This window comes from Mustela nivalis (assembly GCF_964662115.1).
Source record: "Mustela nivalis genome assembly, chromosome: 2".
Taxonomy (NCBI): domain Eukaryota; kingdom Metazoa; phylum Chordata; class Mammalia; order Carnivora; family Mustelidae; genus Mustela; species Mustela nivalis.
The window spans coordinates 40200513-40344691 of record NC_139021.1 but is presented as its reverse complement, the minus strand read 5'-3'; the positions used below and the strand labels follow the sequence as shown (position 1 = coordinate 40344691).

Below are 144179 nucleotides of genomic sequence, written 5' to 3'. Positions count from 1 at the left end.
GTGTGTGTGCGCGCACGCGTGCGCGCATGTATGTGCACATGTGTGGGGGTGGCAGGGGTGATGTGCAGTTGGAGTGTGTGTGTGTGCGTGCACGCGTGCGCGCATGTATGTGCACATGTGTGGGGGCGGCAGGGGTGATGTGCAGTTGGAGTCCTTTGATAAAGCCTGGTGAAGCAGGAATTCTGGGCTCCTGCTCCCTTCTTTACTGCTGTGGGTGGGAGTCCAATCACCATTTCTCCTGTGTTTTTTGGGGAGGCAGAAGAAAAGGGAGAGAGAAAATCTTAAGCAGGCTCTATGTCCAGTGTGGAGCCCAATGCAGGGCTTGATCTCACAACCCTGAGATCATGGCTTGATCTGAAATCAAGAGTCAGACGCTTTACTGACTGAGACACCCAGGCCCTCTCTCCTGTGATTTTTCACTGGAGTAAGTGATTACTGTCTAAAAGTTTTTAGTCCTGTTAAAATGCCCTTTTCCTGGACTTTGAGAGAACAGGTTTTTATTGGGGATTTTTTAATCTTTGCTCCCGCTGGCCTTTGTAGGCTGCTGGGTTCTTCAGTTATAAGTCTGGTATATGTGAAACTAAGAGAAAACCCAGACAACTCATCACCAGGTTGTACTTTGGATCCCACACTCCCAGTCTTTGCCTTTTCTCCACCTTTTAGGGTCTTCTCATGTCTTATATATGATAGTCAAGGTTTTTAGCTGTACTTCGTGGGAGCAAGAGGAGAAAGCACATCGAACTCCATCTTCTTCGAAATGAAACCAAGATAAAATTTTAAAATATTAGTTGGCTTCCTGTGGAATTGTACAGAGACCTATTTGCCACGGTATGCTAACCTCCCCACCAGAATGGTGTCTGGCACGTGGTAGGAACTTATAATACTCAGTGACCAATATTCAGTGACCGAACTCCCACTTTACTGATGAGAAATCTTAGGGAATTAAGTCATCTCCCTTCGGTCTCACAGCTAGAAATCGTAAGAACTGGGATTTGAACCAGGGCATTCCAATTCCAAAGCCCAAGCTCTCAGAAGCATCACTGGGGGCACTTGTGAAATTCAAGGCCCCTTTTGTTCTCTTAGGACAAAGGACAAGGGAGAGCAAGCCTCCACTTGAGACAGTAACAAAGTGACAACAGGACTCTTCTTTATTAACAACGTCCTTGCATTTGCAAGAAAATATCCAATGCTGTCATTCTCTCTTTCCTTCCATTCACTGCCAAACTTCCTGTCTAGCGTCCCAATTACTCCTTAAGCTCCGTGAAAATGGGGTCCCACTGCAGTGTCTCTCCTGCAGTCATCCTTCTTTTCAGCCCCAAGACCGAATGCAACAGCGTCTTCCCAATTCTCATTCTTCTAAATCTGTCTGTGGTGCTTCCCAGTGATTCTCACCACTTTCCACGCTGGACTCCTAGTCTTGGCTTTTATGGTCCTCCACTTTCTTCGGTTGTCCTTCTCCATCTGCATGCTGCTTCAGGCCCATCCTTTGAATGGCAGTCTCATCCTCAAATCACTTCCCCAAGCCCATGGCCTCAACACGGCTGGTAATACACTCATTCACTCACTCATTCGTTCAGTGTTCATTTATTGGACACCTCCTAGGTACAAGGCACTGTACTATCGCAGGAAGCAAGGTAATCAAGGTGGCTATTTTTGTGAAACTTATACTCTAGATAGGAGCTACAGAGAGTAAGAAACAGCAATAAGTCAGTTATGGAGCCATGGGACATTTCAACAATATTAATCCAACTTGTAAACGTTTATGTGCATAATCTCAACGATCTATTAGATTCTAAAACACTGAGGGTAAGAACTGTGTTATTTCCATAAGACTAATGCTACCACCTTATATTTATTTGTATTATGGTTTGCTTGAAAGATGATCTTTCACATAGTTGGTGATTTTAAAAATCCTTTGAATTATTAAATTCTAATTTTTTCCCAAGAACCTTATTTATACATACCTCAGAGCAGTTTAATGTGTTCTTGATGTGACACAGTGACTTTTTGAAACCTGTCTAGCCACACAGCAGCCACACAATCTGAGGCAGACTTAACCTCTCTGAACAAGAACATTATTCTTGTATTCTTGTCACGAGGAGCGCCTTAACTCTTGAACCTCATCCCCACACAAGGACTCAACTCAAGACGTGTGTCTTGAGGGTCCTATGTCTCCTAACGAGAAGAGGATCTCTTCCTCCTCTTCTCCTTCCTCCTCCGCCCCTTCCTCTTCCTCCCCTTCCTCTCTTCTTCTTCTCCTTCCTCATCGTCATCGTCATCGTCGTCTTCTTCTTCTTCTTCTTTTTTTGGTAACACTGCAAATAGAGCAAGAATGTGGCTCTGGGACCAGACAGCTTAGTTGTATATGCTAGCTCCTTCACTTACTAGTGTTTGACCCTTAGCAACTTATTTAACCTCTCGGTGTCTCTAATTTTTCATCCATAAAATGAGGGCCACGGTAATGCCTACTTCCCAGAACTGTCATGAAGATTAAATGAGTCAATACCTGTGAGTGCCAGTATAGTACTGGCTACTTAGTAAGTGCCACACGTGTGTTTGCTCCTTTAATCTGTCCATATACAACCTATTTTCCTTTCTGAGAAAACTGGGTCACTCAATTTTATCTGTTAGACTCTTACTGACATTAAGTTTTGAATCTGGGACTTTTACATCTTGGATGCTTTAATGATTTCAGGTTATCAAACAAATAACTTTAAGAGAAGAAATACGTTTTTATCTCTTTCAACCTCAGAGAATGAGCTTCTAAAAATAAATGTTGAGTTTCTCCCTACTTTAGATTATGGAAAAATGAAGATATATGTACACACACACTCATACACAAAGCACATAAAAATCCACTCATTCAAAAGCTATATTTAAAATAAATGGGTCAGGGGCACCTGGGTGGCCCAGTGGGTTAAAGCCTCTGCTTTGGCTCAGGTCATGATCCCAGGGTCCTGGGATCGAGCCCCACATCAGGCTCTCTGCTTAGCAGGGAGCCTGCTTCCCTTCCTCTTTCTCTGCCTGCCTCTCTGCCTACTTGTGATCTCTGTCTGTCAAATAAATAAAATCTTTTAAAAAATAAATAAATAAAAATAAAATGAATGGGCCAGATGGCAGGTAATTAATATACACTAAAACTGTTAATGTCACACATAAAGATTAAAATATATCAACAGTCAGAAGCTGGGCAGAGAATTTTTGGTGTCATAATTTGCTTCTATATAGCACTTTGCCATATTATTCCCCCACAATGAAAAACAGAAAAAGCCTCTCGCACACATCTTCTTTTCTCAGCTTTGTGATTTGGAAGCACATAGCCCATGGTTTTCCCCCCACTCTAATCACTTTTCCTGTTACTTGTCTAAGTCAGAGGAAGAAAATAATTTTGAAAAAGCAACAATCAGAAAAAAAAAATCGATTACAGGGAAATAAGACTGGTGATAATCCAGATCACTTAGCAGCAGAATTTCTATGCCCAGGAAAATCAACTTGCTTTGCTTCTGTTAGTACTGGAAGGTTATGTGACAGCCTAAGGCAGACTTCAGCAGCACGGTGCCCCCTTACACAGTCAGCATCACTGCCTTGCGTGCCCCCGTGGGCTGTCCTGGGGACTCTGGGCCTGCAGAGCATTTGCAGATGTTGGTTGTTCCCCAGGGCTGACTCAGTGGCCTCTGCAGCTTCTCCGTGAGGGTTTCAGGGGTCCTGCATCCTGTTCAGAGGACACAGGGAGAATGGCTCCTGGGCTGGGAATAGCTAGCCTAGCTCCATTTGGCTCTGAGTAGCTCCTAGCAGAATTCCTGCAGACATGACTTTGGATGGTGGTAGAGAGTCCCTCCTCCTTTCAGAGCTGGTGGCCCGAGTGGCCGGTGGGAATCTCCTGGGCAGTGAGTGGAAGCCATTCCCGGCATCGGGCTCCCCTCCAGCAATGCTCCAGGGCGCCTTGGAACCAGTGGTGCCCTCGGGGCCGGCCCAGCTGTATGCCTGAGCCTTGTTTGAGGCGGAGACCCTTTTATGGGGCTTTTGCTGAGAAATGAGCTATGCTGGCGGAGAATTCAGTGCCAGGCGCTGGCGTTTCCTTGCTCCTCACATCCAGTGCTTTCAAGTCTTCTTTCATTCTATACACACTAGCTTTAACTTCAAGGGAAAGGAGGAACAAAAGATGCCCGTTTCCTCCTCAACAATTTTTAACCCCTCTTCCCCCGAGGTTAGTCTCTGCATGTATCTCTGCGGCAGCACAAGGCCCATCCCAGTGCTGCATAAGATGATAGTTTCCTCTCCTGGATTCTCCTGCCTTCCCCTTCCTGGCCATTTGCTAAGACCCGGGGCCTGCACGTCGGGCCGCCCCACTTTGCAGCCCCACCTGGACCTGCCCAGGGCTGCTCCCGCTGCTGGAGCCTGCTCAGCCGCCATCAGAACCAACCCATCCTTTGTCCCATTCCCTACACATCTTCATCTTCACTGTTGAAGACGCCGCATCCTTTATACTCACCTACATTTTATAGGACATTTTGAGTGGCACTGGGTATCAGCTGGTACCGAGTTAACCCTGTGCCAGAGGCCCCAGGTGCCGAAGCAAAGCTGAGACTGATGCTGCGATTTGGGGGTGTCTCGGTAGTTGGAGATGTGGAGCTGAGCTGATGGTGCGTCTCAGCTCTCAGGTTTCCTCTTAAGGCTCAGAAGGCCTGCCCAGCATTTCCTTCTGAAGACAGACCTTTGTGATGAGCCCGGCCTCTTTCTAGAACTTTCCAAGGCAATCAAGGACTTATTGCTCCTGGCTCTGCAGCAAGGCAGAGCTAAGCAGCCAAATGGGCATTACTGGGACACAGGTGACCGAGTCGGCTTCATCCACCAACCTGAGACTAGGTGTGTTCTCGTGGTGGTGCAACCCGCTGCTTACTCAGGCCTGTGCACAGGATGGGCGTGTCCTTCACTGAAGGTCCAGAACAAAGGTGACTCCGGATATCTCCACAGGCCACAGGAATAGTGGTGCACAGGAGTGAGGATAATGGGTGGTGGGCACTTCAAAGAAGAGCGAGGCCCTAGGGTGGGAGAGAGAGAGAGAGAGAATCCACAGAGTGAAAAAGACGTAAAAGCTTATCAACCAATCCCAATCTGTGGTCTAATTTGAATTCTAATTCAAATAAACTAGTTTTTTTTTTTAATGGAAATGTGAACCTGACTTGACATGAATAATATACCAAGTTTTAAGGCAGAGTAATGGTTTTGTGTTTATTTATTTTTTTTAAAGAGTCCTTATCTTTTGAAATCCATACTGAAATATTTATAAGGAAAGGTGTGATGTCTGGAATTTGCTTCATAATCACGATGCAGGGAGAAGCGGGAGCACGTGGGAGGAACCAAGGTGGACCACCGATGTGATCATTGTCAAGGCTGCATGGGAATTGGGAACTGGGAATGTGGGTGTCCGTTAATGTTCTTTCTACCTTGGCTTATTTTTAAAGTTCTCTATAATAAGAAGTTAAAAACAAAGAAAGAAAGAAAGAAAAGAGAAAGGAAAGGATATGTTCCAGCTGACTGGTCTCAACACGGCAAGGACCACACCCAAGTGTATGAGGATAACCGGAGAGGGCTGGGCGTTGCTGAGTCATGTGACTCTTCTGGTGTCCTCTGACCCCTGACTGCGGTAATCTTTGACCTGGGACTGTGGTTTCTAATGCTCTGCACTTCCTTTCCTGAACATTCACGAGAAGTGGTCCTGGGTTTCCATAGACCTGAAAGGCAGGTTTCTAGCTCTTCCAGGCTCAGTGGGTCTGAACCCATCCAGCTCTGCACGCTCGCTCTGAATTCCCCATTTCTGTTGATGGTTGAGTACTTCCTGTGCCGCTGTCACAGACTAGAGTCACCTTGCTGAGCCGTCTTCAACTGCCTGCTCCTCTTCTTCCTATATACCCCACGTACTCGGAAGGTTCTGTGGATTCTTCTCTCACAGCGTCACCTCTATTGTTCTCAGATTCACCTCTCTCGTTTCCACACCTCCAATCCCAGGTGTGGATCCCGTCCTGTGTGCCCTTCCTTCCCCACAGCCATCTTCCTGCCCTGATAGCCATCCTTCCAGCTGTCTGCCTTGCCCCTGACCTTCAGAGAGTGCCATGAGATCAAGAGCCTTATGTATAGTCTGAAGCCAAAAGAGGGGGGAGTCATGACATAGACATTGCAAACCCCAAATTCCTACCCTGACAATCTCAAGGGAGTCTCACTCAAAGGAACTTGGAATGATGTTTATCCCAGGCAGCCAACAAGGGAGGCACCACACCTCCAAAAGAGTCTAACATGTATAACATTATTTCTTCACCAATTGTTGATAGGTCCACAACACCCCAGATCTGGATGATAAACGAGCAAAATCCAAGGTCGCAAGGATCCCATTCAAGTGGGTCAACAGACAGATGAAAACTCAAATGACAGAGAAGGAAGATCCACAGATGTCTGCTAATTTCTCCAGTATGCCCTACAGTAGAGCAATAATACATCGGGTCTTCTAAACTGAGGACAGAAGATTTGACAAATTACTTTCAGACTTGTTCAGTCATTCATATGAAGTCATACAAAAGTGTACTAAAAAATCATCCTTAGGGATACACTTAAAAATCATCTTTACTCAGGAAAAGTTCTATTAAATGACACTGGAACCATCCGGATAATTCAGGCTATGCAGTCACCAGGAACAGCCAGCCTCAAAATGCTTGAAGAGAAAAAGGATTCCGTTGAGTCCCCAAAACACATTTGATATTTTATTAGCCTAGATTAGCAACCCGTTTTTTGGGGAGGGATTTTCTCCTTCCGAGGACAATCAGAAGCATTTCTTGGGGCAAGTGTGGATAAATGAACTGATCAGTATTTCCCTATAACTTTCTAGTTGGTTCTGGTAAGGAGGGTGCTCTTTCCTCTTTGGAAGTAATTAAGGATGTAGTCATTCAGGACGTGAGTCTTGCGGAACCAGCCAGCCAGAAAAAATGAAGACAACATAAGAGAGATTTGAAGGACTGGAGTTCCTGGTTCCAGGCATGACTGAGGCCAGTGACCCATTCCTCTCTAGTTACTTGGGTTTAGAAAGCTTTCTGCTTATTTAGGTCTAGGGGTTTTCATCAATGACCACAAGAGAATCTTTGACAAACCCAGATCAGTGGTCGTGTGAGCAGGGCAATGTAACCGTGTGAAATCCAAACAATGAAAGAAGAGAGCCACATGCTGGGTCTCCCAGAAGGCCAGTGGAATGACCCCAACTCTTTAAAAGCTAAGCTTTTTAAAGGAGAGTCACTCTCCCCTTCCAGAAAATGACCGGGTCATGTTGTAAAAGGAGGCGGTCAATGATCAATGATCCTATTACCTAATGTCATATCGTGAGAAAAATCAAACTTTGGGACCAGAAAGAGGTATCCCTGCTCCCTCCTTCACAATTTTCTCAAATTCTTAATAAAAACTGCGTATCTTAGGCAGAAGTTCTCCAATGCCAGATTTTTCACTAACATTCAAATTCTGGTTCGCTCAAGCTCTTTCTCTGCGTATGACCTCTAGGGCAGCTGTGTCACTTGCAGGGTAATTTCCAAATGCCTCAGCTGGGCAGTTGGGACTTCCAGAATTGGGCTTGACCTTTAATTTCATTTCCCAGAGCTCAACAATATAAACAACTTACACCGATGGTGCTGGTCTCTGCATGCTTTCACACTGGTGACGTTCACTCCCTTTCCATGCTCCTTAGGGCTTTGTTACGGCTGCCCCAGCAAATTCACACAGGAGGGCTTACCATCCAGGGAGGGACACCAGTGAGTGAAGCAGCAAGTGCGACAGAGACCTGTCAGCACTCTGACAGGAGGAGCATCTACCCCAACTGTGGGATATGAGGGGGAGTGTTCCGGAAGTTTCCTAGGGGGAGTTACTCTGGGTGGTAAAGCCCCCGAGAAGTGTGTGCCCCTGTAAAGGAGCCCTGGGCCAGTGGTCTTGCTGTATATTTCACCCTCCTACTTCCGCCCCAGATAGCCAGGCCATAGGTCTGTAAGGCAGTGTCAGGTGCATGCCTAATGGGCAAGATGAGCCTGGGGAGTGGTTACCTGACCAAGCCCATTTTCCCTAGCAGGCGGAGCCAGCAAAGGGGATGGAGCTACTAAAAGAAAGAAGCACCTTGGTCACTCATAAAACAAACTCCGGAGGCGCAGAGGAGGTCCCAGTAAGCAGTCTGGCGGATGGAAGACGCCAGCGGAGGGAACCAGAAGGGGCAGTGGGAGCCACAGGTGCACTGGAGCTCCTGGAGGGCAGGGAGCTCAGAGGGCTTCTGCTGGGACCTGCTCCCCTGAGGCTGGTTCTGCTGGTTCTGCAGAGCCTGTTTTGCAACTTCAGTTCCTTTCCCAGGAATGGAAGGGAGAGGACATTGGGGTGGCTGATGACCTCTGAGACACCCGTCCCTTTTCAATTCCTTCCCGGATTCAGCACCTTGGAGGAATGGGCACGGTGATGTTCGGAAAGAGGAGGCAGTGGCCAAGCCATCTGACTCAGCATGCCCTTCCTGCCCCTTCCCGTGCCTTCCCTCTTCCCGGGAGGGCTTTCCTTCCCTCCTGTCCTCCGGATCTCTCTGGAGCAGCACTTCTCCCTGGGCCATCTTTCCAGCACCTATCTTCCCTTGTATCCTTGTGTGTCCTAATTTTGATTATTTTGCTTCCATTTATTATTTATTATTATTCCGATTATTATCAGTAATTAGTTAACTGTTGTAGCTCATAAGTTTGGGTGGGGGGTACACCCTGGGCCTTAGCATAGTGCCTGGTACACAGTAGGTGCTCAGGACATATTCATCGCTCAAAGGACTGATAGATGCGCATCATGCACAGAAGGGAAGATTAGGTAATTTACTTAAAGTTACACATCTAACAAGTGACCTAAAGGAAAAGTCAGATGAATGCTACATTACCAGCCCTTAGGCAAAACACACACACCCTTCAACCCCCAAAGTCCCCAAACTCCACTGTGGACCCTTTCTCAAGCCTTCAGGTCCCTCCCCTTTCTTTGTAGGAGAAGGGTAGAAACACTTTTGAGAAACACTTTTTATTACACTACTAACCGAAGTCCATAGTTGATTCGGATTGCCTGGGTTTTTACCAACGTCTTTTCATTGTTCTGGGAGCCTGCCCAGGTGCCACGAGTTTAGTCTCCATATCTCCTTGGGCTCTTCTTGGCTGTCTTAGTTTCAAAAGCTTTCCTTGTTTTGGGTGCCCTTGCCAGTTTTGAGAACTACTGGTCAGAAGGTCTCCCCATTGAGATTTGCCTGATGTTTTCCTTGTAATTAGCTTAGGGTTACAGTTTTTGAGAGGAAGACCACAGGAGTAAAGTACTATTCTAATCACATCATATCAAGGGGACATCAACATGACTTCCTACAGTGAAAGTTGGCCTTGATAGCCTTGCTGAGGTCACGTCTGTCAGGTGTTTCTATTGTAAAGCTACTTTCCCCACTGCCACTCTCTCCCACTGTATTCTGTGTAGTGGAAGGAAGTCAGGATGCGCAGGTCACATTTTAGGAAGAGGAACTATGCTCTGTCTCCTTGAGGGCCTAGCATCTCCATGAATGATTTGGAAGTCTTCTGTACTGGCATTTTATCCACCCACCCTCCCTGCTTTTCTTATTTATTCAATCTTTTATTTATATCGGCAGAGACTCCTAGATATTTATTTGATACTTTGAGTTGTTATTCAACAGCACTTTATTTTTTGGCTCAAATTATTCTAGTTTTGGCCATTGGGGATCTTTTAGTTGGCTCCGGTGTCCCTCTGTTGTGTGTGCAGGTGTGTTTTCTTCCTTTCCTCTCCCTCCCTCCTTCCTTCCTTTTCTTTCTGTCTAGAGTACACCCCCACATTCTGGAACTACAAGATGCTCCAGGCTCATTGTATATATTTTTGGCTCCAGTCCTAGAATCAGCCATTTGGCTAAAGAAACCTGGTTTCTTTTACTGGAGAATGATATTAGAAACCAAAATCTGGGTGCTATGTGTACTCATGGCTACCAGAATATCGATTCTAGATCCCCTCAGCTGACAGAGCAAGAAAAAATGTGTGAATATTAAACCATGTATGTATACTATATATGCATATTTAAATATGTCTATGTTACCTTCTGTAACTATATTAAAAAACACAAGTTCATCCTATGTCTCCCAATCTAATCATAATATGTCTGTAACCTCCTACTCAAATAGAGGGCATTCTGGCTCTTACTACCCAACATCATTTACTTAAGCATTAAATTCCAGTATGCATGTATAGAGGTTGCAGAATTAACTTGTATCACTGTGAGAAACAATCACATCAGTCAGAGCACAGTGCTTATGTGCAGTTACTTCACCTTTAGCTTTACAGACTCTAGTCATTTCCAAAATTAATTAGGTCAACATGTTTTCCCCTATCCCTCCAGTAACGGGTACCTTTATAAACATACATTACTAAAGTAGTCAAATGCATTGCTCATATTCTGCATTCCAACCTGTGATTCTGCCAACCTCCTAAATGATGGGTTAAAAAATACGCACATATTAAGTTTCATTCTTCGTGCTAAAAAGCTCTATAGGTCTTGACAAATGCACTGTAGCATGCATTCACCATTATAGTAGCAGGTAGAATAGATTACTTTGAGTACAATGTCTGACATCCTGTCATTTCCGCAGTGAATATTGAATATAAACCTCTAAAAGATAAAGACGCTCTAAAAAAATCACTACTACATTAAAAAAAAAAAACAAACCCAATCTCTTAACATCCAGTCTGTTTAAATTTTTTCAATTGTCTCACAATTAAAAAAAAAAAAAGTAAGTGTTTAAATTAGGATACAGAAAAATCCCAATATTACCCAATATAATACAACCCTTTGTGTTGTTCTTGATGTCCTTAGTCTCTCCTTGATTTGAGTCCAACATCTGACTACAGTTGGGTTGTGATTGGGCTAGAACATCTACTCAAACTAGTGGATTTGTACTTATATCCCTTTTGGTGCCATTCAACTTCCTTTGGTACAACTACCTTGGCTTAATATCAATTCAGCTGGCTTACTAAGTAACTGGACTCAAACACCAAGAGACTTTAGATGGTAAAATCCACAGTAGGTGGAACAATTAGAAATCTAACACTCCCTCTCATATCAGACCCAGAAAGAGGTTCCTTTCTGCACCTAACAACACTTTGGTGCCTGTCATGGGAGTGAGCTTTTATGACTGAACTTTGACAGAAATAGAACTTGAGAAAGTACTGGGGAGTAGAGGGAATATATTTAGAGGCTTTCTTACTCTTCTAGATTTGATTTTAAGTATAGTATAGAGGTTCAGGTCCAGGTAATTTTGGTTTCTCCTTTATGATGTCTATACTAAAAACTTCATTGCTTGGTCTTGAACCATACTTGGTAAATGCGCAATAATATTATAATACCACCAGACAACTCCTTCATGGTGTTCTGGTCAAAGATTTCTGATGGCCCCTTATAAATAGGATCAGATTTGCAGCACAAAAGCCCATTGGCTGTCACCCTTAAATGGGACAGAGATCTGCCATCTTGGTAAACTAATGCTTGCCTTCAGGCTCATCCAAGGCCCACCTGACCCATAAAATTCCCTTAGATTTAGGTGACTCTGAGAATAAGAAAAACTGGATTTTGGTCTGAATTCAAAATCTTTCGCCACTCAAAGGGAATCTGGAGCTATCTTTTCCTATGCCTTATCATTCCATTCTTTACAAAAGGCCTGAAGAAAGAGAAAAATCCCATGAACTTTGACTCAGAGAATAGCAAGAGAGCTAGACACTGTCACTAAGGTGATGGAAAACCTCATCCCAGAGGTTCATAAAATCAGACAGGCGGTGGTAGAGGCTAGAACCCTCTAGATACCACAGAGGGCTCCCAAGGTGGAACATAGATCATCTTAGAGGATTGTTGCACCTGTGTTCCTCGAGACCTCTTCAGAATCTTAAACATTATTAAAAAGATCTGAGAAACAAATGTGGAAATCAGGAGAATAGGCAATTTAGCTAATACCTCTGTATCTGGTTCTACAAGCTCTGTAGATTGGGAATGGAACCAGTTCTCCCGGCATAATTTTGAGTAAATTGGCTCTTGGTTTAGAAATGGCCGACATGCTCTGATTAAGGATCTATTCTGCTAGTATTTGTCTGTGTTGTAGGAGGCAAATGTGTGACCTCCAGAGTTCAAATGCTGACGCATAGCAATTGTTCTATCAGATGAACCGAGTTTATTTGGTAACAGAAGGAATGAGGAGCTTCTTTTTATCTGACTATAGGCTAAATTCTCTGAAATGCCTTTAGATCAACTCAGATTATGGCGAAGATCTGGATTTTGCAGAATAATGTCCTACGGGGCTGATACTGTCTGCTCTTGGCCAAAGGGGACTGAAAGAGAAGAACCTGACGGATACTTAGGAGTCAAAACCAGCTCAAATTGAGAAAGGAAAAAGCAGTCCTACCTTTAACCATGCTGGGAGGACAGAAAGGTAAGACCAGCTGCAAAATAAACAGAAAACATTTTTTTTCCCTCAAGACTGTCAAATGTCATAATACCCCTCTCTTTGATTATTGATTCGGATCAATGACACCACCAGACCTACCTTGTTTTTTACATTTATCACTGTGGGTAGCCCACTGCTCAGCCACAAATAGCACTCAAATCTCAGTTAATCCCTGCTTCTCCGAAAGCTGCCTGAGAAACAGCAATTAATCCAGAAACGCCCATTTCCTGGGCGCCGTCCTCAGAATCCTGACGGAAGAGGCTTCCCTCCTTTCTCTGGTCCTCCCTCATCCCTCACTGCAGTCAGGCCAGTGCCACTCGTGTCCCCACACCAAGCCCACGGCTATGAGGCTGGTAGCCACCATTACCTGAGGCAAGCGTTTGCTGTCCTTGGGGTTCTCTGGGGGCCGTTTATGGGCTACCAGGGGCCAAATAAAACATTTCATTCCTGGCACCTGGGTGGCTCAGTCAGTTGAGCCTTCAGTTCAGGTCAGGATCCCAGGGTCCTGGCGGGAGTCTGCGTCTCCCTCAGCCCCTCCCCCTTTCTCTCTGTCTCACTCTCTCTCAAATAAATAAAATCTGGGGGGGGGGGCAAAAAACAACAACAACAACAAAAACCCCAACAATCCCAAACCCACCAATGTTTCATGCTTACATCTTCCGCTTTCTCCTTTCTATAATTTTTTTCCCCCTGGTTCTGGCAGCTTCTCACACATTTATAAGCACCCACATTTCTGCTTTCCAGATTCTTCATCCCCCCCCCACCCTACTTGGTTCTTGGTACTTTTTTCTTTCTTGGAGTAAGCCGCTCTGTTCCTTTTCACATTTCCCCTAAAGTCCTCTGGACCGTTTCCTCATCCTAAGATTTGGCTCTGACACGGTTCCCTGCATTTTCCCCGCCGCTGTGTCATTTCTCTGCCTTTCTCTCCTTGACCTGCGCGTTTCAGCTGCTGGGCTGCCAGCGAGCTGCTTGCTGTTGGGAACTTTGCTTTGGCTTTCTCCTTTCCTTAAGTGCTTTTATTTTGCAGCATTTGAAGAACATTTCTCGCCATTCTGTGCTTCCTTGAAAGGAGATCCAAATAGCCTTCCCTCGCCTTTCATTTTACTTGGCCTTTCTCTGCACCGCACGGTCGCTGTGGGTGGTACCGGGCCCCGGAGGTCCCGTTTGCACTCTTACCGCAAGATCCGCAGCGACGCGGCATCTGCCGACTTCACAACCTCCAGGATTTCACAACCTCCAGTCTCGCTTGCACATTCGGTTCAGGGCCCGGGAGTGGCACCCACCGATTACAACAAAATGTAGTTTCCCAAGACTACCCTCCCCTAGCCAGCTAACTGGGGAAAGGGCGGCCTCGCCCGGGGCGCGGGCAGCGGAAGGCCGCCGCTGGGCAGCCCTCCCTGCAGCGCGGAGCCGCTCACCGTCCCCGGTGGGGGGCTGCCCGCAGGCGCCCGCACTTGCCGCCCTGCCGCCTGCAGCGTCCCCTGCAGCCCTCACCGCCGCAGCGGCCGCAGAGTCCAGGCGCCCACCTGGCTTGCCGGTATCTACCAGCTGACACCGCACTCTCACGTCTGCTGCAGACTCGCCCATCTTGGACCCCTAGAACCTCGGCAGGACTGGAGGGGGAAGGGGCATACCCATTAGATGGCGTCCCAACGTGAGGCACCTCCACTTGACCGTTCTAGGTCTTTCCAGATGGCTTCCAGAAACTGGAAGCAGAAGGATCAAAGCCGTTACCGTCCCCAAGCTGTGCAAGATTTGGCTAGTGTTCTGTTGTTCGCTGGTTGGATTCTGCTCCTCCGTCCTCGGACTTCTCTGCGTTCCCCCCTCCTCACCCCTGGCCGCCTCCAGCACATCGCAAGCCCACCTGGATGGGTCTGCAGGGTCAGCTCCTCGCGGCCCGGTTCCCTTTCTCATTCTAGGCTGCAGATGCGGGCTCTGCTAGTCACATAATGACCTGAGGCTTTGGCTTCAGAAAGCAACTTGGGGTGATTTTCAGCTGAATCCCTTTTCTAAAGACTCCTGTGAAATTCCCTTCTGGGGTCACTTTATAGAGAAGAAGTGTATAGACATTATAAACTGCTTAGGAGAAAAAGGAAGGGACGATTGTCAATATAGTTGCTTTTCACATTTCATAACAGATCTTTCCCCCTACCGTTTCCTTCTCCAACCATCCTCTTAAACCTCAGAGCTTCCGTGCATTTAGTCGGGGGAAGCAGTCATTCTGAGGAAGTTAGAGGAGGGCTGTGCCCTGCTCACTCTCTCAAAACCCAGCAACCCCCTCCAGACAGGACGGGACATGCGTGTGGCCATTGGTAACTGGCATCTCTCTTCCTCCTTGGCCAAGGGTTCCCCCCCCCCCTTGGGGGCGGGTGAGGTTCCTTAGCTCACTGCCTTGCTTTTCTCCGTGCTTTACCCAGTTGCGTCAGGGGGGGCTCAGAATCAGCTTCTCTATCATGCGTATTTTTTGTGAAAATATTTTGAAAAATATCCTTAATTAGCTTCACAATAGTGGGGCCTGTGTTTTGTGTTTAAACATTGGCCCCCACTTACGACACGGTTGTGCAGTTTACTGGACTTTCCTACTGGTCGGGTAAATATCTGGCACCCTAAGAGTCCCCCTACCTGGTCTCTTCCCAGCCCTTCCTCTGGGATATCATCCCCTGCCTCCTGTGTCCCTGCACAGGGTGAGGATTCCAGACCTTGAGCCTCAGCAGAGGTTACCTCCTGGCTGCTGTGGGAAGTTCTCGTTGTTCCATATTTCGGAACACACTGGAGTCTACCTGATGGGCCTCCCTTCCCCAAATAATCCATTGTGATGGGGAGAACCCCCTCGCTGGTCTCTGTGAACAGGAAGTGGCCCTCTCTGTATCATATTAGAGTTTTCTTGTAGAGGCCCCATCTCTAGAATTTTCCAATCTCAGGTCATGTAGGTAGCATGGTCCCACCTCCTACCCAAGTGTCAAAATGTTACTATCCTTCTCCTCCTGTTCTGGTTTATTTCATATTCTACTGGTGTCTCCAGGTGTCTGCTTCAACATCTCTTTTCTCAGAGACTTGAGAGTTCGACAATGAACCTCATAACCCTTCCTCACCTTTTCCTTATTAATTCTCTATTGTCTCCCCTCCCCCCCTTTTCTAGGCTCAAGACAAAATTGAGTCATGGTCCTCTCATTTTCTCTCAACTGTTATGTTCTCCCACTATTTCTTGCTCCTGCTCTTGTTTATTGCTTATGGTTATGAAAGTCATCTGTCCCGTTCTCCGAACACTGGCCCCAAGCTGAGATCTGTCTTCTTTATTTTCTCTTGGAAGCTTTTCCAGAAATATTCCCATCCTTTTACATATCCCTTCTTCCCTCAATTCTTCCCTTCATTCTTTCAGACAAATGAAAATAAGTCATGGGGCACCTGGGTGCTCAGTGGGTTAAGCCTCTGCCTTCGGCTCAGGTCATGATCTCGGGGTCCTGGGATCAGGTCCTGCATCGGGCTCTCTGCTTGTCAGGGAGCCTGCTTCCTCCTCCTCTCTCTCTCTGCCTGCCTCTCTGTCTGCTTGGTCTCTCTCTGTCAAATAAATAAATAAAATCTAAAAAAAAAAAAGAGAGAGAGAATAAAGAAAATAAGTCATCACGTGTTCCTCTTCCCCTTTCTTTTGTATGCCCTTCAATCAAGCCCAACCCTGCCCACCTCCTTCTAATTTTGTCACGCTCTTGGGCAATTCGCCTAACTGTATGGTAACCATAAATGACTGATGTTGCTCATCTTCCCCATTTACCCCTTCTGACTTACAGCTGGACTAGGGTTCCAATGTCACATTGCACTCAAGGGTTTTGAATCACAGCTGTGTGTCTTCCACTGTCTCTAAGTGGAATTATGTAGCATGTGGTTAACCTCCAGTTCCCCTTTGACATAATTTGATTCCATACTAATCATCTCCAGACTAGACCCCCCAAACTTGGTCAGCACCTTATTAGGCTCATGAAGCCCCTTAAAGTAAATAATAAACTCTCCTGCATCCATCCTTACCTGTAGAAATAGTATCCAAAATACAGCTGACTCTTGAACAACACAGGTTTGAACCACACAGGTCTACTTATGCAGAAAATTTTCAATAAATATAATGGAAAGAGTTTTCGAGATCTGTGGTAATTTGAAAAAAGATAACAAACGGTATAGCCTAGAAATATCAAAAAAATTAAGTATGTCATGAATGTATAAAATGTATGTAGATTCTAGACTATTTTATTATTTACTACCTAAAATATACATGAATCTATTATAAAAAGTTAAAACATATCAAAATGTATGCACATGTGAACTTACAGACTGTACATGGTGCTATTTGCCTGGAGAAAAATGTAAACAAATGGAAAGATGAAGTATTAAATCATAACTGCATCAAATTACTGTAGTACTGTCATAATTTCATGGCTACCTCCTGTTGCTATCACATTTTCAAACATTGTATCTGCTTAAAAAGTCACGTGATGCAAATTATCTCCATGAAGAGCTTGTCTCTCCAGCAATCGCATATCACTGTAAAAACTGATCTCACTCTTCCCACATATTTTTCGTGTTAGTATAGCAGGTTTACCTTGAATCACATCCTTAGATCTATATGACATGCCACTAGTGATGCTACAAGTGCTCTCAAGAAGCAGAGAAAAGTTGTGACGTTACAAGAAAAAGTTGAATCCCCTGATATGTCTACAAATTGAGGATTGAGGTCTGTACCTGCAGTGGCCCACGCTTTCAAGATAAATGAATCCGGTGTAAGGATCATTGTAAAAAGAAAGAAAAAAAAAAAGAACAGAAAATTCATGAAGCTATGCAGCAGACACAACCAGCAGGTTGCGAAAACTTTGCACTCTTGGCAAAATACCTTTTCCTCTCATACTGAAAATGCAGCCTTTCTGTGGGTGTAGGATTGCTAAAAGAAAGGCATACCTGTGGACTCTAATATGATTCGAGAGAAAGTTAAGTCATTATATGACAACTTAAAGCAAAAGCAAGGTGAAAGATCTCAAGCTGGAGAATTTAATGCCAGCCAAGGATGGTCTGATAATTTCAGAAAGAGGAGAGGTTTGGCTTAAAAAAGTTCAAAACCAAAAAAAAGTTCGAGATAACAGGAGAAGCAGCTTCTGTTGGCCAAGAGGCAATAGACGAGATCCCAGATGCCAATAAGAAAATCACTGAGGGGGCACCTGGGGGGCTCAGTGGGTTAAAGCCTCTGCCTTCGGCTTAGGTCATGATCTCAGGGTCCTGGAATCGAGCCCCGCATCGGGCTCTCTGCTCAGTGGGGAGCCTGCTTTCTCCTCTATCTCTCTCTGCCTGCTGCTCTGCCTACTTGTGATCTCTGTCTGTCAAATAAACAAATAAAATCTTAAAAAAAAAGAAAGAAAAATCACTGAGGACCATGAAAAAATGCCCAGTATCACTAATCATCAAGGAAATGTACATTAAAACCACAATGAGATATCCCCTCACAGCTCTGGGAATGCCTAGTGTCAAAAAGATGAGAAATAACAAATGTCGGTGAGATATGGAGAAGGAGCCCTGGTACACTGCTGGTGGGAATGCAGACTGGTGCAGCCGCCGTAGAAAACAGCATGGAGGGTCCTCAAAAGTTAAAAATAGAGCTACCATATGATCTGATAATTCCACTACTGAGTATTTACCCAAAGAAAATGAAAACACTAACTCAAAAAGATACAGGCATCCCCTTGTTTATTGCACCATTATATACAATAGCCAAGATAATGGAAGTAAGCTAAGTGTTTACTAGATAGATGAGTGGATAAGGAGTTGTGCCATATATATATATACATATATATGTATATATATACAGAGAGAGAGAGAAATATATATATTTCTATATAGAAATAGAAATAACTTGGTCATAAGTAGAATATAACAGAAAATAACTATAATATAATAGAAAATAACTTGGTCATAAAAAAGAATGAGATCTTGCCATTTTGACAACATAGGATGGATCTCGAGGGTATTATGTTAAGTGAAATAAGTCAGATAAAGAGACCAATGCCATATAATTTCACTGATATATAGAATCTAAAAACCAAAACAAACATTAAAAAAATCAGAAGCAAATCCATAAATACAGAGAACAAACTGATGAATGCCAGAGGGGAAGCGTGTGAGGGGATAGGCAAAATGGGTGAAGGGGAGTGGGAGCTACAGGCTTCTGATTATAGAATGAGTACATCACAGGGATGAAAGGTACCGCATAGGGAATATAACCAATAATGCAATAGCATTGTGTGGGGACAGATGGTAGCTGTACTCTGGTGATCTTAGCATAATGTATGAGTTGTTGAATTACTATGTTGCACACTGAAACTAATGTAACATGTGTGTCAACTATAATTCAATTTAAAAAAAAAGCATTGAAGTGGGGCGCCTGGGTGGCTCAGTGGGTTAAAGCCTCTGCCTTCGGCTCAGGTCATGATCCCAGGGTCCTGGGATTGAGCCCTGCATTGGGCTGTCTGCTCCGCGGAGAGCCTGCTTCCTCCTCTCTCTCTCTGCCTGCCTCTCTGCCTACTTGTGATCTCTGTCTGTCAAATAAATAAATAAAATCTTTTAAAAAAAAAGCATTGAAGAGAAAAGATATCTACCTGAAAATTTTTTTCCCTTTCTTTTTTTTTAAGTTTCTTTAAAAAAAAAAAGATTTTATTTATTTATTTGACAGAGAGAGAGAGATCATAGGTAGGCAGAGAAGCAGGCAGAGAGAGAGGGAAGCAGGTTCCCTGCTGAGCAGAGAGCCCAATGTGGGGCTCGATTCCAGGACCCTGAGATCATGACCTGAGCCGAAGGCAGAGGCTTAACCCACTGAGCCACCCAGGCGCCCCCTTCTTCTTCTTCTTCTTCTTTTTTTTTTAAGTGAGTTCCACGCCCGGTTTGGGGCTCAAACTCACCACCCAAGATCAAAAGTGCCATGCCTCTCAGGCACCCTTATGGGGAAAAAAAAATGCCACAAAAGACATTTATCAGTAAAGAAGAGAAGTGAGCACCAGGATTTAAGGCAGGAAACGGTAGGCTAGCTTTACCGTTTTGTGCAAATGCAAAACTGGGTTTATGATCAGGCTGCCCTTACTTATAAAGTTGCTAACCAGGAGGATGCTTGGCTGGCTCAGTCAGTTAAGCTGCTGGCTTTGGTTTAGGTCATGATCCCAGGGTCCTGGGATTGAGTCCTGCATTGGGCTCCTGCTCAGCAGGGAGCCTGCTTCTCTCTCTGCCTGCCTCTCTGCCTACTTGTGTTTGCTCTCTCTCTCTCTGACAAATAAATAAATAAAGTCTTAAAAAAAAATTGCTAACCGTGGCACCTGGGTGGCTCAGTCATTAAGCGTCTGCCATCCGCCCAGGTTGTGATCTTGGGGTCCTGGGATTGAGCCCCACATCGGGCTCCCTGCTTGGCAGGAAGCCTGCTTCTCCCTCTCCCGCTCCCCCTTCTTGTGTTCCCTTTCTCACTGTCTCTCTCTCTGTCAAATAAATAAATAAAATCTTAAAAAAAAAATAAGTTTGCTAACCCCTCAGCCTTTGAAGGGAAGAGATAAACACCAGCTGTCAGGCTTTTGGTTGTACAATAAGAAAGCCTGGACAATGAGAAACATTTTTCTGGATTTGTTCCATCCATGCTTTGTCCCTGAAGTCAGGAGTACCTTTCCAGTAAGGGACTGCCTTTTACAGTTTTTGATATTGGACAAATGCCCCTGGCCACCCAGAACACCATGAGTTCAAAAGTGAGGGTGTCCAAGGAATCTACTCGTCCCCAAATATAATGTTTCTAATTCAGCCTGTAGATCAGGGACCATAAGGACCTTTAAAGCTCATTACACAGGGCGCACTATGGAGAAGACTGGCAGTACCCGGGAGGAGAACCTCAACAGAGAGAAAACCACGGAAGTTTGGAAGGGTCATACCACTGAAGATACCATTGTTACAGAAAAAGCCGTGGAAGCCAGCAAGCCCGAAACAATACATTCCTGCTGGAGAAAACTGGGTCTAGATGTACATGACTTCCAGGTTTACAACAGAGCCAATCAAGGAAGTCATGAAAGAGATCGTGGCTATTATAAAAAAGGGGGCAGGGGTGGGGTGGGGTGGGACAGGGTGAAGGGTTTCAAGATACGCATCTTGGAGAAACTCAAGAGCTAAGAAAGATCACACCAGAGGCATTAACAGAAGATGTCCCCATGAAAACGAGTGATTCCAAACCAGTGCCGGATGATGAGGAAAAAGACGACGAAGGAACTGTGCCAGAAAACAAACTGACATTAGGCAATCTGGCACAAGGGTTCTGGTTATTCAAGACTGCTTCTGACTTCCGTTAGGACATGGACCCTTCTACGACATGGGCATCGAAACTGAAGCAAATGGTAGAAGAAGGATTGGTACCCTCTAGAAATATTTTTAGAGAAATAAGAAGCAAGAAAGTCAAATAGAAATTATGACGGATTTCCATAAAGTTCCACCACGTGTGCCTCCCTGTCCGCCTCGAATTCCACCTCCCCCACCTCTTGCGTCTCCACCCCCATGAGAGAGCAAGACCAACCCCTCTTCCTCCTCAGCCTTGGTGAGGAGGGGAGGATGAAGACCTTCAATGACCCACTTCCACTTAATGAATAGTAAGTAATCCTCATGCTGTACAGTTAAAAAACTCCTCTGTTGTGTACGTGTGAGAGTATCTTCATGTGAAAACCTAACAACTGTGCAGCAAGAACTGTCTGAGACATTTTGTGTCACCATCATCATCACGGCCTAAGTATTCATCGCCCAGACATCTGCAAGACTCATATGGAAGTAGATAGCCTATCCTTATGGGCATAAAGTGAGTAATTTTCTTTCTTTCTTTTTTTTAGAGAGAGAGAGTGAGACAGTGCACATGAGTTGGGGGAAGAGCAAGGAGGTTTCAGAGGGAGAGGGAAGAGAGAATCCCAAGCAGACTCTACGCCCAGCATGGAGCCTGGTGCAGGGCTCAGTCTCATGATCCCAACATCACGACCTGAACCAGAATCTAGAGTTGGACGCTTAATAGACTGAGCCACCCAGGTGCTCAAAGTGAGTGATATTTAATATAAAATTCATAATGTGGTACTTATCTTACTGTTTTATAACCTTGCTTTCAAAGAATTACATTACCATATAGTATTGCATCTTTCATAATTGGAGAAATTACACATCCGTCTATCATCATAGGCAAGTGGTTTTTAAAAATGTAACCATGTTTCTAATACTGCATTATAAATATGACTGTAATATGGTAGGCCATAAAAATTTTATAACCATTCATTAGTGTACAGGCTAGGCTGCTGTGAAGCAATCCTATTGATTATAGTAGGTAACCATAAAGTAATCATATTGTTGCTTCTTTACTGTCAACACATGAATTGTTATATTTGTAAATGAGAATTATGTTTCACATTATCTTTTCATTTTTGATGTCTAGTGTGAATAATACATATAACGGCTACAGTGTTTGTATCTTATAAAGACAATATTGAAATAGCTAATGATAGACATGACAGACAGATGATTCATCTTGCAGTCAGGTGATGTAAACTTACTGTATCCATAAAAACAGTACAGTACTGTAGAAGGATGTTCTCTTCCTTATGCTTTTCTTAATCATTCGCTTTTCTCCAGCTTACTTTGTTGTAAGAATACAGTATATAATACTTACACACTTGATCTTAGCCAAAAGGCCGAGATCTTTACACAAGTGTTTGTTGTGTAAAGATCTTACACAAAGTGTTTGTTGATTTACTTTATGTCTTCTGGTCTATCAGTAAAATTTGTGGGGAGTCAAATTTATAGTGGATGTTCCAACGTATGGGGGTCAGCACCCCATCTTCTATGTTGTTCAAGGGTCAACTGTATATTAACTTACACCTACCAGTCTAGAGTCTACAACTTCCTTTGTTTGGAATTAAGATAATCTGGCATCTTAGCTACTGGCCAAGTGAACACCGCTTTTAATATTTTGTCATTGATTCTTTCTGCTTTTAACACCCTAAAAGCTACCACAAAATATTTTAAGTCACAAAAACTATTTCTGAACTACCAGATATAAAATGTCATATGATCACTATAAACTTGATGTTACCATTGATACTTCTCTATTATGGGATATAAATTTTAGGAAATCATTAACGATTTTATAAGTTATTTATGTTTAAACACCAGAAATGCTTTTTACTCTTTTGTTCAGGCAAGGAATACAACAGGGAAAAACCTGACTATCATTAACACATGTTTTAGCTTCTATACTGACAGATTTAGATAAAATCACCCTGAGAAATGCTTTTAAAAGACAGAAGCTTATAAAATTGGAAGTCATTATGCTCCCAAATATGCTTTATTTTACTGAGTTAAAAGGAAACTGGTTTCAAAGAAAGCCAGGGATTCAAAAACGTAATCTCTTTTACCCTCACTGTTCTTGCTCTAGCAGTTTGCTCTGCCTTTTCTATCTCCTGATACATTACTCTGTATAATTGTTTTCATCTAGTTGGCAACATTCCCTTTGTACATGTGAATACCAATGTTTCTGTTTACATATTTCATTTTTCTGAAATATACCATGATGTGTCATACTGGCTCAAACACAAATGTGAAATTGTTGATAATCGTGGCCACTTATTTTTCCTATTGCAGAAATATGTTTTCAAGTAATTTCTGGAGAACTGTGAGCTCCACACCTACATTATGGCTTTTCACTAAAACTCTCTTAAAATTGAATACATTTCATTCATGAATTCCTCATCCAAATTGAGGCCTGAAGTCTTTTCCCTCAAGCTTACTCTCTGTTAGGTCAGGGTCATACCACTGTTGATTTGTGATTTACTTAGAAGTTAAACTAAAACTCTGAAAATAAGTTTACGCTTTTTTTTTTTTTTTACTCTTTTAACTGAACTCGTTTATTAACAGGTGCTAACATACAAGTTTCTTTTCTTTTCTTTTTATTATGCCTGCACTTTTTAATCATCGTCATGAAATAAGAACAACTGGAAACCACCTGGCTTATCTTGGGAAAGCTAGCGCTTGGGTGCTGTGACAGATGTCCACTGACTGTAAAGCAGCAGGTTTCAAATCCCCTGGGGTGTTAGCAGGGGTGCAGTTAGGACAAATGAGGGCTGGGCTTGGTTCCTGGTTTTCCAACTCTCCCTTCTCCAGCCTCTCTTCGACGTGCTCTGGAGCTCCCATCTCTAGTTTTTAGCTGATTTGTATATGTTACCCTCGCGTTTGTTTTGCTTGCTTGCTTTCTCTTTTTTCTGTCACCTCTGCCTTTCTTTTTCTAGGAGGTATGGAATGTGCAGCCCTTCCTTTCTGCATGATTCTGTCCCAATGCCATTAGGTGAGCCGGAGCAAGGCAGGGGTCTATGCAGAGGAGCAGCTGGTATAGGGTGTCAGAGACTAGAGGAGAGTGTGCAGAGCGGGTGTGAAGGTTGGGGGAGGATAGATAGCCTGGTGCAAGGAGTTAGAGCAAGATGTCTATGTCGGGGGAGCAGCTTGGCATGCTGGTTGGAGCCTGAGCAGGGTGAGGAGAGAGGGTATCCTTCCATGGGGGTAGCTTGGCGCACAGTTCTATATCTCAAGAATGATGAAAAGGGCAGTCACACGGGGGGAAGCCTGGAGGTCTGGTGTCAAAGCTCAAGTAGGATGAAGAGGGAGCTCAGCCATGTGAATGAGGGGAGTCAGAGACCAAGCAGGGTAAAAATGTCTGTGTAGGTGTTTCAGAGCTGGGCGGGGGGGGGGGGCGGGGGGGGGGAGTCCACTGGTGAGGACTGGAACCCAAGTGTGGAGGGTATCGAGAGTGAGGTCCAGAATGAGGTTTCAGAGAATGAAGAGGGTGAAGATGTTCACAGGGGATATGAGTGGGGTTGGCCCAGCATGGGGTGTTGGAGCCTAAGTGAGATAAGGGAAGCACCCATGATGGAACAGCCTGGTATGAAGCATCAGAACCCCAGTGGGGTTAGAGGTATCCATGTGAGAGAGAGGTAAGTGGTGATGAGAGGTTACAAACAGGGAGACTGATCGAATAATTTAAATATACTAAAGTGAATGTGACCCAGTCTTTCACCATCAGGGAAAAGAAAAACCCTATAGTGTTACAGTCAGAAACACCAGCATGAAGTCATGGATTTCAATGCAGAGACAGATAGTAATCTAGATCTAAATGTGTATATGTCCACATGTATATACGCATGCTTTCCAGATTTGTCTCCTAAAAGAGCTTGAGAGTGGTACTCCCTCCAAAGCAACAAGCACACTAAGTGCCCAGAACTTGACTTTTTCTTTTTAAGATTTTTTTTTTTTTTTTTTAAATTTGACAGAGAGATCACAAGCAGGCAGAGAGGGGAAAGCAGGGTCCTCAACAAGCAGAGAGCCCCATGCAGGGCTCGATCTCAGGACCCTGAGATCATGACCTGAGCCAAAGGCAGAGGCTTAACCCACTGAGCCACCCTGGTGCCCCCAGAACTTGACTTTTAAGTACTCTCCACTATAATATAAGAGCTCCTAGGGAAATGGCCAACTCCTGGGTTGGGGTGGGGGAAAGTCAGGATGAGTCTAGAACATCCTACTGTAGCAAAATGTAAAGAACTCGAATAACAGTTTGTCAATAGGCCACAGAAACCAGCTTGGCACTGGCCAAATTAGGGACAATATGAGCTTCAAAATAAACTATGATAATAAAGGGTAGTAAAGTATGGTCCCTGGGCTGACAGCAGCAGCAACACTGGAAACTTTTCAGAAATGCAAATTTTTGGGGTCTCAATCCAGACCCACAGAAACTCTGGAGATGGGGCCTAGCAGCTTGTGTTTTAATAAGCCCTCCAAGACATTCTCATACACTCGTTTGAAAACCACTGAACTAGGAAACCATGAGTCCATTAAAGAAATGAATAAAATGAAGATTTGTTGAGGAATGTAACTTCTACATGGTCTCCAAAGTACTTCACAAAACACTTATTATAGGGACGCCTGGGTGGCTCAGTTGGCTAAGCCACTGCCTTCGGCTCAGGTCATGATCCCGGGGTCCTGGGATCGAGTCCTGCATCGGGCTCCTTGCTCAGCAGGGAGCCTGCTTCTCTCGCTGTCCTCTGCCTGCCTCTCTGCGTGCTTGTGTGTACTCTCTCTCTCTCTAGCAAGTAAATAAAAAAAAGTCTTTAAAAAAACAAAAAAACAAAAAACCACACACTTATTATAAAAAGAGTAACCCTACAATGCAAAAGTCTAGGCTACACCACTTAATGGGTTGATCTAAGTGAACATAATGGAATGGGACAAAACCGAAGTGAGCACCGCCTGATATGACAAGAAACATAACTTCGGTGATATTCCTGCTACACAGAGGCATAACTTAAAAATGAGAAAATGTCAGACAAACCCTTGCTGGGGGTCACTCTACAAAATCACTGGTGCAGCATATTTAAAAAATAACAAGGTCTACAACTGTAGTGATGGGAAGAGGCACGCGCACCCGAATGTTCAGAGCAGCAATGTCCACAACAGCCAAACTATGGAAAGAACCTAGATGTCCATCAACAGATGAATGGATAAAGATGTGGTATATATACACAATGGAATGCTATGTAGCCATCAAAACCCTCTGAAATCTTGCCATTTGCAAGACGTGGATGGAACTAGAGGGTATTATGCTAAGTGAAATAAGTCAATCAGAGAAAGACAACTACGTGATCTCTCTGATATGAGGTATCTGAGAGGTAGGGAGGGGATTCGTGGGGGGCAGGGAGGGAAAAAAATGAAACAAGATGGTACTGGGGAGGGAGACAAACCATAAGAGATGCTTAATCTCAGGAAACAAATTGAGGGTTGCTTGTGGGTAAGGGGATAGGAATAGGGTGGCTAGGTTATGGACACTGGGGAGGGTATGTTCTATGGGGAGTGCTGTGAAATGTGTAAGCTTGGTGATTCACAGACCTGCACCCCTGAAGCAAATAATACATCATATGTTAATAAAATTTAAATAATAATTAAATTAAATTTAAAAACTATTAACAATTATCAAAAGATTTGAATATCTATTTTTGAATGAATGGCCAATAAACAACATTAAAAGACCGAAAAATATCAAGGTCATGAAAATCACGAGAATCATGAGTTGGAACAGCAACTCATTCTTTTCAACAGTAGCAGACACATTAAAAGTGCTCAATAAATGTTTATAAAGTAAAAACTTTGCCTTAAGCAGCTCTGGAATTTTGGTTTCTTCAAGTCATTAAAGCGTTCCTATAAAATATATAAAAAATTGAAACTTTACAATTTCATCCTATTACTTTTGTAGTAGTTTATCTTAAGTCAGAATAGCTTATCCTGAGGCATTCTTTTTCACACTCACTGAACTACAAAGTAAGATTATCTTTAGGCAGCTCCAAATAACAATAAACTATGTTGTCAGTATACAGAATAATGTGTTTTCTGTCGGCCTGCAGTACACCCATAAGTATAGTTTTACCCTACTGACTGGAAAAAGAAAAGGCTGATGTGAACACATTCCTTTTTCACTTGCCTGAAAATTTGCTAATGAATGGATCTAATTCACTAGGAGGTAGTTTCCAACTCTAATTTTGGAGTTAATACTAAAACTATTTTCTGTGTATCAATAACCAAGAGTTCTCATCAGATTCAGAGTTGGAAGAGGACAGGAGTAAATCGTCATGATCTTGACAATGGCAATGACACCAAAAGCACAACTGACAAAAGAAAAAAACTGACAAATTGGACTTCATTGAAGTTAAACTTTTGTGCTTCAAATAATACCATCAAGAAAGTGAGAAGACATTTCACAGACTGGGAGAAAACATTTGCAAATCCTGCATTGGTTAGGGTCTTATACTCAGATTACACAAGTAACACTCCTACAACTCAATGAAAAAAACAACCTAGAGCAAAGGATTATAACTAACACTGCTCCTAAAAAGATACGCAAATGGCCAATCATCACACAAAAAGATCCTTAACATCATTAGCCATTAGGAAAATGCAAATGAAAAGCAGAGATACTTGTCACATGCTATAATCAGAGACAGTAGGTGTTGTGGAAGATGGGGAGAAATCAGAACCCTCCTATATTGCTGATAGGAAAGTAAAATGGTGTGGACTTGGGAAAAGTTTGGCAATTTCTCAAAAAGTTTAATACAGAGGAACAACATAACCTAGCAGCTCCACTTCGAGGTATATACCCCAAATGAAGGAAAACAGGTCTACACAAAAGCTTTAACACAGATGTTCACAGCAACATTATTCATAATAGCCCCAAAGTGGAAACAGGCCAAATGTCAACTGAAGAATAAAATATTACAATATTTGGCAATAAAAAGAAGTACTCTTGCTTGATACTACACAAATGATACTCAACATACTAAGTGAAAGAAACCAGTCACCGAAGACCACATAATACACGATTTCATTTGTGAAGTGTCCACATAAGGCACATCCACAGAGGTAGGAAGTGGGTTAGTGGCTGCTTAGGGTTAGGGGAATTGGGGAATGAAAGGGGAGAGCCTGCTGACAGTCCACTTCTTTTTGCAGTATTGAAAATGTTCTGGAAATAGTGGCATGGTTTTAGCGAATATACCAAAAACCACTGAATTTTATACCTTGAATTGAATTGTGTGGTATGTGAATTATATCTCAGAGTTGCTAAAAATAAAGAATAGTAAAGCATGTATTTCCTCTAAAGATTAAGATGACAGCAGTATGCAAATTCAGAGTCTGAGTAAAGTGGTACTTACTGCTTTTTTCTCTTGATAAACTAGTTGATAATACCATCAAAGCTTTACTGTAGTCATTTTAACTGGTATGAATAATAAATAATGGTCTGGATGAAGACAAGATAGTGTTAACAATATTATCAACCAACTTCCTCTACTTTTCATTTCTTGATAGAACAATAGGGATCTCATGTCAAGCAATGGCACCAGCGGCAGTCTGTGCTCGCCCAGACATTGGCAGTGGAGGCAGAGAGAAATACTGTTGGTTTTATGGCTTAAAATTCTGCTTCCTAGTGGCAAAATTTCCTAGGAGAATGCTTTTGTAAAATAATATTTCTCTTAGTGTAGATGCCAAGTACAAAGTAATTCTTTTTAAAGATTTATTTTAGAGCAAGGGGGGGTAGGGACAGAGGGAGAAAATCTTCAAGCAGACTCCCTGAAACGAAGAGTTGGAGGCTTAACCCACTGGGCTACCCAGGAGCCCTGAATACAAAGTAACTTTTAAAAATTTATTTTGAGATTTAAGAGAATGCCATTGATAATAACCTTTACAAAAATATACCTTAAAAATTTTAGATTACCCAACATCAAATCTATGGAGCCTGACATTATAGTTAATAAATGAATGATCTCAAATAACTTAGTTTTTAAAAAAAGCCTTACAATTACTTCAATAAATATAATTTCATATATTTTAATCCTAGACTTCACTATGAAATTTTATCTTATAAAATGTATAGCAATCTAATACATGTGAATAGGTACATAATTGCTACTATATTCTTCAAAGCTACAACCTATGTTTGAGAACAAAATTGGTATATCTGAGAGAAAACAGTGTGGCTAAAGTCCTGGGACCTTTCAAGAATTACTAGGTATACAACTGAATGCTACCCATTTGTAAAAGTTTCAGCATACAGGTAATAAAGATATATAAACAAATGACTTTAAATTAACTATGGAATTTTATACATTGACCCAAAGGTATGAAATTCCTGTATTAAGGTGTATTCAACTTAATATTTTCTCTTGCTATCTACAGAATCTTGCTTCCTTCATATTAATAGTTACCAATTTGGTTAATGTACTGCAGGTCCAGTATAATCCACTCAAGAGGAATGGCCTGAAGAATAGGCACCAAAATCATTTCAGGTTTACATATAACTAAGATTTAGAAAAGCTTTAAAAATACAGAACACATTCTGAAAGAAAACACATCTTGGATTCTATCTGCATGTAAATTCCATGAAGAGGAAGGAAATTTTATTTACTGCTCTGCCCCTTAGTGCTTAGAACAACACCTCACACCTACTGAAAAAAGCAAAATATGCACTATACTTCCATTACCTTAAAAAGGGGGGGGAAATCTTCAAGTCACAATATGCACAGTTAAGTTGTAAAATATTTTTTATTGTAAAAAAAGAGTCAACAGAAGTTGACGATGCAAATGTCATCACAGAACATTTCCCCTTGGTTCCTGAATTTGCTAGGTTCTGATGGACCAGAATATCTCCATTAGCACTTCTCCGGTTTCATGGTCATTTTGAGATATGTTGTTTAATTATATGTATATATTGCTTAGAAACAAAAGTCCATCTGATATTAAACAAAAAAACTGCTGGGTCTTTGTTTCACATTTCCTACAGGGAGATCTATAGATCTCAGATACCTTCACAATTTAACGGTCAAGTTAGTGCCTTAACCAAACCCCAAAATTCTCCACCACATTATTAATTCAAACTCATGACATCTGCAACATAGCCAGATTTAAATATTTAAAACAAAAGTTTGGAATTTAAAACAAACATTAGGCTGATTTTTTCATATTTGAAAGACTGTGGTTATTTGCAGCATACAAATGGAGAGAATAGTGCAAAATGCATCAAGTTTTATATGATAAATATACTTTCAACCTAAATGGCTGCCTCAAAAGCAAAGAGTGAAAAATTACCAATTCTCAAAAGCAATCCAGACTGACTCAATAAAGTTCACAATTTAGAGAGACCAATTGCTACTCTATTCTATAGTTTGCAAAAGGATTTCAGAAACAGATTAAACACACAATTGTTTTACAAAAATAGAAATATTGCTTGGGACTTTACAAAACTTTATAAAATATAACACTATATTTGCAAATTCAAGATAATTTCACACTGAAATAGACAATACTTCCACCGATATAGTCTAGTCAAACTTAACTGGTCTGTCCTGACCATTCTTGCACATTATTTCTGAAGTCTTCAGCCTAAGTAGATCTGTGCTCTACCATGGGATTTTTTTTTAAGAGATTGTTTAATTTCAAAGGTTTTATAAGATTTTTCATTCTAGAAATAACATTAAAGCAGATGAACTCATAACTACAAATGTTTTACTAAAAGTAGAAACTAATGCAATGTGACAATTCTGTATTTGATAAATTTCAAACCAAATTTTTAAGAATGAAAACCTACCTACTGATTTAAAATATATGTCTGACAATTATAATTTGGTACCTATAAAACGTAAAAATATAATCACAACTATTTTATGGAAAAATATTTATTCTTATAGAATGAAGAAGCTCTAAATTTAGTTATTTGTAGCTGGCAGATGAAAATTTTATTATTTTATCACCTCAAAGAGCACCAGTGTATTTTCAAGATGAACTAAAAGAAGGTGGGGGCTTATTTCACGTAACAGTGCTATTATAATAAGGCACCACTTGGTATATGAAATAGCCAAACAAAGTATTGTCAAATCATGCTTTTTGTTACTGGTGTCTTAACCATTAGATAGGATGGTTAGGAAAAAGCTAATAATATTAGCTAACCATATTATTCTCCTTTTCCCATCATTTTTTGCTTTTAGTTTTGCCATATAACAGAACACATAGTAAACAACAATGTAGTACATGATCAGTTAAATATCTTTTCCCAACCTTTCAACAAAACAATCTAAAATTAAACAAGCGTAAGAAACCAAAAATTTATCTGATATACTTTGCAATAATCTATCCCTGTAGAAGAGTGGGGAGTTGGGTGGCGATGGGGTGAGAACACAATGACGGGACCTATTTTCTAAAGGATATATTGAGGCACATAGGTTAAAAGTTTCTCAGGCAAATTCACGGCTAGAGCAAAACTGAGAGAAAGCTCAGAATTTTATATATCCCCAGAGCTGATTTCTCAGGTAGTCACACCCAATTAAATATTTCAAAATATGTCCTTAGTCACTGCTATCGTCATCGTCATCATCATCAGATACATCATTTAAAGGAGACTTCAATGACTGACTGTAAGAGTCCGATCTAGTAGGCTGGCACGTGGCCATGTCCCCGGTAGAAAGCAGGTCATAGCAGAAGTCACAAATCCGCACAGGCTTCGAGGACTGGCTTGGAAGAAGAAATCTCTTTTCAGAGCAGGGCCCACAGACAACAAAACCACATTTGCGGCAATGGTGACGACGATTAACAGGTGTGAATTTTGCTTTCTGGCAACGCATACACACAGTGGCCTCAGAGTCAGGAACCCAGACAGCAGCATGTTCATTACTGGGTGTCTTCCCACTTTTGGAGAGTAAATCAGTAACACATTTATTTATGTGATTCATCCACTCTGATTTCTCAGTGGCAGTGGCAGCATAAACTGCAAATGATTTAGTTGGTGTCTTGATAAGCCATCCATTCCTCAAGTCTCCCTCATCTTTGATGGAATCAATAGTGACATTTTCCAGGGGAATAATATGTTGTTTGTTATATTTTTTCTTCTGGATGACAATATTGCCATATACAAGAATATCATTAAATAAGAAAAACTGCCTTGCTTTGGGTTTCTTTCTGCACAACTTAGTCAATACTCCTTCTCCAATAAGAACCCTTCCAGGTATAGTTAAGGGCTGACCAGCTGCTCCAAAACAGTTTTCTACTATATTTATACGTCGAGTATTTGCTTCACTGTTTGCCAAGCGATCCACCATCTTTTGCTTGTAGCCTTTAAAAAAAGAGAGAGAAATTAGCACACAGAATGATAAATTCATATGTTTGCATATATAAAAATTATATAACCTAACCTATATAACCTAAACTATATAACTTAAATTTGCTCTAATAAATCCTTACTTTTACTCAAAGGCAAAATGCTCTAAAACTGTTTCCCTCCAAGATAAACACCAAGCATATCAAAAGGGTTAACATCTACTTTTTAAAAATCATCAAAAATACTTATTAACCATCTTCACATTGCACTATACTCATTAAGTAGGTCTTTATAAAAGTATAAACTTCTTACAGGCAATAAAGGAATAAACAACTGGACAATAAATATAAGTCATCTCTGCAAAATAATAATCTGTTCCATGAAATTTAATCTCAAAAGGATTCTAAAAAGGGTGAAATTCTGTAAAACCCAAAGAAATTAATGATTTTTCTGGTAAGCTAGTCCCATTGAGCTAAAGCCTTACTTAATCCTCTCACCTGGATTACCAGAACTATTTCAGAACATGTCTCCTTGCTTTTGGTCTTCCTCCCTAAATCAGGCAGTGATTTCTCAAATGCAAATCTTGCCATGTCATTATTCCAAAGAACTCCCCTTGATCAACAAAATGCAGAATTTTTAGCATGGTATACAAGGCTGTTTATTATCTGGTTCTTTTTTTGTTTTTAAAGATTTTACTTATTTATTTATTTGACAGAGAGAGAATGAAGAGAGAATAAATGAGAGAGGGAGAGTGAGCGAGACAGAGCCAAACCCACAAGTTGGGGGGATAGCAGAGGGAGAAGCAGCAGGCTCCCAGCTGAACTGATCGTAGGACACGGGGCTCATGACAGGAGCTGAAGGCAACGCTTAACCTACGGAACCACCCAGGCTTGTTTACCACACTTCCCAGACCTGTCATTAGTCGCTCTCCAGCTTAAACTTGATGTTCTAAGAAAACTCCACTACTTATAGTCCCACCTCATCCATGCACACCTTCTCTCATGCTGTTGTACCCTTTACTACTTAAACTTCAGGATTCGGTTTAGTTTATCATATTGAAGCCAGAAGTCTCCCTTAAACTCTTTTAGACCAAATACCTTCCTCCATGCTCTTTACATTCCAAGCACCTTCTGGCTTCATTCTTACCAAAGGACTGAAATCTGTCTTCTTTAAAGGCTGCAATGGAACCTAAAAGAGACCATCTATCTATCTTTGGAACTGGCACCCTCCAGCACAGCAAAGGTGATCAAAAATGCTGACAAGAACATTTTGGCATTGTACAAAAAGCTCATATTAGTCTACGTTTCACTTGATTTTAGACAAAAGGCGGAGAACTGATCATATTAATCTACTCTTAAATGATCATAGATTTAATCTCTAGATCCAATAATGACTTCACTCAAGTCCATGAGTTGTGACCTATTTCAAATCTACTAACCTAATGCTACCACAACCAAGTCATATTAAGGAGAAGAGGAGCATTTAAAGTCTAACAGCTGTATCTAAATTCCAGTATTCAGCTCATAAAGTGATGATCCTCTACCCCTTCTTGGCCTCCATTATAAAGGTCCTGATTATTCCTGAATTTGTCTCCTCTAATCTTGGGTCCTCATAAAGCCCTCTTGCTCTCCACAAGAACAGGCTCTGTCCTTAAAGTTGTTCCCAAGAAATTATATGATAATGCGTGATTCCAAACTGTGATGACTTCCTTTTCCAATAGCAGCAAATATCCCAGCCACTTAAAGGTTTACTGTCCTATGCACAGCGCATCACAGAAGAGGAAATAAAAATAGCTCATAAACACGAAAAGAGAGATTGAGCTTCTTTCTATGTTTATGCATAATTAAAGAAATGATAATACAACATTAGTGTAATTTTTTCACTTATCAGGTCAACGAAAATTTAAAAAATTTCCTAAGAGGCAGTACTTCCGAAGATATAGGGAAACAGTCACCCTCATACATTATAAAATATGTGTATTCACTGACCTAGGGATTTTATCAAAAGTAATTCCAGTTGAATGTATAAAGATAAGTGCAAGGATATCCAACATAGCACTGGTTCGTAACATACACACAAAACTGGAAAAGCTCCAAATGTCCACCAAGAGGAACTGGTTGAACAATTTATGACACACCTATAACAATATGCTAGACATCTGTCAATAAGGAGACAGATCTAAACACAGTGATATGGGAAAATGTTCAAGATATTTAGGTGGGGAAAGAGCTGAACACCATAATCTCATTTGTTTCACATATACACTAATACACACACATACAAATAAATATATATACATACACACACACACACACACAAATCTAAGATGCTACAGATTTTAAGACGCATCTTCATTTTATGTGCCACTGAAAATATAAAATGCTGCCAATTACATCATGGCATACCCCTGATTATATGACGTCCCAATTTCAGAGACATAAAATAGAGTAAAACATGTTCATCTTTAGACTCAATGAAATATGGTATAAACACATAATCATATATAGTTGTAAATATGTAAGCACACACAGAAAATAAGAGAACTATGTAACACAATATCAACAATTGTTATTTATCTCAGAGAAGTACAATTATGGATAATTTTTCATACTTTATATATACTATCTTAAAACATTCAACAAGTATTTATTTTGCTAGGCACAGATCTAAGTGAAAGAGAAAAAAATACACAATACAGGAAAGGTCCCTGCTCCTTAAGGCTTACATCCTAGTTGGTGAGAAGTAAAACAGAAAACAAAATTGAGAACCAGCTTACAAATCAATGTTATGATTAAAGTGGTTTTTTTAAAAAAAAACAAATGGGAAGCTATTCAGACTGGATAGTCAGGGAAGGCCTTTCTAAAGTGGTATTACTTCAGCTGATAAGAAGAACTAGATAGGCATGAAGTGTGGAGACAAAGAAGTACATTTCAAGCAAAAGGAGTAACTGTGGAGGTGCTAAGGCAGAAAGAGGTTTTAGAGAACTGAAAGTACTTATTTATTCCCATCTAAATCAACTGCAGATTCTATTGCTTTGGACATACAGTTATTAAGCAGCTCATACCCGATGCAAACAGCTTCCTATGATTGCTACTACTGGAGTCAATACCATCTAAATTTGTGCAGTACTTTTCACATTTTTTTATTAAAGATTTTTATTTACTTATTTGACAGAGAGAGCTATCACAAGTAGGCAGAGAGGCACGCAGAGAGAGAGGAGGAAGCAAGTTCCCTGCTGAGCTCTCAGAGAGCCCAACTAGGGTTCACACAATCCCAGAACCCTAAGATCATAACCTGAGCTGAAGGCAGAGGCTTAAGCCATTGAGCCACCCAGGCGCCCCATTTTTCACATTTATTATCTTTTGACTTAACTGTCTCAAATTCCTATAAAGTTAGAGAAGTTTTTACATTTTTCCAAAGCAGCATCTAATAACAGCATCTAATAAAATTAGCTGAAACATAAGCTGAAGGAGAAACTGAGACACAGAGAGATTCAATAAGATTCCAGGCAAAACAGCCTGGAAGTAATTCTACTCACTGGGAGTCAAACAACCAACTGAGCACTCTGAATGCAATACAGTATATTCTATTCACGGCAACCTTAAATAGATATGCACTATTAGCTCCATTTTACAGATGAGTAAACAGATAAAAGAAGTACTCTGCCTAAGGCTGTTACAGAACTGAGGCTCCAATCTGATTCCTCAGTGCTGTTCCCAATATATTATGGTACACTAATTTTTCCCTACGACTCTACTAACTCTACAAGAACTGAGAAAGCTATTGCTAACCTTTGGAACTTCACTGCACAACTTACAAAGAAGAAAATACTAACTTGAGCAAATAACCTGAAATGACAGGTCATCATGATTTATTTAGCTAGTATCTTGAACGTTTCATTCTTTGAATTTTGCAATGTATTAAAGCCTGAATCTCTTTTCATAAATCTTGTGCCATTTAAGAATGATGCAACAAAAGAAAAGCTTAGACATAATTGGTATTTGTCTAGAACAAAACAGCTTCAAAGTTTGACAGTGACCCACATAAAAAGTACATTTCATACTATAAGGTTGTTAAGTACATACTCATGTAATTCTTTCAGCTATAAGTATAATGTATCATTATACATTATAATGTATCATTCATTTATTTTAATGATAGTCACAGCCCACTTGATTGATTTCACTAATGGACTGTGACCTCTACTGGAAAAACAATGAGCATGAAGAACTGAAGACCTTTCCATTATCCCTGTCGGTCCTAAAATATTTTCTGTATGTGTCTGACAGGAAGAAGGAAGGACTGAGCTAAAAAACCTCAGAAATACACAAGTGCCTTACACACACACACACACACACACACACACACACACACAGAGTTGGGCATCCAGCAGGAACAGCACAGAAAGGAACGGGAGAACAGGGGAAAGTTAGTGAAAGGGAAATCAAAGTACCCCTTTAACTGGATTACTGCTAGATACTGCAAAGTAAGATTCTTTGGTGAACTGGGTTAGGGTATTACCCTTTAGCTCAGGGACTCAACAGGGCCTCAGCCTTTCCTCAAAGCTCAAATCCAAATCTACCACCAGCACACTGAGGTGCCCCAGGCAGTAAGAACTCTTAAAGACTTTTATGAGAATATTACAAGCATCACTCAGCCTAGCCAAGGAGTGAGTTCTTTGGATAACTTACTCATTGAAGGGCACAGCAAGAGGAAGCAGAAGACAACAATAAGACAAGGACCAATTAAATTTGTCTACTTCTCTTAAGAATACCAGTGACTACAGAAGAGCGAGGAAGAAAGCTTCTGCATCTCTTAGCAGAGATGACTTCTTTAGGATGGTTTCCAAGAAGTAAAATTACTGGGTCAAAAGACATGAATGTTTAAGGCTCCTGCTACCTTTTACAAAATTTCCATTCTGAAAGGTGACACCAATTTACCACGCAGCACAATGAATGTATCCAATCCATCTCATCTCACATATTTTTCTTTAAAAAGTAACTAGTAAACAAGATAGATTTCAAAAATGGTATCTTTTATTCATTTACTTCATTTATCCAACATTTCCTTAATGCTTTTTAGGATGGCATTCACATTTTTTTCCCTCTTAGAGCACAGAGTCTACTGAAGGAGAAAGACAGTAGGTAAGTACACAACTGGGTGATTCTCAAACATGAAGTGCAATGAAGGAAATCAGCAGGGTGTCAAGATACAGGCAAAAACTCCTTTACTGAGTAGTTCAATAAGGCTGCAGTGTTGTTACACACGGAGTCTTAAAGGATGGGGAGTTAGCCATACAAAGGAACTAATACTGCGGACAAAGGTCCTAAGACAGCAAAGAACAATACAATACTTTTAGTTTAATTAAATTTTTTATTTCATAGCTATCTAGTGAAGGCAACCACTTTCTAATGTGTTTATTAACCACCTATATTTCTAAGCTCGTGTATATATAGGGGTTATCAATATGTATGAGTGTTTTACACATGCAGGCTAAAATTTTTATTTCTTTGCTTTTCATAGTATATTAAGCTATAATTCTACGAATGTGATGTAGGGACAGCTTTATCTCTAAGGTAGTTAAACTTACCAGTATAGTCCTTTGTGATTTTTCTTTTACGACTCCTAAGCTCTCCTGATCCAGATATCAGACACACCCACAGGTTTCCTCTGCTATCTCAAAGTAGAGCATTCCTAGGTAACCTTTTGTAAGCCAAAAAGGCTTAAAAGCAAAAAAACCAATTAACATTAATTTACATTAATTTTGAGTGTTCCCAGACTGAAAAACCCCCTACTTTAGGCTTTTCTGATTCTTTAGGACACATCCTGTTAACAGGTAAACAGAAATAAATGAAGATAAAAACACAGATGTTTTATCAAAGACACAATTCAAAGCTGTGGCGGCTTCGGGCATGCTGAGCTCTAGGAAAGGAGCTTGGTGATGTCACTCCAGCTGCTCAGGCTTTGTACTGCCTCTATAAAGGCAAAACACTATTTTCTTTCTTTCTATATATACATATACATACATACATACATACATATATATATATATATATATTTTAAAATATATATATTTAAGTAATCTCTACACCCAATGTGGGGTTCGAACTCAACCCCGAGATCAAGAGTCACATGCTCTACTGACTGATCCAGCCAGGTGCCCCAGACAGACACTATCTTCACTTACGTCACCTTTTTTCATAAAAGTAAAATGTTCTTTGGGTTTCTTTCAATTAGTGAAAACAGGTACTAATGTAGGTCTTTCATAAAAGTGAGTTGTTCAAACTCACTTTTCAAAAAGTGGGGTATACATTTTTTGTCTATTAGGATATGAACTTTACATTTAATTCTTTAATCCACCTGAAATTTCTTGAGAGAGGTTAAAAATTTTTTTCTTTTTGAATATTTGCATTCTAAAAGAGCTAATCCACTATTTCATAACCACCAAATACTGCGTGACCTCAGGTTTCCCCCCTTGTAAATGGGAATAATAATAATAGCAACAGCTATGTCAGGAAGAGGATTAAATGATAATGCATATAAAATGTTCAGCAAGTAGTAATGAAAGGACAGCACTTATTAATGGCATTAATAATCTAATCTACACGTTTACAACACTGTTTTATATTCAACTTTTATATATTCTGGTATCTGCTTCTGGGCTATTCAGTCAAATCTATTAACTGGTTTTCTAATTTTTTTTTTTTAAGATTTATTTATTTATTTGACACACTAATTACATTAGTCTTCCACTTTTTTTCTTTTTGGTTAAATAATTCTTAGGACATTGAAATAGTGAACTGCTTCAAAATATAGAAAAGCAAGGTCATTAAGAACCTGTATTATAGATTTTTGTATGTCCTATGAAGCCGGATATAACTGCAAGCTAGAATGAATTTTATTCTATTCTTAGTAAGTAATTTCCCTTTTTGTTTTGCAGATCTCTAAGAAATGGTAAAAGTTACAAAATATCAATTACTACAATTTTAACTGCTTAAAATAGAAACTCAAAAACCAAAAATGGAAGCCAATCTAATTACAAACATAAAGGGTTATAGAAATACTGATCCCTAGGTCCCTCCCCCCAAATAAAATATTCTGATTTTATTGGTCTGGGGTATGGAAGGTATGGCTGGAAACTGGAATACTTTATTTATTTTTTTAAAAATTTTAATTTTTAACAGATTTATTTTAGAAAGAGAGAGAGAGAAAGAAAACATCAGTGGGGGAAGGGGCAGAGGGAAGAGACAGAGTGGGTATTTGATCTCAGATCTCAGGACTTGGAGATCAAGACCTGAGCCAAAACCGAGAATTGGATGCTTAACCGACTGAGCCACCCAGGTCCCCTGGACAGTGGAATATTTTAAAGCTCCCCAAGTAATTCTAATATACAATTAAGGTTTAGATCCATTTTTCAGTTACAATAAATTAAAGAAAAAAATCCACTAAAATTTTTATGGAATTCATACTACACCCATATATTAGTTTAGAATAAGTTAACACTCCAACATCTTCTTGAGTTTTTATTGCTCCTCATCAAGATTGATGATTATCTCTTCCCAAGGTTTCAAATCTTCTTTTGTGGCCCAATAATTTTGAAGGTTTCTTCTCACAAGATTATTACACATTTCTTTTTTCTTTTTCTTCTTCTTCTTTTTTTTTCTTTTTAGGAAGGGGCCAGGGAGAGCATAAAGAGAATCTTAAGGAGGCTCCACGAAGCCTGACATGGGGCTCAATTTCACAACCCTGAGGTTATGATGTGAGCTGAAATCAAGAGTCCAACACTTAACCAACTAAGCCACCAACCCACTTAACCAACTATGCCCACAACTAAGCCCCTACACATTTCTTTAGTAGGTTCCCAGAAACTTCATAGTTTTTGTTGCCATTTTGAATCTAGCTTTCCCCCATTATATTTTCTAATTAGTTATTAGTATTGATAAGAAAACTACTGGTACTTCTGTCTTTTCCCCTCCCATGTCCGTTCATTTCAGAGAACTCTATAAATTCCCAATTTTCCAAATGATATCCCCTTTGTCTTCTTTTCCAGCAAACAATATCTGGCAGTGCTATTTCATAGCTAAAAATGTAAGAATCCAAGGCAAAAGAATAAAAAAAAACTTAAATTTTTACAAAGCTAGATTTGTATACCAAATAAAAAAATTTTTTAACAATCCAAAGTTTCAAGTTATCTCCTTCATAACTGTAGACAAGAAATGCATTTGAATTGTCCACTCTAGTCTTTTTGGTAACATCTTGTTTCTGTTCTTCAGTGGACTGTCTACCACCTGTTAAAAATGTAACACTAGAAGAGGCAAAAACTCTTCTAAAAAAGAGACAGAATACTATTTACAATGGAGAAGCAAGTCCAACTGTCACAGAATACGATGGCCCAGTTCTTACTGAAAATCAAAACTTCTTATCTCATCTTTGAGGTGTGTTTAAAACAAAAAATCATATAATTAATTTCTTACATGTACCCATGACATCTGCTATCAGTGAGTATCAGTATTCAGCTATGCATTATAGTTGGGAAAATCAATACACTATAAACCAAATGGTTCTAATCTCAACTCAGGCACTAAAATAAGAGATTTCACACAAATTACCTAACTGTTGGGGATGGAGGAGGGGATGGAGGAGGAGCAGCAGCAGCCACCACCTTAAATAAAGTAATCTATAAAGTACCTTCTTTGTTATTTTTTTTTAAAGATTTTATTTATTTATTTGTCAGAGAAAGAGAGAGAGAGAGAGCATGCACAAGCAGGCAGAGGAGGAGAGAGAAGCAGACTCCCTGCTGACCAAGGAGCCCGATTTGGGACTCGATCTCAGGACTCTGGGATCATGACCTGAGCTGAAGGCAGCAGCCCAACCGACTGAGCCACCCAGGCATCCTGACCTTCTGTCTTTAAAATAATAAACTCTGATTGTGGTTGGGACATGTTTCTGGTTTACTGCAAGGCTAATTTGCCCACAAATTAATTTGTAATAAAAATTTTGACTGTATCTTACTATCAATCAAGATTTTAAAATCTGTTGTTACTACGTTCCTGAACTTCATAAAATCTATCTATGAAAAACCCACAGCAGATATCATCCTCAATGGGAAAAAGCTCACAGCCTTCCCATTGAGATCAGGTACACGACAAGGATGCCCATTCTCACCACTCTTGTTCAACACAGTATTAGAAGTCCTAGCAACAGCAATCAGACAACAAAGAGAAATAAAAGGTATCCAAACTGGCAATGAAGAAGTCAAACTCTCTTTCTTTGCAGATGACATGATACTTTATATGGAAAACCCAAGAGACTCCACCCCCAAACTACTAGAACTCATACAGAAATTCAGTAACGTGGCAGGATACAAAGTCAATGTACAGAAATCAGTTACTTTCTTATACACTAACAATGAAAATACAGAAAGGGAAATTAGAGAATCAATTCCTTTTACTACAGCACCAAGAACCATTAGATACCTGGGAATAAACCTAACCAAAGAGGTAAGGGATCTGTACTCGAGGAACTACAGAACACTCATGAAAGAAACTGAAGAAGACACAAAAAGATGGAAGACCATTCCATGCTCTTGGATCGGAAGAATAAACATTGTTAAAATGTCAATACTGCCTAGAACAATCTATAGTTTTAATGCCATTCTGATCAAAATTCCACTGGTATTTTTCAAAGAGCTGGAGCAAATAACTAAAATTTGTATGGAATCAGAAGAGACCCTGAATTGCTAAGGAAATGTTGAAAAAGAAAAACAAAATTGGCGGCATCACGTTGCCTGATTTCAAGCTTTACTACAAAGCTGTGATCACCAAGATGGCATGGTACTGGCATAAAAACAGACACACAGACCAGTGGAACAGAGTAGAGAGCCCAGATATGGACCCTCAACCCTAGGTCAAATAATCTTTGAAAAAGCAGGAAAAAATATACAGTGGAAAAAGTCTCTTCAATAAATGGTGCCAGGAAAATTGGAGAGTTATATGTAGAAGAATGAAACTCGACCATTCTCTTACACCGTACACAAAGATAAACTCGAAATGGATAAAAGATCTCAATGTGAGACAGGACTCCATCAGAACCATAGAAGAGAACATAGGCAGTAACCTCTTCGATATCAGCCAGAGCAACTTCTTTCAAGATATGTCTTCAAAGGCAAAGGAAACAAAAGCAAAAATGAACTTTTGGGATTTCATCAAGATCAAAAGCTTCTGCACAGCAAAGGGAACAGTCAACAAAACAAAAAGGCAACCCACGGAATGAGAGAAGATATTTGCAAATGACAGTGCAGACAAAAGGCTGATATCCAGGATCTATAAAGAACTTCTCAAACTCAACATACAGAAAAAAGATAATCATGTCAAAAAATGGGCAGAAGACATGAACAGACACTTCTCCAAAGAAGACATACAAATGGCTATCAGACACGTGAAAAAATGTTCATCATCACTAGACATCAGGGAGATTCAAATCAAAACCACATTGAGATACCACCTTACACCAGATAGAATGGCCAAAATTAGCAAGACAGGAAACGTGTGTTGGAGAGGATGTGGAGAAAGGGGAACCCTCTTACACTGTTGGTGGGAATGCAGGTTGGTGCAGCCACTTTGGATAAAAATGTGGAGATTTCCTTAAGAAATTAAAAATAGAGCTTCCCTATGACCCTGCAATTGCACTACTGGGTATTTACCGCCAAGATACAGATGTAGTGGAAAGAAGGGCCATCTGTACCCCAATGTTTATAGCAGCAATGGCCACAGTCGCCAAACTGTGGAAAGAACCACGATGCCCTTCAACGGCTGAATGGATAAGGAAGATGTGGTCCATATACACTATGGAGTATTATGCCTCCATCAGAAAGGATGAATACCTAACTTTTGTATCAACATGGACGGGACTGGAAGAGATTATGCTGAGTGAAATGTCAAGCAGAGAAAGTTAATCATCATATGGTTTCACTTATTTGTAGAGCATAACAAATAACATGGAGGAGATAGGGAGATGGAGAGAAGGGAGTTGAGGGAAATTGGAAGGGGAGATGAACTCTGAGAGACTATGAACTCTGAAAAACAATCTGAGGGTTTTGAAAGGGGGGGTGGGAGGTTGGGGGAGCCAGATGGTGGGTATTATGGAGGGCACGTATTGCATGGAGCACTGCGTGTGGTGCATAAAGAATGAATTCTGTTACACTGAAAAGAAATTAAAAAAAAAATCTGTTGTTACTGCTGAATTGAGACTATAGAAAACGTAAAAGGGAAAGACAAACAGAAAAGTAATGAAAGAAGAGGGGAAAAAAAAGCAACAAACTATCAGAGATACATCCTCCCTGGGCAAATGTAAAAGTATTAAAGCAAACTACTCCTCCTTCTAATACAGGTAAGTCAAATAAACAATCTCTGTGTCTACCACATATGAAAAGGACAGGCCCATTCTCGTTTTCAAAAGTTCTATAGTTTAATAAGCATATAACAATAATCAGGAAATTCTAGGTAAAATTTTCAATAAAATATTAGGATGATAAAGCAAAAAAAAAATACTTTGAAATCTATCAAGTTCAATTTGTAATTTCAGTAAATTTTACTTATTCCATCAAATAAGAGACAAAAGTTTTGTCCTCCCCTTTCCAATAGGATTTCTGTCAACTGAAAATCAACATGTATTCTTTTATTAATTGAGGTATAACTGACATGTAACATATAGCTTCAAGTATAAAATGTTTTGGCATTTGTATACATTGCAAGATGATTACCACAGTAAATCTAGTTACCATATGTCACCACACAAATTTTGTTTTCTTGTGATGAGAACTCTTAAGATTTACCCTCTCGATTTTATAATGTGCGCAATATTATTGACTACTGTCACCATGCTCTATATTACCTCCTTGTGACTGGAAGTTTGGTCCTCTTGACCTCCTTATCCCATTTTACCCATCCCCTGGCAACCACCATTCTATCTTTGTGTTTTTTTTCATCTTTGCTTTTAGATTCCAATTTTAAGTGAGATCATACAGTACTGTCTCTGCCTAACTTACTTCATTAGCATAACGTGCTCAAAATGGTGAGACCTCATTCTGTTTTATGTCTGAGCACCATCCCATTTTATATATATATAAATATATGCATCATTACAAATTTATATATATAATATAAATATAAATAAATAAATATATATATATCCATTCTAACAGGTGTGAGGTGATACATTGTAGCTTTGATTTGCATTTCCCTGATGGCTAGTAATACTGAGCATATTTCCATGGGCCTATTGGCCATCTGTATGTCTTCTTTGAAAAAGTATCTATTCAGATCCTTTACCCATTAATTATTAAAATTGATTGTTTTTTGGCTACTGAATTGTAATAACTTTATATATTTTGGAAATAAATCCCTTATCAGATAATGATTTGCAACTATTTTCTCCCATTCAGTAGGTTGCCTATTTATTTTGTTGAAGGCTACCTTTGCTGTGCAGAAGATTTTTAGTTTGATGTAATTCTACTTGTTTATTTTTGCTTTTGTTGCTTTTGCTACTGGAGTCAGACCCAAAAAATCACTGCCAAGACAGATGTCAAACAGCTCATTGCCTACATTTTCTTCTAGGAGTTCTATGGTTTCAGGTCTTATATTCATCTCTTTAATCCATTTTAAGTTGATTTTTGTGTATGCTGTGACTCTACTGCATTTCTAGACTCTAGTGCATTTATTTATTACTTTTAATAGTCTTATGATAAAGTCTTTAGGGTTTTCTATATATAAAAGCAAGTCATCTGCAAATAATGAGTTTTACTTCTTTCCAATTGGGACAGCTTTTATTTCTTGCTTATTAGCTACTGTGACTGGGGATTTTCAATACTATGTTTAATAAAAGTGGAAAGTAGGCAGGCATCCTTGTCTTTTTCTTAATCTTAGAGGAAAAGTTTTTAGTTTTTCACCATTCAGTATGACATTAGCTCTGGGCTTGTCATACGTAGTGCTTATTTTATTTTTTAAGATTTTATTTATTTGAGAGAGAAAATGAGACAGAGAGAGCATGAGAGGAGAAAGGTCCGAGGTAGAAGCAGATTCCCTGAAGAGCAGCGAGACCTAGGTAGGACTCAATCCCTGGACTCCAAGATCATGACCTGAGCCAAAGGCAGTCACTTAACCAACTGAGCCACCCAGGCGCCCATATATAGCCTTTATTATGTTGATGAATGTTTTCTCTATATCCACATATTCAGAGTTCTTATCATAAATACTGAATTTTAACAAATGCTTTTTCTACATCTATTGAGATGACCATATATTTTTATCCTTTATTTTGTTAATAGGGTATGTTACACTGATTTGCAAATGTTAAACCATCCTTGCATCCCTGGAATAAACCTCACTCAATTATCCTTTTAATGTATTGTTGAGTAAGGGTTTGCTAATATTCTACTGATGACTTTTCCATCTGTGTTCACTAGAAATACTGGCCTACAAATTTTTTTGTGTGTGATGCCCCTGTGTGGTTCTAGTGTATGATAATGCTGGCCTTGTAAAGTGAGTTTGGAAGCATTCCCTCCTCTTCCATTTTTTGGAAAAGTTTGAGAAGGGTAGTAATTAACTCTTTAAATGGTTGGCAGAGTTCATCTGTGAAGCCATTTGGTCCTGGACCTTTGCTGGGAGGTTTCTGATTACAGCTTTGATCTCCTTACCTTATCAATCTATTTAGATTTTCTACTTCTTCATTATTCAATCTTGGAAAATTGTGTATTTCTAGAAATTTGGTCCATTTCTTCCAGGCTGTCCAATATGTTGATATGTAAGTGTTTACAATAGTTTCTTATGATCCTTTGTATTTCTGTGGTATCAGCTGTAACTTCTCCTTCATTTCTGATTTATGTGAGCCCTTCCCTGTTCTTCTTGGTAAGTCTAAAGTTCTGTCAATTTTATCTTTTTTTTAAAAAAATATTTTATTTATTTATTTGACAGACAGAGATCATAGATAGGCAGAGAGACAGGTATAGAGAGAAGGGGGAAGCAGGCTCCCCGCTGAGCAGAGAGCCTGACATGGGGCTTGATCCCAGGACCCTGAGATCATGACCTGAGTGAAGGCAGAGGCTTAACCCATTGAGCCACCCAGGGACCCCCTGTCAATTTTATCTTTTAAACCCCCCCCCCAAAAAAAACTAGTTTTCAGTTCATTGATCTTTCCTATTGTCTTTTTAGACTCTTTTTCATTTATTTCTGCTTGGTTCTTTATTTCCTTCCTTCTACTAACTTTGGCTCTGTTTGTTTTTCATTTTCTATTTCTTTTAGGCATAAAGTCAGATTATTTAAGATCTTTCTTGTTTCTTAAGGTGGGCCTATAATGCTATGAGTTTCCTTCTTAGAACTGCTTTTGCTGCCTACTACAGACTTTGGTAAATTGTGTTTCCATTTTCATTTGTCCCAGAGTATTAAAAAAGAAAAAATTTTTTTTAAATTTATTTAAGTAGGCTCCACAGCCAGTGTGGAACCCAGCCTTAGGCGTGAACTCACAACCCTGAGATCAAGACCTGAGCTGAGATCAAGAGTTGGATACTTAACCAAATGGGCCACCCAGGCTCCCCCAAAGTATTTTTTAAAAAAAATTTCTCCATTGGTTTCTTCATCAACACACTGACTGTTCGGTAGCATGTTGTTTAATCTCTAAATATTTGTGATTTTCCTAGTTTTCTTCTTATAACTGATTTTTAGTTTCGTATCACTGTGGTCAGAAAAGATGCTTGATATGATTTCAATTTTCCTAAGTTTATTAAGACTTGTTTTGTGGGGTAACATATGATCTATCTTGGAGAATATGTTTCATCTGCATTTGAGAGAATGTGTATTCTGCTGCTTTTGGATGGAAAGTTCTGTATGTATCTAATAAATCCATCTAGTCTGATGTGTTAAGGCTGATTGTTTCTTTATTGATTTCCTATCCAGGTAATCTATCCCTTGATGTAAGTGGGGCTTTAAAGTCCCCTACTATTACCATATTGCTGTCAACTTCTCCTTTTAGGTCTGTTATGTACAGCAAACATTATTTAGGTGCTCCTATGTTGGGTGCATAAACACATACAAATGTTATAATCCTCTTCTTTGACTGACCCCCTTATCATTATATAATGCCTATGCCTATCTTTGTCTCTTACTACAGTCTTTTTTAAAAGTCTAGTTTGTCTGATAAACGTATAGCTACTCCAGCTTTCTTTTGGGTTCTATTTGCATGAAAAAATCTTTTCACATCTCTGCACTTTCTGTGTGTATCTTTACATCTGAGGTAGGTCTCTTGTAAGCAGAGTATAGATGGGTCTTTTTTGGTTGTTGCTAAACCTATTCAACCACAGTGTCTTTTGATTGGAGAATTTAATCCTTTTACATTTAAAGTAATTATTGATTTCTGGCTGTATTGTTGTTCTTCTCTGTTCCTTTCTTCTTCTCTTGCTCCCTCCCTTGCGGTTAACACTTTCTTCAGTGTTATGCTTAGATTTCTTTCTTACTATGTTTTGTGTATCTGTAATAGGTTTTTGCTTTGTCATTACCATAAGGCTCATATATAAAATCCCATAGATACAAAACAGTCTATTTTGACTTGACAGCAAATTAAGTTTAAATGTATTCTTAAAACTCTAACTTTTTGACCCATATTTTGTTTTTTATGCCACTTCTTATTTTGTGTCTCCCTTAACAGGGTTATTGTAGTTACAGGTTTTTAAAAAATTACCTATATCTTTTAACCTTCATATTAGCTTTATAAATAATTTATCCACTCTCTTTACTGTAGATTTACCTTTACCAGAGATATTTACATTTTCCAATGTTATCTTATTAATGCCCTTTATTTTCAGCTTAAAGAAGTCCTTTAAACATTTCTGTAACATTGGTTTACTGGTGACCAGCTCCTTCAGCTTTTGTTTGTTTGGGTAAACTCTTTACCTCTCCTTCAATTCTGAATAGTAATCTTGCCACATAAAACAGTCTTAGTTGGAAGCTCTTATCTTTCAATACTTGAAATACATTGTGCCACATTCCCTTCTGGCCTGCAAAGTTTCTGCTGAAAAATATGCCTATCTGGGACGCTTGGGTGGCTCAGTTGGTTAAGCCGCTGTCTTCGACTCAGGTCATGATCCTGGGGTCCTGGGATCGAGTCCTGCATCAGGCTCTTTGCTCAGCAGGGGGCCTGCTTCTCTCTCTGCCTCTGCCTGCTGCTCTGCCTGCTTGTGTTCTCCCCACCTCTCTCTGACAAATAAATTAAAAAAAAAAAAATGCCTATCATGTTACCAGTTGTTTTTTCTCTTGGTGCTTTTAAGATGCTCTGTTTAACTTTTGACCTTTTAATTGCAAGGTGTCTTGGTGTGGATCTTTGGGGATTCATCTTTTTTGGAACTCTCTAGGCTTCCTGAATCTGGATATGTTTCCTTCCCAAGTGAGGAAAGTTTTCAGCCATTAAGTCTTCAAATAAGTTTTCTGCCCAAGTCTTTCTCTCTTCTTCTGGAACCCCTATAATGCCAATGTTATTCTGCTTGATGTTGTCCTTTAGGTCTCTTAAGCTATCTTCATTTAAAAAAAAATTATGTATCATTATTATTATTTTTGGCTGCTCTGTTTGGGTGAGTTACACCGCCTGGACTGCTAAATTACTGATTCTTTCTTCTGCTTCATCTAGTCTGCTGTTGAATGCCTCTAGTGTATTTTTCAGTTCAGTTACTATATTCTTCAGCTCTGTGAGTTTGTTGAGTACTTCCTTATTTTTCTATCTCTGCTGAAGTTCTCACTGGGTTCATTCTTCTAAGTTCTGTGAGCATCTTTATGAAGATTACTTTATCAGGGCAGAGACCCCTGGCTCCTCAAGGAGCTGCTCCACTTGTGAGATCCATCCCAACTGTGCACTGCCACAATGGGTGGGGATTTTTGGCAAGACTGCCTCTCTGCCTCTCCTACCTGTCTCAGTGTGGCCCTTCTCCTGTTTGTTGTAAGGAGTTGTATGGCTAGTTTTCAGGTACTTAACCAGAGGAAGTTGACCCATAGGTGGCTGTAGATTCAGTGTGTCCATGGGAGGAGGGGAGTTCCTATACCATCATCTTGAACACCCCTTCCACAACATATACTGTAGAAATTAGTGATTAACAAAATAAAGTTTATGTTTTAGATAAGAAAAAAGGGACAAACATCTATATTTTAAATTTAAACTCATATAAAGCTAGATTGAGAGAACTGAACAAAATTTGAACATTTAGAGAGAAGCCATAGTAATTTTTTAAAAAGTCTCTCCTAGACACCAAATCTATTATTCAAGGGTAAATTCAAATGCATACTCTACAGGCTTAGCCAGAAAAGGAAAAAAGAAAAAGACTAACATTTACTCAACACCTATACACATGCTGGGCACTTCCACATTTTACTATTTTAATGATCTAAATTTTGTTAAGTGGTAATTATGTACATGTTACAAAAGTAAATTAAGTCATATATAGTTAAACAATCATCCTATTGCCTCACAGCTAGTTATTATAAAAATGCATGTTTTTCTATTAGACTTTGCTACCTTCAGAAATATTATAGAAATATTTGACTTAAGTGAACCATATTATGTATGTGAAGAAAGCCACTGATAAGAGAAAAAAATTAAAGCATGGTAATAAGTATAAAAAGGCTAAAAGTGATCATTCAAATATACTAAAAGGAAGTGAAAAGTGTTTAGGGTGTCAGTAAAGGCAATTTCAAATAGGTTAGGCTTGCTAGAGAAATTTACCACAGTATATAAAAACCAAGCTATAGTGGAGGATTTTAGAGAATTTGGAAAACCAGAATAGAGACACTGGGAGTTACAAGAGATTTTTGGAGAGATAGGAGATAGTGGGAAAAATATAGACCTCAAGTTTAAAGCAGGACTTCCAAACTTAAACCAGCATTTATAGCATACAACACAAGGCAAGATTATTCTTTTTTTTTTTTTTTAGAGAGAGAGAACATGTGCATGTGCCCACACATGTGGTAGGGGAGGAAGGGGCAGAGGGGCAGAAAGAGAATCTCAAGGAGGCTCATGCCCAATGTGGATCTCGATGTAGGGCTCAATCCCATGGCCCCAAGATCATGACTCAAATCGAAATCAAGAGTCAGATGTTCAACCCACTGAGCCACCCAAATTCTCCAAGATTAATATTCTTTAACTATACATAATCAGGTAATCCCTATTCAAAACCCAAAGGTTCCCTGGCTGATCAAATTAAATCTAAAATCCTTAATCTGGCATTCAAAGCCTTTCAGAGTCAAGCCCCAGCCTGTCTCATGCTATCTTTCCAGTTCTACCTCTTTATATATGTACTCTGTTATAGTCAAAGCAGATTACATGGTATTCTCAGAATATGCTGAGCTTCCTAGCCTACCTCTGAGTCCAATATGTGGCCCCCTCCCCTGTTATTCTGAAATTTTACCAATTCCTCATGATTCAGTCAGTTCAGTACTCAAAGCTATCAGTCTGTACTGATCTGAGTATGGCCAACAGTTAGAAGTGGCAGCAGCTTTTTAACCTAGAGTTTGACAAAAATCAAAAACTTCATTTTGACATCTATACTAGTGTTCACAGAAAACAGGAACCAAACCTACACATCAATTGCTTCACTACACCCACAGTTTTTAAATTTACAAGCAAATGTTTGGATCCATTTAACTAGTATCTAATTATGAATTCTAAGTATTGAGCATGACAGATCCTGTTTTTTAAAAAAAAAAACCAATCTCATGATAATATACAAAAATGATTTCTTCTCTTGCCAAGAAGCACAGCTGTTTAGTTAGCAAATAAAAAACGATGATGTGTGCATATTTTCACCACCAACAAAATTCAGATAAAGAAGTGCATCATTTCAGAAAATTTTTATACAGGGGCAGCTGTACAGTGTTGACTGCAATAAAGAACCACTGTATAATACTGAAAAGCTAGTAAAGCTCAAATAAATATTGCTGTGGAGCTGGTTATTCTATCATGCCCCTAACAAAATTTCTTTAATATTTTTCAAAGCAGTTGCAATCTGCTCACCACATTTCAAGGCTTTCTGCTTTGTGTCAGAGGAAAAAAGAATGAAGGAAACACTGGGATTCAAGACATGTACCACAAAATTTTAATAAAAAGCAAATGAGTTAAGTACTGTGATAAAAATAGTTAACAAAGCAGTAAGGAAGCAAAAAAGGAAGAGTGAAGGTATGGCGTGAAGACTGTAGCATTTGAACACTTGAAACAGGTGTGAACAATAAGTGGAACCTCAAAAGGCAAAATAATGGTAAAGGCACAAAGCTCTGCAAGAAAACATGTGTTAAAAAAAGTCACATGTACAGATGCATTAGAGGCTAGAGGGAGTTATTTAGTAGAAAAACAGGGGAGGAAAAAAAATAGAACAGATTTTGGTTCTTGAAGAGTTCTTTCTGAAGCTTTTGGAAAGAGTGATCTGATGAGTTAAGAGTGACGTTTGCAACAGGAAAAGAATAGCGATCAGGTTCAGGACTGCTATAACTAACCAGAAGTGGAAGAATAAAGCTGAAATCAATCCACGGGTTCTTGGTCTAAGCAATAGCGAAGCTGGTAAGAGCAATACTAATTTTCCATAAATCTGTTGAAGTAGCAGTAAACATTTACTGACCTCTTACTCTGTACAAAGTATTAATAAAAAGATAGAAGTACTCAAACTAACAATCTCTGTGAAGGAGAAAGACAAGTTTAAAATAGTATATAAATCCAAGTTTATATACATAAAACTATGTAATTCATGTGTTATACATTAGGGTATGTGTCTATAAGAAAGAGAGTGATGGGAATAAATGATAAAGAAGAAAACAAAAGACAAGAAAAGAGTTTGGTACCCACGTAGTATGCTACGAACTAAGGAATATGGTTAATTTAAATCTGTGCACTCAGTTTAAGGAGCAAAGGAGAAACAAACCAAACACATTAAAAAAATAAATAAGAGTGAGGAAGCCCAGGGCCAAAGTGTTTAGTTGGGAGGGAATTGTGGCCAGGGGGAACATCTAGAAGTAACTCTAATATGACTAGAAATTCAAGCTGGGCCATAAAGCAAAAGTGGTAGGTCAAACTATTTGGGGGAGTAATGGTGTACAAACATATTCCTCAGAGAAGAAACAGGTGAGCCCAGGCTGGAGCAGGTAGGGACAGAAGAAAGTATGGTGGCAGAGGAGAAATCTGGTAAGATAGAGAAGAGCCAAACTGCAAAGGAAAATAAGCATCAGACTAAAGAGTTTAGACTTTATTATACAGGCAACAGGAAGACAGGCTTTCAAATAGGAAAAGGTTAATCAGTACACACAAAAGCAGTAGGCAGGATGACTGGAGAGACTACTGAAGTTAGACTGAAGGCAAACAAAACAAAACAAAAACCCAGAGGGTAAGAAGAGACTGAGTCATAATAATTGACAGCCTAAATAAAAAGGGGAAGAGAGACTTAGGAGGTATAGAAAATAGGATTTAGAAACCGACTGAATATATGGGTGAAAAGTGAGTGCAAGATGACTTCAAAGGTCTAAGCATAAGTCATTGGTAGATGCTAGGTTTGCTTGGGGAGGAAGAAGACATCAGTTTAGGACATACTCATCTTGAAGTACTTTCAGGGTATCCACAAGTCAAACACAAATGCTAGGATGAGCAGGGAGCTCCAGGACTGAAACAGACTAAGCAGTCATTCATATAGAGATGCTGGTTGATGCTGTGGAAGACAGAAGTCAAAGGACTGAACTTAAGGGAACACCTACTTTAGAAAGCAAGAGACAAGCAAAAGAAGAGAGAAGGGGAGAAAGGAGAGCACAAAGTACACTTTCAACGTGATTTCACATGTCTCACAAGTCTCAGAGACTAAATAACCTGATTGTGCCAAAAGTCACAAATAGCAGTGAAACACGTGGAAAAATTGAGGACTAATGGTAATGTATAATAATAAAATGCTTCAGAAAGCACTGCCCTTTGACCCTGGCATTTTTAACCACAGAAATTTATCTTGAGAAAGAAACTCTTGTGGAGGTTGGGGGAGGGGCACACATGCTGTACGTAAAAAGTTTTCCCTCTGGCATTAAGTCTAATAGTGAAAAACAGAATTTAAGTTTCTAGCCAGAGAGAGGAGTGGTTATTATATATACCATGAAAAAGTCAAATGTCTTAAAAGAAGATATTTTACCACAAAAAATTTTAAAACTGCAACAATGAAGGGAAAAAAGCATTAAAGTTTAAGAAAAATATTTGTAACATATGACAAAGGGTCAACATTTTTACTATAAAAAAAGGCCCATATAATTAAATCAAAAGAAAAAAAGGAAAATATCCCCAAAGAAAAATGGATGAGATACAATTTCCAAAACAACAAATAAAAATGACCAGTAAATGGAATAATGTTGGTTCTCAGTGCTAATCAAAGAAATAAAAATAAAAATGATGTATTATTCACCTAAGATGTGGGGGAAATGGGCACTAATTCTTCACAGAATACACTGCAACAACTTTTCTAAATGCCATTTTTGGCATCAGAAGCACTCTAGAAAGTTTACACAAGAATTCTATCTCCAAGAACATATGGAAAAAAACAGACCATTGTACAAAGTTATTCACATACAAAAGTTCACTCTAGCTTTGTCTTAATAATGCTGAAAAGCCAAAAATAACTTAAGTGTTCAACAATAGGAGCCTAGTTATGTCAATTATGGCACATCCATATTATGATTTTTCGACAATACTTGACAGAACAGATTAATATTTAATATGGAAAATTGTTAAATAAGGCAGTTATTAGATTTCTAAACAGCACATATAATAGAACCCCCCCCCCTTTTTTTTAAGTCTGGAAAGATACACACCAAAAATTTAGTACTCATTGTCTCTAAGTACCAGGATAAAATATTTTTACGTTGCCTAATTATTTTATAATGAACACATATATTTTAAAAACATTTTATTTATTATTTATTTCCGAGAGAGAGTTAGTGAATGAGAGCAAGCGAGTAAGCACAAGATGGGTGGGGGGGGGGGTCAGAGGGAGAAGCAGACTCCCTGTGGGATTCTGGGATCATGACAGGAGCCCAAGGTAAACGCTTAAGCTTAATGTTAACTGACTGAGCAACCCAGGCCTCCAACACATATTCTCTCATAGACAAAAAATACTTACTGATTAAGTAATAAGATGTAAAGAACATGTAGAAAAATATGTGTAAAAAACAAATGCAAAATTACAGATACAACTGATAAAAAATAAACAAACAATAAAGATCTTTTTAATTTTTCCTCAACTATTATTTAAATGAAACAAACATAAAGAGGTATAATTCCACTTACAAAAATGGAAAGAAAAAAAGACGAAAAAGTTAATGCAAAGGAGAAAATAGAAAATTCACATCACAAAATCTTAATCATTTTAGAAGCAAGTTCATCCTAAGAGTCAAGCATTTCAAGATTGGGGTTAATAATCTGAGTTAGACTGAAAACACAACAGAGAAAATGAATCAACTTGGGGATGAGAAAAGGATTAGAAAGCAGCTAGTACACAGGCAGCTGGAAAACAAATACTCAACAGTCACCAAAGCTGTGACTTTTTTCAGGAGTGCTAGGCAGAAAAAGGAAACAGCGGTATTTACAAGTTGAGAATCGACCAGCTATATACAGCAAAGGTCAAGGAGAGGAATATGAGGTGCTAGTGATTTCACAGAATAGGAACTCCAAGGTTCAGCACTGGAAGGGTAGAAAATGAACAGCCTGGGAGAAGACAATGAGGACAAAAAGCTGGTTCATCAGGTAAGATGGAAAACAGAAACATGGGCTCCTGAATCACCACCTCGTTAGTTTAAGACCTGAGGCAGTTCAAAATGATGACAAGGTTAAATAACTGGGTCATTCGTGTAGGTTGCTGATGCAGAGTGGTGGTGAGGGTCACTGGAATAAGTCAACTGTAGTTACTTACAAACGTGGCCCACCTTTCTGGTCTGAAATGATTATAACTGTACTGTAACCTTTATATACTTCACTTTCCTTGATTCAGATATATTCTTTGTAGTCTGATAGGAATTTGGGGGGTACTTAACCTGTCTCTGTACTTTATTCAACCACAAAACGAAGAGACTAAGGAAATGGAAGAGTGAATTTTATCAGTGATTCTCAACCTTGACTACACATTAAAATCATGGGTGTTTAAAAAACAAACAAACAAACAAACAAACAAAAAACAGGCAAAACTACCTATGCTTTGACCCCAAACCCAGCAATTCTTTTTTGGTTCTAGGATTCCAGGGTGGAGTTCAGGAATCATTTTTAATAAGTTCTTCACGGAATTCTAATGTGCATCCAAGGTTGAAAACTAAAATACATATATCTAACTGCTGCTTACTTTTTTTTGTTTTTAAGATTTATTTAATTGAGAGAGAACGCAGGGGGAGAGAGAGTCTCAAGCAGACTCCATGCTGAGCTGGGAGCCCCACCTAGGGTGGATCTTACCACCAGGAGATCAGATCTGAGCCAAAACCAGAATGCTCACCAACTGTGCCACCCAGGTGCCCCTAAAAGTTGCTTCCTTTAAAAATTCTATGATCCTATGTAAATGACAATTCCTTTGTTCATTTGCTAATACAACTTACTGAGTATCATGCACCAGGCACTTCCACAAACATATTTTAGTAAATCCTCACAACACTTTGAGGTAAATAGCCCTGTCCGTTTCACAAATGAGTCCTGTGAAACTTAGAGAAATGAAGCAACTTGTTCTAGAGTCACAGGCCAGTAAGGAGTACAGCTACAGATATGTTTGTTCCAGTCCACCCCACACACAACCTACTTTTTCTAGCACTCACAGTAACTACTTGAATGCCTTCTCTTCCCTCCTAGAACCTTACAAATTAGGCACACTAGTGTGTAATTAATGGAGAGAAAGTTATTTTTTGGGGGGGGGGCAGGGATTTAACCCCAAATTCTACAGTAGTTTCATTATATAATTAGTAAACACCTTTACCTAGAGAGGTTTGCAACCTGACACAGCACTCTGCAAGTGTATCTATGAAGTATACTTTATTCAGCTAAGCCAACAAAAACATTGCTATTAAGCATGCAGCTGGCATACAAAGCTGGTTCTCATAGATAAGCTTATCAATAGAAAAGCAATTTTTATATGCTTTCCATTAAGTAAGGCATTCTAAACCAAAATCCTAAGATAATTCTGACAAAACAATAACTGACAGTAAGGAGAGTTGCTCTATCAAAGAGCTTAAATGTATAAACATGACCTTCAAATTTATAAGAATTACCTCTATTTCCACCTAGTACAAATAAATTCAATCCCACTTTAAAATTATGATTATTACTCTTTTGTTGCCACATTGCTGCTTCTTTGCTGATTATACCATTATCTACTTAGAAATTTCATAAACATTCAAGGTCTGTATTTCCAGGTCTAAATTTACTTAGTTAACAAGATAAACATCCCCCCCCACCTAAAAAAGTATTAGAGAAGATTGAACTTCTATGCCCATGGAAAGGGCAATTTATTTTATTTTTTATCTTAGTTATTTGAGAGAGAGCTAGAGCGTGCGCGCTCCTGAGGGAGCACAGAAAGAAGGGAGGAGGGGCAGAAAGGGAGGGAAAGAATCTCAAGCGCACTTTGCTCTGACTGCGGAGCCCCCTGCCCTGAGATCATGACCTGAGCCAAAACCAAGAGTTGGATGCTTAACTGAATATGCCACCCAGGTGCCCCTGGGAAGGGCAATTTAATAAGAAATTCATGAAGTATGATTTACAAGGAACAGATGTGCCCTCATCCATTCAAGCCTTTCCTGAGCTTCTGCTATGTTCTCTGCACACTGGGGATGAAGAGGTCAATCATGCAAAGGCTATTTAGTCAAGGAGGTGCCATGACAGATCAGTGTAGTATTTACTGGATGGCAATGGTATAAGTTAATTATTCTTGGCGAGAGAAAGGGAGTAGGATAAGGAGAACAGCACAGAGAAGGTTTCAAAAAGTATAGACTCAAGTGAAAATTTCACTACATGAACCCTTGTAAATCAGCTCTCTAGGAAAAAAAAATTACTGAGGAATTAAAATCAGCAAGAGCAGCAAAGACAGAGGAAACAAGGTGGACAGAGACTGCTCCATGACAGGAGTTCAGTATCCTACAAAGTTAAAGCTATAGGAAAAACACGAAGGCTTCAGAGTCATAAAGACCTCAGTTCAATACCAGTTTGGCTGCAAGACTTATGAAGTTAGTTAAGTCACCTCATTCCTAGGTGAATTCTTCATGCAGAAAAACAAATGTGTATAATGGTGTTTACTTGACAATGGAGCAAAACAAAAAGGATTTAAGAACTAAGGAAATTAGCAGCCAAATCTGAGCAGAAGCTCTATCATTACCTCTAGATTAAGAAGAGAAATTCTCCAAGAAATGTTTTAGGGCTCATCCTATTTGTGGTTAAGAGCCCCTTCAGTTCATTTAACAGAATTTTAAAGCTAAAATGTCTTTATGAAACACATCAATTTACATTCATTGGACTGGGGTAATTCGGGCTGAATCTTTTTTGATCCCTTGGGTCAGTACACCACTTTTCTGTTTTTGAGGCGATAGGATGTGCTTTCCAATTAAGTAGAGAAACCTAATACCATTCACCTCCAGCGCTGTCAAGACCTGAAGAGATTAAAAATAGAAGCTTTCCTTAATACTGAATTAACCTGAGGACCCCGTGAGCTACTACAGTACAGAAAAAAAGGGTGAATGCTCAAAACATGGCAGACACTCACCTTTAAAAAAACAAAGAGAAGAAAAAAAAGCTTTGTAATGTCAAGATTACTTCACCTTAAGACACATGCCTTTAAGTCTGTCAAAGTTCCTAAGTCTGTCTTTAGTTAAGTCTCTCCTGTAACGTACTACATCACAACAAAGAAGGTATTTATCAACTTACACACTTTGTGAGTCCATGAATTACAAAAGGGCTTAGTTATGTGTAACCTTAATACTACCATGTCCACCGCACACTCATGAGTTATTGCTATAATGCAAGAACACACAAGGGAATTCAAGCAACATGAGCAGCAAGCTCTCGGACCTCGGGAAATTTTTAAAAAAGGAAAAATAAATTCGGCCGAAGACCATACAACTTTAAAAGGCTCTAAATAAACGCGTTAGAGCCAACGCTTCCATCAGAACAAATTCTGTGGTGCCATTTTTTGCCCCGAGTCACATAAAAAATATGCCGTTCAACTCACAACTTCCCTAATGCCCAGACCCCTCAAACTTTTTGGACAGAAAGACGATGGGACCCTGAGACTCCACTGGCCGCGAACGGGACCCCAGCCCTCGTGCCCCGCAACTTCTCGCTCGACCTGCGGACCCCCTTGGCGCCTCCGCCCGCGCCCGGCCCCGCGGTCCGCGGCCCCGCCGCCCCGGCAGGCGCCAGCGCGGACCCTCCGGACAGCCCCGGAGCCCGCGGGCGCAGGCGGCGGTGTCCTGCGGGCGGGTGCGGCTCGCTCCCGGCGTCGGCTGGCCAGCCCCAGCGCGCGGGGAGCGGCCCGGAGCGCCCCGTTTCTCACAGACCCCAACATGGCGTCGGCCGCCGCCCGCGACGACGACACCTCCCCGCGCCGCAGACGGCCCGGGGACCGCGGGGGAAGCGCCAGAAAGTTTCGCTTCTCCTCTCCCGGCCCGCGAGGGACCGACGCACAACCAGCCTCGGGCTTCACCTACCCAGGCGGGCACGGGCGGCGACGGCGGCGGCGGCGAAGGTCCGACTCTTCCTCGTCCCGGGCGCCGGGCGCGGACTCTGTCCGCTCGTCCGCCCCAGCCTCCCAGGGTGTATGCAGACAGCGGCCCCGCGCAGCCGGCGCGATCCGGACGCGGCGGGCGGGCGGGCAGGCGGCCGGCCGGCACCGCCGCACGCAGGTGACTCCCCCGCCCCTCCAGTCGAACCCCACAACGGCTGCTTGGGCTGGTCTCTCCCCTGCGCGTGCACGAGCGCGCCGCCGCCCACACGCCAGGCGCGAGCACTCGGGCACGAGCACACCCACAAGGCTCACTCCCCGCCCTTTCTTGCTTGTTCCCTCGCCCCGCCCGTGCGGCCCCGCGCGACGTGCTCGAGGGGGAGGGGCCTCAGCGAAGGCCACACCCACCTAGGCTGCGGGGACGGAGAGGAGGTTCCTCCGCTCACTCTGTGGACTCGCGCACTGGCATCTGTTGGGTGCGCGTGGGACGATTCACCTGGAGTTCCTGCCTCTTGGCAATCCTTTGGCAAGGATTGTTCATCTCATTACGAGTGTTTTTTCCGAAGAATGGAAGGAAGGTTGGGTTGCCTTTCCCCACCCACTGAACGGGCATCCCCAGGCAACTCAAGAACTTTCTGCGGGCGGGAAAGAAAGGCTTTTTGGATGTTAGATGCCCAAACGCGTGCGGGCAGATGTCTGTTTGCTACTCCCAGTTAGCGCGGCTTTCTTGCCTGTAACACCTTTCATTTGCTTTCCCTGAAACCCCCACCTCTTGAAACCGAAAGAGCTGCGGTTGCAACACATACACCCCGCGGACTATGCACGGCTCTTTAAGTGCAAGACTTTATTGCCTGCCTTAGAACTCCGGTCTTACCAGAACTTTGCCCTGACGCTGCAAAACCTCATCTACCTACTTCACATACTTAGAAACGGTAATGATAGTATATAAGGTTGAATCTGCCCTTCCTCATACCGCAGCAACTGTTAAGCGCGCTGGTGGGTACGTGGAGAGATACCAAGCTGTCCGAAATGGCCAAGGAATGGGGAAAGGGGACTGCATACTCCACACAAAAAGTGTGTAGGTGAGAATCAGATTTGGGTAAATTTTATCTTTCCCACTGGTCTATTATTTCAAGGATATTTAACCTTTGTTTGATGTTTCTCAAATTAGAGCCGCCAGCACCCAAGCTGCGTGTAAATGAGCACCCACCAAGGAACAAGAGGAGCAGGTCTTGTTTCTGATCCGCTTTTTATCTGGGATTCTACCTCCTCTAGGTCTTCATCTCCCATCATCCCCTATTTCAATGTCTCAGAAACAATTTTTTTTTAAATTAGTAACTAGAACAAAACTAGCAAGGATGAACTTTTTTAAACAGGGGAACTTACAGTATCCCCATCACACAAATCTTCACATGTGTTATAGTTGTCTCTGTAGACAAGGACAATGTTCACGGGACACTTGTTTAACCATCACCCTACCGGCACCTTCTTTCAGCCTCTGCCTTCTCTACATGCAAAGCAACATTTCATCAGTGAAAAAAGGTAGGCTTGATCACCCAAAATCGTTTTAAATTTTGAGGTTAGGAGTTGCTATGTCTAGCCTACAGCAATTGTCACCGAACATTTTTGGTCACTCATTCATCAGTAAAAATGTTTGCCCACACTCCCCTCCCGATATACTTACTTTATCCTAAAAGGCGTGGACTTAGAAGCCAAAAGGACTATAATGAAAGCATCTACCTCCCATATCATTATGAAGATTAAATGAGTTAATATTTGTAAAGCATGGTGCCTGGTACATGGTAAGTGCTATGTAAGTGTTAGATAAAAACTATTGTATATAATAGATATTAATTACACATGTAATAATAGATACAATATATAGTGTGCATATACACACTATATTTTATATAACTAAAATCTATTATATAACTAATATATTACGTACATTATAAAACATACACACACACAAAAAGAAATAATTATTTAAAACATTGTGTGAGTTTTCTTTCTTTACTCTGCATGTTCTGTCTCCTCCCTGGGCTGTGCGTAACCCAATTTGGACTCCACTGATTTAGAGTTGCACCAACAAATATGGTAACCACTAACCACATATAGTTATTAAAAATTCAGTTCCTTAGTTGCACCACATTTTAAGAACTTAATTGCCACATGACTACTGGACAGTGCAGATATAAAATATGTTGCAGAAAGTGCTATTGGATAGCACTGACAAAGCTGACATAAACAAGGGTCTAAGGCAATAGGATCAACTCATGCCTGACAACTGTAACCACTGTACCATGTTCAAATTGACTGATAAGATCTCTCTCTGAGCTTCACATCTCCTCTGTAAAATGAAGATAAAAATAGGAACTACCTCACAGATTGCTGAGCAGAGGAAATGAGATAAGGTGTGTAAAGTCTGTGGCAGAGTCCCTGAAACATAGAGGAACTTGAAAATATTGGTAAAATTTGAGTTTCAATAAACTCAGTAACTGAATTTGATAAATTCGATAAACCTGAAAGGCAAAGATCGTATTATTTATTTTAATGGGTAAGTTTTTCAAGGTATTAATTTGCGAAAAGACAAAGAGTTTGGTGAACTTTTGTTGAAAGCAGAGCATTCAAGGAGAGCTGGAAAACATCAGGACTTTTACTTACTCCTCCATTTCTTCTTTCTGAAGCCCCTGGTCTTCTAGTTGTGCCCATCTCAGTGAAATTGCATTCTCACCCACAAGTCTGGTGAGTTGCCACCAACCGTCTCATCCTCTTTCCTACTTCCTTCATCCAATCCCTTTGCTTCCTAAATATCGTCGGACCTTCTTCCAAAACACTTCATCTAAACTCCTCTCCTCTCCTGGTGACCCCTTCACACAGGGACAACACAGGACTGTACCACTTCCCCTGGTAGCAAGCCTTCTGTGGCTCCCCACAGAGGCTGCTATATACAGTTGTACAGGTTGTAGTAGAATAAAACTTTGGAAGATTGCCTTTCACATTGGGACATTGTAAATTTTGTATTTATTACAAATATCCTCTGGCAGATTTCAAAGAAGTGCCTTGTTCTGCTGAAACTATTTTACAACAATTTTCCAGCAAGATAGAAATGCTTTGAGGAGCAGAGGCCTTTCTCTCATTTGCCCAAATCCACATGGAGTAGGAACATTTCTATTTCACTTAGAACAAAATGCCAGATCATCACAGGTCCTGTAAAGCCCAGCACAATCCAGCCTCGACCATTGTCTCCACCATAAAATGATGCCAAGCTCCACCAAAATCCATTCGTGTCAGTCTCCTGTTGTTTCTAAAATATACCATGCTCTTTTCTGCTAAGGGACCCACTTCCTGGCCAATTTTCTACCTAGAGAGTCAAGCCCACCGCACCCCACCCTTTACATAGCCCTGGCTCCCTGTTATCTTTCAGGCCTCTGCGCCCTGAGAGAGTGCCCATGTAATTCTGGGTCGCAGCCCTGTGTGCTTCCCTCATAGCACCTACAGATCTCCCTGGAGACTGTAAGCTCTGTGAGGGAAGGGAGCCCCTTGTCTTCTCTGTTCTATTCCCAGCTTCTCTGTGGTCAGCTTAGCACCATTGCCACCCCTCTCTACATTCTCCTCTGCACCACGGGAAAAAAGCTCAGAATTCTCTTTTCTGGAAGACTTTTCCCTGAATGGTTCCTGGTTAAATTCTGCCAGTGGAGACACCTATGTGAGATTTGAAAGGCAGAAGAAAAGGAGAAATCGCTGTTCTCCAGCACAGCTTCAAACAGGCAGCTCAGATCAGAAAGGGCTGTTTCCCTAGATTTTTGAGAAGATATCAGTGAAACCTGAAACATAATATTCTGTGGGTTTGTGGGTTTTGGTTTTTTTTTTTTTTTTAGATTTTATTTATTTAGTTGACAGACAGAGATCACAAGTAGTCAGAGAGGCAGGCAGAGAGAAAGAGAAGAGGAAACAGGCTCCCCACCGAGCAGAGAGCCCGATGTGGGACCTGATCCCAGGACCCTGAGACCATGACCTGAGCCAAAGGCAGAGGCCCAACCCACTGAGCCACCCAGGTGTCCCCATAATATTCTGTTTTTTAAGAGGGGTGGTAAGGCTGTGTTCTTAAAAAGGGAAGTGGAAATTTTCCAGATTAAAAGAGGTAAAAGAAACATGACAGGGATGCCTGAGTGGCTCAGTTAGTTGGGTGTCTGACTCCTCAATTTGGCTCAGGTCATGATCTCAGGGTTATGGAACCGAGCCCCATGTCAGGCTGTGTGATGGGCATGGAAGCTACTTAAGATTCTCCCTCTCCCTCTGCCCCCTTCCCCCCTAAAAAAGAAAAACACATGACAACTAAATATAATACCTCACTCTAGACTGGGTCCTGTAGTAGAAAGGGAGAACACTACAAAGGACGTTATTGGGCTAATTGAAAAAATTGGAATATGAACTGAAAAGTAGATAAATGTATTATATTAGAGTTAAATTTACTGTCTTGGTTGTATAAGAGAATGTTCCTCTTCTTAGGATATACACACGAAAGTATTCAGGGGTAAAGGACCACGAGGTATATAACATACTCTCAAATATTCTGAAAACATTTCATATGTAACATATATTTGAAATATTATCTCTGAAAGAAAGAAACCCCTTATATATGTATGATAAGGCAAATGGAGTAAAATGATAGTAAGTGAATCTGGATAGAGCATATGGTGTTCTTGGTATAATTTTTATTTGAGCAAACTCTAAGTTTGAAAATCTCCCCCCCCCAAATATTTAAAAACATACACAATAAAGCACTAAAGAAACTACTAAATAATTCAAAACAAAGATAGGTGTCTTAAATATCCAGTCTCAAAATAAGTCCAGACTGATAGCCATGTGATTAAATAACAATGTATTTTATGTATTGTTGTTTTTTTTTTAATTCTCCAAGGAACAAAAAGTGAATTTACCCTTCCTGCCTGAGATAAAATGCTCCCTAGCTATGGGGGTATAACCTCTCTTATACAGGGGTTCTTTCTAAACACTTAAATACAGGATGTTTGCAGCTTTACTGACCACTGTATCCTACAACCAGCTTGGGCCCATCACATTTACTGGAGATCCTGAGCTGTAGGAAGTGGGAACAGATACTATATTCCTTATAAAACTTCATTATGTGAAGAGAATAATCCAAGTTATAACCACATCCCCCAATTGCATCATTGCAAACTTTTTGCTTTAAAGCAGGAAGGCCCCATGACTCCTGGAAATATAGTTCTAGGCATTTTAAACTGAGAGCCTTATAGTCAGCTCCTAGAAGATCATTTAGAAACATTTCCCAATAAAATGACATAGAAAGTTCTCTTAAAAATATTGCAAGACAGGGGCGCCTGGGTGGCTCAGTGGTTTGGGCTGCTGCCTTCGGCTCGGGTCATGGTCTCAGGATCCTGGGATCGAGCCCCGCATCGGGCTCTCTGCTCCGCAGGAAGCCTGCTTCCCTCTCTCTCTCTCTCTCTCTCTCTCTCTCTCTGCCTGCCTCTCTGCCTACTTGTGATCTCTGTCTGTCAAATAAATAAATAAAATCTTTAAAAAAAAATATTGTAAGACAGTAAAATGATCCATGGTTGCTAGGCATTAGGGGAAAGGGAGGGATAAACGGGATTTTTAGGGCAGTGAAACTATTCTGTACAATACTATACTCATGGACACATGTCACTATATATTTGTTAAAAGTAATAGAATGTAGCATTAAAGGAGTGAACCTTAACATATACTATGGACTGTGGGTGATAAGGACGTGTCAATGTAGACTCACTGATTGTAATAAATGTGCCACTCTGGTGTGGGATGCTGATAGTGGGGGAGGGTGTGCTTGTGTGTGGGGGTGGGGGTAGGAATTTTATGGAACTCTCTGTACTTTCCCCTCAGTTTTTCTCTGAACCTAAAACTTTTTTTTTTGAACCTAAAACTTCTTTAAAAAAAATCCATGCAGAAAGAAAAATATATATATTGCACACATCTCTTGGAAAAGCTAGAGGAGTTGAGAAGCTTTCTGGAAGGAATTTGAATTCATTTCTTAAAAGACTTATTGTAAATTGTATTTCCCAGACTACTGCTCTTTTAACTACCTGTCAAGCTATCTTACCTTACAATAAAAAACTGACATTTAAATTTGAACAAAGAAGCTTATTAACATTTAAAAAAATTAAGTTTTCTTGGCAGAAATTTGATGTTGATCTTGGAAGTTTTAACATATGAATCTAGTATACATCAAGAATCTTGTGAATTTTCTCAACAGTGGTTATAAATTGATCAGGGATTTGCCTCGCTCCAAACCAAGTTTATGTATTTCCAACAGGGACACCATGTGTCATACTGAAAACTAAGGGACTCGTTTCAAACTCATCTCTGTCTTACCAGAAACATAAGGCTTAATGCCCCGTGCCGAAATAAGTTCCAGGTAGAGTAATAAATTATGTGTAAACTATGCAAACTTTTGTATAAAACAGACCTGAAAAAGATAGAACTATATTAATTCTTTACCTTTGGTAGGATTATGCACAATTCTTTTCCTTCTTTAACAAGATATACTTGTTATATCTTCTATAACAAGTATATATTGTTTTATTTAAAAAAAACAGAAGGCACAATCATCAGTGAATTTTCAATGAGGTAAAAATCATATTCAAGTACTCATACACAAAAAGGCACAATGGTTGCTTTCTTCTCTAGAAAATTCCTAAATTATTTGCACATTACCTTCCCTGCCAGTAGAGTGGAATTATACAACAAATGCCTTATGCCTCTACATTAACCCTGTAAATGACAAAACATTAACATCAACAAGCAGTTATTGAAAAAGTTCACCTTCTATAAAACTAGCTTAAAATAAGTTAAGAACCTACAAAGTTGGAATACTGTAACATGTTTTTCAAAGTTGGTGCCAGATTAAACAAAATTCAACAGAAACTTGGAATCCAAGTATTATCAAGAGAATCTATTCTAAAAAGCCATATACTTTTCAGGAGTACTAGTATAAATAGGTCATTCATACTTTCATGTAAAGAGAAGAAATTGAAGCATGATTTCATTAAAAAAATTCATTTCCAATAAAAAGAAAAGCTTTCAGAGTTTGGAGTCAGAACTACGTTCAAATTCTGATTCTCCAACTTATTAGCTGTATAACCTTGTGTAAAAGGCTTAACTGTTCTGCTCTGCTCAATCTTCTTATTAGTAAAATCTGTAAAAATGGGAAAAGAATCCCCTCTATCCTAGGATGATAAAGATTGGGGATAATATAAGGCAAAACTCATTGCAAACAGTAGGTGCTTGGAAAATACTAGGTACTCAATAAATAGTGGATGTGGTGGTCATGTTGTAGTAGTAAATGCTTTTTGCTGTTGAAATTATTAATAAAATATAAATTCTATCACTTATGTGAAAAGGAAGGAAATAGCCTATTAATTCTTGACATTCCTGATTTATAGATCTCTGGCCAGTTCTTGCAAAGGTCCCTGCTCCATATTTGTGTCTCTCTGACGACCCTTTATACATTCTAGATTGACAACAAACAAGGAATGTTCACAAGCAGAACACATCCTGTGAAAACAAGCCATCATTTAGCTATAACCACCCAGCTGCTCTTCTCACCTCGTTTCCCTCTGCTCTGTATGGAGCAGCTCCCAACACCCATCTCAGTCCATGACTTCCACCCAGACACACCCACATGTTGCTTCAGTCCTTAGCCCAAGCTCAGCTCCCAGAACTGGTAGGTGCCAGACAGGTAGGCCTGGCCAGACACAGCAGGGCTTCTGGTTCTAGAAGAGGGGCCAAGTGGCTGGACCAAGAACACTCTGGAGAAACTCCTTGTAGAACAGTAGTCCTGTTCCACCTATTTGAGTCTCGGCACATGCAATCTCTGTTTACTGCACTGTGACTCACACATAAGGAAACCCGAATTTGGAAATGAAACTGAGTGGCAAGGCAGGCAAACCAGCCAAGAAATAGGGAACACAGTCAAGAGACATAGGCTCACAGCCAGAGACTGTAGGATGTGGTGCAGAGGACTATTTCTAAAGTGTGGGGTCAAACCTGTTGGAAAGGACATTTTGATCTGGAATAGATTTTTAATGATAATGCAAAGGTCTGAATGACCTCCTCTGCCATATAGTGCCTTCTTTTCATGTTCTCCAAGTACTGAACCATTTTCCTGTCATTTTTCTTTCATATAATCTCCAGCATATCTTCACTTTATTTTCTCCTAGCCTCTGCCATCCTGCATGAAGAGTCCTGACACACATTATACTTCTCCAGAAATGGAGTGTCGTGTATATGTATAGAAATATAGATATGTACCTCGTGGATTAGAAGATCAAAATAATCCATGGAAATCTACTTGGGGATAAAGTTGGGATGGAAATATAAGATAGAGTAACTCAGTCCTATTTATTTATAAAGCAATTCATTAATTTATTAAAAAATATCATTGACTACTATGAAGTATTGTTATTAGAGTTAGGGGTGGCATTGGGTACATAGGGAACACAGACAAGAACCCTGTCTTCAAGGAGCCCACCTTCTAGCAAAGGGAGAAAACACATATAATAAGATAATTGCAGACAGTGATGAGTTCAGGAAAGGAAATAGAGATGGCAAGTACCATGACATCAGCCAGGACTGTGTAAGGGCCTATTCAGCCAGAGCAGCCCCACTCCGGGTAAACTGCCATTTTGCTGTAAAGCTTAAATTGACCTTGGCCCCCCAAGGGGAACTTACTTAAAAGCAAGTCCAGGAAACCAGTCACAGGTAACAAAGTCCAAGTACAAGGGTGGGTCAGGCCAGGTGGAGGTATTCAATCAGTGGGGGCGCATACTGTCTCCTAGCTACCAAGGAGTATGAGCCCCTGCCCTTTGGGAGCCTTTTGGCGCCAATCCTAACCAAGTTGTGATAGGCTAAATCAAATGTCTACTAGGGTAAATTGTAATTCAGTTGGTCATCTAGCATCACTATGGAGTTTCCTGCGTGTGCTACAATCTCATTGGCCACCTGTGTGTGGCCAGGCCCAACCACATGGCCTTTGCTCTATAAAAGTTAGTCTGGAAAGCAGGGAGGGATTGTCCTCTCTGGAGGGGTGGCCCCGACTGGTCTGTTTGACGGTCGATATGATTCCTGATGCTTGGCGTGAAATAAAGCTTTGCTTGACCTTTGCTTTGTATCAGTCTCGCTCCTTTAATCACTGACCCATTATTGGGGTACCCAATTTGGGGGGGACCCAGCAACTGTTTAGGGTGGGAGGTGTTTTATTCCCATAATATTCATCCACCCCACCAACACTATCACTGGTCTTTGAGAAGACAGTTGACAGTCTCTCAGTCTCATGGAAGTTGCTATGCAAATGCATCTTTAAGACAAGAGTCCTAGCTGAAAGTTGCCACTAGCCCCTCCCACCATCACACACGCCCAACCAGATTATTGCCCCTAAACTATCCTTGTATAAAAGTTCTGGAGCTATCACAGCATATTTAATGGAAAGTGACTGGCTATTTTAAATAGAATAGTCCATATAACTTCTCTAAGAAGATGGCAATTGAGTTGAAAGATGAGAAAGAGGCAACTCCTGGAAGAGCTGGGGAAAACTGTTCTAGGACAAGAAGGAACATATGCAAAGTTCCTAAGGCAGAAAGAGTTTACGGTGAACTCAGACTAGAAAGATCAATGTGGCTGGAGGGGGCAGGTATTAAGAGCTAGAGGGTTCTGGCCTGAACCAGAAGGGCCTGAACTAGGTTATAGGCAGGAGAGTGACTCTGATTTAAAGTTTCAACAGATTTAACTCTGAATTGAAGACAAAAATGGAAGCAGGAAGACCTCTTAGCTAAACACTGCAGTAGTTCAGGGGAAGACAATGACGGATGAGGCCAGGCAGGCAGCTTGGAAAGAAATAAATGGACAAAGAGGGATATTTGGGAGATAAAACAGGTAGGACTTGCTAACTGACTGCAAGAAGGCAAAAGAATGGGAGGAATGAAGAGTGACTCCCACCTTTAGGCTTGAGCAGTTGAGCAGATCGTGGCTTCATTTACTGACATAACAATGCCTAGAAAGGAGCTGATTTCAGAAGTGGAGAGAAAATCAAGAATAATTTGACATACTTGGTTTGAAATGTCTATTACTGATCACAAATAGTGATGTCAAGTCTAGAGTAAGTGGAGAGAGCTGGACTGGAAATATAAACTGGGGCACTGTCCACAAAGGACACAATAGGGATGATGTCAAGAAATTTATTAGGACCTTTCAAAATCAGGGATCTAAAGATGAATGAATATAATCTATCAAAAAGAAATAACACTTTATACACAAAGATATTTATGGCAGTATAGATAGACTATCTGGAAGCAGTTGAGTGCTTTGTCAATGAAATACTATTCAGTAATTTAAATTCTTTACTAAGACTTCTGGATAGGAAAAGGATATATTTATATTATAATTCTAAGTGGGAAAAAAACACTAAACTTATCTACATCATATGATAACTATACAAAAATATGCACAAAAGATAAGGAAATACATGAGAGTTTAATCATAGTCATTTTTCTTTGGATTTTCTTCATATTTTCTGTAATTCCCATTCTGTTTGATAGCTTAAGTGAGGTTTATCCTAAGGTAACAAACAACTCCCTAAATTTCAGTGGCTTATCACATAAAATTATTTCTTGCTCATCCAAAGTCCACTGTAGGTCAGACACAGTAGATAAGAAAAGATGGTCACTATCAACACCTTTCCTTCCTATACTATACGCTACTTCCTATATCAAGTGTAGGGGTCTAATTTCTCTTGCTTTGAAGTTGGACTGACCTTGGTGACTTGCCTTGACCAATAGACTATGGCAGCAATGACCAAATGGGACATCCAAGGACAAGATGTTAGAAGCTTTTTAACTCCTCCTGGGTCTCTTGGAACACGTGCTCTTGGGATGCTTCTTCTCAGACCCAAGACCCATACAGTAAGAAGCCCAAGGCATTTAGGTGCTGTGGTTGACAGCGCCAGAGCTCTGAGCTGATAGCATTAATTCCAGCCATTTTGGACTTCCAGCTCAGATGAGTGGTTAGATGACTGCAGCATCAGTCAATGGCTGTCTGCAATAGTATGAGAGACCCTTAGTGACAACTGCCTAACTGAGCCCGTCTAGCACCCGCAGAACCATGGGAAATAATTGCTTTAAGCCAGTAAGTTTGGGAGTGATTGGACACCCAGAAAAAAACAACTGGAATCTGTGGCCACTTTCCAAGGCAGCTGGCATCCTTGCAGTGACTCGGGGATGCAGGCTTCTTTGCTCTTGTGGCTCTACGGTCTCAAGATCTGGTCATCACTATCCCCTAAAAGGGAGGCAGAACTGAACGTCTGCCCAGGATGTTTCGCTGTCTCAGACCAGAGACAGGTATCATTTTCGCTTACAGCCTATTGGTCAGCATGAGGCAAGCAAGGAAATGTAGTTTCTTGGGGTGTGGGAGGGAGAAAAAAAAATGACATATTGGTAAGCACTGGTAACGTCTACTATGTCTTTACATTACTTCCACTTTTTACTTGTGAAATAGTCTAAACATAACAAAACTACAAAGGGGAAGATAATGGGCATCCATCTACTCACTAACCAGACATCAAACTCTTGCAACTACACACAAAAAAGCTTTATTTTTAAAAAGGTTGTTAGATATTAGATGTCTCTGGAGAGCTTTCTGTGGATGCTGGGTGAAAACTGCCGATTACAACCCTTCAAAGGATGTCAAGTTCAGACTCCCTTAACACAGTCCTTCACTATGACTCCTTAGCCTCCGTTTCTGGAGAGCTTACAGTTTTCCCCTTCACAGACTTAACAGAGGACTTTTTTTTTTTTTTTAAGATTTTATTTATTTGTCAGAGAGAGAGAGTGAGCACAGACAGACAGAGTGGCAGAGGGAGAAGCAGGCTTCCTGCGGAGCAAGGAGCCTGATGCGGGATTCGATCCCAGGACGCTGGGATTATGACCTGAGCCAGATGCAGCCGCTTAACCAACTGAGACACCCAGGCGTCCCAAGGATGTTTTTTTTTTTTTTTCCCCCTCCTTATATCCATGTACTCTTCTTTTGGTAAATCAATATTGCAAATTTCCTTTGCATAACCATTTCTACCCCATTCTTAGAAAAACGGTTTAGGCATATTAACTGACTCTCAGCTCCAAAGACGAGCTGGCTTTTGCCCAGCATGCTACCCCATACTCCCAGACCCAGTAATTGGTCCCATTCCTGGAATGCAAACCCAGGAATTGTCATTGACAATTAAAGAAAAAGATGTTCTCTCCCCTTCTGATGTGAACAAAGAATCCTATGACCCCAGGACTGTTGGGCTCAAAACAGAGAGAGTAAAAGAAATAAGACCCTTACTTAGTCCATCAAGACTTATCAATAGCTTAAATCATCTCTGGCCTGAACAACCATTTGCCTTTTAGGTAAGACAATGAATTTCTTTTGTTATATCAGTCTAAATTGGATTTTCAGTTGATATCAACAAAGAGACTAATTATTACTAATTAATAGCAGTGTAATCCAGCCACCTTAAGTCACTTTTGGTTCCCTAAAATACATGTATTTTCACTTCAAAATAAGGTTCAACTGAGCCTAAGATGTATTGAGAATAGGGGAGCCTAAGTGGTTCAGTTGTTAAGCATCTGCCTTCAGGCCAGGTCATGGTCCTAGGGTCCTGGGATCAAACCCCACATTGGAATCTCAGCTCATCGGTGAGCCTGCTTCTCCCTCTGCCTCTGTCAGCCACTCCGCTTGCTTGTGGTCTCTCTTTCTGTCAAATAAATAAACAAAATATTTTTTAAAAATAAAAAAGATGTATTGAGAACAGTCTCCACAAAATGTCTGGGCCCCTGCTGTGGGCTGAAGAACAAAATTACCATCTGCATCCTCTTTTAAAAGTTGAGAACATTCCAGATTATCAGCTGTTGAGGTGTGCCATTCCCTAAGTGTTGACTTGTAGACTTCAGTAATTTTAGCCATTTGCCTGGACAAATGACCATGGGAAGCTCTCTGAGGTCCAAGTCTCTCTCAAAACCATCTGCTGAAGGGCACCTGGCTGGCTGAGTTGGTAGAAAACACAACTCTTGATCTCTGGGTGGTGAGTTTGAGTCCCATGTTGGGGGTGGAGTTTATTTAAAAAACAAGCAACAACAACAAACTATCTGTTGAGCAGTTGGGTTGAATGCCCCTGAGAATAAATTTGGCGCGGTGTAGACCCTCACCAGAAGCACGACAGCTTGTGTACTGGAAAACATGTGGACAGAAAATTTCCCCTTGAGTCAAAGTTATGCTTTTAACTTCCTGATGTGGTTCTATGAATGGGGAAGTGTGTGTCCCTTGGAGAATATGCTACAGAGCTCCAGGCGGTGTGACTGAGGGTTTCAAGGTGATGTAAAATGGGGAAATGGAGAAACATGTTTCCATCAGAGGAGCCAGACCCTCCCTTACTTTCATATTATAGTTTTCTCATCTTCTCACCACATTTGAACAGCTAGAGAAGCCTCCAAGAAATGATGACAGAACACTTAAAAGTTGCCAAGGGAGACCTTCCAGAAAGAGTGTAGTGAATGAAACACGTGACAGTCTTCTCGTCACTATCTATCTTTTCTTGAGTCACCATATATTTTTCCCTCTCTTCCTTCAGCCTGCTTGCGGTTGACACACATTGAGGTGTTCAAGACAAACTTGTTAGACTTCAGTAGCAATGACAGACAAAGCAGATCTATGGAACCCATAAAGGGATTTTCTAAAGTCTTGGCTATTTGGTAAGATGAACACAGGATTTGATATTTCCCTACAAATGCAAGGCTTTCTGGATATACACTTCTGCTTATTGCAAATCTCAGAAGAACATTTATAGTAGCTTATTTGCAATTTCAGATCTAAGTGGAAGCATGGGTGTCAAAGGGAGTTTTAGAAATCCCCATAGGATGTTGAAGAAAGTCTTATCTGTCTTTTTGGTTCTTGTTGCTATTTTGATCTCAGGAAAAAAAGAATGTAGGAGAAAGTAAAAACATCATTATCACCTGTATTCACTGAATGAAAGAATGTGATTCTAGAACAGGGGTAGAAAATATATACAGCAAGTTGGCGAGATGACTCATGAGTACAAGCACCAAAATAGCTCTGCTTTCTTAAATGATATGACAGGTCTGCCAACAGCTAACTAATGTAATAGAATAATGAATCGCTTGGGACTAGTTCCTGTAAAGCACACCTACAAATGTAGTACCGGGAAAGGCCACTTTCACCAAACATGGCTACTAGCATATGGGGGGGCAGGGAGTAAAGGCAAGGAGGTCTCGCACCGGTAAATAGCATGGTACCAGACACCCTTTTCCCTCCATCTGTCTGTGGTGAAGCCCCCAGGGGCCACAGCTGTGGTGGGGAGGCTGAGGTAGGCCTCCCTGGTTCTCTTTTTTCTCTTCTGCGGGCCCAGGCTGCTGAAGGTCTTCTTTCCAAGCAACAGTGCCCCTGCTATCTCTGGATTCACTTCTCCACTTGAAAGCTGGAGAACCAGGCTTGCTTGTTTTACACCCTCTGTCCTTCCCTCACATAAGCACGTGTGGACTCTCCATACCAAGGCCTAACAGGATCACCTCAGGGAGGCAGGCCGGGAAAGAAAAGCACATGTGGGGAAACCTCAGGCTTCAGGAGATCTTACCAAGTTCTCACCTTTGAGGTCCTGGCTGTCATTCCCAACTCCCCGGAAGTCCCTCAGCCTCTATGTACTCTGAGCTCTCTGCCATGACTGTGTCATGAGCCTGGAGCTCACCTCAACCTGAGGTGCCCGTGGAGGGGCACCCCATACCCATGGCCGCTCTCCCTTGGGGTTCCTGCATTCCTTGAGTCTGAGGCTCCAACTGGGACTGAATGATGAGTCAACCAGTATCCCCTATGATGCCATTTTTTCTGAAATAAATAATTTTTGTTTCTGAGGGCCCCAGTCTGGATGACACTCCTTTTCCAAGGGAGAGAAATGACCCTGTCCAGACATTTCCTCACATGCTCCACAACAGAGCTCAGAGCCAAGCTGGCTGGCCTTGGGCCCTCACTCTGCACCTGCTTGCCACTTACAGGACTTCAGGCACATCAATGAACCTCCTTTAGCCTCGGTCTCTTTACCCGTCTAGTGGTGGTGGGGTTTCAGAGAGATGGTCCACTGAGCATAGTTTCCAGAACACAGTAAGAATTCCCAGCGGGACTCTTGCCAGTATCTGGCAGCCACGATCCAGCCCCTAAAGGGGTAATGCCTGGCCCGGCAGGGGCCTTCAGGGCTGTGCTCCATCCCAGCAACCAGTGTCCATTCCAGCGGGGCAGTGCCTGGGCCATCCCTGTTGCTGAACATTTTTAATCTTCATGTTGGGTACTCTGTGTACATTGAAAGCAAAGTTACACTGAGAAGTGTGTAGTGAGTCCTTAAAGCACAGAAGAGATGAGACAGGAACCAGCAGAAGCACGGAGGGATGAGAGGGAGCAGGAAGGCAAGGTCCCTTTTGTCTGCCATGCCGTGTGATAGGCAAACCTGATCTTAGCAGCTTACAGCATCATGGAGAAATATGGAGAAGGTTTCTGTGTTATTTTCTGTGGCTGTCATAATAAATGACCACAAGCCAGGCTTTAAAACAACAAAAATGGATTCCTTTACAATTCTGGAGGCCCCAAGTCTGGACTCCCTCTGAAGGTGTTGGCAAGGTTGTGCTTCCTCTGATGACTCTGGTGGAGAATCCTTCCTTGCTTCTTCCAACTTCTCGCGCCTCCAGGCTTTCCTTGGCTTGTGGTGACATAGGTCCGATCTTTGCCACTGTCTTCACATGGCTTTGCCCCCGTGTGTCTCTGTGCCTCAAATCTCCTTCTGTTTTCTCTTTTAAGGACATCTCTTGTTGGAGTTAGGACTACCCTGAGTCCAGGATGATCTTACCTTGAGATCCTTACTGTAATTATATCTGTAAGGAACTTTTTGCAAAATAAGGTCATTTCAGAGGTTGTAGCGGTTAATATTTGAAACTATTTGGGGGACACCACTGTTCAACCTACTATAATTATATACAAAAGCAGAGGTCTTGGGGCATCTGTGTGCCACAGTTGGTTAAGCATCCAACTTTTGGTTTCAGCTCAGGTGGTGATGTCAGCGTTGTGAGATCGAGCTCCATGTTGGGCTCTGTGCGCTCAGCACAGAGTCTGCTTGGGATTCTCTCTCTTTGCCTCTTCCCCATCTCTAAAATAAATAAGTAAATCTTTAAAAAAAAAAAAGCAGAGGTGTTTGCACATGGAGGGCACTTAATAAACATTGTGGCTTATGCATATCTACATTGTGCTTGATGATTTTCAGAAGACTATAATTCTATGACATCAAAGAAGATAATGTGGAAACCTTGACACATACACAGAAATGTTCCTTAGTACCATTCTTCTGCTCTGGTTCTAGGACAGAATCTATTTTTTTCATTTGTCCAACTTCTAGAGGCCATCTCTGCTTACATCTTCCTTCTTGACTCTGGTCCTTCTGCTTCACTTTTATAAGGACCCTTTGGATGACATCGGGCCCACCCAGAATAATCCAAGGCAATTGTCTCATTTCAGGATCCTTAATTTAATGACACCAGCAAAGCCTCTTTTGCCATGTCAGATCCCATAATCAGGTTCCAGGGATTAGAATGTGAACATGTTTGGGGTCATTATTCCGTTGACCAGAGTTGGGAACATGGGTTTCATCCTTAGAGCAGCAGAACTCAATGGAGGGTTGAAAGTAAAAGAATGAAATCAACAGAATCAGAATGACAAAACCAGAAGAGTCACAGGATTGCAAGGACAAAAGCGTTAACCGTGGCCAGAGGACTTAAGAGTTGACATAGAATCACTCTAGACAATACTTGAAACTTATAGAATATCTGGTCATGTGTAGGATAACTGGTATATATAAGTTTTTCTTCTTCTGTAGTCTGGGTTTGGTCTTTCACAGTTCTTTGAGGTTTTTATGAAGCACTGAGTCCCAGGACTCCTTTGGCTATTATTATCAGAGGTAGCCAGCTGGTCAAGATGGACCTGGAAGATTCTTCAGGTCAAGATTCTATACCCACAATGAGTAGGAGCCCAGGTGTATATGTGTGTCTGGGGGAATGCTGCCCTAGCAGGCACATGTCCACAACACCTTAGCAAGCATTGCCCAGTCTAGAAAGATCCTGGAGCTGCTGCTTCAAGAATAAGAAAATGGCCACAGAGCAATAGGAAGGAATGTCTTAAAACTAAAAGATCCAAGAATGTGGACTCTGTTGATTACTGGAAATGCTTCATTAACACTAAGTGAAAGAGTGTACAGAATTGCTCCTATTGATAACATGCATATTTAAGGGATATGAAAATTAATAAGATTTGAATAGATTCTTAAGTTTTCCCTGACGTTTGTGAAGTTTATTCAAACTTGTCTGTGCTTCTGGCAATAAATCCCTGTCTCTCCTCTTGCACAGAGCTGCTCAGAATTGCCTGGAAGGCCCTCTGATAACTGCTTTTGGCTGGCCTCTTCCTGCTCCTGTCTTCACTGTCTTTCTGAATCCATTCCTCTCTGCTTTAGCTTTTTGTACCTACCTTGTTGAGGGGACCTGTTAGAATAAAACTCCTGAGTTTACTGGCTGTCCCCAACCTGTCTGAGAGTCTTGGCTTCCCCTTCATAGCCATGGGTGAGAGCCTCAACCTCCCTGCCCAGGCCTCTCAGGTCCCACAAGCCAGGCCAGCCTATCAGGCTTCCCCTCAACTAGAGGATCAGAGAGATGGAATAATAATTCCTTTCCAGGGATGCCTGATGGGCTCAGTCTGCAGAATATGCGACTTAATCTCCGGGTTGTGAGTTTGAGCTCCATGTTGGGTGTAGAAATTACTTAAAAAAAATAAAGTCTTTAGGTGCCTGGGTGGCTCAGTGGGTTAAGCTTCTGCCTTCGGCTCAGGTCATGATCTCAGGGTCCTGGGATCGAGTTCCGCATCGGGCTCTCTGCTTGGCAGGGAGCCTGCTTTCTCCTCTCTCTCTCTGCCTGCCTATCTACCTACTTGTGATCTCTCTCTGTCAAATAAATAAATAAAATCTTAAAAAAAAATCTTTAAAAAGTAATCATAATTCCTTTCCAGAAGCTCATTGCCTGAAGAATTACAAGTTATTTACTAATCAGCATAAGAAAACCACTTTCAGCCAGAAATTTTCCATAGCAACACAATCCTAGAACTGACACCGAGTGTTGGGATCCAGAAAGGATATTAACCAAAGACATCTTGATGGTAGGGGGAGGGGGACAAACAACCAACCCTAAAGAGGGCCAAAAGGTCCTTCAGAAGACTGGAAGACAATGTGGTTCTGATGTATAATTATCCACTGTATCAAACTATATAGTACAAGGGAGGCAGAGTAGTGTAAAGATTTAAAAGCACAGATTCTAACTCCAGATTTTCTGGGCTCAAACCCCAGCTCTGCCCCTTACAGGCTGCTGCTTTTGGATTAAGTGACTTAACAGCTCTTTATTTAAATTTATACACCTGCTCCATCAGAATAATAATAGCTCTTACCTTACTGGGTTGTTTTGAAGATTCAATGAGTAAGCATCAAAAGCCCTTAGAACTGTGGCTGGGACAGAGCAAGCACTCAGTGTGTGTTAGTTCTATCTGTACTGGAATATGTCTAATGCTGCACATTGCTAAGAGTGGGAACTGCTTAAATAGCCCATCTAGCTTCTTAAGTGGATGGCACTCACAAACGATACACCACAGAGCAATGCAATCATGTATGTTGATCCAGACCTCTGCAAAAGCATCTTTTTTTTTAAAGATTTTATTTATTTATTTATTTATTTATTTATTTATTTATTTATTTATTTGAGAGAGTGAGCGAGTGAAAAACAGCATGGGAGGGGAGAGGGTCTGATGGAGAAGCAGTCACCCCGCTGAGCAGGGATCCTGATGATGCGGGACTCAATCCAGGATCATGACCTGAGTGGAAGGCAGCTGCTTAACAAACTGAACCACCCAGGCACCCCTGCAAAGGCATCTTGATGGTTGCTGGGTAAGAGGCTGAGGCTTGTTCTGTCTGCAGCATGGTTTGTGGGGTAGGCAAGATGCTAATGAGACCACAGCTACAGAGTTAAATATGTTCATTCTGTCTCATGACCTCAAACTGAAGTCTTTGCTTCTCCAAACATCTCTCAGGTACATGCCCCTAGTCCTAAGAACGCCTGCCCACCATTACTGGCTACTATTGGACTGAGGGCATGATTACTGGAGGAATTGCCCTAATTCCGTGGGGCAACATTAGGATCCCCTTTCTGAATTGATAAGAACGCATTCTATCATTATCCAGGGGGCTTGATAAAGGTAATTCAAAGAAGATAGAGAAAAGAAGAATTCCTATAAAAACATACTGATCCACAACTTCAAATTGTTTGGGAGTGTAACAAAATACTTCCTAAGAGAGGCAGAAATGGCCCCATCTGCAAAATCTTGGAGAAGCCACTTTTTATTTCACCAATTAAAGTTTGTTTCCATATCAGCAAAGGGGGTAGAAAGGTTGCAGACAGTGACCTATCAGCCTTATTTGGAAGACCAAATCCTTTCTTACATGGAACACACAGAATGTCATATGACACATTATTAGAAACACTATCCCAGGGGATCTATAGTATGTGTGGGGGGGGTCATTCATTATGTCCCTAGGGCCCAGGCTCAGACAAAGGTGTTCTCTCAAGGCTAACCCAGCACTCCATACCCTTAGCCTGTCCCTATGCTCTTGGGTCTAGATGGCATGTCCATTTATGATATTCTAATTTGCAGACTCAAAATAATATGAATATGAATATGAGTATTTATGCATGAGTTTACTACTACAGAGAAGAGAGCCCCTAAGTATTCCACGTTGGTCTGAGACTCATCTCAAGGCTCTGCCCAATTCTTCTGGGTCCTGGATCTTGATAAAACCTAAGGGATGGCTTTGGGGGCCATTTAATGCTCTCTCTGTGCTAACCTCACTGCATTTCCTCTTAGAGGCCCCCCACTTCACACCCACCACTCAGGACAACATCTTCTGTGTAACTGGATTTCCTTTTCTGTAGAAAATAGTATGGCAGTTTCTCTACAGCGGGTGCACCATTTTACGTCCCCACCAGCAATGCACAAGCGTTCCAGTTTCTCCATATCCATGCCAACATTTGTTGTTTTCTATTCTTTGGTTAATGGCCATCTTAATGGATGAGAAACACCAGCAGATGTTAAGGTCACCTAAGCGACCTTAGGTCGACCTAACTAGATACCTGCTGCCCAGACTATTTAATTCCATAGTCAGGGCTGTCCTAGGTCCCTCAGGTTTCCCCTGGGACTGTCCAAGCTCTTAGGTCACTGATCCAAATGACCCAGGGCATGTGGACATTACACTCCCAAGCTCTTCTTGTTCCTTATATTCAGGAAGACTCAATCTGTCCCACACATTTGTCTTTAATGACTTCTCTGGTACTTTCAAGGAAAACTCAATAATTTGTATTTATATTAGCTTTCTTTAAAAAAAAAAACCACTTTAAAATAACAGCTTTATTGAGATATAAGTCACATACCACAAGATTCTCCTTTTTAAAGTAATATCCTTTTTAAAAAAATATTTTATTTATTTATTTGACAGAGAGAGAGAGAGAGAGATAGATCACAATTAGGCAGAGAGGCAGGCAGAGAGAAGGGGGGAAGCAGGCTCCCCGCTGAGCAGAGAGCCCGATGTGGGGCTCGATCCCAGGACCCTGAGATCATGATCTGAGCCGAAGGCAGAGGCTTTAACCCACCCAGCCACCCAGGTGCCCCTAAAGTAATATTCTTAAAGGCAACTTTCTGGTTCCTATGAGTGATTAAGATGATTGCCCCACATTCATGGTCCCTTTTTGGAAGAGGAGTCTTTTGTGATAGAGCAAGAGTGTATTGTCTCCCAGCTAGACGTTTGCTTACAGACATGGCCAGCTGTCTTGGTCAGGCTCCTTTGGTTGATTGAAACAAAGACTCACTCAAGTCCTTAGAAAAAGGACATTTATGATAAAGATCTCTGTTAGCAGAGACTAGGAAGCCATCAGGAACCAAAGCTACTTTTTCTCTTTTTCTCTTGGGCTACACTATCTCTGTCTCTGTTTCTTACAGCAACATTGTTTCTTTGTGTCCATGTGTTCCATTCAAAATTTGACTTGCTATTACCGTTGTTGGTGGCCCCAAATCTAACTCGTGTTCAGGCTTTCTAGGCAGCCTTTCCTTTCCTGTTCCTGTTAGTAGCAACTTCATTCTCTCAGAGAGTTCTGATTGTCCAGCTGGGGTGCAGAGTAAGTACTGACCAGCCAATGTAATACTGTCCTAGAATCAGGCGCCCAGACTGGCCCAATTTACTTTGCCATGAGGAGGGACTAAGGTCACAAAATAAACACAGCTGCTGGGGTAATGTGGAGAGAACCCAATGGCAACTGTGCACACAATGGGGTGAGTTACAGGAGGCAAGCCTGAGCTTAGGAAACATGAATCTTTTACAATGGGCAGTAATAATACCCTTTGCTCCAGAGGAGACATTATCTTTATTATACTGGACTGTAAACATGGCTGCCCTTCGCTCTGCTGGAAGATGCTATTTCTATATTCCAACCATATTCCAAGGCTATTCACTGTATAAACATTCTTAGATGAGGCAAAGAAAAATGGTCTAGAGGGGCACCTGGATGGCTCAGTTGGTTAAGCATCTATCTGCCTTCGTTTCAGGTCATGATCCTAGTGTCCTGGGATGGAGCCCTGCATCACCTCCCTGCTCAGCAGGGAGTCGGCTTCTCCCTCTCCCTCTGCACTTCCCCTGCTTGTGTACACTGACTCTCTCTCTCAAATAAATAAAATCTTTAAAAAAGTAATATGATCTGGGGCGCCTGGGTGGCTCAGTGGGTTAAGGCGCTGCCTTCAGCTCAGGTCATGATCTCAGGGTCCTGGGATCGAGTCCCGCATCGGGCTCTCTGCTCAGCAGGAAGCCTGCTTCTCTCTCTCTCTGCCTGCCTCTCCATCTACTTGTAATTTCTCTCTGTCAAATAAATAAATAAAATCTTAAAAAAAAAAAAAAAAGGAATATGATCTGAAATAAAGGGAGGTCAGTAACTGAGCTTGCAAGCCATACAGAAAAACTCCAAAAAAATCCATGGAGAGTTGTTTTCTGACAGTTATCAATAAATCTCTTCTCCTCACTCTGTGTGTGTGTCTGTGTGTGTGTGTGTGTGTGTGTGTGTGTGTGTAAATACTAGGAAGATCATAGGATTTTATTGTGTATGCTGTGAGGTGCTGTTCCTGATTGCAAATGTGGACATTCTAAAATCTTTTCTACATGGTGATGATTATACCACCATAATCACCACAGCCGTGCTTAACTGCAAAGCTAATGTGACTACTGTTGTTTTATTCTTTTTTAAAAAAAAAAAAAAGATTTTATTTATTTATTTGACAGACAGAGATCACAAGAAGGCAGAGAGGCAGGCAGAGAGAGGAGGAGGAGGAGGCTCCCTGCAGAGCAGAGAGCCCAATGCGGGGTTCAATCCCAGGACAGTGGGATCACGACCTGAGCCAAAGGCAGAGGCTTTAACCCACTGAGCCACCCAGGTGCCCCTGTTGTTTTATTCTTTTAAGAGTTACAGATATAGATCAGCCTTTGCCTGGGCCTTTCTAGCCTAGAAGGCTAACTAGTCTCACCTAAAGGAGTACGGATGAATGTCCACCTGGCTGAACCAGGATATCCAGCATGGCAGGGAAGGGCCCAACCATGGGGGTCCAGCACACATTTAAATGCCAATACTGGCCAGGCAGGTAGGTAAATGAGTGAGGTGACCAGTTGTAGTAACTGGGATTAGTGGAGATGGGGGCGAAAAGGAGAGGCCATCCTCCATCCAGAAGGTGACAGCCACTACTCCGGTCTAACTGATTATTTCATCGAGAACGAGAGTCCCAAGTTTCTTGATTTCCATCCTCCCACCAAAGAACTTGAAATGTGAATTGTATGTGATATCACCCACTCTTTAGATGTTGCAATTAATTCAAATTTAAAACACTGCCAGTACCCAGAGAATAACCCAAAGGAGCAGTGGTTGGAACTGAGAGAGCCACATTAAGGAGGTAGCCAGATCTGATAGACGCCTGATGCTCCACGGATAGCTAGCTAAAGCTTCAGTTAGCCCAAATAACCAAGCTAGAGAATGTGGCTAGGGCTCTGCTAGACATTCTCTTCCCCTCCCCCCTCACTGATTCTTCCCCAGGGGAAGAAGAGTAGCTTCTTTGCAGAGGGAAGTTTAGAAAAAAGAATTGTGCATATCTGGATCAGCTCACTCCTCTCCTTCTCTTTGAGATTTGTCTACCTACAAAGAACACAAGACTTGGTCTACTCCCCTAGGTCTATGTCATAAGCTTTTTAAATTTTTTTTAAAAATATTTAATTAATTAATTTATTTGACAGAGATCACAAGTAGGCAGAGAGGCAGGCGGAGAGAGAGAGAGAGAGGAGGAAGCAGGCTCTCTGCTAAGCAGAGAGCCCGGCTCGGGGCTCGATCCCAGAACCCTGGGATCATGATCGGAGCCAAAGGCAGAGGCTTTTAACCCACTGAGCCACCCAGGCACCTCCTATGTCATAAGCTTTACAGCTGCCAATGCATATGGCCTGAGGGACAGGGATGTGTGCAGCATCCCGTGGGCTGTTTAGTACCAGAGACTGGGTCAGCCCCTGAACATCATCAATATCAACTTTTCTCCCTAATAAAGCTGAAGTGCTGTACTCCATCCTACTGATTCTTGACTCTATTTCTCAATTATTTCTAAATGTGGGCAGGAATAAAGGTGTGGCATTTAAAAAATCCCTTCTAGCTAAAATAGGCATTATTACTATTTGACTTTACAAAGGTGATTAAACAGAGAGAGGCATTGGTTGATTGAGATCTTTGCTCCTAACAGGCACTAATGTGATTTATGCCTGCTTATCAGCCATTCCTTCTTCTGGTATGGACGACTTGATTTTACTTGGAATTTTACTTGGAATATTTGATAGGGGTGAGGTGGACTCACCCCCTTCCTCCAGGGGCAGGATACTTCAGGGCTGGCGCATCAGGGCAACACAGCCACCAGGATACCGTGATTGGTGCAGGAATGAGCATATGATATAAGATTGATAAACTGGGGTTGTTTAAACTTAATCTGATGTAATACTTGGGAGAGTACTCTCTTCCCAGCTGAGTCACCAAAAGGAAGAGATAGAAACTTGGGCTGCTGACAGCTATCTTGCCATCGTAAGAGAGTTTGTACAGAGCCTGAAGAGAAGAAAGGAATATAATGGTTTTTTGCCAGTTACTGATCTATTGTCTTAGTCCCAAACTCAACTTTTATTGTCTGCTCTGCAGAAGTGTAGATGGGCCCTTAAATATTTTTTTTCTTTACTACTTGTAAATAATATAGTATATACTATACTATACTATACTATAGTATATTCTAAGAGGATGACCTTCCAGCAAATTCCCAGGGGTGCATTTCCAGAAGTTCTCCTGAAACAGCAATGACAGCCTTGTCTGCCAATCAGTGAAATAGAGCTGTGACCGCTCCAACAAGGTCTGGATCTCAGCTCGGGGTCAGGGGATGGGAATGGCTGGAGCTCCCTTGGATACTCTATCCCAGCGCCAAGAGGAATATTGCTCCTTATATGTGTTATTCCTGCATTTTTTAAAGAATTCTCTTTGCTTCTATGGCTCCTCTGGCTCAGTTGGAGGAGCATGTGACTTTTGATCTTGGGTCTGTGAGTTCAAGCCCTATGGAGGGTGTAGAGCTTACTTAAAAATAAAATCTTGGGGGCACCTGGGTGGCTCAGTGGGTTACGTCTCTGCCTTTAGCTCAGGTCATGACCTCAGAGTCCTGGGATGGAGACCCGAATAGGGCTCTCTGCTCAGTAGGGAGCTTGCTTCCCCCCAACCCCTGCCTGCCTCTCTGCCTACTTGTGATCTCTCTCTCTCTGTCAAATACGTAAATAAAATCTTTAAAAAAAAAAAAAAAGAGTACTCTTTATAGCCAATCCCTTGTTATTCCAACACCCTGTTATGGTTAACAGTTCTTTAGATTAAACTTTACCTGTATAAATGATTGTGTTTTTTTAATCCTGATGGGACACTGTATGACACAGATATCAAGTGAGACCAAGCTCTAATGGCATTGACTGGGCCAGAACCTTCCTCTTCCTGTGGACATGTCAGTGAGTAAATTAATACTTTTTTTTCTTCATTTGAGCCATTTTGAATTGGGGTTTCTGCCTCTGGCAAGTTAAAGAATCTCAATTTTGTAAGCCACAAAAGGGGAAACAAACAGTTAAAAGAACAAGAAATGTTGTTTACCTGGAGAAAGAAAGTCACCTTAGGAGGCAGTATGAGAACTGTTTACATTTTTACCGTGGGAAAGAAGAATTGAAATGTTACTGTCAATTTGAATTTTATGACTGTAATATGATTTGTCATTTGATGATCAAATTAGGACCAATGGATGGAAATTACAGAGACAAAATCTCAGTTCATCATGACAACACGAGGAAGAACTTTCCAGGAATTCGGTAATGGGGTTTTGGAATGTAGGTGAGGTTCGGTGGGGTGGAGTCCAGAGCTCACGACCAAGAAAGAATTCTTTGAGATGTCTTTGGTGCAAAATGGGGGTTTATTAAAGTAAGGGGACAGGACCCAGGGGCAGAAAGAGCTGCTGCAGGGGGTTGGTGAGGGGTGTCTGATTATATGCTAAGGGGCTGGGGTTGGTAAGGGGAAAGGAAAGTTTTCAAAAGAACTTCCATAGGCTAAAGAGTTCCTAAAGATACAGGAGGCCTTGCCATTGTAGAGTTAAGGTTGTTTTCCCCTCTAGCAAGGAATTAACATTAAGATAGTTGGGAGATTCCCTGAAAGAATGTCGTACCTTCCCATCTAGGAGTGGGGGCTGGGGAGAGGTTGCAGTGTGTCAGCTTATGCTTTGTCTTCAGCTAGCCTTTTGTCCCTCATCATCAGTATCCAAAAGTGGAATGAACTGCTTGTCCACTGTGAGGGCCCTGTCCCTAGAAGTGTTTGGAGTCAAGGGGTGATGGCCACTGGCAGGTATGCTATGGAAGAGATCATTGTATTGGGTGGGAAATACACTGAATGACCTGAGAGGTCCTTCCAAATCTAAGATTCTACTATTATCTTTCTGGAAATTTCTTAGCCCAAATCCTATTAGACAGTCCCAGTTAAGAGAAAACCAGACTAGGACAACATTGTATATTATGTGAATCGCTTGAGATTGGAACTTTGGATACTGACAGATATTATCAGCAGATGCAAAGAAAATGGACCAAGTCACCAGACAGGAGTGTCTAAATTCACTTCTTTGCCCTGCTGAGAACACAATGTATTGCATGAAAAACAGGAAAGCAATTACTGTAAATAAAATTATTCTGAAAACAAACATATTAAACACTTGACTTTAATTTGGCACAAGTGTATTTACCTGATTCAGAATTAGATTGCTTAAATGAGTAGGTAAATGAAAAGAGCTCCAAGATCTGGCTTCACCCAAACTATGGAACATTAACCTGGGAGGCAGCCAATATTCACTTTATTCCTGCTTTTTATAGTAACCTTGGGGCAAGGGAGGGCGGGGTGGAGGGGAAGAAGAAAAAGAGCTTGGTTTTGCTGAGTTTTGGCTTGTCCAAGCACAAGACTCAACAAAACAATAGTCATACCTACATCACAGAGTATGTAAAAGTAAAACAGGAAATGCCTACAAAAATAGAAAACAATGTGTTCTTCTATGGACAAAATAGATATAGTGACTCAGAATTCTTTAATACAAAGGTTTCTAGTCAGAAACTATACTGAAAGCTGCCTTATTTAGCCAGTATTTCCCAGCACCCTCTGAATTAATATACTTTTAAAAATATGTGATCCCAAACCACCCGGCTCTAGAATAGAAGTTTGTTTAACATATACCAAAAACACGCAGAAAGTGAAACTAAACCTATAGAAAATCAGTAACAAGTGTATTCAAACTATGATATATTTAGAAAGTCAAAGGCAACTTTGCATCTCACCTTCTACGGAGTAGCCTCTAAACCAAACATTTCAGCAAATCAGACTGTTTTCTTTTCACTATTAGTAATTTTATTCTTTTCTTTTCTTTCTTTTTCTTTTTTTAAAGATTTATTTGACAAAGAAGAAAAATCGAACCACAATTCCATCATAGTTTTTGTGGAGCAAAACTTGGTTTCTAGTTTTAATTACTTGCTTTGTCCTTCTGTTTACTATTGTTCCCTTCGTCTATTTTTTGCATGTAGACCGCATCCTGGGGAGGAAATCATTTTAAAACCTAATTCTTACGGATATCCTCATTTCAGTGTGTTTTTGTGATTGTATATTTATTCCTTACACAGAGTGAGGCACAACAGGAATTGATTAGGAGCCGAGAAGGGGAAGAACTGCCCCTGGATCGAACCTTTACAATCTAGCTTCCCTGATTGGTTAAGATCAATTTCTAGATCAGACAGACTCACTTGTATTCAACTCACTGCAGTGCCTCATGTATGATTCAGGGATTCATTATCTGCAGCCTAGATCAATGCAGAAAGCCCAAACACTCTCAGAGTCTCAGAGGGAGGTGGGAAAGCACTTTTGCAGATGCTCCCCTGAAGCCCAAAGTGATGAAAAAGGGTACCAGAGAAAGCAATAGAGGCCAATCTTGTATTAATGGAAGAGCCATTATTTTATAGGCATTTGCAAATGCCCAGTTATAGGAAATACTTTAGAGGTGAGGCAGTAGAGGTAGGGTAGTTCGGAATGAGAGTGGAACCCCAGGGTGGGGGGTGGGGGGGTGCCTCCTGCAAGCCCGTGAGAACGCTTCGACGGTAACCTGGGCTTAAGAAGTGGGAAGGGTGGGATATTCAAGAGGCTGGTCTCCAGGCAACGTCACTACAGGCTCTCTCCTCTGCATGCTCCTCTCATAGTCAAACCCTGGCATGAACCATGGAAGTTTCGACTAGGCAGCAGAAGTGAGGAGTGCAGACAATGTGGAGGCAGGCGTGATGGCACAGCCATTTTTGTCGGCCAGCCGGAAGCCCAGAACTGGTGGTGAACCCTCAGAACACAGCCAGAGAGCGGAGCCAGCTTTTAAGGAAAACGGGTCTCTCTGGATTGGGGTGGTGCCCCCACCACACTGACAAGTAAGAGGAGAGGCTTCAATGGTACTAAAGACTTTGAGGTCTGCCCATCAAAGCACAGATGTAGCTGAAATCTTACCATTAGCAATGGCCTTTTTCAATAAGCTTGGGATATGGCTGATTCAGCATGGCTGTATTTTCTAAGGCTTAAAGGAAAAAAAAACACTGTTCCTTTCATAGTGCCTGGTCCCAGGGAGGGCTTGGGTTGTTGGGAAATGAGGCCCTAGGAGGAAATCGGATTTTTTAGGATTCAGGGATTTTTACTTCCCCTTTGCCACAACTCTAAGTTTGGCTCTTTCCCTCTAGAGAGGCGTTCCAGACCGAGGGAAGGGCCTGACCCAGTACCTGCCACCCAACGATCCCGAAACCATACAGAAAATCCCACTGATCCCTTAACAGATAAGCCAAGGGGTTGTGGGAGTGGGGTGGGACCTCCGAAGGAAGATGTCCTGTTTTCCTCTTCTCACATTACAAACGTGAAAAGTTTTCTTCCTGGTAATCGTTTCAGGTTAAAAGGAACCACCATCCAGGTTTTTCTCCTTTAGTCCAAATTTGGTCCAAGAAAAAAGAAACGTGGAAATGAGGCCAAGAGTCTTGCAACTCTTCTAGGAAAGAGAGTGTTATAAGAACCTGGGGGTTCCTTTATGTTTTATAGTCCTCTCTTTTACTATGTATATAATTATACTAGGGAAAAATGTGGAATGTTGGCACACATGTGTATTGTGTTAAGATGGTCTCAGAGAATTAACTTAGATTAGGTATTTTTCTTTTGTTTCTGTTCTAACACGTTTAGTTTTATTGAAGTAGAAAAAGAAGACACCATGGGACAGCACTAATCTTGTTTTGCTGAACACGCTGCAATATCTGTTATTTTATGGAGTCACTTAAGACATTCAACAGAATGTCACTTATAAAACTAAGTTTAAGTACAAATACGCACTATTTTATTTTATTTTTAAAGATTTTATTTATTTATTTGACAGAGAGAGATCACAAGTAGGCAGAGAGGCAGGCAGAGAGAGGAGGGAGCAGGCTCCCCGCTGAGCAGAAAGCCCGATGCGGGACTCGATCCCAGGACCCTGAGATCATGACCCGAGCCGAAGGCAGCAGCTTAACCCACTGAGCCACCCAGGCGCCCAAATACGCACTATTTTAAAAGAAAAAGAAAAAAAGGAAGAAACATCTGTATAGAATCTATTGCAAAATGACATTGGCAAGCCGAGTTAACGGTATGAGGGATATAATATTAATTAACAAGAACAGGGCACAAAACTATATACAGTATAATTTTAATTTTAGATAAAACTTATGTGTTTAATTAAAATCACAGAAATGGAAAGTAGAATGGTGGCTGCCAGGGGCTGGAGGGAGGGGAGAACGAGGAGCTACTGATTCATGGGTACAGAGTTCCCGTGCTTTGAGAAGAAAAGAGTTCTGGAGCTGGGGGCGGTGATGTATACTTAATCCCATGGAACCACACACTTAAACCTGAGTAAAATGAGAAATTTTCTGTTATGTGTATTTTACTACAGTTTTTAAAAATTACACATTCAATTTTAAAAGACTAGAAGAAAAGGGGCACTAGAGTAGCTCAATCGGTTGAGTGTCTGACTCTTAATTTCAGCTCAGGTCATGATCTCAGGGTTGTGGGACTGAATCCCATGTTGGCCTCCAAGCTCAGTGGGGAGTCTGCTTGAGATTCCGTCCCTTGCCCTCTGCTCCTTCCCGTACTCACGTGTGTGTGCGCGTGTGTGCTCATACACAATGAGTGCCTCCCTCTCTCTCTAATTAAAAAAAAAAAAAATCCTTGATAAACAACTAGAAGAAAATATAACAAAATACCAGGAGTTGCTACTTTGCAGTAGTGGGATTGCAGATAGTTTGTTCTCTTCATGCCTTTAAAAAGTATTTTCTAACATAAGCATTTTTTAAATTAAAAAATAATCTTAAACATCTCTCTTCAAATTTCAGTTTCCTCAGACTTCTCAAATTGTCAGTTTACTTTTCAACTTCCTTAAGATTTCCCAAGCACAGCTACTAGGTTTTCTTCTTGGGACACAATCTGTCTCATTTCCCCTTAAGGTTTTGTAGAATCAGGAAACCATAAGTTCCAAATATTCCAATAGCATTCGGTTTCGTCCTCGTACTCAGAACACCAATATTTAACCCAGAGAGTGTGGTCATTGCACCTGTATGGGGTTTTTCAGCGGTCCGCAGCCACTGCCCACCTCAATTTCTCTGCTTTTTCTCTTATCTCTTCCCTTTGTTGTCTCAGAGGCTGTGGTAGATGAGGTTTCACACCTTGCCCCCTGACTGCCTCCAGTTCATTGTTTCACGGTTCAGTGAACCAATTCTGAACACTCAAGATGTAGCAATAGACACTTTTATTTTATTTTATTTTATTTTATTTTATTTATTAAGAGAATTCACCCTGGAGAAGCAGAAGAGACTCCAGATCGGAATATTACCACTAAAGCATCAGCTGTTCTCACCTGTAAAAAAACCCTTTACAAACACGGAGCAGTAGGAAATAAAGGGCCTCCTCTCTCCTTTCTAATGTTTCATAGCAACTGCAGACAAGCAGATTCAGGAGCCCCCAGGAATCTCTGTCTCAAACACCTGCAACAGCAGCCTCTTTTCCAGTCCAGCCTTAGACACCGGCCCACCAGCCTCTACTCCAGTCTAGGAGTTGACTTTGGAAAACAAAGTAGGTGGTGGGAATGAGAGGAGTCTTAGAGATCCCCCGCAAGCAACAGATGAGTCCCCATATTGCAGGATTTTCCAAAGAACTTTACAGTCATCAGAACCTAGGCTCCCCCATCAGTGCCTTCAAGTTCTAGAAGTTAGTTCTTTCAGGAGCATACTGATTTCCAAAAGCTTGATTTTCAACTAGGAGTCAACCATATAGGCAGAAAGTAGATTGTACACCATGATTTCAGTGACTATATATAGTAGTCTATATCTCCTACTGTTGAACATTTAGGTTTTCCCATTTTTTATCTTTTACCAATTATGCCATTACCATCAAAGGATGCAGTAATTCTTTATTTTCATGGGGAGCTTCCCTCCTGTGTAATGCTATTAGCTAAGTTCATGTTGTATATATGGGAATAATTCGATTTAACTTCCCTTTCCATTAAAAGCAGTGGTATGTATTTTAGGGGCAAGATTTAGCTGGACGGTTAAAACTGTCCTTCCCTCTGGCATGGGTCCTCGTTTGAACTCCGTTAACCTCACTGCCTAGGATGGGAACTGGAACTGCCTTTAATCATAATGAGTAATTTTTTTTCAACTTTAGGCATACTAAGCTTTTCATAACAACAATAATCGTGATTCCATTAATAACAACAACAGTAATAGTAATGACTATCACTTGATGTTGCTCTATATGACAGGCCCTGTTCTAAGCACATTCATTAAGTCAATTAATTCTCGTGTGAACCCTGCGACATAGGTATGCTATTATTATCCTTGACTTGCAGGGATAGCAACATAGTTAACACAGCTAATAACCTGCCAACCCTTAGTGTGAACCCAAGTTCACACTAACATGTGAACCCTTAGTATGAACCCTTAGTGTGAACCCAAGCACACTGGCTCAAAGTCACACTGCTATGCCTTACCTGAAGAGGCTACATGAAGTTGGGGAAATCTCTGTGGGTATTTGAGGGAACCACCAAAGAGTTTTGCAAATAAGCAACATTAGCAAATTCTTACTCTTAAAATAAGCTTCAGCTCAATACCCTCAGCTGTCTTTTTCATTTAAGAGCTGATTTTCTGGGGCTTCTTCAACACTTCATTTATGTATGTTTTGCATCCACTACATTTATCATAATGAGGCTGTTTAACCCTACTAAATGTGACATGAGGGAAAGGATCCTGTATTGTTATTTTAGAAATTTGCATACTTATTCAATCAAGCACATTTATCCTTTTATTTATTTACCCATTTAGTGGTAAAATTCAGCTGCTTTTCCATAATCTCCATTATTCTCTGCACCAAATCACCCCAAGTCAACCTATGATCTAAGCAGAAACAATGTGCTTGCTACACAAACCAGAGTAAAGACGCCTGCCTTCCATCCAGCCCTAGACTAAGACCCTTCAGCTCCTTTATTTATATAGAAATGAGGCTGCTACTACTATGTTCTGTAGACTTATGTCAACTACACAGCACAATGGCTGGCCCTTCCATTCACCGGAATGAACCAGCAAGTATCTCATTGATCAAGTACTTCTACCAGCCACTGTTTAGACTCTGGGATTGTAGCAGCGATCAAAGCAGAAATCAAAGGAACGGAAGGGCCTGCCCTCATGAAGTTTATGTCCTAGTACATCATACAATAGGATGTCAGGTAGTAAAAGTTCTATGATGAAAATAAGGTTGGTGTGAGGCATTGAGAGGGGTGGAGAGAACTCCAGTTTTGAATTCCTCTATGTACATTACCTGTGCTTCAGAAATTTTTGGAATGAAGGCATGTTACAGCTCAAGATAGAAACGTGGTCTACTACAGGGGTGCCTGGGTGGCTCAGTCAGTTAAACATCTGCCTTCAGCTCAGGTCATGATCCCAGGGTCCTGGGATTGAGTCCCGTGTTGGGCTCCCTGCTTAGCGGGGAGCCTGCTACTCCCTCTGCCTGCCACTGCCCCTGCTTGTACAAGCTCTCTCTCTCTGTGTCAAATAAATTAATAAAATCTTAAGAAAAAAAAAAAGAAATAAGAAATGTAGTCTACTGTCCTACACTAGAATCAGCTATTAGATTATAATTCTATTCTGAAGGATGAACATTTGCTTAAGTAACCCATACTTAAAAAATAAAGCCGGCCTCTAGACCAAGAGGAAGCTAGGCACTGCTAGGAAACATTTGACTTGGATCCAACAACCTTTGCTCACTTGCTGGATTCAAAGAGAATGATATTTTTAAGGCCAAGTTTACATGCATTTTTTTTTTTTAAACCTGCATCTTTTACCTTATGAATTTGTTAAGATTTCCCTTTGGACACGACTGAAGATAGACTTATCTTGCTTTGGGATGACAAAGAGAAAAAAAAAAACAAAAACCAAAAACCTAGGCGTGAGTAAATTAGGCAACACTCCTAAGTGGGATGCTAGCAAAACATAGCCCAGTCAGGGCTTATTCTTATTTGAAGTCATTCTCTGTCCTAGCCTGTCATCAGATGAGTGGCTTTGGAGTCAGCTCTGGACTGCTTTGTTTGGCTTCCAAGGATGGCCACTAATTAGGATATTATGTATCTAAAGAATGTAGCTCTTTCCAGGCCTGTGTGAGTTCTTAGAACTGGGGAACTTTCAAAGGAAAGACTGAGATTTACTTCCTGGCACTGGCAGTTTGGAGAAAACCAGCTCAACAGTGACCACTTCCCAGCCTTCTCCCTGTAGCCCACCCCACTCTTCCCTGAACCCCGCCCCCCACCAGAACTGGGCTCATCTGCTAGTCTGATCTGCCCCGTCGTCCTATAGTTGTTTTATGTGGTCTGTTTCTTAGGCTTTCTGGGGACCCATGAGGCTGGGGCTGCTTTGTCATGCTTTTAGCCTCAATGTGTCATACAGTGCCTGACCTAGAGTAGGTGCCCAATAACTGGATGCCATCACAGTGTCCACTAGACCATCCTCTTTTAGGAGAAAGATAAATGTCTTACGAGTCCGCATGCATACAGTATTTTCTTTAAGAAAGCGTTGCAAGCTTAGAGGAAGTGCTGTTGCTAGTTGATATTTTAATTCCTCCAGTACAAAGGGTGCCAAGGATGGCCAGGCGCCCGTCCTTGTCTAACAGGCCAGCTCTGTGGGTGCGATGGGTTGACGGCCACCAGCCAGGTGTTCCAAGTGCTGGAAGGATGAGCCCACCGCAGGGACGTCCCTTCCAAAGGCATCTGGGCCACTTCACATCATTCTGGTGCCCTTGCCTTCGCCAAGCAGAGGCCTTTTCTTGATTTTGCCTCTCTGCAGAAGAAGATGCAGCAGGTTTTGCCTTTTCAAAATGCGCTTTGGAGAACACAGAATCTCCTCGAGCAGAGGTGAAGAATGTCTCTGTTACTCCTTGTCGCCTCTTTCCAGATTTCTTACTTAGGCTACTCAAATCCTTCCTCACACCGGTGTAAAAATACTCACTTTAAAAAAAAAAAACCACACCTCACTTTAGACAGACTTCGCATTGCTTTGGGAATCCTCCCAAAGGGCAGGAGGAAAAGCTTTTCTATTAACTTCTCTTTGGGGACAGTTGGAATTCGTTTATTTACACTCCGAGGACCCACTTCTCTGTTTTCCAATGAATAAAGACACCCAAAGCTGCCTCTTTGTTGAAGCTTATGGCTGGTTTTTAGGTTGGCAGAGGGCAAAACTGATCAGTTGGTAACTACAAAAATATGGCACATTACAGGGCTATGTATGGAGAAAAATTTTCCTCCGGTGACTACTAATGTTTCCGTCAGTATTCCATTGTAGGCTGAAGAAAAATTCAAGATGTTAGAAATTTCTCGCAGAACATGATGGTGATTAGAGTATGGAAAATAGGGGCTTTGAAAGTTGGTATCACTGTTATTTCTAGGGGCAAAAAAGAAAGTTGGGAGCTGACTTTTTAAAAGGATTCCTTTATAATAAGACTTTATAAACAAAATCTTGGTACAGTACGTATCAACAGAAGAAATTTTGTAATAAAAAAATTTTATTTATTTATTTGACAGACAGAGATCATAAGTAGGCAGAGAGGCAGGGAGAGAGAGAGAGGGAGAAGCAGGCTTCCTGCTGAGGGGAGAGCCCGTTGTGGGACTCACTTCCAAAGACCCTGAGACCATGACCTGAGCAGAAGGCAGAGGCTTTAACCCACTGAGCCACCCAGGTGTCCTAGAAATTATGTAATATTAAAAAATATATGGCATGGACATGGAATAAAAATCTCTTTAAGAGATGTCGTCCATAACTCCAATTCTGGGGGAAAATCTCTGGTGCTTTAGCTGTTGATTTATAATGTTGAGTATTTTTTACATGTCTTAACTAATGTTCCCCATTGGGCACTGCTAAGAAGCCCATCAGTGAACTCGATGGTACAGAAATTCCCACACTGGAGAAGCAATACGGGTAGAGAGGAGACTGGCTTTAGTTTCCATCAGAACCAGAATTATATTCCCACCTAGGCTATTGTGGACTTGTTGGTTATATAATCTCTCTCGGTCTTAGTTTCTTTATGTGAGAGCTGGGCTCAATAATACCTTGCAGAATTTTTGGGTAGGTTAAATGAGAATCCACAAAGCTCTAATACCCATGCTACCCACACAATAAATATTCAGAGCATTTGGCTGTCATGATTTTGGAAACATCTCATTGTAAAAATGCTATAAACATGCATCAGAAGCAAAATTTTTTTTTGGCAGTGCTTTATACCTATATCTATGTCAAGATAATTCTCTAGCTCCAAAAATTAAATACAGAGATGACAGGTTCCTCAAGAAAAAAAAAAATTGCAAAGCAAATGACTTCACATCTTAGGTAGAAAAAGAAATTAAACGCCAGAAAGATCCAAGCGGAGTACATGAGATTTATTGAGGGAGAGTGTGGTGGAAAGATAATGAATGTAGCCATGGAGCTGAGGGTATTTGAAAGACAGTGATTAATTCGATGTGTCATGGAGTCTGGATTTGAAGTAAAAATAGGAGAAAAAAATCTTCTCTTGATAGAGAAGGAGAAAGCAGAGGAATCAAGACACCAAAGGTCTTGCTGAAATAAAAGATGGATGGTAATTGAAATGCAAAGTGGTGGCTTACTATCAGGGCAGGCTGTTGGATTTAAGACTTCATAGCAAGAACAATTCTAGGTGATGACAAGATTTGGGAGGTGGTCAAGAGAAGGGTGGCTTAAGGCACTGAGGGGACATTCTTTTGAGATCAACAGAACAAAGATCTTGAAGCTACCCAAGATAATGGCAGGACTTGGTGTGGAAAGGAAAGCTGGGTGAAGTGCTAAAGGCTCCTTGAATGAAGAGGAGGAATGTCTGGAGGTCGATGTCTGACATTGACAGAGTGTAGTGTAAAGGCTAGTTTAGTATTAGCTGGAGCTGACATTGGGGTTCTCCCAACTCCTGCATATAGTCTGTGGGGTGAGGGAGAATGAGCGGCATCTCCTTGGGAAGGCTATGAAGGAGAAATGGTGTCTTTGCAAGAATGAGCTAGGGTTCGTTTAGCCTAAGGAGATGGAGAGAAGGACCCAGTAGTGACATCATGGTGTGTGAGAGAGTGATTACATGAAATGAAGTTCTAGAGGGCTCAGTAAAGGTTGCAGAGGGAAGGGAGCAACAGGAAGGTGGTCACTGGCAAGGAAGCTCAAAGCTCTTTGGGGTTAGAGTATAGGCAAAGAGATGACCAGGAGGGCTCACATTTTGGCTACTGGCCAAAGGTAATAGGAATCTGGTGCTGGGAAGGACCGGCTGGCTGCAAATGTTCCGAAGAATGAATTCAGAAGTCCCTCAGTAGAGGGTAGGGGGATGAAGACTCAGGTATTTCTAGAAGAAGGCAGCCTTTCTTGGACTGGAGAGGGAAGATTTGCCCACAAAGGGAAGGGCATGATCAAATGAGCAGAGAAGAGGGACTTTCACACCACCAGGAATCAATGACTAAGTAGTTCAGTGGGGCTGAGACGTAGTGTTCGTGAAAGAGTGACTGGTGAGGCCAGATCGTGAGGGGCCCTGAGGCAACTGCTCAGAGGTTGATCGGGGATGTGCCACAGTGGAGACTGGCTGCACGCAGGCTATGGGGGGTGGGGTGGACGGGGGAGCTTCGGAAAGCTGAGGTTTGACCCTTGCTGCACTCACCCCACCCCACTCTAAATAGGAACATGTAAATACGTGGAACAGATCTTCTTTTTGTACATTTTGCTTTTTTAGGACCTACGTGAACAAATAGATACAGTTTCTGTTTGTTACTCTTCCTTTTTTATAAGCCGTGATGATTAACTGTACTAAATCTCTTGTCATTTGATCTAAGACCCCAAACTCACTTAGAAACCAAGTAATGCACATCACTGATGCTGCGGGGACCTCACCACCTAACAATCCTTAAATGAGACATGGTTATTCTTGATTTATAAACTTATTCATGCCTCGACTCCTTTCATTAAAAATCCAGGGTAAGTAATTCAGAAACACAAGGATAGGCTAGAGAAATAAAGGTAACTGGAATAAAAATCTAAGTAGAAACCCAAGGTAGGATGTGGGGCTCTGAATTGCTACAGGGATTGATAAACTCACAGAGTGATTGATGTGCTGTTCTTAGAGTTGTGAACAATTTGGAAGTTTAAACATTCTGAATTCACACTGGGTTTCTCCGTGACTGCTCGACAGTTAAATATTAGCTCATCACTATTTTATTCCTTTTCCTATTTTTAAAAATTTATGATTATTTATTTATTTATTTATTTGAGAGAGAGTAAGAGAGAGCATGAGAGGGGAGAAAGTCTGAGGGAGAAGCAGACCTCCCAGTGGAGCTGGGAGCCTGATGCGGGACTTGATCCCAGGACCCCGGGATCATGACCTGAGCCCAAGGTCGCCGTTTAACCAACTGAACCACCCAGGCGTGCCTCCTTTTGCTATTTCATAACACTAACAGCAGGAGTCTGTATAAGTTATGCATAAAGGACGGATCATTTTGCTGACCTCCTTATCATCAGTTGGTCCTAAGACGTTCTCCTGGAGTCCAATGCAGTGATAGAGACTGTTGTTCTTATTCTGTTTACAAGCTACAGCTGTGTTAGCCTGCGTCTGGTGTAGGGGGTGGAGGCTGTCTGCATGGGCCTATGCACGCATAAGTGTGTGTTCTTAAGTCTGAGCATGAACTGGTCTATCTTGGGTAGCATATGCGAAGTTCACACATTGGTCAGAATTTGAGATTTCGAGTTCTTTTAACTCCAGCTGTTGCTGGCTCTGAGGCAGGAGCTGAACACAATGATAGAACTTTGTAGCTGGAGGGGCTTCAGGTCATCTGAGCCACTCTGTGTGTCCAGATAAGGAATCTGAGACCCCAGGTAATGACTTGCCTGAGGTGGTGAGATAGAGGCTTTTGAACAAGCTCCTTTTGGTATTTGTTGATCGGGATGATTGAGGTCTTGGTATAATTTCGATAAAGAATGCTGAAATGAAGAGGTGTCCTTTGAAATGAATGTTTTAAGGCAGAGAACAGAGAGTGGGAGACCCACTGTCAATATTGGGTGTCGCTTCTCCTGATGCCTGGTTCTAGGGTTTGGGCGCAGTTGGGTGGGCGTGGAAGGACAGCTGCCCCTCAAGTCCATCCGTACATAGGGGTTACATTCTAGCACACGTGGCAAAAATCCTGCAAAGTTCAGACTCTTGAAGATCCTTTAGGAAGAGCCCAGGATACAGCCTCAGGAGGGCAAACACAGCGTTTCCTTCAGTTTCAGAACAGACGGCTGATGCTTCATTTAAGCACCGGGTGAAGCCACTGGCTTGTGTTTGGGGACACAGTGTACCCTACACATATCTTTAAGCACCACACAGTGAGATACTCACCCCACCAGAGGCCAGACTCTAATGCAGGGACAGCAGGACATTCACTTAAGCTCTAGGAGATGGAGGGCAGGCAGCAGCAGCTATACTAAACAAAAACTAAAAGCTGTCTAAAGTTTTTTTTTATTGAAACACATAATAGAGGGACACCTGGGTGGCTCAGTTAGTTGAGCATCTGCCTTCAGCTTGGGTCATGATCCCAGGGTCCTGGGATGGAGTCCTGCATTGGACTTCCTGCTCAGTGGGGAGCCTGCTTCTCCCTTTGTCTGCCGCTCCCCCTGCTTGTGCACTCTCTGTCAAGTAAATAAATAAAATCTTAAAAAAAAAAAAAAGGAACATAAAATTGAATTTAAGCATTTAATTTTTTAAAAGATGTTATATTAATTCATCTGAGAGAGAGAGAGCGAGCGAGAAAGCAAGAGAGAGGGAGAAGCAGACTCCCCCCACCCCCACCCCAGCAATGTGCCTGACTTGGGGCTCCATCCCAGGACCCTGGGATCATGACCTGAGCCGAAGGCAGATGTGCTTAAAATTTAAGCAATTTAAGCATTTAAGCATTTGCCTACTTGATGCCACCAAGGACTATTATTTGGTTGAAACCAATTAATTCTAATACGTAAGTTATATAAATGAGATTATCCCACCCTTTCAAAAACTTCTTTCGCTCCTCTCTTATGTCCTTCCCTCACTTGTTTTTACCTTCTTTCCCCAAACTTAGCTTCTATGTTTTTTCCTGAAAAAATTGTTTTCACCCTACCCCCTACTAGCTGTATCTTGCTTAGAATATGATACTCACTTTCTATGTCCCTGTATTTACTCTTTTATTTCCCCCTTTATCCAAGCTTGTCAACTACAGCTTGTTTATCCTTGAGAGTAAGGGTTTGTGGGGTTTTTTTCATTTTTAATTAAAATTTTGTGTGTTTATTTTGTTTTTCTTTTTTCTTTCAGGAAAAAAATATTTGATGACTTCCCCTCTCCTTCAACTTTTCCTTGAGTTAATGCTAATTTCCTAGCTGCTTGCTTATTGGTTGTGTGACTAGACACAATTTTTTAAAACCAGTTTAAGCCTGTTTCCTCTCCTGTGAAATGGGGATAATAATAGCATTTTCCTGACAAGAGCTGTTTTTAAGAAACCCATGGGATGAATGCTTAGTTCGGGGTACCCCAAATGTTTAATTAACGGTAATTATTAAGATTTTCAGTTTTAAATCTAACACTTGTATTTTAAATTACACCAACTAGCTGCTGCCTGAAGACAAAGGATATTTAATTTCACTTCACTTCATTCTCATTGTATATGTGGGTAATGGCTGGGCTATGAAACTACTTTGAACGGGGAGATCTCACAGCTTTTTCTTTTTTTTTAGTCTTTAAAGAACTTTATTTATATTTTATTTATTTATTTAAAAAGATTTTATTGATTTATTTGACAGAGAGACACAGCCAGAGAGTGAACACAAGCAGGGGGAGCAGCAGGCTGAGGGAGAGGGAGAAACAAGCTTCCCACTGAGCAGGGAACCCGATGGGGGGCTCGATCCCAGGACCCCAGGACCATGACCAGAGCCAAAGGAAGATGCTTAATGACTGAACCACGCAGGTGCCCCTGAACTTTATTTTTAAAAGTGTTTTAGGTTCACAGAAACATGGAGTGGAAAGTACAGGGAGTTCCCATATGTCCCCTCTCCTTACCACACACAGGTGGCCCACTGTAAACACGGGGCATCAGAGTGGTAACTTCGTTACCATCAATGAGCCTACGTTGGCTTGTAAGTGTAATATTTCCAAGCGTAAATTTTTCTGTAAAGCTGTCATTCCTGTCATCCCTGTGTTCTGTAAGCCCTCCTTAGGAACCCCCCCTTTACCCAGCATGTTAGGATAAGGTAGCGAGTCAATGGGGACCAGCTGCGCATTAACCTTTCATTATCTATTCAAGATGCAGGAGTCCCTCAGAACTGGATGGACTGGTCCGAATAGCACAACCAGTGTGTCCTGTGTGACTGCCTCTTCTCTTGTCCCTTCTACTTTGCAAAGTTCTTTAAGGACCTCAAAATGCAGAATCTCAGCTGGAACCCAACAATGGGGTGAGAGACAAAGCCAGCTTCAGAGATGCCAGGGTTTACCCTGAAGGGACGTGGGCAGAATCTGCCAACAAATAATAACACGAATCCATTCAGACCGGGCTCTGAGTGGGTGTGGTGAATGAGTAACGAGTGTCCCCAGCAGCCCTCCTCCTTCTGCATGAGAGCACAGAATAAACTGTGCCTGGGGTGGGTAGCTCCCCAGCCTCCTGTAACTGCTCTCCGGCTGGCTGCCCAGCACCGATCCTCTTGCCAGCCTGCGTGGAGAACCAGGCAGGAGGATCTGGCTAAGCATTAACTTTCAAGTTCAGCTTTCCTCAAATTAAAGAGGGGATGATGTGACAACAGGACGTGGCCCTGGGTCCTGATGGTCAGCGTATTTGGCCCTGATTTCTTTTTCTGCAAGGTTGCCACATTTGAGTTACAGAAATGATAATACAATTTCTTCTCCCCAAACTACCAGATGCCTTAAAAATTAATAGAAGTGGAATTTGAACCTAGGATGTAAAAGTGACTCAAAAACAAGGTCCCGGAGAGCCATCTGGTAATCTTTGTCTGTTGATTTACTAAAAGAGGAGACAAGGATCACAAAAGCAAGGGGCAAAGAGGAAATCTTTGTTTTTTCTAAAGTTTTCCTTCTTCATGTCTACTGCCCAGTATTAGATTGGTCAAGAAATGCCTTTTAATCTCATTTAAAAAATAATCAGGTTAGTAAGCAATTCTCTTGGATAGTCAGTTGAACGGCTTCTAGAGATGTTTTCAAAGACAGACTGGCAAGCACAGTGTTCTTGAAGGTCTGGTGTTGTTCTGTGTTCAACTGCCAGAACAAAGCCCCGCAGAAACTACCTCACCCTCTCTCTCTCCCTTAGGCAAACTGGATATCTGATTCACAAGACTGGAAAACCCACCCCCACCACTTTGGGCTTAAATTACAGTGTCCTAATCAACAGGTTCATCTAACCATGGTTGTGAAAGGTTCGACTGAAAAGCTGATTTAAATGCGGGTTACTAAACTTTCCAGGGGCTACAAGAGTTCATAATTTGTTCTGCCTTTACATTCAGGGAAACTCTTTTAATGAACCTCATTTCATGTTGACACACAATAGACCATCTTGGCTGGAAGAGACAGGAAGCCCCCTTGCTCAGGAACCCTGCGCAGTGTGTGTGTGTGTGTGTGTGTGTGTGTGTACATGGGGGGTATGGTGTGTCCATCATGAACACAACTTCTGTCCCCTCTTTGGGGAAGCTTCCTATATTCCAATGATCAGTACCCGCCATTTTCCCCATCAGCTTCTCCTATGACCATTTCTCTACCTTTAACCATTGCAGTAAATGGCTGTAAAGGCTAACGGTGAACACCATTCAATCCATTCTTTCCTACCGCTCCCCTGGATTACTTTTTCTTCCTTAGCACCTACTACCACCTACCAGGCTACTTATTTTGTGTACACATTTTGTTTGCTGTCTCTTCTGCCAGGAGGTCAGCTTTATGAGACCAGGGCTTTTGGTTTTGTGTATTGTTTTATCTCCAGCATTTGCAACGGTGCCTGGCACATAGTAGGTGCTCGATCAATATCTGTGGAGCAAACACACAATGGCAGGCCCTATTGCTCAAGCTCACTTCCTGTCTCTTAGTGCAGTGTTACTCAGCATTGCTACACAGGAGAGGAGAGTGGCAGAAGTTAGGGGGAGAGGATACGGTTGTCATCACGGTCAGCTTCCTGGCTGTGCCCTCTGCAATTGCCTAGACCTGGGCTCAGAAGGGTGTTGTGTTTGATTTAATGCTCTGTTGTCACTATGTCAAAATTCCTAAGAATTTTTTTCTTTGAACTTCGGCTTCAGAAGTGAAGTCTAGTGGGACAGTGGAGGATGCTTGTGAGAGACAATGCCCTTCCTCACCACCCCATTTACATAAAGTGCTCTAGATGCCCTAGGAACACTGAGTTCTGGTGGACCCATGATACATGGGAGCTCAACAGGTGCAAGATAGGTGTGTTGTCTCTGCCTGGGTGAGGAGGGGCTCTAGCAGCCTGGGAGACCACACATTTTTGTTCAAACCAGAACTTGCTTCGATGGGGCACCTACCTGGATGGCTCAGTTGGTTATGGGTCTGCCTTCTGCTCAGGTCAGGATCCCAGTCCTGGGATCCAGCCCTGTGTCGGACTCCCTGGTCAGGATGGAGCCTGCTTTTCCCTCTTCCTCTCCTTCTGCCCTCCTCCCCCCGCCTCGCCGCTGTCCCTGCTGGGCTCTCTTTCTCTGTCCAATAAATAAATAAAATCTTATTAAAAAAAAAAAAAAGAACTTGTTTTGAACACAGATAGAAGGCAAGAGACATGAACGAACAAAGAACTCTATCATATCCCATGTTATTCCTGGTCCTTTCCTGGATGAGTGGACCACCTGCCCTGGAAACAAGACGTAGAAGGAAGGGGAGAGAGAACAGTCCCTAGTTCCTTTCCTTTCAGTCTTTCCTTGCTTGTCAGTAAGCTGAAGGTAGAAGGCTGGCATTCCGTTTTGTATTAAGTGAAATAAAATTAGCTGAGTTAGTTTTGTACAACATTTCCACTGTTATGTTAAGAATGAGATACTCATGCAAGTACCAACTCGAAAATAGAAATTTGGTGAAATGCTCATATTTGCATTTAAAACTGGCATTGCACACCATAAAGATGAACAGTGTAAATCACGCTAATACTTTAGAAGTTTACTTTTTCTTTACTGAGGAAAATATTAAATACCAAATTTAAAAAACACCATGGAAGGAAGAAAATACCTTTATATTTCAGTACCTTTAGCAGCACTTTTCTCTTGCTTTTTGAACAAGGATCCCCATGCCTGGGACCCACAAATTACCTAGCCAGTCCTCTTTGTCATGGCTGGAGTTGAATAATTCAATCCAGCCTGTCAAATTCTGGGGCTATGTTTCTAAAATAAACTTTTAAGTATAGGAAGCCCAACTTACCAACAGATTGCATTCCACTTATTATATAAGTCAGCTGCTTGGAACTTGGCACGTATTTTCTTACAGGAACACTGTTTTGAATAGCGGTCGGTTTGCCAAACTAGCCCTCAAAAACGTCCTCAGACCACAGGATGCCAGATCGCTCCAGTCCATCTGAAAGATTGGATTAACGTCGCTGAGGGCTATCTGTGCTGTTGGCCAACCGCCGCGCTGCAGGCCGGCACTGCACGGTTGGGTGGGGTCATGGGACTTCTGGTTGGTTCCGGCCAGTGAGTACGGGCAAGGGTCGCCCAAGCCAGAGCCTTTCGTGGACAGTGTGAGGCCCTCTGAGGTGCTTTTCTTCCTCTCGGATAAGAGTGACTGGCACTATTGCAGGGGTGACTGCCCCATCCGCCGGGGGCGCAGGGAGGGTAGGACACAGAGCAGGGTTCCAGTGGGCTGCGACAGCAGGTAGCATTACACGGCATTCCCTGACCTTCTCTGACCGGTGACACCATTCGTTAGGGTTCTTTGATTGCAGGCCATAGAAACCAGACCCAGCTCATGAAAGCACAAAGGGCTGTGTTGGCTCCTGGGGCAGCGGACGGACTTGAAGAAACATCCGGGTCTTAGTGGCGGGGGCAGCAACAGGTCTCTCGGCCCTTTCTGGGCCCCCGTGTGCATAACTGAGTTCCCATCATCTTCTGCTCCTAGGTTAGCCCACCAAGAGTCAGACTTCAGAGACAGAGGACTAAGTTGGTTGAGTTTAGGTCTGCCCCTCCCTTAGGCAGGAGTGGGGACCTTGAGGAGCCGTCCTGGACTGCCCCCAAAGAAACACGGAGGGTTTTGTTTCCTAAAAGCAACAGGTGTCCGCCATAAGGCTGAATGGCCTCTACCAAGCAGCCTTGGAGGGTGGGGGGAGGGGAAAGCAATGTCGGAGGAGCCCTTCCCCGGAGCACTGTGTCAGAGGCCAGGGTCCCGCGCTAGGGGATGCTGGGACATGCTTTGTGTCTGAACATCAAAGGGCTTTCCTGGCTTTCAGTTCACCGGGTCTCAACCCTGACTGCACGTCTGGGATGGGGATGGGGAGGAGTTTCTGTAAAAATAACCAGTGCCTGGGCCTTCCCCCTGATTTAAATTGTACAGCTAAATTGTAATTTAGCTGTTTTGTAAGCCTGGACATTGGTTTATTCACAGCTCTCCTGGTAAAGCCAACGCGGACCCAGGATTACAGAAAGGATTTGCTTTAGGCCTTAATCTGGCCAAGCCCCACCCCAGCGCACTTGGTCCCTCCCTCCCTGGGGTTGGGGGACTCTGGGTGGGTGTTCCTCTTCCATAGGTTTATTGCCTGAAAAGGATTCGAGCCTTATTGTTTTTCTAGAAGCTCGAGGTCTGTTTTCTGCAGTGTCTTAGTCCCCCTTTATCTACCCAGTGAAATCTCAGGCTTGTTGCTGGAGGAAATATACTGAGCTACTCAGTACTCAGAGGAGAAGAAGAAAAACCAGGAAGACTAGGCTGGAAGTCTTTCATCCCACTGTTATTTCTTCTCCTGCTGTGGCTGTCTGGTGACCCCTCTGTGGGCCCACTTAGCCCCAGGCCCTTCCTGGAAAGAAAAAGGGACTTCAGCTCTCTACACTTATGCCACACTCAAGCGGTGAAGTCACATCCCCGGCCCCTGGTCACATCTCTTGCCAAGGTGTGTGTATTCGCTCAGCAGCTTGAGCCAATCTTCCTTTGCAAAGCGGGCACAGCAGTACGCTGGGGCATCAGCCATCCTGGGAGCGGAGACTTGTATAGTTTTGAATTGCAGTTATCATGAGATCCTGTGGAATTGCTTCCTTTCTTTGATCTTGACTTAGTGTGTTTCATGTTGGTTCCACTGCCCCCGTCATCTGCTGGAAGGCGGAGGAAGAAATGTCCGCTGCAGCTTTGGGAGTCGTTCCAGAGTGTTCTGCTCAAGGTTTTTTGCAAGTGGTAGGTGGAGGCATTTATGGGCACATCCACTTGGCAGAAGGCCTCTGTTATGGGGGGCACTGGAGCCTCCTCCATGTGACTTAGGTCACCACCCGGCACCCGCCAGCTGCAGAGGATGGCAAGCAAAGCATCAGCCTCCGTGTGAAGGCTGCCAGCCCGCTGCAGCCTCATTTTGGAGTCACGCCAGGAGCCTGCTGGCCATAGCTGTCACTCGTGCTGCGCCCCTGGATACATGGGGTACATGCCAGTGTCCCTGGCATTTCCCTTTGCTTCTTTGGCCTCTTGAGGACATTCCCAAGTATATTCATAACACGGAGGAAGTCATGGAGTCTCACTCAAGCTGTTTTTCTTTTATTACATGAAGGGGATGCCCTCTGGTATTAAAATTCTGAATTCCTATACCTTTTCTTAGAATCATTCCATTTCAGCAGTGGAAGAATATTTGATCTCATCTGACTCTCCCAAGAGAAATTTTCACAGGAAAAAACTTGAAAATTCTACCTAAAAATCTTAGAATTGGTAGTGTGGGTTGTAACAGGGACATGGCATGGTATATAAACAGAGATTTGACTTAGAGTAGCCAGGCTCCTGACCCTTATGCTGACTGTTGACCTTAGGCTCTCTGTCCTTGTGTTAACTTCCCTCTGACCTAGGGAAGGTGGACAATCTGGTAGTTAGGGACATGGGCTTTCGAGTCAGACCCTCTTGGGATTAAGGCTTGGTCCAACCTGGTATGAACATGTGAACTTGCATGAGTAACTTGACTTTGTCAAGGGCTCAGTTCTTTCATCTGTATAAACAGGACATAGGAATTTGTGCAAATTTGCATTTACTTAACTTCCTTAAGTCATAAGTTCCCTTGGCTGGAAACTGGGGATAATAAGTATCCCTAACCCTGGACAGTTGTTGTGAGGATTCGATGATACAAAGCCCTTGAAGCACAGAGTGGGTATGTCCTGGGCACAGAGTAGTCCCTCCCCAAGTCCCAAAATTCAAGTCCTGGCCACGGAGGTCCTTCCCACCTCCATTGTAGGTGGTTCTTTGGATCAAGTGAAGCAGCATTTTCAAAAGCACTTGGAAAACTGGAGATGGACAGCCATATAAGATGGTTGTTTGGAAACATTGCTTTCCTGGCTCATTAAGGCTAAAACTCTTATTTTCTGAAGGAGCAAGACTTTCAATGGATATCCCATTTGTTCTTCATGAACAATTTTGTGAGATATCAGAAAAAATGTGGGGCACCTGGGTGGCTCAGCTGGTTAAGCCACTGCCTTTGGCTCAGGTCATGATCCCGGAGTCCCGGGATTGAGTCCCATATTGGGCTCTCAGCTCCATGGGAAGTCTGCTTCTCCCTCTGACCTTCTCCCCTCTCATGCTCTCTCTCTCTCACACAAATAAATAAAATCTTTTTTAAAAATGTGAAATCTGTAGTTTCTAAAAGCTTGTTTTGGGAAGCTTGAAAGGCAAGCTAGTTTTCTAGAAATGTTCTATCAGGTACCCGATTCTATCCTGTATCATTAGCCAATCTATTTCTAATTATCTCTGTCCCTCTGCCTCTTTTCCTCTCTCTCTCTCTCCTTTATTCCTCTCTTCCCCTCTCTGCTCTCCCTCTGCCTCTCTCTCTCTTCCTGTCTCTCCTGATTCTCATATAAATGCCCGCAGGGACCTCACATCTTAAAAAATTAAGAAAAGCATGAGCAAGGGGCACCTGACTGGCTCAGTCAGTAGAGCATGTGACTCTTGGCTGGCTCAGTTGATGGAGCATATGACTTTTGATCCCAGGGTTTGGAGTTCAAGCCCCACACTGGGCATGAAGCCAACTTAAAAAAAAAAAAAAAAAAAAGCACCGGCAAATAAAATCCTCCCTAATTCCTGTTCCTCTCCAGCTACGGCCCCATCTCTCCACATCCTTTCTTGTCCAAACATCTGGAGAGAGAATGGAGACCTTCAATTCCCTTATCAGTTCTATTCAAAGATTCAAAGATGTTATAGCTTTTCACATTAACTATTTCTAAAATTGGGCTGTATCTTTTGTGTGTGAGTGTGTTCCAATAAAACTTTTTTTTAATAGATGCTGAAATTCGAATTTTCACTGATCATGAAGAATGATTCTTTTAATTTTTTTAACCCTTTGTTAATATAAAAACCATTTTGGGCGCCTGGGCCATACAGAAATAGGAATTCAGCCCTAGTTCTACCAGCCCCTGGGCTGTGTCTTTTAAACCTGTCAAGAGAAACTTGCCAGCCAGGCTGAGGACAAGCTCTATCATGAGTGTCTTGGCATCTGTACATATGTGAACTTGGCTTGACATATCTGCTTATCAGATGTGCACTTCACCAAGTTATTTGCTTAGATGGCATCCCACGTGACTGAATTTTTTAATTATTATTATTTTTAAAGATTTTATTTATTTATTTGACAGACAGAGATTACAAGTAGGCAGAGAGGCTGTCAGAGAGAGGAGGAAGCAGGCTCCCTGCAGAGCAGAGAGCCCGATGTGGGGCTCGATCCCAGGACCTTGGGATCATGACCTGAGCTGAAGGCAGAGGCTTTAACCCACTGAGCCACCCAGGCGCCCCATGTTACTGAATTTTAACTGTAGATTCTTAATCATTAGTTCGTGTCTTTAGAAAGACAGCACAATGACATGGCATGAAGTCAAAGTTCAGAAGATGGCTCTCACATGCCAGGCCATGGAATTGATGCAGTGGAAATGGCCAAATCCCTCAGAATTGATCCCAGAATTTTCAAAATTCAGAGAAGTGAGAGGAATGGACAGTTTTTAAAAAACTTCTGGTTTGGCTCGTGGGAGAAGCCATCTAATTTCCATAATGTGGAGTCCCATGAAGGAGAGCAGAAACTTCAAGGGAACCTAGAAATGCAAGCAATTCTAAGGTTCTTCCTCAGACCTTGGATTTATATAGTTAATTTTAAAGGTATTATAGAAGTCAAGGTCACAAATCCTGATTATGGAAAGAGGGATGCCTTTGCATAGTTTTGCAAAGCTGCTGATGGCCAGACATTATTTCCAAGGCTCTTTAGATGTTGAATACAAAGCAGGCTTAGGGGCTTAGGTCAGGATTCCTGCCTCCGGCTTAGGTCAGGATTCCAGGGTCCTGGGGTTGAGCCCCACATCAGGCTCCCTGCTCAGTGGGGTCTGCTTCTCTTTCCCTCTCTGTCTGATGTTCCCCCTGCTTGTGTTGCTCTCTCTCTCTCTTAAATAAATACATATGGGATGCCTGGGTGGCTCAGTGGGTTAAGCTGCTGCCTTCGGCTCAGGTCATGATTCCAGGGTCCTGGGATCGAGTCCCACAATCGGGCTCTCTGCTCAGCAGGGGGCCTACTTCCCTTCCTCTCTCTCTGCCTGCCTCTCTGCCTACTTGTGATTTCCCTCTGTCAAATAAATAAATAAAATCTTAAAAAAAAATAAATACATAAAGTCCTTTAAAAAAAAAACAAAGCAGACTTAGAATTAATTATAATATAACATAATATAATGTAATGAAGAAAGTGACATATTGGTATTTTGATGAATGTAAGCTATTGATAGTTGAAAAAAATATGTAATTCTGCAGAACTAGGATGAGGGGAGTGAGATGCCCAGGAAGAAAGGTAAGGAGGAGGTCACTTTCAGGGTCTGGCACAAGTGAAAGTGAAGGCCTCCTTACACTTTCTGTCCTAGGTACCTCACTTGTTTCACCCTAGACCAGCCTGGAATTTAATAGAGACTATTTTCCTTTCCTCAAGAGCTGAGAAATACATGGTGTATCTTACAATCCCTGGTGCCTTAGGATCAAGGAAGTACAGTGCTTGGGGTTCTGCCAAGGGGACGAGGTTGTCCCCGGTCTCCTTATGGGGTCTTCTTGACCTGGCTGCTTTGGTGCATCTTTTCAGCCTGGGTAGCCTGCAGGTTTCCTAACCCAGTGTGCTGATCACGCCCCATGTTTATGTTTCTGTGGGTCCTGAGCTCAATGTAATTGTTTTTTCAAAATCTGTCTCCTCTAGCCTAGGAGTTCCTTTGGAAGAAAAACTCTTCATCTCTTTCTTTTGCTGTGGCTTGTGCCCAAGTCTGGCGATACTCCGCGAGTGTCAGGGCAACACATGCATAAAGCAAACTGTTGAATGAGTAAGTACTTTTCACAATGGAATTCAAACGACTTTTAATTCTTGGAAGATGCAGAGGATGCAAGACTTGATCTCATAAAGCAAGTAATTTTTGACAATATCTTCTTTAATCTGGCCAATTTGAAATTATATGGTGACCCTCCTTTAGGAAATCTGAACTTTCGGGGCGCCTGAGTAGCTCAGTGGGTTAAAGCCTCTGCCTTCGGCTCAGGTCATGATCCCAGGGTCCTGGGATCGAGCCCCGCATCAGGCTCTCTGCTCAAGCAGGGAGCCTGCTTCCTCCTGCCTCTCTGCCTACTTGTGATCTCTGTCAAATAAATAAATAAAATCTTAAAAAAAAAAAAAAAAGAAAATCTGAACTTTCACCTTCCCAGGTGATGAATACTGATCATCCAGATAAAGGGGCCATGTACCTTTAGGTTTTAAGACTCACAACTCCTGAAATTTTTTTTCAAGAAAGTTAGTCAAAATAGCTGCAGTCCTTGGGAATCTTTGGAAGAAGATGTCTTCGTGTACTGTACTTCATTGGGCAAGGCTACACGTGCATTGTATAAGGCTGCAAGCTGTGTAAAATCCCTCTTGTCTCACTGAAACTAAGATGCTAACTTTCTAAAGGAAGCAGGGCTTCCAAATTCTGTTGAGATCCCTAGACAAAGCATCTGGTTCATATACAAAGAGGCATAACTTACACGTGGCTCCAGTTTCCAAAATGTGAGGTTCTGAGCTGATAGCCCTCTCCAGCCTCCCCCCTGCTCCATAACCAGACAATCTCCTGTACATCTTATCCTGACAACAGGTTAGATCTGTTTATGCTGGCTTATTGTAATTTGAGAAATCCTGACTTTGTAGCATTTAAATATTTATTTATTTATTTGAGAGAGAGAGAGAGAGAGACTCTCAAGCAGACTCCGTGCTGAGCACAGAACCCAAGCACAGAGCCTGAGCCAAGAGCTCCCTGCTGGGCTCCAACTCACAACCCTGAGATCATGACCCTGAGATCATGACCTTGAGATTACCATCTGAGTTGAAACCAAGAGTTGGAGCCTTAACTGACTGTGCCACCTATGAGCCCCCAAGTTTGTAGCAGTTAAAGAAGTAATTATTAAAAAAATAAATAAATAACTAACTATGTAGGGCCGCCTGGGTTGGGCTGCTGACTCGTGGTTTGGGTTCTGCTCCTGACCCCAGGGTCATAGAACTGAGCCCCCTGATGGGCTCAACGCTCAGCAGGGAGTCTGATTGAGGCTTTTGCTCTCTGTCTCCCTCCGCCCCTCCCCCTGCTCATGCTCACTCACACACACTCTCTTTCTCTCAAATAAACGAAAAAACAAAACACTTTAAAAAAGTGATTATGTAAACATGTATATTTGTATTTTCTGGTCAGCAGGGTGGAGGTATGGACAGTAGGGGGAGGGGCTGATGGCTGCAGAGATTCACAGTAGGTTAGAGAAGATCAAAATCACATCTCATTCCCCTTCCTAGTGATAACTGCTGGCATAATGCCATTCAATCTCTTTTAATCCCATGTATTTAGGACGTTTGTTATAGCAATAATACTTAATTAGCATAGAAAAGTAGGGGGGGGAAGCCTGTAATTCCAGCATTTAGATAACCAAAGTTACCGTTTTTGATGTCCTTTGTTTTTTTGCCCTGCATATAAAGGCAAACACTGAATATGCATTAGTCCTTATGCATTTCGCCAAACAAAAACATAGCACAAACTGTAATTGTACAAGAAGAAATGATGGCACACAGAGTGTGCACACATACCCCACATCTCAAACTTATTTATAAACATTGATGAAAAAAACAAATAAAATAGTAGGAATGGACTCCAGCAAAATAATTTAAGACATGTACTATGACTGGGTGAAGTTCTACTAGGAATGCAGAGATAACAAAATATTAGGAGATCTATTAACAAACTCAATCATATATGAGCACTTCTAATGACCATTTTTTTTTAAAAGATTTTATTTATTTATTTATTTGACAGAGAGAAATCACAAGTAGATGAAGAGGCAGGCAGAGAGAGAGAGAGAGGGAAGCAGGCTCTCTGCTGAGCAGGGAGCCCGATGCGGGACTCGATCCCAGGACTCTGAGATCATGCCCTGAGCCGAAGGCAGCGGCCTAACCCACTGAGCCACCCAGGCGCCCTCTAATGACCATTTTGACACTGAAATCCATATAAGCTTTAAATGTGATTTTTAAAAAAAGTCTCAAACTAACAGAATTATGCTTAATTAGACATAGTCCTGTTAATGTCAGAGAAAGGTAAGTGTCACTATTATCACCTTTTAAAAAGCACTTGTCAGTATGATGAGCAGGGCTATTAAACAAGATGTCTAACTCTAGGAGGGAATGAGGCAAAATCATCTCTGTTTGCAGATGATGTGATTGCCTACTGAGAGAACCTAAAATATTTTCTTGGAAGTAATGGAGTTCAATACAGTGTGTAAGTACAAGTACATACATACATACATACATATATATATGTAAAATTTATAGTTTCTTATATATCAGCAATAATCCTTTAGAAAATATAATGGAAAAGCAATTCCACTCATCATTAACATCAGAAAAATAAAACACCTAGGGACATATGTAACGGAAACAAATACAGAAGAAAATAGAACAGCATCTTTGTGAAACTCTCCTGGGGGTTTCCTAGGGTTGCCATAATGAATGACTGTATACTGAGCAGCCAACAGATTTGCTCTCACAGTTCTGGGGGCTGGAATTCTTTTCTTTCTTTCTTTTTTTTTTTTTTTAAGGATTTTATTTATTTGCTAGAGAGAGAGAAGGATATCGAGATAGTGACAGAAATAGCAAGAAAGAGCATGAGAGGGAGGAAGTGGGAGAAGCAGGCTTCCCATTGATGGGCTCCATCCCAGGACTCTGAGATCATGACCTGAGCAGAAGGCAGACGCCCAACCCAGTCTGTTGACTGAGCCACCCAGGTGTCCCTAGGGGCTAGAATTCTGACATTAGGGTGTCAGCAGACTCCTTCTGAAGACTCTGTGTAATACCTTGCTCTTGGCTTCTGTGTTACTAGAATCCCTGGCATTGCTTGGCTTGTAGACACATCATTCTAGTCTCTGCCTCTGTCATCACATAGCCCTTTCCTTGTATTTCTATCCCTATGTCCTTGCTCCTTTTCTCATAAACACTTCAGTCATATTGGATTACAGCCTCTCCTAATGACCTCATCTTAAGTTGACTCCATCTGCAAAGACCCTATTTTTCCAAATAAAGTCATATTCACAGGCACCAGGGGTGAGGATTTCAACACGTCTTTGGGGGAAACACATTTCAACATATAACAGATGGGAAGACCAATACTAAAAAGAAGTGCGCTCTCAAACTAATCTTTAATTCCTATTCAATCTCAGTAAAAATCCCCAAAGGATTCCAAATGAATCCTGAAACTCACAGGGGGAGTGAGCAATGTGAAAATAGCCAGGACAATTCTGAAAAGGGCAAGTCCCAAGGAGATAGGTTTTACCCTGCTTAATATTAAAATGTAGTACAAAGTTCCAATAACTGTGTGTTGCTGTGGCAGGTACAGACAGATAATAAAACAAGGTAGTGCAGACCCAAGTGAATCCAATGTGTGTGTGTGTGGAATATGGGCTGAATGGTATTCCCCCCAAATTCATATATTGAAGTTCTGAGGACCTCAGAATGTGACTTTATTTGGAACCAGGGTGTTTAAAGAGGTACTTAAGTCAAATGAAGTAATTAGATAGGACTTTAATCCACTATGATTGGTGTCTGAGTAAGAAGAGGAGGATAGGACACCGACATGCACAGAGGTAAGATCAGGTGAAGACACAGGCAGAAAACAGACATGTACAAGCCAAGGACAAAGGCCTTAGAAGAAACCGATCCTTATGATAACTTAACCTTGGACTTCCAGCTTCAAAATGGTGTGAAAGCAAGTTTCTGTTGCTTAAGCCATCTGGTCTGTGGTTCTTTGTTATGGTAGCCCCAGCGAACTAACAGTGTGTATATATAAATATGTATCAGAATTGAGCATCTGTGTGTGATAAAAATGGCATTTCAAATCTCTGAGACAACTCTCTCACAGGAAAACCATAAGGCTTGATCCTAGTCTCATTTTTATACCAATAAATTGTAAGAAATAAATTCAACTATTAGAAGTGAACCATGAAACACTATATATGGGTAAATATTTTTATTGTCTTGAAGAGCAGAAGTTATGATGCCAAAAGGAAGCTATAATGGAGTATTTCATAGATTTAAAAACGTGCAGTTAAAAAAAGAAACCACCTGGCATATTGAGAGTAATAACACTGAGGGGCATCTGGGTGGATCAGTGGGTTAAGCCGCTGTCTTCAGCTCTGGTCATGGTCTCCTGGGATCGAGCCCCGCATCAGGCCTCCTGCTCGACGGGAGCCTGCTTCCCCTCTCTCTCTGCCTGCCTCTCTGCCTACTTGTGATCTCTCTCTCTGTGTCAAATAAATAAATAAAATCTTTAAAAAAAAAAAAAAGAGTGATAACATTGAAACAAAAATAACAAACTAGGAAATATGTTTGCAACATATATGACACTGAGTTAATATCTCTCATCTGCACGGGACATTTAGAAATTAATTTTAAAAAGGCAAGGCCTTTAAAAAGTAAGCAAAGGATATAAACAGCAGTTTCCAAAATAAAAAGCAAATGAGAAATAAATATATGAAAATATGTTACTTCTCACTCTTCATTAAAAGAGTGTTCGTCAAAACAATAAAGATAGTTTGTATTTTGTTGCCAGGTGGGTGGCAATTACAAAGATTGACAGGGTAACAATCTTTTGGCAGATATTTTCTTCTGCCCTGTGGCTGGTGTTTTCATTCTCTTGACAGTGCCTTTCACAGAGCAGTTTTTAATTTTAGTGAAGTCGAGTTTATCAGTCAGCTCTTTGGTGTCGTACCTAAAAAGGCATCACCATATCCAACGTCACCTTGATTTTTTCCTATATTATCTTCTAAGAATTTTATAGTTCTGCATTTGACATTGGGTCTAAGATCCATTTTGTTGTGACGAGAGAAAGATATGTGGGTTCAGATTATTACTATGATTTTCGTATATGGATGTCCCATTGCTCGAACACCATCTATTGAAAAGACTATTTTTTCTCCATTGTATTGCTCCTCGCAGTTTCTTGTTCAGGATTCCATCCCTTCACCTTTTATTTGAGGTGCGTCTTTTATCACATGTCGGGTTCTTTATAGAAGGTACCTTTCTGGATTCTTAATTTTGCTCTGTTAATGTGTTTGCCCATAATTGCATATATTTGCTTTTTTAATTTAATAGGTGTTAAACACCAGCCCCCAATTATTACTTTTTATTTTTTTTTTCACTGTAAATGTATATTGCTTTTCTCTGGCCTGTTTATTTTTCCAAATTACTCAGGCCTCACCAAAAAGTCCTGTTAGAATTTTGAATGTAAGTAACGAAGCCATAAATTAATTTGGGGAAGACTGACACATTTGTTTCTCATTTCTAGGCATCTGGTGGGTCTCTTAGCTGTGTTGTTTTGCTCATTAATCAAACCAGGCCAAAGGGCAAGGAGCGTGAACTCAGCTGAAAGGGGGTGGGGCACGACACTAGGACAGGCATTCCCTAATTTTGGTTTATGTAAGGAAGCGGCCAGAAATTGTGGGGATCACAGGGCATTCCCTGGGAGAAGGTATCAACCAGAGACATTATGGGGCTGGGACTTTGTTTTGAAGTTTTTATCCCAGGACAGATTTACCCCAAGGGGAAGTGAGGCTGTGTTCTGACACAGATCCCTTTGTTTGCATGAAGGGGTGTGGAAGAGCTGGCTGGAACTGGCACTGCGTGTTCTACATGGGACCTTCCCCTCGAGGAGGGGCCGCTTGCCGCAGTGGAATGCACTGGCAGGTGGGAGGGGCAGATCTGGGTTTGAGTTCTGGCCCCGGTGTGACCCTGGGCCCCTCACTCTCTGATCCTCATCTGAAATGTGGATAATGATACTCACGTGACAGGGTGCTTCTTTGTGTTAAATGAGATAATGACATAAAGTATGTGTACCCTGTAAGCTCCAGCCCACTAAAAAGTAGGGTGGGAGGTCAGGGGCTCAAGGCTCTAGTCCCCACCCAATTCTTCCGAGCTGTGTTACATGAAGCCAATCAGGCTACTTCCCGAAGTATCCTTTTTCTCGGTTGTACCGTAAGGTCAATGTAACTTAATCGTGGCTCCCTCTGGGGGTTGTATGAGGCTGGAACGAGAGAACGGAGAGATGACCTCGGGCATACAATAAGCCTCCAACTAGGGTCACCTGATAAAACACAGGATATGCAGTTACTTTTGAATTTCAGACAAACGACAAAGAATTTTTTAGTATAAGTACATACCAAATATTCATAGGGCATACTTACACCGAAAAAAATTATTGGCCGTTTATCTGAAATTCAAATTTAACTGGAAATCCTATGCTTTGATTTGCTAAATTTGGCACCCTGACCCCTAACAGATGTCGGTTCCTTCTCCTTCTTACCATCTGTAAGCATGCTTTTATAATAACCTTGGCCACCTCCTGGGTCATTATGAGGATCTCATTAATTCCCATGAATGGATTCAACCAGCAAAGGCTAGCTGGGCTGGTACGGAGGGTTCATGCAGGCAGAGGAATATAGATTCACCAGGTTTCTGGCTTGGGCATGATGAAATGCCCTGAAAAAGGTTAAGTGCAGTTCAAACACGAGCTGTTGGGGGACTTTCTTTCTCTCTGTCTTTCTATTTCTTTCTTTCTTTTGTAGACCTCCTTTTAAACTGGGAACGCCAAAAGAATGGCATTTGATCTCTTTCAGGAGCTTAATGTAGTATCTGTCACCGACAGCCCCCCCACCATCCCTAGGAAGCCTGTCAGTGCAGAGGAAGGTCATGGTTACAAGCAGGTCAGGGGAAAAGCCGGGATTAGCACCTCCAGGCTTGCAAAGCCAAGCCACACTCTCCGGGAACCTTCCTAACTCTGTTCACACCTGTCCATGAGTCAGCACTTTATTCTAGGTCCCCTGAATAAGGAGCCCTCCCACCTGCCCCATGGTAGAGGTTGCTTTCTGAGGTCTTCAGAACGATCAAGTGAAAGAGCAGGCAGCTGCCCTGGGCCACAGCTTCAGATGTCCCCTGGGTGCTGTGTCAGCTACATCCCTTGGACAGGAACAGGGACAGCAGAGCCCATGCCTCACCATGTGATCAGGTCACTACAGGGTAGGTAAAGCAATGACCCACCAACCAGAGTCAGAGGGCAGGGAGCAGCTAAGTGCGGCAGACTTTCCTCCTGCTCTTTTGGGGGTGCTTGGGGTGGGGACAAGGCAAAGCTGTCAGTTATGTTAGGGAGGGTAAGAGTGTCCCAAGCTGAAAGTTTTGTATAAACTTATTCTGGGTTGGGTGACTTACAGGTGGAGCCGCTCCCAGCCAAGAGGAGAACAGAAGCCCCCTAGACCTGGGCTGAGCTCCTGTGCACACACCTGAACCTCAGAGTAGTACATCTTTGTACCCAGTTCCCTCTGCAAATTAGGTACAAGGAACTGCCAGACTCCTGGCATCGCTGTGGGACATAATGAAAAGCAACCAAAACGCTTAGTCTGGCACCTCATGTTAATAAGGCAAGGAAAAGCAAGTCTGAAGTTGAGTTTAAATGGTTTCCCCTGAGTAAGCAGAAAAGATTCCCATGATGCCTTGCTTTCGGCAGGTGTCCTGGGGGGTGAATGGGGGGGGGTGTTTCCCCCTCCCTCCCACTGCCTCCAGGAAAGGGTGCACATGTGTGTGTCTGTGTGGAGCATGGAGGGGTGATGAACTCACTGCAAAACCACCGAATCTTTATAAACTGAAAACCTGGCCCTTGGGAATACCAACCAGCAGGCACATCTGAAAGACAATGCCAAAGGAATTTTGTGATACCCAGGATGGACCACGGAAGAAAGTAACAATGTCTCTGTCCTTAGCCCCGCCGTGGGTTTGCATCTGTGTGATGAAGGGCCTTAATGGGAAATACCACTCCCAGTTTCTACACTCACCCATATATAGATATGAGATATGCCAGGACCCTGATGGGAGGGATCTTCAAGGTAGAAAGAAGGCAGGTAACACCTCTTGGGTGCAACTGGGTGCTGTGTGCTCTGCCAACATCACTTCATTTATCTAATCAGGTCAGGAACTCTGTATCATAAATAGGTCTTATCAGTTTCTAGAAAAGGGCGCCCAGAGGTTAAGCAGCAATGTCACATAACGTGTAAGCAAGAAGCCTGCATTCACACTGGCTAAGGTGATTATGGCACACTCTTCCACTGAATCCAGGGCCCCCTCGGCACTCTTCCAAATACAGTGGCTGCTTTCCTTCCAGGCAGGCATGGGAACCAAGCCCCTCATATCTCTCATCCCACCACTACCCAAGCTGCCTTCCAGTCGGCCATTACAAGCTCTTTGTGCTGGCTCAGGTGACCCCTCAGGCCCAACTTCCCCTGCAGAATCCTGGTGCTGGACTCAGGTGGGCAGCACCAGGTGTATAACAGACTTCCTGTGAAGATTCATCTTTGATTTGGGGCATATTAACATAATAAAGGCCATATATGAAAACCCCACAACCAACATCCAGTATCCTCAGTGGGGAAAAAGTGAAACCTTTTCCCTTAAGGTCAGGAACGAGACAAGGATGTCTGCTCTCACCACTTTCATTCAATATAGTATGGAAATCCTAGCCACAGCAATCAGACAATCTGATAAAAAAAAAAGATTTATCTTTGATTTGGGGCATTTTTAAAAAATTTATTGACAACGCATACTTTCAAATCAATCATTGTCCTCTCCTCTGTTAAAACATAAATCCTGGGGCATCCGAGTGGCTCAGTCAGTTAAGCATCTGCCTTTAGCTCAGGTCATGATCTTAGGGTCCTGGGATGGAGCCCCATGTGGGGGGTCCCCACTCAGCAGGGAGTCTGCTTCTCCCTCTCCCTCTGCCCCTCCCCCCACTCATGCTCCCATGCTCTCACTCTCCCTCTCTCTCAAATAAATAAATAAAATCTTAAAAAAAATTACTGAAAGAAAAAAAATGTGAACACCTCTGGGATTAGGTGACGTCTGTGCTTTAGTGTGAATTTATGCTCTGGGTCACTTTTTTCTTTGTCCATAAGGACAGGCTAGGCTTTTCCAACTCTCTGGGATATTGGTTAAACCCCAAGGCCGAGAATGATAAGTATCTCCCACCCCTACCACTTTCACCTCTACCAACACACATGTATTTCTTTTTTTTTCTCCTTCCCACACATGTATTTTTTAAGAGAGGTGCTAGGCCATTTATGAAGAACTTGCTAAGAAGTATCCGAACTGGTCCTACAACTTCTGGTCTTGCCACATCAGCCACGTCCAGCCTGTTCTGTTGCTGAGACATCAAGAATTTCTTTATTCAGAAAGAATGCAGGCCACTCAATGGGGCTCCATTAAGTTGTTTCTTGGAAGTGGTGTATACTTCTAGAACTTGTTGGGGCCAGGGCTGGGATGTTTACTTGACCAGGTGTCAGGTCACCTTGGAAGGTAGTCAGGCTTGAGGGTCTTGAAAGCACCCCACCCAAAATTTCTGCCTGCTCAGGAGGGGAGACTCCAGTGGAAAGCATCTCCGAGAGCTGTACCTTCAAGCAGGAGTTGAGGAATTTTTATAGAAAGTTAGCTGGAGAAGTTAGCATTCATGTTGCCTGGATCGGAGAATGGCCCTGGAGATCCCCAGCTAGGGGTCTTCAAGGACCCCACTAACATACAAAAGGAAGGAAAACTTCCAAATTCATTCTATGAGGCCAGTATCACCCTGATACCAAAACCAACTAAAGACACTACCAAAAAAAGAGAACTACAGGCCAATATCTCTCATTGATATACATGCAAAACCCTCAATAATATATTAGCCAAATGAATCCAATAATACATCAAAAAAATTACACAATCAAATTACACATCAAAAAAATTACCACAATCAAATGGGACTTATTCCCGGGATGCAAGAAGGGTTCAGTATTCACAAAACAATCAGTGTGATCCATCACATCAATAAGAGAAAGGAGGAAAACGACATGATGCTTTCAACAGATGCAGAAAAAGCATTTGACAAAGTACAACATCCGTTCATGATACAAACCCTCAAAAGGTGGGTCTAGAGGGAACATACTTAACATAATAAAGGCCTTATCTGAAAAAAACGCACAGCCAACAGCATCCTCAGTGGGGAAGTGAAAGCTTTTCCCTTAAGGTCAGGAACAAGACAAGGATGTCTGCTCTCACCACTTTTATTCAACAGAGTATGGGAAATCCTAGCCACAGCAATCAGACAACATAAAAAAGCAAAAAGCATCCAGATTGGTAAGGGAAGAAGTGAAACTCTCACTATTTGCAAACAACATGATACCATATATAGAAAACCCTAAAGACTCCACCAAAAAACTACTAGAACTAATAAATGAATTCAGCAAATTCACCGGATACATAATAATGTGCAGAAATCTGTTGCATTCTTATACATTAATAATGAAGCAGCAGAAAGTGAAATTAAGAGAACAATCCCATTTACAATGGTACCAAAACAACAAAATACCTAAGAATAAATTCAAACAAAGAGTTGTGAAAGACCTGTGCTCTAAAAACTATAAAACACTGACAAAAGAAATTAAAGATGACACAAAGAAACAGAAAAACATTCCATGTGCATGGGTTAGAAGAATAAATCTTGTTGAAATATTGATACTATCCAAAGCAATCCACACATTCAATGCAATCCCTACCAAAATTCCAATGGCATTTTTTCACAGAACTAGAACAATCCTGAAATTTGTGTGGAACTACAAAAGACCTCAAATGGCTAAAGCAATGTTGAAAAAAAAAATCAGCCATTGGAAAGGATGAAATAAGTCAAGCAGGGAAAGAAAATTACCATATAATTTCTCTCATGTGTGGAACATGAGGAATAGCGCAGAGGACCATAGGGGAAGGGAGGGAAAACGGAACGGGAAGAAATCAGAGAGGGAAGCAAACCATCAGAGACTCTGGACTCTGGGAACCAAACTGAGGGTTGCAGAAGGGAGGGGTGGTGGAAGGATGGGGTAACCAGGTGATGGGTAGTAAGGAGGGCATGTGATGTGATGAGTACTGGGTGTTATATGCAACTAATGAATCATTAAACACTACATCAGAAATTAAAGATGTATTGTACAGTGACTAACTGAACATAAAAAATATAGAAAAAAATCAAAACAAGTTATCACAATTTCTGGTTTCAGGTTATATCACAAAGTGGTAGTAATTTAAATAGTATGGTACTGGCATAAAAATAGACACATAGATTAATAGAATAGAATAGAAAACCCAGAAATAAACCCACAATTATTTGGTCAATTAATCTTCAGAAAGGAAGAATGAATATACAATGGGAAAAAGACAGTCTCCTCAACGAATGGTGTTGGGAAACCTCGATGCAAAAGAATGACACTGGACCATTTTCTTTTACCATACACAAAAATGAACTGAAAGTGAATTAAAGAGCCAAATGTGAGACCTGCAACCATAAAAATCCTTGAAGTGAGCACAGGCAGTCATTTCTCTGACATCAGACATAGCAACATTTTTCTAGATACGTCTCTTGAGGCAAGAAAACAAAAGCAAAAATAAGCTATCGAAACTACATCAAAATAAAATGTTTCCGCACAGCAAAGGAAACAATCAGCAAAACTAAAAGGCAACCCACTGAATGGGAGAAGATATTTACAAATGACACCTCTGATAAAGGGTAAATATCCAAAATATATAAACAACTGATACAACTTAACACCCTAAAAACAGTAATCCAATTAAGAACAGGCAGAAGACATGAACAGACACTTCTCCAAGGAAGTCATCCAGATGGTCAACAGAGACATGAAAAGATGCTCAGCATCACTTATCATCAGGGAAATACAAATCAAAACTACAGTGAGATATCACCTCACACTGCTCAGAATGGTTACAATAAAAAACTCAAGAAACAACAAGTGTTGGCGAGGATGTGGAGAAAAAGGAACCCTCATGTGCAGTTGGCGGGAATGCAAACTGGTACAGCGACTGTGGAAGACAGTATAAAGTTTCCTTGAAAAGTTAAAAATAGAACTACCCTACAATCCAGTAATCACACTACTGGATATTTACTCCCAAAATACAAAATAACTAAGTCAAAGGGATACAGGTACCTCTATCTTTATTGCAGCCTTATTTACAATAGCCAAACAATGGAAACAGTCCAAGTGTCCATCACAGAGGAATGGATAAAGAAGATACGGTAAGGGACGCCTGGGTGGCTCAGTGGGTTAAGCCTCTGCCTTCGGCTCAGGTCATGATCTCAGGGTCCTGGGATGGAGTCCCACATTGGGCTCTCTGCTCGGCAGGGGAGCCTGCTTCCCCCTCTATCTCTGCCTGCTGCTCTGCCTCCTTGTGATCTCTCTCTCTGTGTCAAATAAATAAATAATCTTAAAAAAAAAAAGAAGATATGGTAAATATATACAATGGAATATTATTGAGCAGTAAAAAGAATGAAATCTTGCCATTTACAACAACGTGGGTGGAGCTAGAGAGTATAATCCTAAATGAAATAAGTCAGTCAGAGAAACATAAATACCATATGCTCTCACTTATAGGTGGAACTTAAGAAACAAAACAAATGGCCAAAGAGGAAAAAAAAGAAGCAAACCAAGAAACAGACTCTTTTTTTTTTTTTAAAGATTTTTTTTTATTTATCTGACAGAGATCACAAGTAGGCAGAGAGGCAAGCAGAGAGAGAGAGAGGAGGAAGCAGGCTCCCTGTAGAGCAGAGAGCCCGATGTGGGGCTCAATCCCAGGACCCTGGGATCATGACCTGAGCCAAAGGCAGAGGCTTTAACCCACTGAGCCACCCAGGGGCCCCAAGAAACAGACTCTTAACTATAGGGAAGCAATTGATGGTTACCAGAGGGGAGGAGGTGAGGGGATGGGGGAACTAGGGAGATGAGAATTAAAGAGTGCACTTACCATGATGACAAAAAATAATTAAAAAAAAAAAGAAAAAATACTGCAGAGGGAAAAAAATATTATAGGATTGTGTGTGATTGGCAGAGTCTGAGACACATGCCTTCATCTGTTGCAAGAGAGCCTGGAATTTGATTTGAGTTCTACGTTGTAGAGGTGGGTTGAAATTATCCTACATGTAGCAAGGGCATTTAACATGACCTGATATGTCAGTAAACATCACTGATGTCTGCAACACGTGGTGTAGGAATTTTATTGGAATCACGGCATCCGGCAGCCAGAGTATAGTTTCCAAATGGAAGATGCCCAAATATAGCATGCTACTTTCTTAAACCAAAAAATTATTCCTTGTTTATCTGACATTCACATTTAACTGAGCATCCTGGTTTTTTTTGTATGTGCTGAATCTGGCCAGGGAGGAGTAGAAATCCCATTAGCTGATTAAAGGGATGCTTTGCCCTTTTGCTTCTCATTTCTCCTCCCTGCTCCAAACCCAGAGAGCCTGAAGCAGGTGCTGGATGTGGATGGAGAAGTAGAAATGCTCAGAGAAGAGACAAAGAAGGGACAGTGACCCTCCTCACGGCAGATGTCTGGGTCTGGGTCAGGTGCGCGGGTCAAAGATGGGATGGGAAATCAAAGCGAAGGAATCAACTGGCCAAGACCAGCAAGGGCTCCCTGAAATTAGCCTGGCACTTTTAATATCTGAAAATAAACATCATCGGTTAATACCAAAATTGACCAAAATGTTTTGAGATCTCCCTCGGATACAGTCCTGCGTGGGAAAGAGGGAACCAAGAGCACAGATTCAAAAGTCAGGGGTGGGGAGAAAAGGGAAGGTGATGTCCACCTGATCAGTGATTTGGGCCTAGTCAGCAACCCGGTTCTGGTCCCTTTGCCCAATCACTGCTCTCTTTCTGCTGAATTGTACTTCTTGCTTCTGGGAAGAGTGACACCCACATGTTACCAGGCTGTAATTTTACTGGATTGCTTTTCTTCCTGTGCCAGGAAAGAGGACAGGGACCGCAGTGAGGGGACAGAGTGGGGGCAGAAGTTGCAGAGGGGACCTCAGAAATAAGGAGGACCCTGTGTGGACACGATCTCTCAGGGCCTGACTACTCATGAGGCAGGACCTGAGTGGCTCTGGTGAACGTAGCCCAAATCCTACCATCAAAAGGGAAAATATGGTGAAGTTTCAGATTTATGTGTCAGGAATTTTCTGCACAGGTCCTGTGAAAATTTCTGAAAGCAGGGCTCTTGCCAGAATTCCATGTGACCACAAAAGCATTGGGTACAGGGAACCACTTAGGACATTTGTCTACACCTGGGTTTTCTTGATTTAAGCAGATGTGAACGGCTTCTATCTGACTCACCCTTAGCTTGACCTATTTTTGAAATGCTTTCGTTACAAAAGGCTGGAGATAAGTGCCGAGAATTATACATTTATAATCCCAGTATAGACAGGATTGTCTAACCCTCTTATTTTAGCTGCTCTCTGTCCTGCTGCTGGTAGGTAGGTGAGTGCTGACCGAATGTTGGGCAGTCTAATGGCCCGAGCTCTTTGCTCTAGCAGTAATTACCAGGAAGGGGAGAGGATGAGGTAGGAGATGGCGGTGGGGGAAAGGCATGCCCGGTGCCAGAGCAGCAAACTGGGGGAGGCTGCGAGGGCCCCAGAGATTCATTTGGAATTCTGCCTCTGCTTTTTGGTACCACAGGTACCATTTCAGGGTGGGTGGGCCACCAGTGAGGTACCAGCACAGTAGGGTGTTGGCTTGGTCCAGTGGGAAGAGCTGGGATTTTGGATTCAGATCTGGGTTTGGATTTTTTCCCCCATTTTACCTGCCATGTGATGTTGCCTTTCACTCCATCTTCTAGAACCTGTTTCCTTGCCTAACAAATGGGTACAGTGATTGCCTTCCATGCCTCTCAGATTTCATGTAAGAGTAAAAAAATATTACCTGTGAAATGGTGTTACAGAGTGCTCTATGTTACAAAGTGCTCTACAAAATGTACTGACAGCACTTGAAGAACTGGAAATGGGGTTTCTGAAAATAGGCCTTTTTCATGGGTGGAAGGGGGGGGAGGCTGAGTTCTTTCATCACAGGTGAGTTCCTGATGCTCACATGGTTTGCCCTTGCTGAGCCAGGGCCCGAGACCCTCTGGTTGGCCAAGACTCTCTCCGACCCGACTACCTGTCAGGGTTTTCGTGTGGGAGCCCCATGGGCCTCACATCCCTCTGGGTAATAATTAGACCTGCCACTAGTAATGCTGAGAGCTGCTGGTCTAGTGCCCCCGAGAAAGTCCCTATTTCCATCTCGTGCCCACAGACGAGGAGGAGGGAGCACTCTGGGACTGGTGGGGATGGCAGTAAAGCAGACAGCTCCTCGCTGGGTTTGGCCACAGCCACCTGCTAGCTGCCTGGGCAGTCACTGAACGTGGAAACTTGAGGGGATGTTGGTGGTGACCTTGGGTTCAGCTCAGATGACATGCTTATTCCTGCTGCTGAGAGCAGCTACCCACAAGGACATATAGGAGCCTTCTCTGATGTGGAGAGGAAGGGTTGTTTATTCTCTCCTGAAATTCCCTTAGACTCCATCTTTGTATAGAGAAGATATGGTATGGTTGGCTGAGCCTGGTGATTTGATTCTGGCTTGTTTTCTTGGAGATCTGACTTGTTACCATTGGGACCCTGGGCAGGGGTGGAGCTGGCCTTCTCTGCATCTGTTCTCAATGCCTGGTGTTAGCAGAATGCTGGGATTCTAAACACTTCCCATGTCTAGCTGGGCCAATGTAGATAGTGCCAGGAATCTGCGGGAATACGCAGTCAGGGAATACGCAGGCTCTGGAGGGCACAGGTGAGCCGGAAGAAGAGGAGGCCCTGCCTCGGCCAGAAGTCTCAGGCACACTTCCTGCTGGGCTCTGCTACCTGTCCCAGCTGTGGCCAGCCTGCACCTGCAGATGAGCTGTTCTGGGGTCGGTGGGAAATGGGGAAATCAGCAGCGCTGAGAAGCAGGACCAGAACAAGGTTCATTTATAGACAAAAGGGTCGCTCTATGGACTTCGGAGATTAGTCTAGGCCGGATAAGCCCTTTGCTGGTGTCTGATATGCAAAATGGAAAGCTGCTCTTATCTTTGTCTTTTGCCGTGCTAGCCAGCTGAGAATGCCCCTAGCACATGGGCAGTATCGACACAGCCAACGGTTATTGAAATATGCAAGTTTAGATCCGGACTGCTCGCATGCAGACCCTAACTTGATCCCTTCCTTACTGGGTGACTTTGGGCAAGTGATGTAACCTGTCTGTGCCTCAGTTTTCTCCTAAGGAAAATGGGGCTCATCACAGTATCACCTCCTAGGATTGTTGTGAGGGAGGGAAATGAGTTAATACATGTAAAATGCTTAAAATAGGGCCTGCTGGCACAAGATAAAGACTCAAGAAGTGCGAGCGATTCTTGTTTTGTGTCATTATCACAAGAGTGGCCTGTTTCCCCTTTTCTTTTGGCATGCCTGGCTCTGATGGAAAAAGAAGGTCCAACCTGTGTGTCAAAATCAGTCACTTGGTTGTAGCTACCTGAACAGTTGTGTTGGGAAGGAACGTGAGGCCACATCCAGTCCCAGCAAGGGGGAATTATAAATGTCCCATTAGCAAGGTCCGCCATGAGCGAGGAAGTAGGGAGTGGTGGCCTGAGTGCCAGAGAGTTTCCTGTTCTGTGACTTCTCTTACTTTTAACTTTTTTTCCCCTACCTCTGTCTCAGTTCCTCCTGCCTTTGCTTCTGCAAAGCATCCTGGTCCTGGGATGGGTTTTCCTGCCAATAGAAAGGAATCTAGAGTCCATTCCAAGTAGGAAACTTCCAAGATTATTTTCTTTGGAGGCAGCAAAGTCCACGTGGCATGGTACTGAGGATGCTTCTAGCCCACTGGTGTGTCTGTAGGTAGTTCTGTGTGCAGAGCAGGAGTGTTTGTAGAGAAACCAGGAAGCACTTCGCCAGTTAGCTTTTTATGACCCCATGGTTCTGGAATCCAAACACTAAACAAAATTTAGCATAGGAACTTCTTCAGAGCCTTGCTTTGACAATCACTGATTTGTTAATCCATGCAGAACCTCATACTGAGTTATGTCTGTTTCCATTGTGATATGGTCATCTGGTGCGTCTCTGTTTACACTTTGGTTTGCAAATTGCATTTCTGGCAGTTTTTATGAGCTGCGCTCTGTCTTAAGCCAAAACAATCTGAGTTTGAATTCCTTTCTTTAGTGATTACTAGCGTTAAAACTTGAATAAGTTGCTTAAATTCTCTAAGCCTCACTATCTTTGTCTATGAAATGGGAATAACGGTCCCATTTGAGCAGCTTGTACTGAGGCCAAAGGGATTGATGTATTGAAAGCACTCTGCATAGGCCTTGCTCAGCACTAAGTGTACCAAAAGCAGTAGCCATTCTTTTCTTAGCCAGAAAGGTCATCAATGTTAAGTGATATAATATACAAAATATGCAATGTGATACAATGTCAATTTGTGTGACACTTTTGCATTTATCATGCCTCACACAAAGCAAATGCTCAATGAGTATTAGCTATTATTATTATTATTATCATCTCAGCAGCTATGAGGCATAAGATTATCATCCAAGTCTTTGACTAGACTTCTTCTTTTTTTTTTTTTTTAAAGATTTATTTATTTATTTATTTGATAGACAGAGATCACAAGCAGGCAGAGAGCCAGGTAGAGAGAAAGAGGAGGAAGCAGGCTCACCACTTGAGCAGAGAGCCCGATGCGGGGCTCGATCCCAGGACCCTGAGATCATGCCCTGAGCCGAAGGCAGAGGCTTTAACCTACTGAGCCACCCAGGTGTCCCTTGACTAGACTTCTTAATGTGGGTCCCCTGGAGCCCTTGATGGTCTCTGGGTAGAATTCATGGGGTCTGTGACCTTAGCTAGGAAGAAATATTGACCTCTATTTTCACTAACAACTAACTAAAATTTAGAAACTCCTCCAATTACGAATATAGACAACAAAACTCACCAGTGGGAACGGTACTTCTGACTTTGACACCAACACAGTCCACATTTCTTTATAGTTGTTGCAGAAGACTTGGAATATCGGCTATGCTTGTCACTACTTCAAAACTAGGTATTAAATCTGCTACTAGAACTTGTTATTTATTTATTCAAAGATTTTATTTATTTATTTGACAGAGAGAGAGCACAAGCAGGAGGAGCAGCAGGCAGAGGGAGAGGGAAAAGCAGGTTCCCCACTGAGCAAGGAGCCCTATATGGGACTCGATCCCAGCACTCTGGATGATTCCAGACCTGAGCCGAAGGGAGAGGCTTAGCTGACTAAGCCACCCACGTGCCCCTAGAACTTTTTATTTAATGTGTCAATAAAGAAGCACATGTTTTGAAACTTCAGTTTCAATGTGACTGGTTTTCTTTGAATATTTTATATTTTATTTTATGAATTTAAGAACATCTTGGAAAAGGTCCATAAGTTTCCACTAGACTGCCAGGAGTGTCAGTCCATGGCACAAAAATGGGTAAGAACTTAGAATGTGGAGGCAGCCCCTAAGACGGCCCTCACTTCTGGTGCAATCGCAAGTCTGGGGGCTTCCCAAGTCCACCTTCAGTTTGGATAAATTACAAGAAGGACTTACAGAATTTACTGGAAGTTCTTACAGTTACAGTGTATTACAATGAAAGGAATGGGCCAAGGGAAGAGACACACGGGGCAGAAAGTTCCAAGAGTGGATGGAGCTTCTGGCTCTCCTTTCCCAGTGGAATCACGGATAGCACCCATTTTTCCTGGCAACGTTGTGTGACAACACACGTGGAGGATCGCCAACCAGGGAAACTCACCTGAAATTTGGTGTCAAGAGTTTTTATTGGAGCTCAGTCAGGTAGCCATCGGGGACCACCCGCCATTCTGGAGCCCAGCCATAAGTCACATTCTGTGGCCCAAGGCCCTCAGTTAAGCTCTTATCAGGAAGGTTAGTCCAAGGGCTTAGAGATACCTCAAAGGAGCTGAGGACAGAGGCTGGACTTCTCTTTGGCTAAAGTTGATATTTTACTATTCAACACTCCACCTGGGAAGCTCCGTCTGGAGCTACAAGCACGGAGGCGGGTAATGAGGAAGGAGGGGGGGCAATCAGCTAACCCGTAGTTGTCGCTACTGAAACAAAGTTTAGAGGAAGATTTTTCCAGGGGTCGGGTAGGACCTTGCAAAGATGATGTAGAATTCATTGTTTCCAGAGGAAACTGAATAATGACAATGATTAAAAACCTCACTTGGCCTTCCACACCTAATTCTTGTCTAAGTGCACTTCCATCTGTCCTCTCCTTTAATCCTCAGAAGAGGTGGAAAGCAGGGGGGTTGTTAAGCGTCTGAGATGCAGGAGGCCCAGGAGGTTGGGGTGGGTTGAGGACTGTCTTGGCCCCCTCCCTCGCCCTGCACCGCCCATGGCCTCCTCTGGGGTTTTCAGACAGAGCCCTGCGGCCAAGACGATCAGCAGACACTGGGCCCCATCAGGTGCCTGGTAATGCCGGGGTAGTGCATGGAGCGGAACCCATTTCAGGGGTGGCCTGTTCTGGAGCTTACTACACAAGGTGATTACATGAGGTCACTGCCGGCCTGATGGAGCCAGCTTACGTGTGGGAAAGCACGGGTTTGCCTAGGCCCAACGTGTCTTGACGCATCTATAGCAAGCCCAGAGCTGTGACTTCACCCTGAAGTTTGGGTAAATTACATGCGGTAAATCTCTGAAAAACCGTTCTTTCAGGGCCCTTCGCATGGTATCTTCCCTGAGTTAGACCATTTCTGTGGGCCTGTCTCCTCGGCAGGAGCCTCTAAAGAGGGGAATGCCGTGAGCGTGGGCCTCCTCTGACCAGCTTTGTCCCCACAGGGACCGAAGGCTTTCTGGGGTGCAGCTGGGAACTGGAGAGCTTTGTGTTTCCCCTGACGAGCACATCTGTGCTTACAAGTATACTTATATAAAATTTGCCCAGTAATTGTCACTGTTTTAGGGAGGCCCATGTGTTTTTTTTTTTTTTTCTTTTAAGCTACCTTTGGAAAGGATCACTTATATATATATATATATATATATATATATATATTTTTTTTTTTAAGATTTTATTTACTTGAGAGAGAGAGCGTGTGTGAGAGAGCACAAGCAGGGTGAAGGGCAGAGGGAGAAGCAGACTCCCCGCTGAGCAGGGAGCCTGATGCAGGGCTCCATCCCAGGACCCTGGGATCATGACCTGAGCAAAAGGCAGACCCTTCACCGACTGAGCCACCCAGGTGCCTTAGGATCATTTAAAACGACCCTTCTTTCCTCAGCTGGGAGGCAGCCTCTTTCGGGTGGTCACTACATGCCGTGTGACCCTCCTCAGCAACCGGACTGCAGCTCTGTGGGGCCAGGCCTGCTCGGGCCTGGTCACAGCTGCATTTCAGCACCTAGGCCGGAGCTTGGCCTATGGTCGGCATTTGGTTAAGTGTCGAATAATAATAGAAATGAATCTTATAAGGTCACTCACAGTATTAACTTCCTGTGGTTCCTTTAGCAGAAACTGGGCGGTTTCAGACAGCAGACATTCGTTCTCTCACACTTCTGGAGGCTGTAAGGGCTATGTCCGCCTCACTGGGCCATGATCAAGGTGTCAGCACGGTCCTCCGGAGCTCGAGGGGAGAGTCGGCTCCTTGTTTCTTCGAGCCTCTGGAGGCTGTTGGGTTCTTTGGCTTGTGGCTACGTTATTTCAGTTTCTGCCTCTGTGGTCACCTCGCCTTCTCTTCTGCGAGTGTCAAGTGTCCCTCTGCCTCCTTCTTAAAAGTATCCATGTGACGGGACTTGGGGTCTGCCAGGAAATCCAGGATAATCTGCCCATGGCAAGACCCTTAATCACACCTGCACACTTCCTCCCCCCACCCACCCTTTTCTGCATAAGGTAGCACCCACGGGTTCCAGGACTAGGAGGTGGAAATGTTTGGGGGGCCATTGTCCAGCCTACCACACTCACACAGGAGAGAGAAGCACAGAGAAGGCTGGGTAGTTCCCCACTGAGGATGACGGCAGCGAGGGGCACCTGTTCCTAAACACTGTTAATTTACACAAAGGGCCAACAGAGGAGTCTGGTTCGTGGGAAGCCATCATGCAGTTTTAGGGACCTATATTACTATGGAAAAGGTACGAACAGGAAAAACTGCCCTTTTTGCCCTCTGAGCTCTCAGCCAATACACACTCGCTCTCCTGGCACTAGACCCTCCTGTGGCAATGGCATGTGTCTGCGGAAGCAGGAGAGGAAACCCTTCCCATGGAGGGCTCAGGAGGGCCCTGGTTCTAGGAGTCCCTGGGGGGTTTCCATGGGGGATCCATCTCTTCCTAGTATGCATAGGTAGTCACTCTTCCTCTTGGCCATTACCCCAAGCTCTTCAGTCCCACGGCTGGGTCGACGAGGGGTGGGTCGAAGAAGCTGATGAAGAGAATGGTTAATAATTTGGGAGGCCCCGATAAAGAAAGGTCCGATAGGGAGGACCCTACCTCGGGCTGGCCAGCTAAATGGGGCGAGTTTTTGCTTTGTGTGCTCTTTGGGACTTATAGATGCTGCTGCCGGCCACCCTCTCTCCCCACACAGATTGTGAGAAAGACAGACTGGAAGAAACTAGAAAGGGGCTGGTTGCAGGAATTTAGCAGATTTGTCTGTGCACGCCCCCTCCACATCACCCTCCTACTGGATATTCCCTCCTCTCAGTGTTTCCGAATAAATCCCCAACCTATTGTTCTAGGGATCTTCATCATTGAACTCTATTATTCTCCGTTCTCCAGAGTTTCTCTAAAATTACCACTGCTTTGCCAGACCTCCCAGAGTGAATCTCCAAGTAAAGAGGCAGAGCATTACTCCAGGATCTCTCTGCTGGGGCCCTTCCAACAGCCAGGCAGAGGGAGCTGGAGGGAGGGATAAGGTGGAGAGATTCACGTTTTCCTTCCTGCAGGGCTCGGCTCTCCTCTGCTGAATGGGCCACCCTCTCTGGGAGCCTGGAAGCGTTGCCTCCCATGAGCCCCTGGCAAAGTCTCCATCCATCGTTACATGACTGCCTCTCCTGATTTACACCCCGGTAGGCACCAAGAGCCACTGTGGGCTGCAGGCAGAGTGCTGAGTGGAGAATCAGGCGGACTCAAGGGGAATTCTGCTTTAGATGCTTGAGTTCTTCCGGACAGGCTCTTGGCCTCTGTCTGCTCTTCTAAACTGGGACAGGGTGACACAGGCTGATCGCTGGGAGCTTCCCAGTGGTGCCACCCAGACTCTGTGGGGTTAGGATTGGCTCCTGGACTCCATCTTGGAGTCTAGGTTTTGTTCCATCTGTATCTGTAGCCTTCTTTGAAGAGGAGAGGGGAACACGCTTCATGGCCCAGGGCTCTGTGTCTGTCTGGATTTGTAGTCACGGTGTTTAATTCGTTCCAGGACAGGTGAACGCCTAGGCCTTGCAGGGGGACCAGGCTCTCTGGGTGCCCTCGGCAGGGATGGCCGGGCAGCAGAGCTGAGGGAGAAAGGCTGGTAAGAAGCCGCCAGTGTCCTCCCTTTCTGCACAGCCTTGCTGGGTGGATCTGCGGGGGAGAAAAGCTGAAGGGGTAAGCCAGGAAGTAACAAATCCCACAGAATGGGGGAGCTTAAATGAAAGAAATTAACTTCTCAGGGTTCTTGAGGCCTGCAGGTCTGAGACCACAGTGCCAGCACACGGTCAGGTCATGGTAAGGGCTGTCTTCCCAGGTCACAGACCATCTCCTTTCCTCTGTGTCCTTGCATGGGGGAGAGAGAACATCTCTTCTGTCTCTTCCTAGAAGGGCGCTGATCCCATTAATGGGGGCTCCACCCTCATGACCTTATCTAAACCTAAGCACCTCCCACAGTCCCCACCTCCAAGTGGGAGCGGAGGATGGGGGGCATATAGCAGGTGTTCTTGAGGGACAGTGATGTCAGCATCACTCCTGTTGCCCACAGCGTCAGGTAGCTGTTGGCAAGTCTGAGCATCGACATGAGGGTGGGTATGAAGGGGGCTTCCAACCCCCAAGCCCTTCCCTGGGGTTAGGCTTGCCTGGACAGAGAGTCTCCCATTTTACACATGACACACTCATTACATCCATTCTCTCTCCATGGGCCTGAAAACCCCTGAACGCCGCCTGTGTGTTGTGTCCTGCAGAAGTAAGAGGTGAAGGCCGGTCAGATGTGGAGCCTGCCCTCTCTGTGCTCCCCTTGGTAGGGAAGACCAGCCAGTGAGCCTCGTGTGTGGGGTCCAGCAAGAGAAGCCTCTACAAGACTTAGACTTGACATCTCATATTCCTTCTTACCTCCAGGCCTTGACATGTTTCTTCTGCCTGAATTACTCTTTCTCCTTCCCCTGTTGAGCTCCTATCACCCTTCAGGTGCCCACGAAAATCTTCCCTGAGGCCCTTTCCCTCATCTTTCCAATTCCTTTTGACATCTCAGAGCTTTGGTTCCTTTTCCTCTCCCTTCCTGCAGGGCTGTGACTGTGTCAGTTGTGTTCCTTGTTGTACCCCAGGGCCTGGTCCCTAGTTAAGTGCTCAGTAAATATTTATTGGACCATTGGAAAAAACGTATCGCCTAGAAGAGGCACTGGTTAATTTTATTAGAAAGGAATCAGGGACAGCTTTCTGGAGATGGGGATGAGTAAGCAGGGGTTTAAGAAAGGAGTTTGCTGAGCTGCAGTAAGAACAGCATATGCAAAGGTCCAGTGATATCGTATGGAAGGTCAATATTGTTGGGATGTAGAGTGAAGGGGGAACAAGTGAGATGATGGTGCAGCAGAGGCCTGGGTGTGGAAGGCCCAGAAGGTCTATTCAGGAGGTGGGTGACGTGGATAAGAAGGAGGATAATGGGATTGCTGGGTGAGGTAGATTGAAGGCTCTCAGACTGCAGCTAGGAAGTTGTATGCTGGTACAGGAGGAGAGATACAATGAGGCCTGAACCCAAGCCATAGCTGCGAGGATGGGGAAGATGAATGCATTTGAGATTTTAGGCTGGAGTGCCAGGGCTTGATGACTAATTTGATGTAATAGAAGAAGTAGTGGAAGGTAGTTACCCAAACCACAAACATGAGAAGAAGAACAACATTGAAGAAGTTGAGAAGGGAAGATCTAGATCAGTTCTCCTTTAAATACATTCAGTTTGAGGATCCCTTGGGACTTCAGGGAGCAAACAGTTTTCTATTTGGGTCTAGAGCTCAAAGGACAATTCAGAGCAGAAGGTGCAGGTTTGGATTCCTGGACATATGTGTGGCAGTTGAAATCATAAGGATGAGCAAGACTTCTGGAGAGAGGGTGTGGAGTAGAACCAGAAGAAGTCTGGGCATACAATACTCAGGGAAGTAAAAATTCAAGGGGCCTTCAGAAAAGGGGACTTGGGAGTGGACACCAAGAAAGAGTGGCAGAAGAGTGAGAGAAACAGCAAAAGGAGTGTCATGGAAACTGCTGCAGGGACTCTGGGTTGTCTAAGCAACACAAGTCCCTCCATCTCCCTTGATAAGCATGTGGGCCTTCCTGCTCCAGAGACTGGATCATGATGGTGGAAGCCAGCAGTGGTAAACCCATTCCCTTCATCAGTGATTAGCTTAGGAATAAACATGTGATCCATTCTGACCAATGAAACATGAGTGGAAGAGTTCTAAAGGGTTTCGGGAAAAACTTTTCTATATTTAAGACAGAAGCCAGGATGAGATGGTTCTCTTTAAACTTTGAACTTGGTTGAGTTGGCAGGTTCTAGAATAGTTGCAGTTCTCTTGTGACCGCATGGAAAAGCAGCCTAGCAATCAAGTCAACACACCAAAGCTGATGGAGAAGAGAAGTGAAAAGAATAGGGGTCTTTGATGACATTGGCTTATTGTAGCAACCATCCCCGGATTCTACTCCTTCACTGAGCCCTTTCCTATGTGATTATAATGAAATGTATTTTTGTTTTAGCCAGTTTGGATCAGGTTTTCTGTTACCTTCCATTAGAGTAACCAAGGAAATATTTCAGCAGAGTCACACTCCTCAGAAATTCAGTTATAAAGATAATAGTGTTGATTGGATTTGGCAACATGGAGGTCATAGGGCACATTCAGTAGAGAGATGGATGGGCTAGAAGACTGGCCAAAGAGACTGAGGGTGACTGTGATGTGCAGAAGTAAAGACCAGAAGTGCAGACAACTCTTGTAAGCTTGGTTGAGGAAGGGTAATGGAAAAGCATCTTGTCAGAAGACCTCAATGTTTAGTCAGTAATGGTTAGGCTTTGCTGTGCTAACAAACAGACACCAAATCTCTGTAGTTCAACATACACAAGTTTTATATTTTGTTTTTGTTTCTCACTTGGAGGCAGTCCTCTGAGGATCACACAGGGATTTCTAGCAATGACTCAGGGATCTGGGTTGTTTTGTGTTGTGGTTAAGCCTTCTCAGTGTGGGAACTTCACAGTCACCATGGCAAGTGAAAGGGGAGCTAAGGAAACTTGCTGAGGTTCTTTCCTGCCTTATCCTCCTCATAACATTTGGCATTTTGGCTCTGAGTCCATTGACCAGGCTGGTCATAGATGGAACCCTCAATATGCCTACTTCTTAAATCCCTGGGACCTCTGATGGTCCCCTTGTATGGGGTGGTGGTGGGGGGGGGAGGATGTTGCTATCATCCAGATGAGATTAAGTTAGATTTAATCCAGATGTGGGTAAGGATCTCAAGATGGGAAGGTTATCCTGGACTATCCAAGTGGGTCCTGAATGCAATCACACAGTATTCTTGGAGAGGCAGAGGAATACAGGGAAAAGAAGGGATGCCTGACTGGTTTAGCCAGTAGAGCATGCAGAGCTTGATCTCAGGGTCATGAGTTCAAGGCCCACTTTAGGTGTGGAACCTACTTTAAAAAAATGAATTAAAAACAAAACAAAACAAAAGAGAGGAGGAGAAAGCAATATGAACACGGGTACAGAGATGGAAGTGATGTGGCCACAAGTCAAAGAATGCCCATGGCCACCAGAAATTGGAAGAGGCAAGGAGTGGATTCTTCCCTTCCCGAGAGCCTCTGGAGGGTGTGTGGTTTTTCCAATTCCTTAATTTCAGCCCAGAGATACTTATTTCAGACTTCTGGCTTCCAGAACTATGAGAGAATAAGTTGTTGTCCTTTGTCGTGAGTTAATTTATCGTAATTTGTTATGGCAGCCACAGAAAACTGATATGCCAGATTTCAGGGGATGGCCCAGGAACACCTCAGTCTTTGGTCCTCTGACTTTTCCCATCTGGGAGGTCAAGAAGAGTTCCTATGGGCCCTTGTGCCCGTGGCAGACGGGAGGAAGAGGCTGAGCTTCACTGTTGTTGGACTGAAGGAAGAGCTTCAGAAAATGGCCTTGAGGGACACCTGGGTGGCTCAGTTGGTTAAGCAGCTGCCTTCGGCTCAGGTTATGATCCCAGCGTCCTGGGATCGAGTTCCGCATCGGGCTCCTTGCTCCGCGGGGAGCCTGCTTCTCCCTCTGACTCTGCCTTCCACTCTGTCTGCCTGTGCTCGCTCTCACTCGCTCTCTCTCTGACAAATAAAAAAAAAAAGAAAATGGCCTTGACACACAGGAATCCTTTATGCACCTGCTATGTGGCAGACCGTCTTGGAATACAGATATGGTAACACTGGGAGGTGGGTGTGGATGGATTCCTGTTGTCCAGGCTGAGGCTGGTCTGTCCCCAGGCCCAGCTGTGGGCTGGAGCTGTTGGAGCACAGGACTTCCCAGGCCCATCCTGCTGGCCTTGCTAAGTAGTCAGGTGCCGCAGTGGGAAGGGACTGGAATCTGGCATGTCCTGCACCCCGAAGAGGATGTTAGGAGGGTGCCGGTCCCAAGGGCACATGCTGGGCGCAGGTTTCTCCAGGGGGCAGGACCAGGGCAGTAGAGTCCTGCCACACCTGCGAGGAAGTTCATGGGGTGAAGTGGGGAGCTGCCAGACCGCGGGGGGCCTGAGAGGTGTATAGCCCAGGAGTGGAGCTCCAGGGCTGGAAACAGCCGTCCAGAGGGCTGCCAGCTACGACAGTTTGCAGCAGCTCTCTCCGGGGCCAGAGGTAGGCCTCGACAGGAGCTGTGGTTTACGTCACTTTTGTGCCTGCTTGGCCCGAAGGAAGGGATGGATGTGTCTGGAGGACAGAGGGGCCTTCGGCCTTTCTACCACTGGTGGGACTCTGGACAACTCTGACCTTGGGCGCGAGGGTTTCTGGACCTTGGCTTCCGTGTGACATTCCACCGTGGCGAAGGGGATGTCTGTGAACCATCCCTGGGCACACTGAACCAGAGGGCGGTACCTGCCTGACTTGCTGAGCCAGCTGATGGGGTCATGGCATCTCATCTTCAACTCTATGGATGAAACAGAGTGCAGGGAAGAGGGAGTGGTCCTGTCAAATCAGGGAGAGAAAGACAGGGAAGTTAGCCAGGAACGGGAGCTGGGGATGCCGGTCAGCCCTCAGCAACCAGAACGTTCTGGCGCTTCCTGAAAAGAGGATGTCCTCCTCAGAGGAGAGAAGTAAGTACTCCATTCATGTTTTGAGGGGGCAGGGCACTTTGAGAATCTGACGTGATGAAGATAGTGGCAGCTTCTGTGGTGTTCTGTGGCTCCCTCTTCTCTCTCCATTTCTGTCTTCCCTTCCCATCTCCTCTCTTGGCTGCTCTTTTCTCTTTCCATCCCTTGTTTTGTCTCTGTGTGTCTTCTGACTCTTCCTGGATCTCTTTCTGTCTACTGCTGCTGTGACACACATCTGCACACACTCCCACCCACCCTGGCTTTATTCGGGTCACTTGGGCTCAGGGGCCTGAATGTGACAGGAAGCACCTGTGCCCTGACTCGGCCCAAGCACATTTTATTTTCCTCATTTATACTTCCTCATTCATCCTTTCCTTTACAAATACTTGGTCACAATGTCATCTGTGACTTTCTGGGTCCCATCACATATCTTCATCTGTTTTTATCACCAAACAGCCAAACTTCCTAGTGTCTTCCTGGTATCCCCCAAACCCCAACCCTTTGGGCCCAACCAGCCCAGCAGAGAAGCCTCAGCTCCTTGGGGCCCAGGTTAGGTCAGGACCCTGCTGTGGGGTGGGCGGCAGGCAGGCATGTCTAGAGAGGTCTAACTCCTCACCTTGACTCCTGAGAAGCCACTCAAATAAGAAGAGGAAATACAGCCTCCCCTCAGCTCTTAGCCTCCTGGGGCTGCTCACCCAGCAGAGCAGAAGAGCACCTAGGTGAAGGCTGCAGAGATTCCCATTAGCACATGACTTAGAGCTAGGACACCAGACCTTGGTGACCTCTGGCAAGTTCCATAATCTTTTGGAGCTTCAGTTTTTTGTTTTTTTTTTTTAAGATTTTATTTGACAGAGAGAGATCCCAAGTAGGCAGAGAGGCAAGCAGAGAGAGAGGGGAAAGCAGGCTTCCTGCGGAGCAGAGAGCCTGACGCAGGGCTCGATCCCAGGACCCTGATATCACGACTTGAGCCAAAGGCAGACGCTTAACCCACTGAGCCACCCAGGCACCCTGAGCCTCAGTATTTTTAATCTGGAAAATGGGTATTTTGTCATCACAGATGCCTTCATGTATAAAGTCATTTAATTCTACCACAATCTCATGAGAAGCTACTATCATTATCTTTGCTTCACAGGTGAGAAAATAGAAGTGCAGAGAGGTTAAGCAACTTGTCTAAGGTTGCACAGCTGCTGAGCAGCTGAGCTGGGATTCAGACCCAGCAGTCTGGTCCTGACCTCACACACTGATGAATGCACATTTTCCTGTGGGCGGGGCAAATACTGTTCCTTTCCTATACTTCAGTAGCCTGGGGGAACACTGGCGGTGCCCCTCTCCCAGGGGCCCTGAGAAACTCTATATACAGGCCTGGCTCTGGGGACAAATGCCTGGGAAGAAGTGACCCAGTCTGCATAAGTGATGGTCCAGCACCTGAGGGCATGAGGCCATCTCCACCTTGGCCTTGTGAGGGATGTGCGGGGGAGGGGGGCATCCTTGGGAGGAGGGGGTTGCTCCCAGACTTCAGGAACCAGCTGTGTTTTTCAGCGAGGTTGCTTCAGGCTTTGTCACCACAATACATTTATTTTTGGAGAATTACTATTCCCAGCTTGGCCTACCAGGCCTCTTATTCATCAGCCCCATCCCTTCTGGTTTCTGTGTAAGTGCATTGTGAATCAACTTTGCTGCTGCTAACTTTGCTTCTCTTCTAAAAACAGTATTCGTGTGGGAAGCTCTGTATTTGCTCACTTCAACAAACATGACTTCCGCCTACAGGACACCATGATGGCTGCTCTGGGGACATCAAAGATGAGATCAGTGTGGCCTTTGCCCTCAAGAGTCTTACAGTCCACTCACAGCACTATAATACGCACAGAGGTCCCTGTCATGGAACGTGAGTGGCCTCCAAAGTGCCACCAGGATATCTGACAGGGCTCTCAGGTAAGCTTCCACAGGGAAGACTGTACAAAAGTAATTCATGCTGTAGAGATTCCAAGACACTTTGACTTGTACAAGGACAGTCTTAAGATATAATTTTATTCCTCTCTCCTACGACAGTGCAGATGTTGTGGTGGGACAACCTCAGCTCCATGAGGTCATTCAGGGACCCAGTTCTGCTCTATCCCATTGCTTTGCTCCATTGTCCTGTTGGGTATCCTCTTCAACCATATGGTTAATGCTTGGTTGTTGCCACATGAATGTTCCAGCCTGTAGGAAGGGCAAAGAGTTACAAAGGATGCTGGGAAATACAGTCTATAGCCAGGTAGACAGCCCAAAATGTAATGTGGAAGAAAGGGACGATAGGGGGATAAAGGCGTGGGCCTTGGCATATGGATAGGATATGCTGGGTGGAAATTAGAGGGGGAGGATATTCTAGACACAGAAGATGGCAGAAGCTTGGGAAGGTGCAGGGTGGATTAGGGGCAAGTGAGTAGCAAGCATAACTGAGTGTGGGGTTTAGGTAGAAAAAAACTGGGGTTTAGGAAGAAGAGATTGTGGCCCACCTATGGGTGGAGCTGGGGCAGACTTCATCTCTTTAACAGGCTAATCAGTCTTCCCATAGAAGGTGACCCTTGTCACCTGCTAGCCAAAAACAAATCTTTGATCAACCACACAGGATGTGTGCATTTGGGGCCCGACTCAGGAAATTTAATCTTGAACTGATAGTGATCTAGATCCTATCGATGGGGCACCTGGGTGGCTCCGTCAATTAAGCGTCTGACTCTTGATTGCAGCTCAGGTCATGATCTTGGGGTCATGAAATGGAGCCCCGCATGGGGCTCAGCACTTAGTGGAGTCTGCTTAAGACTGTCTCACCCTCTGCCCCTCCCCCCATCCATGTGAGCTTGTGCGCATGCTACATCTCCCTCTAAATAAATAAATAAAGGCACCTGGTTGGCTCAGTTGGTTAAGTGTCTGCCTGCAGCTCAAGTCATGACCCTGGGGTCATGACCTTGGTTTTGGCATTGGAATACATGCATTTTAATCATGATGTTATTGTTTTAGCTCAAACCTTGTTTTTGTCTTGCTTTCCCAAAATGGCCATGCTGTCTTTGTGAGTTTTCATAATTTCTGGATTTTTTGTGTGATTTACTAAACAAAGGAATTTTTTTCATGCATAGTTATCCCTCCTTCCGATATGAAATGCCAAAAGCAAACAAACAGAAATCATGAAGAAAAAAAATCACCAACTAGGTATATCTCTCTATATCACGCTGTTCTGTCTTTGGCATTCGACACTTCAACAAATGCTTATTAAGGCGCTATTGGCAGGTACAGTGCCAGGTGCTGGAAATACAGAGAAGAGACACAGTCCCAAATATCAGGGAGCTCAACAGTCTGGGGCAGGGTGCAGGGCTGTGTGGCGTGTGGCATAGATAGATAAATAATTATTTATGATTTAATCTAATTTATGTATTTATTGTGTATAACTTAACAAGTATTTATTATATAATCCACAAATGTTGCAAGAGACATAGGACAAGACCATATGGGAACCCAAGAGAGAAGCCTGAAGGGGCCTCAGAAGGGGCTGATCTCGAAGACGGAATATGGGTTAATAACATGAGGAATGAATAAAAGAATGCTCCCGGTGACGGGAACAGCTTATGCAAAAGCTTGGAGAAATGAGAACGGGAGGGGCAGGAATGGTTGGGGAACTTCTGGTAGCTCCACGGGGCTCTGGCTCAGGGGACCAGGGGCATTGGGCTAGGGAAGCAGCTGGGGCTATCCACACGGGCTTTGCAGCCACGCCAAGCAGGTGGGTTTCAGGCCCAAAGGCTCTGTGCAGTCCTGCACATGATCAGGGCAAAGGCTGGGAAACAGCAGCCTTGTCAGCACAAATTGGGAAAGGAAGAGACTGAGAAGGGAAGCTGTTGCATTACTTCAGGTGGGGCATGCTGTGGCTTTCAGTGTGTGCAGATGAGGTAGACATAGGGAGGCCAAGAGAGATCTGGGGGATATTAAGGAAGAAGCACCTCTTGCATTCGGTGACTGGTTTGGAGAAAAGGAGTGGTGTCGGTAGATGTTTGGACGCTACCCACAGATGACATTACAGGAGGAGGAGCAGGTAGGAAGTGGATGGTGTGGAGTCTGACCCTGGCCACTTTGAGATAAGGGTAAGCAGTCTGAGACGCAGGAGGAAGTTGGAGGTAGAGGATGTACCAGTGTGGTGATGCTGGTTGAAGACAGGAGTGTGTTTAAACCTGGTGAACACTCAAGGACGCACCTGCTGTGTTGTCAGCTACTTTCACTCAATTAAAAAAAGCTTATGAGATGTCTGCTGTGGTCCCAGAACCTCTGCATTGACTCTGTTAGCCCTCTACAGAAGCCTGCAAGGAAGCGTTTGTTTCCCGCTCACGGGCCAAGCTGAAGAAAGGGTGTAGGTACGGGGAGCAGTCCGATTTTACGGGGAGGTGCAGGGAAGAGCAATGAGCTTGCTCAAGTTGAGACAGCACAGAAGGTAGCAGAGGGGGGATTTGGAGCAGGTCTTTTGCAGCCTGGTCTTTATCACAACTGCTTTTCATGCTGTGGGTGAACTTGGAGCAGAAGGTGCTCATATTGGGGTAGGATGTGGTGCCCACAGGGGGTTGCATGAGTAGGTGGGATGAGGGCGACCTGAACGTGGCCTTGACTCACGTTCGGGTACTGAATTCTGTGAGGGCACATCCCAGGGAAGACTCACTCAACCCAGTGATCTGGTAACCTTCGCAAAGGGTTTGGCTCTCCTTTTATTATCCTTGCTGGAGCAGGAGGCTTTCTGCCTCTCAGGCCTCCACATCTCCTGCCATCCAAGTGGCTAGAGGTGAGGTCTGCAATGAGCCAAAACAGACCCCAGGGCAGGCCTGTCTCTGGTGAGAGGAGACATTCCCTAGCATGAGGTTTGAAAAGGTTTGCACAAAGGGGATGAGGGGTAGGGGGCAAAGTGGGAGGAGGTACTTAATCACCCACATTTCTTTAGCACGAGGCTGAGGTAGTGGGTTGAATTGCATCCCTCATCCCCCATAAATATGTCCAAGTCCTAACCCCTGGTACCTGTAAATGTGTCCTTCTTTGGAAAAGGGGTCTTTGCAGATGTAATGACCTTACTGAGTGTGAGATGAGATCATCCTGGATTCAGGGTGAGTGCTAAATCCACGCATTGGTGTCCTCATAAAAGAAAGGGGAGGGGATCTAACACACGGGAAGAAGTCCCTGGGAAGCTGGAGGCAGAGAGCGGAGGTCTGCTGCAAGCTTGTGGCCAAGAGCGTTGAGAAGGAGCGTGGCCCTATGGACATCTCGATGTTGACCCAGGAAGACGAATTCAGATTTCTGGCTTCCAGAACTGTGAGAGAATAAATTCCTGTTGTTGTAAGCCACCCAGTTTGTGGTAATTTGTTGTCATAGCCCCAGCAAAGCAAGTCAGCCTCAAACAACCGGGCAGGCAAGAGCCTCCTATGCCCGAGGCAGGCATCAGTAATCACTCTTAGCATTCTTTCCCTTGGAAGCCGATGGAAGCAGACCCTGCCCCATCCCGTCCAGCTGCAACCCTGTGACTGGAGCTGGCAAGCCCCGTGAAACCCATCGGCATCCTTGGTTTGGTGCCTACGCCTGGGTGACACCCTGGCAGTTTGGGAAAGGGTCTGGTAGGCCTCCTCCAGCTCGCTGGCTGCCCAGCTGTGGCCCTGCACACGGTAAGCCACACATGGCTTACCCCCACGAGGTGAGTAAGTCACCCACCAAGCATTCAGCAGTGAAAACCACGTGGTAAATAAAATGCACCAGTGCCTAGATTTAAGGGCTATGAAATTCCCAAGGAGGCCTCCTTAACTTGGAAAGGAGAGAGCACAGAGGAGGCGTGACCTGGGAGCTGGGAGCTGGGTCTTGAAGGAGGAGGAGAAATTTATCCAGGTATGGAGAAAGAGACAAGACCTCGTTAAGGACAGAGGCTTCCTTACGCATCATGGCGGGCATCTCTTACCCTTCTGTCAAGGGCGGATTGCTCACTCAGGCTACATTCCTTCCTTCCTCCTTTCCTTCCTTCCTTCTCTCCCTCCTTCTTTCCTTTCTCTTCTTCCTCCTCCCTTTTTTCAGCATACCGATGAAGCATTACTTTCCTCAGAATCACTGACTATAGTTACAAAAATGCAGATTTCCTGAGCTGTATCCCAGACATTAAGGGTTGGAATCTCTAAGGATAGACTTAAAGATCTTCGGTATCTGCATTTTTAAAACATTTTATTTATTTATTTGAGAGAGAGATAGCATGAGCAGGGGGAGAGGCAAAGGGAGAAGCAGGCTCCCCACTGAGCAGGGATCCCCAACACAGGATAGGGATCATGACCTGAGCCAAAGGCAGATGCTTAACTGACTGAGACACCCACATGCCCCTTAGGTATCTGCCTTTTTAACCCTCTTCCCAGATTACTCTGCTGCACCATCACCTGGAAATTATTGACCTAAAGGTACTTCCAGTGCAGCCCACAGTCAATGGACTGATACAAAGCAGGCGTGTGGGCCTTTGTCTGGAGTTCCATTCTCTCCTCCGGAAACTGGTCGTGGGATATGGAGGCTCCTTGGTTCAGAACAGCCCTGAACTGTGGACCAGTCTGGGCAGGCCCCGCACAGGGGTGTAGTACTTAGCGGCTAGCCTGTGATCCAGGGAGAAAGGCTTTTTGCTACTTATTACCTGGGTGGTCTTAAGCAAGTGGGTTCACTTCTATCTCAGTTTGCACATCCTGTAAAGTGGGGCTACCAATAGAACAAACCTCAAAGGGCTGTTGAGAGGACTAATGAGGGTGTGTACGTAACGTGCCTCACCCTGGTAACACTGTAGAGTTTAATAAAGCAGAGTCTTTGTTTGTGTTTGTTTTTAAATAGTGATGATGAAGAAAATTAACTCATATCTAGGAGAGAAAACTTGATTGAAATCATCATTACAGACCCCAGGTGAAACTTAGCTGTTTAGGAGCTACTACTGATCAAATTGCTGAAAATAGTGTCAGTGATGCCTGAGGGTAAGCAATGATTCTCAACAGACAGCACATCAGATCTGCTGTGTTCAAGAACAGTCTAACCTTGACCCTGCCATGCCCACTCTGTGGAACTGTAATCTCTAGTGAGGAGGCATCTGCATTTAAAAAAAAAAAAAAAAAGAAAAGAAAAGAAAAAAGAGGGGCACCTGGATGGCTCAGCCTGTTGGTTAATGGTCTGACTCTTGATCTGAGCTCAGGTCTTGATCTCAGGGTTGTGAGTTAGAGTTAGCCCTGAGTTGGGCTCCTCGCTGGGCGTGGAGCCCAACTTAAAAAATAGATAGATAGATAGATAGATAGATAGATGATAGATAAGTAGATAGAGCAGGCAAGCTTTCCTACAATAAGTGTCAAGTGAAGGCACTTGTTGAAAATCTTCCCTGATCTTTCATGATTGCTTGACTGTTCCAGGAAATCTTGCTTCAAGGCATTGGGGATGGGTTCTGGAATTTGCATTTTTTAACAGGGGCTTCTTTAGAGAAGTTAGGGAAGCTCTGGTCGAAAGCAAGTTTGACCTTCTGTAGCAGAGAGAACTTTTGGTGTTATCTGACTGGTCAGAAGCCTCCTCCTTGACTAACCACACTTCTTTGTAATTGTCTTTCCCCGCAACCAGGACTCCGGAAAGTGCTCAGAACAGGGAGAGGGAAGAGTTGTCTGGAGGTTACAAAGCAGAAAACCTTAGTCAGTGCACGTATGTGTTTGTGCAAACCCGTGCACACTCAAACACACTTGAGGAAACTACCTAAGACGATGGTAGAAAAAAGAATTGGTTAAAT

General features: G+C 42.7%; 1 protein-coding gene and 1 long non-coding RNA gene across 9 annotated transcripts; both read right to left on the bottom strand.

The window, feature by feature from the left end:
* Positions 1 to 1568: 1568 nt before the first annotated feature.
* On the bottom strand, positions 1569 to 13677 carry LOC309860588. Of its 4 annotated transcripts, none has more exons than XR_014309461.1 (3): positions 13170 to 13677; positions 12474 to 12510; positions 1569 to 2315 (listed from the first exon to the last, which is right to left on the bottom strand). It is a non-coding gene; the product is annotated as an uncharacterized lncRNA (long non-coding RNA). The 4 variants fall into 4 exon arrangements; XR_014309462.1 differs by lacking the exon at positions 13170 to 13677 and adding an exon at positions 12883 to 13150; XR_014309463.1 differs by lacking the exons at positions 1569 to 2315; positions 13170 to 13677 and adding exons at positions 3085 to 5022; positions 12883 to 13150.
* A 15973-nt stretch (positions 13678 to 29650) lies between these two features.
* PLEKHF2 (pleckstrin homology and FYVE domain containing 2) lies at positions 29651 to 102927 on the bottom strand. Of its 5 annotated transcripts, none has more exons than XM_082722843.1 (3): positions 102757 to 102927; positions 101880 to 102050; positions 29651 to 32229 (listed from the first exon to the last, which is right to left on the bottom strand). In XM_082722843.1, exons 1-3 carry the CDS (start codon positions 102767 to 102769, stop codon positions 31466 to 31468), a joined length of 948 nt encoding a protein of 315 aa, XP_082578969.1. In that variant the 5' UTR covers positions 102770 to 102927; the 3' UTR covers positions 29651 to 31465. The 5 variants fall into 5 exon arrangements, with proteins under 5 accessions (XP_082578969.1, XP_082578973.1, XP_082578972.1 ...); XM_082722847.1 differs by lacking the exon at positions 101880 to 102050 and adding an exon at positions 37805 to 37936 and having other exon boundaries at positions 102757 to 102926; XM_082722846.1 differs by lacking the exons at positions 101880 to 102050; positions 102757 to 102927 and adding exons at positions 37805 to 37936; positions 58929 to 59004.
* Positions 102928 to 144179: the final 41252 nt, after the last annotated feature.

Coding starts and splice junctions, on each gene's coding strand:
- PLEKHF2 (XM_082722843.1), bottom strand. Junction 32,230..101,879: donor TAACCAACTGAGCCATCCAG/GTAGGTGCCCCA, acceptor CTTTTTTTAAAG/GCTACAAGCAAAAGATGGTG.